Below are 144,179 nucleotides of genomic sequence, written 5' to 3' on the forward strand. Positions count from 1 at the left end.
AGAGATGTGATTTAGGTCAGATTAAACACCTGTAATTTGATGTAACTCAGTGTCAGAGATGTAATATAGGTCAGAAACACCTGTAATTTGATGTAACTCAGTGTCAGAGATGTAATTTAGGTCAGAAACACCTGTAATTTGATGTAACTCAGTGTCAGAGATGTAATTTAGGTCAGAAACACCTGTAATTTGATGTAACTCAGTGTCAGAGATGTAATATAGGTCAGAAACACCTGTAATTTGATGTAACTCAGTGTCAGAGATGTAATATAGGTCAGAAACACCTGTAATTTGATGTAACTCAGTGTCAGAGATGTAATATAGGTCAGAAACACCTGTAATTTGATGTAACTCAGTGTCAGAGATGTGATTTAGGTCAGAAACACCTGTAATTTGATGTAACTCAGTGTCAGAGATGTAATATAGGTCAGAAACACCTGTAATTTGATGTAACTCAGTGTCAGAGATGTGATTTAGGTCAGAAACACCTGTAATTTGATGTAACTCAGTGTCAGAGATGTATTATAGGTCAGAAACACCTGTAATTTGATGTAACTCGGTGTCAGAGATGTAATATAGGTCAGAAACACCTGTTATTTGATGTAACTCAGTGTCAGATGTAATATAGGTCAGAAACACCTGTAATTTGATGTAACTCAGTGTCAGAGATGTGATTTAGGTCAGATTAAACACCTGCAATTTGATGTAACTCAGTGTCAGAGATGTAATTTAGGTCAGAAACACCTGTAATTTGATGTAACTCAGTGTCAGAGATGTGATTTAGGTCAGAAACACCTGTAATTTGATGTAACTGAGACTGTGTCAGAGATGTAATATAGGTCAGAAACACCTGTAATTTGATGTAACTCAGTGTCAGAGATGTAATATAGGTCAGAAACACCTGTAATTTGATGTAACTCAGTGTCAGAGATGTGATTTAGGTAAGAAACACCTGTAATTTGATGTAACTGAGACTGTGTCAGAGATGTAATATAGGTCAGAAACACCTGTAATTTGATGTAACTCAGTGTCAGAGATGTAATATAGGTCAGAAACACCTGTAATTTGATGTAACTCAGTGTCAGAGATGTAATATAGGTCAGAAACACCTGTAATTTGATGTAACTCAGTGTCAGAGATGTAATATAGGTCAGAAACACCTGTAATTTGATGTAACTCAGTGTCAGAGATGTGATTTAGGTCAGAAACACCTGTAATTTGATGTAACTCAGTGTCAGAGATGTGATTTAGGTCAGATTAAACACCTGTAATTTGATGTAACTCAGTGTCAGAGATGTAATTTAGGTCAGAAACACCTGTAATTTGATGTAACTCAGTGTCAGAGATGTGATTTAGGTCAGAAACACCTGTAATTTGATGTAACTGAGACTGTGTCAGAGATGTAATTTAGGTCAGAAACACCTGTAATTTGATGTAACTCAGTGTCAGAGATGTGATTTAGGTCAGATTAAATACCTGTAATTTGATGTAACTCAGTGTCAGAGATGTAATTTAGGTCAGAAACACCTGTAATTTCCTGTAACTCTGTGTTATTTGGGCGTTAGTTTAGAACCACTTGTGGCAAACAACCATATCATTTCACGTTTAGATCTACATGTAGAGCACATGTGAGAAAGTAATTTATTGACCTAATTTATACTGCACCTGTGAATCACAGGTAAGTTACATAAGTATAAAACTGTACCCTTCAATAAAAGGCAGGTATATATCTTATCTTAACTATGTAGCTTCAAAACATGCTGACTCCTCAAGATGGTCATTTTACGGGACTGTTGTGTTTGTGTGGTATTAATTATTGATATCCAGAGACTTGGGTGGAACCAGAGGTGGTTACTTACCGTACTTATTCTCCAACAAGGCCATTCCCACTCACCGATTAACCCCGTTTTGTTAGATTTTAAGTGGTATTTGGATGATGTAAAGTTGCCACCCACACCCACCCCTATCTCATAAGACACAAGTCTGAAGTCAAACTGTTGTCTAGAATAAAATCCCTTTTCAAGTGAAATAAAGTGTTCTCCTTTATAGGTGAAATATGGTAGGATTTAGGGATACCTGTTTGGTTATTATAGACAGGAGATTAACTATATAGACTGACTACACAGTACCACATTGACTACGTGGTGTATATACCGTTATTTGATGATAAGTCAGCAATTGTTTCACAGTTTTCCTTTCTGAAGAAAGAATTTGATCAGTGTTAAAAGGTTGCTTGCAATTTGCTTCTGGCTCCAGGCCATCTCAGTGTATGGATCATTGTGTGATGGAGATACTCAGGTTTGGATACTGTTGATGTACTGGATCTACCTGTGTAGTAGTGTTAACTGAAGATTAAGATTGTTGCTGTCTTGATCAGCTGACCAGGAGAAATTTCCTTGTTCCTGTGCTGAATCTTGGGGGGAAAAACTCACTGATTTGGATATTTTGCAAGATGTATCTGTTGAAAAACAGTGTGTATGTATAGTGCTTCATCGAGGAACATACTGTATCATGTTCAGGCTTGGAAGGAGTAAAAGTTGTGTGAATTGTACACAGAGAATGTCATTGAGAGGAGCTGGTAATAATTGAGACTTTAAAGATTAAATGAAAGATTGGAAATATAAATCTTCAGGTTGGACCGGTGTAAAATATTTACAACTGATATAAAAAACTTCTCAAAGCAAACCAACATGGAAGATGTTATAAAAGATTGATACTGAGAGCAATTTTACGAGAAACTTAGAAATATCTGAAACGTTGAATGACTAGTATAGCATTCTCGTGCTATAATGAATTGTTGCTCTGACCCTGACAGAAAACGGCAGAAAAAAATTCGGGCGATAGAGACAGAAAATTGGATTCACAGATTTCACTCGGAGTACTGTTGGGTCAAACGTTTGCCACAACAAATTGACAGGTGATGAAAGCATGAATTGTTGAATTGTTTTACATATCGCGCATGTCAACCGTATCTTACTGTATAACCTGTCTCAGCCAGATTTCAAGGGGACAGAAATACTTTACGTTTACTTATATAAGTGACATTTGATATACAACACAAGTTAATACTCTGTACAGGTTCTGCATTAGACAGTTGTCAGACTAGACAGGGTCTGCATTACACAGGTGTCAGACTAACAGGTTTTATATAAGACAAATGTCAGACTAAACAGGTTCTGTATTACACAGATATCAGACTAACACAGGGTCTGTATTACACATGTGTCAGACATGGTCTATATTACACAGGTGTCAGACTAGACATGGTCTGTATTACACAGGTGTCAAACTAGACATGGTCTCTATTAGACAGGGATCAGACTAGACATGGTCTGTATTACACAGGTGTCAGACTAGACATGGTCTGTATTAGACATGTATCAGACAGGTTCTGTATTAGACAGGTTTCAAACTAGACAGGGTCTGTATAAGACAGGTTGTAAGAGGGAAACTGTCAGGACCAAAGATAAAATCCAGTATAGGCCAGTTAATCCAGGTTAATCCATATTTATTACCATATTACAGAGTTGTTAGATTTTGTACATATTCCATTGATACATAAGTGTGTATAGAGAGAACCCAAGTGATCTATTACCTCACAGTATCTCTGTGGCTTCAATGCTCAGACAATTTGTTTGATAATGGTCCCAGGATGTCAGTTGTGTCACACATCTTGACAGGTACTGATTACCTAAGTTAGAGATTTTATTTATTATAGTTTGAACATTTAAAACTGCCTTGATTTACTGTACCTGGTGTGTTATCAGGCCCCTAATCCCGGCGAAGCACCAACTGGAGTTTGACCGACTGGCCCCTACACCTCCCGGACGTGGCAAGCGCATTATCAACCTCCGTCGCCGTGCAAATGAAAGTCTGGGATTCGCTGTCAGGGGAGGTAATTATAACCCAGCTATGATACATCTTTTGCCTATCCATTACACTCTTTATGGATATGATTATATTTTTATAACACACACTTGACTGCCTCAATTAATCAAACTGTGTAATATAAATCTGATAAATATGAAAAAACAACAATTATACAAAATTATAAATATCACATTTTCTTCCTAAATAGTCATCCAATTTAAACATTAAGACAGTAACCTATTATAGCCAAGTAGAGGGTGGGTATTGTTAGTCATATTTTCTCTTAGCTTTCCAACATGACTTGACCTCGTATTCAGAGGAACAGATCTCCTAGCCGATACTATAATACTCGTCAGAGGTACAGATCTCCTAGTCACTACTACAATACTCGTCAGAGGTACAGATCTCCTAGTCAGTACTATAATACTCGTCAGAGGTACAGATCTCCTAGTCAGTACTATAATACTCGTCAGTGGTACAGATCTCCTAGTCAGTACTATAATACTCGTCAGTGGTACAGATCTCCTAGTCAGTACTATAATACTCGTCAGAGGTACAGATCCCCTAGTCAGTACTATAATACTCGTCAGAGGTACAGATCTCCTAGTCAGTACTATAATACTCATCAGAGGTACAGATCTCCTAGTCAGTACTAATATACTCATCAGAGGTACAGATCTCCTAGTCAGTACTATAATACTCGTCAGAGGTACAGATCTCCTAGTCAGTACTAATATACTCGTCAGAGGAACAGATCTCCTAGTCAGTACTATAATACTCGTCAGAGGTACAGATCTCCTAGTCAGTACTATAATACTCGTCAGAGGTACAGATCTCCTAGTCAGTACTATAATACTCGTCAGAGGTACAGATCTCCTGGTCAGTACTATAATACTGGTCAGAGGAACAGATCTCCCAGTCAGTACTATAATACTGGTCAGAGGTACAGATCTCCTAGTCAGTACTATAATACTCGTCAGAGGTACAGATCTCCTAGTCACTACTACAATACTCGTCAGAGGTACAGATCTCCTAGTCAGTACTATAATACTCGTCAGAGGTACAGATCTCCTAGTCAGTACTATAATACTCGTCAGAGGTACAGATCTCCTAGTCGGTACTATAATACTCGTCAGAGGTACAGATCTCCTAGTCGGTACTATAATACTCGTCAGAGGTACAGATCTCCTAGTCGGTACTATAATACTCGTCAGAGGAACAGATCTCCTAGTCGGTACTATAATACTCGTCAGAGGTACAGATCTCCTAGTCAGTACTATAATACTCGTCAGAGGTACAGATCTCCTTGTCAGTACTATAATACTCGTCAGAGGTACAGATCTCCTTGTCAGTACTATAATACTCATCAGAGGTACAGACCTCCTAGTCAGTACTATAATACTCGTCAGAGGTACAGATCTCCTAGTCAGTACTACAATACTCGTCAGAGGAACAGATCCCCTAGTCAGTACTATAATACTCGTCAGAGGTTCAGACCTCCTAGTCAGTACTATAATACTGGTCAGAGGTACAGATCTCCTAGTCAGTACTATAATACTCGTCAGAGGTTCAGACCTCCTAGTCAGTACTATAATACTCGTCAGAGGTACAGATCTCCTAGTCAGTACTATAATACTGGTCAGAGGTTCAGACCTCCTAGTCAGTATTATAATACTCGTCAGAGGTACAGATCTCCTAGTCAGTACTATAATACTCGTCAGAGGTTCAGACCTCCTAGTCAGTACTATAATACTGGTCAGAGGTACAGATCTCCTAGTCAGTACTATAATACTCGTCAGAGGTACAGATCTCCTAGTCAGTACTATAATACTCGTCAGAGGTACAGATCTCCTGGTCAGTACTATAATACTCGTCAGAGGTACAGATCTCCTAGTCAGTACTATAATACTCGTCAGAGGTTCAGACCTCCTAGTCAGTATTATAATACTCGTCAGAGGTACAGATCTCCTAGTCAGTACTATAATACTCGTCAGAGGTACAGATCTCCTAGTCAGTATTATAATACTCGTCAGAGGTACAGATCTCCTAGTCGGTACTATAATACTCGTCAGAGGTACAGATCTCCTAGTCAGTACTATAATACTCGTCAGTGGTACAGATCTCCTAGTCAGTACTATAATACTCGTCAGAGGTACAGATCTCCTAGTCAGTACTATAATACTCGTCAGAGGTACAGATCTCCTGGTCGGTACTATAATACTCGTCAGTGGTACAGATCTCCTAGTCAGTACTATAATACTCGTCAGAGGTACAGATCTCCTAGTCAGTACTATAATACTCGTCAGAGATACAGATCTCCTAGTCAGTACTATAATACTCGTCAGAGGTACAGATCTCCTAGTCAGTACTATAATACTCGTCAGAGGTACAGATCTCCTAGTCAGTACTATATACTGCTTTATAATGTTCCCCCTTGTTATTTTATAAAGAGATAGTCATTGGCATTGCTGTAAATATGAATTTCTCAATCTTGTTTGAATTTGTTCTTTCAGTATAATGTAAAATTATTATTTTGGAATCCATTGTTTATTCCAGATCCATGTCATTTTGATTGTTACAGGATTTGAACATGGGATTGGAGTGTTTGTGTCTCATGTGGACCCAGGTTCCCAAGCTGAGCGACAGGGACTACGTGTAAGTTTGATCTCAGTGGTTCCAAAGTTAAGCAACTGGGCCATACAGGTAAACTTGATCCAGGGTCGGTATAGATGAGTGACATGGCCTCCAGGTAAACTTGATCCAGGGTCGGTATAGATGAGTGACAGGGCCTCCCGCGTGTAAACTTGATCCAGAGTCGGTATAGATGAGTGATGGGGCCTCCCGCGGGTAAACTTGATCCAGGGTCGGTATAGATGAGTGGCGGGGCCTCCCGTGGGTAAACTTGATCCAGGGTCGGTATAGATGAGTGACAGGGCCTCCCGCGGGTAAACTTTATCCAGGGTCGGTATAGATGAGTGACAGGGCCTCCCGGGGGTAAACTTGATCCAGGGTCGGTATAGATGAGTGACAGGGCCTCCCGCGGGTAAACTTTATCCCGGGTCGGTATAGATGAGTGACAGGGCCTCCCGGGGGTAAACTTGATCCAGGGTCTGTATAGATGAGTGACGGGGCCTCCCTCGGGTAAACTTGATCCAGGGTCTGTATAGATGAGTGGCGGGGCCTCCTGCGGGTAAACTTTTCTACAGGGTCGGTACAGATGAGTGACAGGGCCTCCCGCGGGTAAACTTTATCCAGGGTCGGTATAGATGAGTGACAGGGCCTCCCGGGGGTAAACTTGATCCAGGGTCGGTATAGATGAGTGACAGGGCCTCCCGCGGGTAAACTTTATCCCGGGTCGGTATAGATGAGTGACAGGGCCTCCCGGGGGTAAACTTGATCCAGGGTCTGTATAGATGAGTGACGGGGCCTCCCTCGGGTAAACTTGATCCAGGGTCTGTATAGATGAGTGGCGGGGCCTCCTGCGGGTAAACTTTTCTACAGGGTCGGTACAGATGAGTGACAGGGCCTCCCGCTGGTAAACTTGATCCAGGGTCGATATAGATGAGTGACGGGGCCTCCCGCAGGTAAACTTGATCCAGGGTCGGTATTGATGAGTGACAGGACCTCCCGCTGGCAAACTTGATCCAGGGTCGGTATAGATGAGTGACAGGGCCTCCCGCGGGTAAACTTGATCCAGGGTCAGTATAGATGAGTGACAGGGCCTCCCGCGGGTAAACTTGATCCAGGGTCTGTATAGATGAGTGACGGGGCTTCCCGCGGGTAAACTCGATCCAGGGTCGGTATAGATGAGTGACAGGGCCTCCCACGGGTAAACTTGATCCAGGGTCGGTATAGATGAGTGACAGGGCCTCCCGCGGGTAAACTTGATCCAGGGTCGGTATAGATGAGTGACAGGGCCTCCCGCGGGTAAACTTGATCCAGGGTCTGTATAGATGAGTGACAGGGCCTCCCGCGGGTAAACTTGATCCAGGGTCTGTATAGATGAGTGACGGGGCCTCCCGCGGGTAAACTTGATCCAGGGTCTGTATAGATGAGTGACGGGGCTTCCCGCGGGTAAACTCGATCCAGGGTCGGTATAGATGAGTGACAGGGCCTCCCACGGGTAAACTTGATCCAGGGTCGGTATAGATGATCATGAGTGACAGGGCCTCCCGCGGGTAAACTTGATCCAGGGTCGGTATAGATGAGTGACAGGGCCTCCCGCGGGTAAACTTGATCCAGGGTCTGTATAGATGAGTGACAGGGCCTCTCACTGGTAAACTTGATCCAGGGTCGGTATAGATGAGTGACAGGGCCTCCCACGGGTAAACTTGATCCAGGGTCGGTATAGATGAGTGACAGGGCCTCCCGCGGGTAAACTTGATCCAGGGTCGGTATAGATGAGTGACAGGGCCTCCCGCGGGTAAACTTGATCCAGGGTCTGTATAGATGAGTGACAGGGCCTCCCGCGGGTAAACTTGATCCAGGGTCTGTATAGATGAGTGGCGGGGCCTCCCGCGGGTTAACTTGATCCAGGGTCAGTATAGATGAGTGATGGGGCCTCTCACTGGTAAACTTGATCCAGGGTCGGTATAGATGGGTGACAGTGTTTACATGTATAATACATTGCTGTCATTTGAGTATTGATCAGTGGATAAGTGTTACCTGGTAATTTTGGTGAAATTCAGTGTTTAAGTGCACAGGGTTTTGACAAAATTCCTAACCCACAGTCCATATATAATTATAATACATATTTATTTGGACTGTGAGTTGGAAATTTGTGCCAAGTCCCCTGTGTTTAAGGGTATAACGATTTAAGGGGCATCTATAAACAGCAAATCCAGTCAAAACATTGATATTTTACAGGCCTATAAATCCCTATTATGGTGCAATGTCACAGAAGTAATATGATGAACTTTTAGTATGTATCATGGCAAACCGTGGGACTTGCTATTGACATGTAATTTGTTAAGCTGTTTGTAAATTTCCACAAAACGTAAGAAAAATGCATGTTTCAGGGGGACATAATTAACTCATTTGTATCCCATATATTACACAAACTTGCCATGTCGTTTTGCTCACAAGTGCCTAAAGCACAAAATAGGAGCATTGCATTTATGGTTTGACCAGCTTTGACGTTATTATATGTATAAACACTGTTTTTATTTTGACCTTGAATTGCAAATAGCGGTCGTGAATGATATCACACAAATATGGCATATTAGGAGGTATTTAAAACATCAAAAATGCTCTTATTAGACAATATAAAGTATTCTTGATGTGGCAAGAAGACTGCTTTTATGAAAAAATGTTCAACCGTTGAGTTTGGGGTAAAATAAGCCTATTTCTGAAAAAGGCTCCAAACTCACCAGTTTAACAAATTGACTTCAAAATGTTCATGTTACTATTAAAAGTACGATATAGGAGTATTGTTATTAACTGAAATGCCTCCTCTAAGCCATATTTATGTAATATTATTCTCAGCCGCCATTTGCATTTCAAGGTCAAAACAAAATAAGTGTTTATACGTACATACAGTAAAATCCGGTCAAACAAATGCTCCTACCCTGTGCTATAGACACTTGTGAACATAACAGCATGGCTATTTTTCAGGTTTGATAATTTGCGTGACTTAGAATTATTCCATGCTACATCTTACCACAAAGTTACTCTATAGAAGAAGCTGGTAGCATCTATAGCAAATTATAGGTGATTGTAAGAAGCTACATGTCCAAACAAACATTTTGGTATATTACATCACATTTTTTGTGCAAATCTTTAGGTATTTATTCGTATTTGAAATTCAACACTATTCTGCTATATAGATGACCCTTAAGAAGGAATATTCCCACTTCAGTTATCTTCGTTGATGATGGACTTACATAAAGGGCCCCAGTTACATTTATAATTTGTTATGAGTAGATTTACTATCTGAGTGAGTATTCACAAAATCAGCCGTATTTTTGTTTGGTAGGTAGGAGATGAAATTGTGAGAGTGAACGGCTACACCATCTCCCAGGCAATCCATGAAGAGGTCCTCAACCTTATTAAGGGTCGGGATGCAGTGGAGCTCAAGGTTACAAGTACGTTTTATCTTCAAAACTAATACAAGCACTTAAAGATGGTATACAAAATGTCTCCAAATCAGTCTGTCGAGGAATGGATCAGTTTAGACTTTCAAATGATAGAGCAGGTAAAAAAAAGTTTGTGTGTTCACACACTGATTATGTCTACTTAAAAGATATGTAATTTTATAGATGTATACATTCTGTTAATGTGTATACAGATTAATGGAATAAAATTTCATAAACTGGACAGGTATTTTTGTTATATTATCCTACTTTGATTTATCTGATCAGTGACTATTTGTTGGATATGATTTATCTAATCAGTGACTATTTGTTGGATATGATTTATCTAATCAGTGACTATTTGTTGGATATGATTTATCTAATCAGTGACTATTTGTTGGATATGATTTATCTGATCAGTGACTATTTGTTGGGTAATTATAACAGGATCTTATACTAAGTTGTTTTCCTTTTGTAGATATAGGAATGCTGCCTGTCAAAGAGTGAGTACAACAGTCAAAGTGATGTAACATAACAGTGAATGAAACATTTTGTATGAAAAAAACTTTGTTAAGCTTACCTAGAGAGAGTTTGTACCATGGCAGGGCAGGCCACATACCAATGGTATACAGGGATACATATAGATCACATTACTACAATATACAGTGGTACTTAGGTCACCTACCTACCATATACAGGGACAGGTCACATACCTACCATATACAGGGACAGGTCACATACCTACCATATACAGGGACAGGTCACATACCTACCATATACAGGGGCAGGTCACATACCTACTGTATACAGGGGCAGGTCACATACCTACCATATACAGGGGCAGGTCACATACTTACCATATATAGGGGCAGGTCACATACCTACTGTATACAGGGACAGGTCACATACCAACCGTATACAGGGGCTGGTCACATACCTACCATATACAGGGACAGGTCACATACCTACTGTATATAGGGGCAGGTCACATACCTACTGTATACAGGGGCAGGTCACATACCTACTGTATACAGGGGCAGGTCACATACCTACTGTATACAGGGGCAGGTCACATACCTACTGTATACAGGGGCAGGTCACAAACCTACCATATACAGGGACAGGTCACATACCTACCGTATACAGGGACAGGTCACATACCTACTGTATACAGGGGCAGGTCACATACCTACTGTATACAGGGGCAGGTCACATACCTACCGTATACAGGGGCAGGTCACATACCTACTGTATACAGGGGCAGGTCACATACCTACTGTATACAGGGGCAGGTCACATACCTACTGTATACAGGGCAGGTCACATACCTACTGTATACAGGGGCTGGTCACATACCTACCATATACAGGGACAGGTCACATACCTACTGTATACAGGGGCAGGTCACATACCTACCATATACAAGGGCAGGTCACATACCTACCATATACAAGGACAGGTCACATACCTACTGTATACAGGGGCTGGTCACATGCCTACCGTATACAGGGACAGGTCACATACACTGTACCTACCATATACAAGGGCAGGTCACATACCTACTGTATACAGGGGCAGGTCACATACCTACCATATACAAGGGCAGGTCACATACCTACCGTATACAGGGGCAGGTCACATACCTACTGTTTACAGGGCAAGTCACATACTTACTGTACACCTTTCTTGTATACGTGAAATAAGACTTGGCCACGTTTCCCTTTGATTCAAGCCAATGTTATTGTGGTAGAAACAAGTCACACGACTCATGATTTTTGGATATTGAATTTATTTCACACTTTTCACAGTTAAAGCTAAAGCTTGTGTCTTTTATAACTTTAAAAAAATAACTTACTCGTGTGGAATAAATTCCATATCCAACAACCACTCGTTGTGTAAGCTCTATTTCAAAACTATTCCAGAGATGATTTCAGAATTGTGGGGGTGTTTGTTGAAACTTGTTACATATGGAAATCTTGATGTATTGATCCTGTGTGTTTGTTTCCATGTAATAAACTATCAATTATTCCTGCCACGAAATGCTAATCATATATATACATATTTAATGATTGTATAATGAGGCCAAAACTTACATAGGATATCCAATGAAACAAGGTGGTCTATTTTCTGGTAATGAAATATATTCATTCACCTGACTGTGAAATTTCCCAGTAGGTATTTATCTCATGAAATATTCCTCCTCATGTTCCATTCATTATGAATATTAAATAATCATTAATTATTATAATTCAGTGTTTTGGTACAGGGTAAAGTTAAACAGTCATGTTTTGTGTGGTATGGATACAGGCCCTCTGGGCCTCTTGTTATAATTTAGTGTTTTGGTACAGGGTAAAGCTAATCAGTCATGTTTTGTGTGGTATAGCTCTTGTTATAATTTAGTGTTTTGGTACAGGGTAAAGCTAATCAGTCGTGTTTTGTGTGGTATAGATACAGGCCCTCTGGGCCTCTTGTTATAATTTAGTGTTTTGGTACAGGGTAAAGTTAATCAGTCGTGTTTTGTGTGGTATAGATACAGGCCCTCTGGGCCTCTTGTTATAATTTAGTGTTTTGGTACAGGGTAAAGCTAATCAGTCGTGTTTTGTGTGGTATAGATACAGGCCGTCTGGGCCTCTTGTTATAATTTAGTGTTTTGGTACAGGGTAAAGCTAATCAGTCATGTTTTGTGTGGTATAGATACAGGCCGTCTGGGCCTCTTGTTATAATTTAGTGTTTTGGTACAGGGTAAAGCTAATCAGTCGTGTTTTGTGTGGTATAGATACAGGCCGTCTGGGCCTCTTGTTATAATTTAGTGTTTTGGTACAGGGTAAAGTTAATCTGTCATGTTTTGTGTGGTATAGATACAGGCCGTCTGGGCCTCTTGTTATAATTTAGTGTTTTGGTACAGGGTAAAGCTAATCAGTCATGTTTTGTGTGGTATAGATACAGGCCCTCTGGGCCTCTTGTTATAATTTAGTGTTTTGGTACAGGGTAAAGTTAATCAGTCGTGTTTTGTGTGGTATGGATACAATAGCTGTGGGAGACTAACCTGGCCTACCCTTACACTCAATAATTCAGACTTTTGTATGAATATTTCATCAACCATTAATGGGATACACCATGACACATTGTTGAACTATCATACTCTGTAATGTCTGTTATTGCTCGCTCATTGAACAATTCACTTTTCAAGTTTCAGCTTCCAAGATGGCCGCCTTGGCCTCTCATTGACATATATTTATGCCCTTCTCTCAAATTCTAAGATTAAACTTGTAATCATCTTTTGTAATGTTTAAATTCTGAGTTATTACCCACTTATTACAAGCCCAACATAAGCTTTGATATCTGTTTGAGGATTCCCCATGATATTCCTGCTCATAAAATGTTCATGAGAAGGTTTGTGTTAACTGTACCACTGCTGATCAGCTGACATAATTGATGAACAAAATATTTGATGATTAACATTTTGTACTCCTGAGTCTTTAATTATTTCTGACAGATAATAACTCTGTAGATGAATAGGCTGTCCGGTGAAACACCGTTACATGTGAAACTTGGCAACATTAATTATAGATAGGTGTAATTATGAGGATAAAGAAGTCATCTAATTGAGCTCACTCTACCAGAATTCTGTCATAGTTTAATATTAATTGGTAGTGTATGATGATTTCTGTAAAGTACAAATAGCTTCAAATGTCATTGAACCAATGACCCATCAACAGGTCCCACTCACTATACCAATGACCCATCAATACGTCCCAATGTCACTGTACCAATGACCCATCAATAGGTCCCACTCACTGTACCAATGACCCATCAATATGTCCCACTGTACCAATGACCCATCAATAGGTCCCACTGTCACTGTACCAATGACCCATCAATAGGTCCCACTGTCACTGTACCAATGACCCATCAATAGGTCCCACTGTACCAATGACCCATCAATAGGTCCCACTGTCACTGTACCAATGACCCATCAATAGGTCCCACTGTACCAATGACCCATCAATAGGTCCCACTGTCACTGTACCAATGACCCATCAATAGGTCCCACTGTACCAATGACCCATCAATAGGTCTCACTGTCACTGTACCAATGACCCATCAATAGGTCCCACTGTACCAATGACCCATCAATAGGTCCCACTGTACCAATGACCCATCAATAGGTCCCACTGTACCAATGATCCATCAATAGGTCCCACTGTCACTGTACCAATGATCCATCAATAGGTCCCTCTGTACCAATGACCCATCAATAGGTCTCACTGTACCAATGACCCATCAATAGGTCCCACTATACCAATGACCCATCAATAGGTCCCACTGTACCAATGACCCATCAATACGTCCCAATGTCACTGTACCAATTTACCAGGTACATCGACTTTACCAGGTAAATTAACTTTACCAGGTACAGTTTCTTTACCAGGTGTATTAACTTTACCAGGTACATTAACTGTGATTTCTGTCCACAGGAAGCAAGGAGATGATTTGACTTGGAAATTTGTGGAGAAAAGGGACCGAAAGAAAAGTGTTGTAAGTTTTGGACAGGATAGCCTTGGTACTGTGTTAGTGATAGACAGCTATGGATCTATTACATATTGTAAATTTGACATTAGAACATTTGGTGAAAAATCCACCAAATCTTATACAAAACTAGCTTTAAGATTTACACAATTGATGCTATATGAGCTATGGATTACCTCAAAGAAAACATGAGATAGTGTTTGTTTCTTAACACAACAAAGATTGAAGTCCATCTGAAATCAAAAAATTGAAACACAAGGAATTTTTATCTGATGATACACTCGTACATATTTGTGTCTATTAAATTGTCAGTTAAATAGAAATTCTGTTAAATGCTTTGATGATTATCTTGTATTTAGGCCATGTTTATACCTGGAGTCGGAGGTGTTTGGGGGACACAGTGTTTAGTGTTAGTTATAAAGTGTAGCCTATTCTAATCACTCTGAGATCACTATCTGATATCTGTAAGTATAAAACTGTTGCTAATTAGTGCCTCTTTCCTTTTACAGGTGAAGACACAGAACCGAACAGCACCTGAAGAGGAGGGAGAAATTGTAAAATTGTTCGCCAATCTCCGCACGTCACCCTCTCTCGGCTGTAGGTAGGTTCTCCCAATAAGTGACCTGTCCAGTGAATTAACAATTGTCACCTTCTCTCCACTGTAGGTAGGTCCTCTGTTCGGGAATCACCGACTGTCACCCTCTCTTGGTTGTAGGTAGGTCCTCGGTTTGGTGAATCACAGAGTGTCACCCTCTCTCCACTGTAGGTAGGTCCTCTGTTCGGGAATCACCGAGTGTCGCCCTCTCTCGGCTGTAGGTAGGTCCTCTGTCCGGTGAATCACCGAGTGTCGCCTTCTCTCAGCTGTAGGTAGGTCCTCTGTCCGGTGAATCACCAAATGTCACCCTCTCTCAGCTGTAGGTAGGTCCTCTGTGCGGTGAATCACCGAGTGTCACCCTCTCTCAGCTGTAGGTAGGTCCTTGGTTCGGTGAATCACCGAGTGTCACCCTCTCTCGGCTGTAGGTAAGTCCTCTGTCCGATGAATCACCGAGCTTCACCCTCTCTCGGCTGTAGGTAGGTCCTCTGTCTGATGAATCACCGAGCTTCACCCTCTCTCGGCTGTAGGTAAGTCCTCTGTCCGATGAATCACCGAGCTTCACCCTCTCTTGGCTGTAGGTAGGTCCTCTGTCCGGTGAATCACCGAGTGTCACCCTCTCTCGGCTGTCGGTAGGTCCTCTGTCCGTTGAATCACTGAGTGTCACCCTCTCTCGGCTGTAGGTAGGTCCTCTGTCCGTTGAATCACCGAGTGTCACCCTCTCTTGGCTGTAGGTAGGTCCTCTGTCCGTTGAATCACTGAGTGTCGCCCTCTCTTGGCTGTAGGTAGGTCCTCTGTCCAATGAATCACCGAGTGTCACCTACTCTCCACTGTAGGTAGGTCCTCGGTTCGGTGAATCACCGAATGTCACTCTCTCTCGGCTGTAGGTAGGTCCTCGGTTCGGTGAATCACCGAATGTCACTCTCTCTTGGCTGTAGGTAGGTCCTCTGTCCGGTGAATCACAGAGCGTTGCTCTCTCTTGGCTGTAGGTAGGTCCTCTGTCCGGGAATCACCGAGTGTCGCCCTCTCTCGGCTGTAGGTAGGTCCTCTGTCCGGTGAATCACCGAGTGTCGCCCTCTCTCCACTGTAGGTAGGTCCTTGGTTCGGTGAATAACCGAGTGTCGCCCTCTCTCGGCTGTAGGTAGGTCCTCTGTCCGGTGAATCACCGAGTGTCACCCTTTCTCGGCTGTAGGTAGGTCCTCTGTCCGGTGGATCACCGAGTGTCACCCTCTCTCGGCTGTAGGTAGGTCCTCTGTCCGGTGAATCACCGAGTGTCACCCTCTCGGCTGTAGGTAGGTCCTCTGTCCGGTGAATCACCGAGTGTCACCCTCTCTTGGCTGTAGGTAGGTCCTCTGTCCGGTGAATCACCGAGTGTCACCCTCTCGGCTGTAGGTAGGTCCTCTGTCCGATGAATCACCGAGCGTCACCCTCTCTTAGATGTTAAGACAGCTTCGCCTGTCAGTTGAATCACACTGTGTGTAATATCTAATGAACAAAGTGATATTGATACTATAGGTCAGTAAGAAATGATATTTCTGTCTCATTTTAGAATTATGAGTGGTCCCCATGGTCGTGGAATATACATCCAGAGGGTCGGGCCACAGAGCTTGGGGGAGCAAATCGGCCTGGAAGTCGGAGATCAGATTCTGGATGTCAATGGTATAAGCTTCCTGGACGTGACACATAACGAGGTGAAATATTTTACATATTATACAAATATGTGTAAGAAACTATGAAGGGCTATTCCAGAATTGTCTGTGTGGGATTGGTGGTCAGGCATTGTATACTTAATATAATTTAATGTTTAATTGATGGTAGGGTTTCTGAAAAAATGCCTCTCACCCCTCTGATATGGATAATCTTTGAACAGCCTTAATAATAAAGGAAAAACTCCATGATTCTGGAATGTCTGACATCATAGCTACAAATATTGATACAGCAACGTCTGATGTGGATCAAGCTTTAACTAGCAGAAATAATTCATTGAGTAATAAAACATGTGCTGTCAGTTGATAAATTATGTTAATTAATTGTCACAATATTGATTCTTATAAATATTTTACTAATTTTATTCAGGCCATTGTAGCGCTTAAGAGCAGCAAGGAACTTAATCTTGTCATCAGAAAAAAGTCGGTAAGTGTACATCCAGTCATTGATAATGTTTTAATGCTCTAATTGAGAGGAAATAAAAAATATTTATTTAATTATACATGTTTGTACTTGTAATTGTGAAAAGGAAATTGGAAAGTACATATATGTAATAGTCTTTGTAGATTGTAACATTCCAAACATGGGATATTAACATTCCATACACGGGATATTAACATTCCATACACGGGATATTAACATTCCATACACGGGATATTAACATTCCATACACGGGATATTAACATTCCATACACGGGATATTGACATTCCATACACGGGATATTAACATTCCATACACGGGATATTAACATTCCATACACGGGATATTAACATTCCGTACACGGGATATTAACATTCCATACAGGGATATTAACATTCCATACACGGGATATTAACATTCCATACAGGGATATTAACATTCCATACACGGGATATTAACATTCCATACACGGGATATTAACATTCCATACACGGGATATTAACATTCCATACACGGGATATTAACATTCCATACACGGGATATTAACATTCCATACACCGGATATTAACATTCCATACACGGGATATTAACATTCCATACACGGGATATTAACATTCCATACACGGGATATAAACATTCCATACACGGGATATTAACATTCCATACACAGGATATTAACATTCCATACACGGGATATTAACATTCCATACACGGGATATTAACATTCCATACACGGGATATTAACATTGTTTTTCTGCTTACATATCCCTGAAGACATGGCTATAAATGTCATGTGTCCATCAAAACCTGTCTGTGTCAGGTGTCCATCAAAACTTTTCTGTAAATGACACCTGTCCATAAAGACCTGTCCATAAAGGTCACCTGTCCATGAAGACCTGTCCATAAAGGTCACCTGTCCATGAAAACCTGTCTGTAAAGGTCACAGATTTCTCTATAAAAGTTGTATGTCCATCAAGATCTTCTCATTTTGCATTTAACTTTTATGCATTTAACTTTTCGTGGAATTTATTAATTTTTTTTGAAAATCTTACAAATACATGTTATTTGATTCAGGGACTTCACATAGTAGGCCTACAATCCTCTGCAGCCAACACTCATACACCGCTGCCAAAGGAACTTCCAAAACAAGATAGGGTCCAGCTGAATCAACAATATGATGAGGAACCTGCATATGCTGTGGTTGTCAAGGAAAAGAAAGTAGCACCATCTCCAACTGGAGCTCCAGCCCCCGCCCCTGCCTCCTCCCCACCACCGCCACCACCACCACCCCCACCACCTGTCGAACAGATCACAGACAGGTATAGCAGTTACAGCTATGACCAGGATGATGACGGTGATGAAAATGTTATGGAAATATTTTGAAGAATTATATAAATGTTTCTTTATTTTTGTTATACTATACATCAATCTATACACTGATGACATTTTGATTAAATTTCTAGTCAAGTTTGATTTAAATAATTATATGTATTAATTACAAAATGATGGTTTTACGTTTAAATCAATTCATATCTAAATGTTTCCAGTAGCTATATATATGCCTGTCATAAGAAATTTTTTTCTGTTATAGAAAAAGTTAAGATCATGTAAAGAATTTAAATCTGTTATCTAGAAACTGTTCCCAAGAACAAAACTTTGAGAGCCTATTAAATCCATGATAATGTGTTACTGACATTATTTAACTAATCGAAGGAAGATAATTCTGATAATGTGTTACTGACATTATTTAACTAATCGTAGGGAAATAATTCTGATAATGTGTTTCTGACATTCTTTAAGTAAATCATAGGGAAATAATTCTTTATATTTAAAATTATATGACACATAATTGCAGGAACATAACATGTTTAGTACTGTTGAATTATAGATATAATTAGTGGAAAACGCTTTATTAGTATGGAAAATGCTGAATTAGTATTGAAAATACTAAAAAATAAAATTAGATAATGGAAAACACTAAATTAGTATGGAAAACACTAAAAATGGTATGCATATTTACAGTAATAGAGGAGAAATTCTTTAATAGTTACAGTGTGTGTACTGCATGTCCATTGCATGAAGACTGCATGTTTCCATCTGTTTTTAATTTATTATTTACTAGTTGTTTTTTTCCTATTACACAACTTGAATTATAATCACAAACTTTACTGTCTCTAACCCTGACAATGCTATTTAATTTCAAGTATATAATATGTATGTGCTTGGCCCCTGCCAAATTATTTTTTTCTTGGTCTTAGTGACATAAATTTTGATATTTCATACTGAGAAAGTAAAACATCTCCAATATCCCAAAGTGAAATACAGACCCCAACAGGATTAAAGAATTAACAAGTCAATGTGCAATTTTCAAACTTAAGATTTTAAAAATTTCATATCAATTGTTTCAGTTAACTCAAATCATTGTAATAGATATTTTGGATCCAACATCAACATGATACTGGTATTTTCTGCTTGCCTTTTTTCAATGATTATTGGTATGTCAATAGTTTCTGTGTACCTATAATAGGTATAACTCTGTCACAATGATGTAGGTATGTCATAGTTTCTTTATAAGTTTCCAGTAACCCTATAGCCACCATATTGTCTGTATTTGATCTCGGCGTGTACAGTCGGCTGTTATATACATACAAAGTTTTATCATTAATCTGATCTAGTGTACCACCAAGATGGCGGACGTTGATCTAGTGGACCACCAAGATGGCGGACATTTAGAATTGACGATATCTGTGAAAAAAACGTCTCTACGTGTATAATTTGTGCACCCCAAACTTAAAACTTTATTTCAGTACAAAAAACTGCGCATATTAAACAAGTTTTTACAGTAGTGTAGAATTGTGTCTTTTATTGTACTGCTCCCCTACATTGTATCTACTACTGTCACATTGTATTACATAAAGACATTGTATCTACTACTGTCACATTGTATTACATAAAGACATTGTATCTACTACTGTCACATTGTATTACATAAAGACATTGTATCTACTACTGTCACATTGTATTACATAACGACAATGTATCTACTACTGTCACATTGTATTACATAAAGACATTGTATCTACTACTGTCACATTGTATTACATAAAGACAATGTATCTACTACTGTCACATTGTATTACATAAAGACATTGTATCTACTACTGTCACATTGTATTACATAAAGACATTGTATCTGCTACTGTCACATTGTATTACATAAAGACATTGTATCTACTACTGTCACATTGTATTACATAAAGACATTGTATCTACTACTGTCACAGTGTACATTGTATTACATAAAGACATTGTATCTACTACTGTCACATTGTATTACATCAAGACATTGTATCTACTACTGTCACATTGTATTACATAAAGACAATGTATCTACTACTGTCACATTGTACATTGTATTACATAAAGACATTGTATCTACTACTGTCACATTGTATTACATAAAGACAATGTATCTACTACTGTCACATTGTATTACATAAAGACAATTGTATCTACAAGTCACATTGTATTACATAAAGACAATGTATCTACTACTGTCACATTGTATTACATAAAGACATTGTATCTACTACTGTCACATTGTATTACATAAAGACAATGGAGTGACATTGTATCTACTACTGTCACATTGTATGACATAAAGACATTGTATTACATAAAGACATTGTGTCTACTACTGTCACATTGTATTACATAAAGACATTGTATCTACTACTGTCACATTGTATTACATAAAGACAATGTATCTACTACTGTCACAGTGTATTACATGAAGACATTGTATCTACTACTGTCACATTGTATTACATAAAGACATTGTATCTACTACTGTCACATTGTATTACATAAAGACAATGTATCTACTACTGTCACATTGTATTACATAAAGACATTGTATCTACTACTGTCACATTGTATTACATAAAGACATTGTATCTACTACTGTCACATTGTATTACATAAAGACATTGTTTCTACTACTGTCACATTGTATTACATAAAGACATTGTATCTACTACTGTCACATTGTATTACATAAAGACATTGTATCTACTACTGTCACATTGTATTACATAAAGACAATGTATCTACTACTGTCACATTGTATTACATAAAGACATTGTATCTACTACTGTCACATTGTATTACATAAAGACATTGTGTCTACTACTGTCACATTGTATTACATAGACATTGTATCTACTACTGTCACATTGTATTACATAAAGACATTGTATCTACTACTGTCACATTGTATTACATAAAGACATTGTATCTACTATTGTCACATTGTATTACATAAACACATTGTATCTACTACTGTCACATTGTATTACATAAAGACATTGTATCTACTACTGTCACATTGTATTACATAAAGACATTGTATCTACTACTGTCACATTGTATTACATAAAGACATTGTATCTACCACTGTCACATTGTATTACATAAAGACATTGTATCTACTACTGTCACATTGTATTACATAAAGACATTGTATCTACTACTGTCACATTGTATTACATAAAGACAATGTATCTACTACTGTCACATTGTATTACATAAAGACATTGTATCTACTACTGTCACATTGTATTACATAAAGACATTGTATCTACTACTGTCACATTGTATTACATAAAGACATTGTATCTGCTACTGTCACATTGTATTACATATACATTGTATCTACTACTGTCACATTGTATTACATAAAGACAATGTATCTACTACTGTCACATTGTATTACATAAAGACATTGTATCTACTACTGTCACATTGTATTACATAAAGACAATGGAGTGACATTGTATCTACTACTGTCACATTGTATGACATAAAGACATTGTATTACATAAAGACATTGTGTCTACTACTGTCACATTGTATTACATAAAGACATTGTATCTACTACTGTCACATTGTATTACATAAAGACAATGTATCTACTACTGTCACAGTGTATTACATGAAGACATTGTATCTACTACTGTCACATTGTATTACATAAAGACATTGTATCTACTACTGTCACATTGTATTACATAAAGACATTGTATCTACTACTGTCACATTGTATTACATAAAGACATTGTATCTACCACTGTCACATTGTATTACATAAAGACAATGTATCTACTATTGTCACATTGTATTACATATACATTGTATCTACCACTGTCACATTGTATTACATAAAGACATTGTATCTACTACTGTCACATTGTATTACATAAAGACATTGTATCTACTATTGTCACATTGTATTACATAAAGACAATTGTATCTACTACTGTCACATTGTATTACATAAAGACAATTGTATCTACTATTGTCACATTGTATTACATATACATTGTATCTACCACTGTCACATTGTATTACATAAAGACATTGTATCTACTACTGTCACATTGTATTACATAAAGACATTGTATCTACTACTGTCACATTGTATTACATAAAGACATTGTATCTACTACTGTCACATTGTATTACATAAAGACATTGTATCTACTACTGTCACATTGTATTACATAAAGACATTGTATCTACTACTGTCACATTGTATTACATAAAGACATTGTATCTACTATTGTCACATTGTATTACATAAAGACAATTGTATCTACTACTGTCACATTGTATTACATAAAGACAATTGTATCTACTATTGTCACATTGTATTACATATACATTGTATCTACCACTGTCACATTGTATTACATAAAGACATTGTATCTACTACTGTCACATTGTATTACATAAAGACATTGTATCTACTATTGTCACATTGTATTACATAAAGACAATTGTATCTACTACTGTCACATTGTATTACATAAAGACATTGTATCTACTATTGTCACATTGTATTACATAAAGACAATTGTATCTACTACTGTCACATTGTATTACATAAAGACATTGTATCTACTACTGTCACATTGTATTACATAAAGACAATGTATCTACTACTGTCACATTGTATTACATAAACACATTGTATCTACTACTGTCACATTGTATTACATAAAGACATTGTATCTACCACTGTCACATTGTATTACATAAAGACATTGTATCTACTACTGTCACATTGTATTACATAAAGACATTGTATCTACTACTGTCACATTGTATTACATAAAGACATTGTATCTACTACTGTCACATTGTATTACATATACTACTGTCACATTGTATTACATAAAGACATTGTATCTACTACTGTCACATTGTATTACATAAAGACATTGTATCTACTACTGTCACATTGTATTACATAAAGACAATGTATCTACTACTGTCACATTGTATTACATAAAGACAATGTATCTACTATTGTCACATTGTATTACATAAAGACATTGTATCTACTACTGTCACATTGTATTACATAAAGACATTGTATCTACTACTGTCACATTGTATTACATAAAGACATTGTATCTACTACTGTCACATTGTATTACATAAAGACATTGTATCTACCACTGTCACATTGTATTACATAAAGACAATGTATCTACTATTGTCACATTGTATTACATATACATTGTATCTACCACTGTCACATTGTATTACATAAAGACATTGTATCTACTACTGTCACATTGTATTACATAAAGACATTGTATCTACTACTGTCACATTGTATTACATAAAGACAATGTATCTACTTTTGTCACATTGTATTACATATACATTGTATCTACCACTGTCACATTGTATTACATAAAGACATTGTATCTACTACTGTCACATTGTATTACATAAAGACATTGTATCTACTACTGTCACATTGTATTACATAAAGACATTGTATCTACTACTGTCACATTGTATTACATAAAGACAATGTATCTACTACTGTCACATTGTATTACATAAAGACAATGTATCTACTACTGTCACATTGTATTACATAAAGACATTGTATCTACTACTGTCACATTGTATTACATAAAGACAATTGTATCTACTATTGTCACATTGTATTACATATACATTGTATCTACCACTGTCACATTGTATTACATAAAGACATTGTATCTACTACTGTCACATTGTATTACATAAAGACATTGTATCTACTATTGTCACATTGTATTACATAAAGACAATTGTATCTACTACTGTCACATTGTATTACATAAAGACATTGTATCTACTATTGTCACATTGTATTACATAAAGACAATTGTATCTACTACTGTCACATTGTATTACATAAAGACATTGTATCTACTACTGTCACATTGTATTACATAAAGACAATGTATCTACTACTGTCACATTGTATTACATAAAGACATTGTATCTACTACTGTCACATTGTATTACATAAAGACATTGTATCTACCACTGTCACATTGTATTACATAAAGACATTGTATCTACTACTGTCACATTGTATTACATAAAGACATTGTATCTACTACTGTCACATTGTATTACATAAAGACATTGTATCTACTACTGTCACATTGTATTACATATACTACTGTCACATTGTATTACATAAAGACATTGTATCTACTACTGTCACATTGTATTACATAAAGACATTGTATCTACTACTGTCACATTGTATTACATAAAGACAATGTATCTACTACTGTCACATTGTATTACATAAAGACAATGTATCTACTATTGTCACATTGTATTACATAAAGACATTGTATCTACTACTGTCACAGTGTATTACATAAAGACATTGTATCTACTACTGTCACATTGTATTACATAAAGACATTGTATCTACTACTGTCACATTGTATTACATAAAGACATTGTATCTACCACTGTCACATTGTATTACATAAAGACAATGTATCTACTATTGTCACATTGTATTACATATACATTGTATCTACCACTGTCACATTGTATTACATAAAGACATTGTATCTACTACTGTCACATTGTATTACATAAAGACATTGTATCTACTACTGTCACATTGTATTACATAAAGACAATGTATCTACTATTGTCACATTGTATTACATATACATTGTATCTACCACTGTCACATTGTATTACATAAAGACATTGTATCTACTACTGTCACATTGTATTACATAAAGACATTGTATCTACTACTGTCACATTGTATTACATAAAGACATTGTATCTACTACTGTCACATTGTATTACATAAAGACAATGTATCTACTACTGTCACATTGTATTACATAAAGACAATGTATCTACTACTGTCACATTGTATTACATAAAGACATTGTATCTACTACTGTCACATTGTATTACATAAAGACATTGTATCTACTACTGTCACATTGTATTACATAAAGACATTGTATCTACTATTGTCACATTGTATTACATAAACACATTGTATCTACTACTGTCACATTGTATTACATAAAGACATTGTATCTACTACTGTCACATTGTATTACATAAAGACAATGGAGTGTTGCTGATTTATAGGTGTGTTCCCATGTTCTCCGATTTCCTACATCTTCCCCTGAAATCCCAAAAATACCAAGGTGCTGGTTTTTATTCTTCCCTAGATTTTTATCCTCTGTTGAAATTAAAAGGTTCTGAACCTGTGTCTGTAGATGTGAAATGGATCTTTCATGAAGCACAAACTACACAGTACCCGTTAGTATTATGTGTGAGATTATCATAAGATTATCATTATGGTCTGTATATAGTCATTATTACCTGCATGTTTGTTGAAATCCTTTGTTTAAGCACCAAGGGGGCTGTATTTATCCTGTAAAAAGACCTTTGTTTAAGCACCAAGGGGGTTGTATTTATCCTGTAAAAAGCCCTGAGGTCCAACATATAAACTCTAACTCTGACCCTTAGTCAGAGAGTAGGCATATTTCTGGAAATAAAAGTTTGAAGTTTTATTTTATAACTTTAGGCCATTGGCCCATCAGTGTTAAAAACTCACTCAGCAATAACACAATAGATATACAATACAAATAATAATAATAAACAGAACAAAAACAATAGGTCTTTCCAACATTTGGTGAAAAGCCCTAATAATGTATACTAGAGAGTGACACTCTTAAATAAAACATATTCAAGCGGTTCACTTAACTTACTTGGTTTTACCTAATATTCATAGTTCATTTAATACTTTGCAAATTAAAAGCTGGACAGCTTTATAATACTGAAGTATTTTCCTACAATTTGTTATCATCCGAGCTACAGTAGAAGGATCACCAGGCTTTTTATATATGACATATGGGCTTGTTGTTGGATAAATACGGTATTTAGTATGTGTGTACTTTCCTACCTTTATACAGCTTGGTATAGTCCGACCAGAGTGACCTGTCCTGTTGAACTTTGATTAGCATATTGATGGCAGACGAGTCATCGAGGGAAATATGTGTATTGACATAGTGTATATATATGCAACAGTTTTAAATGATGTACATGACTGTTCACAGTGATGAATGAGTCGTGTGGGCTAAGTAGTACGTTATCAGAGTATTTGTGGTAGTGTTATGGGGCCGATTCCTGTTGGGTATTTGGTTTGCATGTTAGGATCTTTGTGAATAATTTGAATACGATATACAATATCGCATTGGAGAGATCATTTTGCAGCCAAGTAACTTTAGAACATGCACATGTGCATTATGTACCCCATGCACCGAAATATCAATTAACAGGTTGACATACCTATGGCAAATAGGATCGCCTACTTTGATTATTCCAAGAAAAGGTCAAGGGGACAGGTTTGATTGATTGATTGATGGGGCTTAACGTCCTTGTTCCGGTTATAACCGAGCCTAGGACACTAAGGGGATAGGTCATTCTTGTTGGACTATATATAGTTAGTATCCTTATTTTTGATTGGCTGTTGTTATTCTGCTTACTTTTGATTGGCTGCATTAATGCATGATGCATTAGACATTGTTCCTGTCTGTGATTTGGCTGTTTGCATGCCTTTATTTATATATCAAATAAATATTTCTGCTCCTGCCTGTGGCTTTTGTCTTTAATTTTCTCCTATAAAATTGCTGAAATATTGTTCAAGCTAGATTGATAAACTTAAATGTGTTTATTGAAAAAAACAACACATTAACAAGAATCACAGGGATTTTGATAAAACTTCAAACCAGGACCATAATATCTCGGACAAGTTTGACCTCCAGGGTTGTTGGGCCAAGGTCAAGGTCATGGTTACTATGCGGCTTCATTCCTTAAGAGATTTACAAGTTATAATACTTTTTAATTTGCTATATTGCTCTTAAAAAAATAATTGAAATTTTGATTAATCCATCCGTCACTGAAATCAGAATGAGAGAAAACGAGGCAAACAGTGAAATGGTATGATTCATTACTTCATAAAAAAAAACAGGATTGAAACACATGATCAATTTATTTCTACTTCATTGATGAAATTTTCTTCAATGACATAAAAAAAAATTAAAGATTGAAGGTCTAGTCTGTGACAGGAGACTTTTATTAAAAACAATACACAGAAGGATTTGTATGTGTTTGTCTACGTAGACCAAAGACAAAGAAAAAAGCGCCTTCCCCTCCATCAGCTACTCAGCCTCCGCAGCCAAGTCTAGAATTCAGAGAAGGTAAGGCATCAGGAATTCAGGGAATCTTGTCTCCCTCACATCTTAACCTCCTCACACATCTTAACCTCCTCACACATCTTAACCTCCTCACACATCTTAACCTCATCACACATCTTAACCTCCTCACATATCTTAACCTCCTCACACATCTTAACCTCCTCACACATCTTAACCTCCTCACACATCTTAACCTCATCACACATCTTAACCTCCTCACATATCTTATCCTCATCATATATCTTAACCTCCTCACACATCTTAACCTCCTCACATATCTTAACCTCATCACATATCTTATCCTCATCATATATCTTAACCTCATCACATATCTTAACCTCCTCACAAATCTTAACCTCCTCACACATCTTATCCTCATCATATATCTTAACCTCCTCACAAATCTTAACCTCATCACAAATCTTAACCTCCTCACACATCTTAACCCCATCACACATCTTAACCTCATCACACATCTTAACCTCATATATCTTAACCTCATCACACATCTTAACCTCATCACATTTCTTAACCACATCACACATCTTAACCTCATCACACATCTTAACCTCATCACACATCTTAACCTCATCACATATCTTAACCTCATCACACATCTTAACCTCATCACACATCTTAACCTCATCACACATCTTAACCCCATCACACATCTTAACCTCATCACACATCTTAACCTCATCATACATCTTAACCTACTCACACATCTTAACCTCCTCACACATCTTAACCTCCTCACACATCTTAACCTCATCACACATCTTAACCTCCTCACACATCTTAACCTCCTCACACATCTTAACCCCATCACACATCTTAACCTCATCACACATCTTAACCTCCTCACACATCTTAACCTCATCACACATCTTTACCTCATCATATATCTTAACCTCCTCACAAATCTTAACCTCATCACACATCTTAACCTCCTCATACACCTTAACCTCCTCACATATCTTAACCTCATCACACATCTTAACCTCATCACACATCTTAACCTCATCACACATCTTAACCTCCTCACACATCTTAACCTCTTCACACATCTTAACCTCATCATATATCTTAACATCATCACATATCTTAACCTCATCACACATCTTAACCTCATCACACATCTTAACCCCATATCTTAACCTCTTCACACATCTTACCTCTTCACACATCTTAACCTCTTCACACATCTTAACCTCATCACACATGTTAACTTCATCATATATCTTAGCCTCATTAGATACCTTAGACCATCAGTCACCTAGCTGTCTATAAGAAGTATCTCTGGGTTCAGTACCTGGAAAATCATTTTAATATAGATAATAAAAGAAAAATGGTCTTTACCCCTACTGCTCATCAATGTTGTCCCAATATTTCCCTGAAACAATTAACTGCTCTACAGAGCTCAACAGAGTGACCCTCAAGCGACAAGCTGAACAAGAAGGAAGGAAAGATGAAGATGATGACACTTTAGAAGACAATGATAGTTTGATGGGAGAGAATGTAATGGGGACGAGTAAGGATGAGAGAGCAGAGGAGGAACAGACACCTTATAGATCTGATGAAGCTACAGGTATAATTCTTTAAAGGGTTTCTATTTGCTCATCGTCCTGAACTTAAGTGAGCTTTTATTATGCTGTTTTGTAATGTCTGTCATCCGTTCATTCATCTGTCCATCTAGTCCATCACTTTTTTGTTCATTCATCTGTCCGTCTAGTGTGAGCTTTTTCAGAATAACAAAGAGACACATACAGGACTGTGATAATGGGCCAGCAATATGCTGGAAGGAAGTCAAATGTGTTGAAATCTTTGACATGTCATCATGCAATAACGAAGAGGCCAAAGGTCATGCTATTTTGACAAAATCATTTTGAGAGGAAGGCCTATTCAATTTGTTCATGACAAATGAATATCTTTCATGTTTTGTTAAAATCACAGGGTTCTTGCAAATGCGCTAAAATCTTCAAATAATTTGTTACACAATATAAAAAAATTCCAGGTAGATGATATTAGAATATGAAACAAATACCAATAAAAATAGTATGAATTTCACATCATTGACCAAAATCATTTTTGAAATTCATCAGCCCATAACTTCCAAATGAAAGCAGTTTAATGCTTATATTTACATTTAACAACGATTTTTAAAGACTATATATCCAGGAATTTTGCTCCTACGATGAATGAACAAATTATTTTCGTCAAAGACGGAACAGCCTTTTCAACAGCCATCTTTCGTTATCACCGACGTGACAATTATGACGTCACTTTAGTAATGACGTCATAATTAAGATTTGGAAGTTATGGACTCGTATCCTTCAAGTGAGCTTGGTAAAGTTATATATAGTGGGGCTGCAGTGTAAATGTAAATATGGTTATAACAGATCGAGATGGAACATTATCAGTCTGTTTACTCATGATATTTATATACATGTCAGTCCCACAGTCATCAAACTAACTGATATTTTACTACAGGAAATCAGGATTTGGAGGGCACAGCAAGGCTGGAGAAGATCTTACAGCAGAAACAGGCCAGTCAGCGTCAGATCGAGGAAAGACAACGGCAAGAGGTGAGAAGGTCATAGCACAGTCATACTGGGGTGAACAGGGTCATAGCTCAGCCAAACTGGGGTGAACAGGGTCATAGCTCAGCCATACTGGGGTGAACAGGTTCATAGCTCAGTCATACTGGGGTGGACAGGGTCATAGCTCAGCCATACTGGGGTGAACAGGGTCATAGCTCAGTCATACTGGGGTGAACAGGGTCATAGCTCAGTCATACTGGGGTGAACAGGGTCATAGCTCAGCCATACAAGGGTGAACAGGTTCATATCTCAGTCATACTGGGGTGAACAGGGTCATAGCTCAGCCATACTGGGGTGAACAGGTTCATAGCTCAGTCATACTGGGGTGAACAGGTTCATAGCTCAGTCATACTGGGGTGAACAGGTTCATAGCTCAGTCATACTGGGGTGAACAGGTTCATAGCTCAGTCATACTGGGGTGGACAGGGTCATAGCTCAGCCATACTGAGGTGAACAGGGTCATAGCTCAGCCATACTGGGGTGAACAGGTTCATAGCTCAGTCATACTGGGGTGGACAGGTTCATAGCTCAGTCATACTGGGGTGGACAGGTTCATAGCTCAGTCATACTGGGGTGAACAGGTTCATAGCACAGTCATACTGGGGTGAATAGGGTCATAGCTCAGTCATACTGGGGTGAACAGGGTCATAGCTCAGTCATACTGGGGTGAACAGGGTCAACTCAGTCATACTGGGGTGAACAAAGTCATAGCTCGGTCATACTGAGGAAAACAGGGTCATAGCTCAGTCATACTGGGGTGAACAGGGTCATAGTAGCTCAGTCATACTGGGGTGAACAGGGTCATAGCTCAGTCATACTGGGGTGAACAGGGTCAACTCAGTCATACTGGGGTGAACAAAGTCATAGCTCGGTCATACTGAGGAAAACAGGGTCATAGCTCAGTCATACTGGGGTGAACAGGGTCATAGCTCAGTCATACTGGGGTGAACAGGGTCATAGCTCGGTCATACTGGGGTGAACAGGGTCATAGCTCGGTCATACTGGGGCGAACAGGGTCATAGCTCGGTCATACTGGGGTGACAGGTTCATAGCTCAGTCATACTGGGGTGAATAGGGTCATAGCTCAGCCATACTGGGGTGAACAGGGTCATAGCTCAGTCATACTGGGGTGAACAGGGTCATAGCTCAGCCATACTGGGGTGACAGGTTCAAATGTAGGTATCTGATTTACTGTTAGAGTTGCCGTTCTTCATTGCAAATAAATCTTGTACATGTATATGTATATCAGTAATTAAGTGATATTCAGATAAAGTGATGCTGAAAGCTGACAATTGCTATAAAATTGTATATGATGTGGACAAATTGGAAAGAATAACAATAAAAACCAGTTCTGCAATACAGAAACTGTGTATTAAATAAATTAACACAAAAGCAAAAAGAAAAAAAGAAAAAAACTAACTTGGCCCTGGTTTCATCAATATATATTTTTCAAATCATGGAAAAACCTTTTTTCCATAGAAATTCATTACAGAATTTAAGAAATGAGGAAATTTCCATAAAGTCTGTAATGCCCCCGAATGGACAATTTGAAGTTGAGGAATATTGGTGAAACTGGTCCCTGGCTAATCACAATTTAACAACAAATTTGAAATCCTGATAAAATTATTTATGGTAAAAACTAAATTAAGTTGGCAAATCTTACAAAACTATAGCACTTGACAGTCTCTTCCTACCTGCATATTTTAAAGAATACACAGGAGTTTTGAATTAAAGGAGAAATGAGATTTTCACTAATCAAGTGATTAAGCTAATCAACTATTGAACAACTCCGTCCAAATGGTTAACAATTCTCCATGTATCCTAATACACTAGCTGTTAGATGGGGCTGAATTGTTTGCATGTTAAATGTGTGAGGCATGTTTGTTTGCAGAAATCATTGGTGTATTTAATTAGATGTGTCACAGTGATATCCTGACTAAGAAATTTTTTTCAAAAGAGATGAATATATTATAAAACATGAAAGGTGTGATGAGGAATAAAACGGCACAATTAGAATGTTATGTGGCTTATGACAAGGTGTATGAGACTAATCGGAGGAAGAGAAATGCTCTGGAACATAAATTATTAGAAGAAATTCGTCACCATAAGAAGAATTCTAAAAAAGATGAGCTCAAGCTCAGACTGCAAAGACAACAACAGGACGCGGCAGAGATGAAACGTGAAGGGGAGGTCTGCGCGCCGGTATTATTACACCAAACCCTCAATATTGTCACCAAACTCTCAATATTGTCACCATTTTGATGTTATGAATCCATGCATTACGTAGGAGTTTATTTGCATTCACTGTATGTTTTTAATCACCTGTACAACTTGAATATTTTTATGTAAGGTTTTTGTAGAATTTTCATTTTTTACTTCCACTTTTTTCACCCTTGATGTGTAGAGGTCATAGATGAATAATACTCCACAAATCATGGTTAAGATAGTACACATTTATATAATTAAGTCAACTTTGACCTTTAGCAACTTGTCAGTTACCTCTTGATGTTGGATGAAGAGTAACCAATGTCTCTATAAATAAATGACCTTGATGTGCTTTCAAAACCACAGAGGTCAAATATCAGTTTAAATATTAAATCTACTTCTATTTGATAATTGAGACTGGCCCAGGACCTTGAAACGTGCACCAGTATCATGATGGGATGAAAGGATACCAAAGCTGTTAAGTTCATTCAAATAGATGACATTGGCCCACTTTCAAGGTCACCAGGGGCAAATATGTTGAAACCTTTAAAACTTACAGCTTAATTGTCCTTTTTTTACATGTGCAGGGTCAGATGCTTCTCAAAATACAATTGTATTATACTACATCAAACCTGGACAGGTTCCCAGTATTGTGTTCAGTTTTCACTCCTCCCTGTTTTGTGTGGTTTATGCTGTAACTTGTGATAATTACTTGTAAATGTTAGCTTGACGTTGTAGTGTACCTCCAAAGCATTTCATAGTCCATTTAACTCTTTTACACCTTCGTATTTAATCTCTCATTATACTGTCTAACCTCTATATAATGCCAAAATTTGACTTGGCATGATAACATACCAGCATCACATTGTCTCGAATCTATCAGAGATCAACCAATCACATCCCTCACCTTTGTATGTCTCACAATGAGATCAACCAATCACATCCCTCACCTTTGTATGTCTCACAATGAGATCAACCAATCACATCCCTCACCTTTGTATGTCTCACTCACGATGAGATCAACCAATCACATCCCTCACCTTTGTATGTCTCACTCACAATGAGATCAATCAATCACATCCCTCACCTTTGTATGTCTCACGATGAGATCAACCAATCACATCCCTCACCTTTGTATGTCTCACAATGAGACCACCAATCACATCCCTCACCTTTGTATGTCTCACTCACAATGAGACCACCAATCACATCCCTCACCTTTGTATGTCTCACTCACAATGAGACCAACCAATCACATCCCTCACCTTTGTATGTCTCACTCACAATGAGATCAACCAATCACATCTCTCACCTTTGTATGTCTCACAATGAGATCAACCAATCACATTCCTCTCCTTTGTATGTCTCACAATGAGATCAACCAATCACATCCCTCACCTTTGTATGTCTCACAATGAGATCAACCAATCACATCCTTCACCTTTGTATGTTTCACTCACAATGAGACCACCAATCACATCCCTCACCTTTGTATGTCTCACGATGAGATCAACCAATCACATCCTTCACCTTTGTATGTCTCACTCACAATGAGATCAACCAATCACATCTCTCACATTTGTATGTCTCACGATGAGATCAACCAATCACATCTCTCACCTTTGTATGTCTCACAATGAGACCAACCAATCACATCTCTCACCTTTGTATGTCTCACTCACAATGAGACCAACCAATCACATCTCTCACCTTTGTATGTCTCCCTCACGATGAGATTAACCAATCACATCCCTCACCTTTGCATGTCTTACTCACAATGGGACCAACCAATCACATCTCTCACCTTTTTATGTATTGTTTTGGACAGCTGTTAAAATGATTTTTATCAATTACAGTTTGATTTTGTTGATATAAGCTTCTGATAAATTCATTTTATAATTTTATAAAGTGAAACCTCCAAAGTGTGATTTTATTCATCAGAAATACAATTTGTGTTAGGGTGTTCCACATCATTTGGTTATAATAGCATGTACATATTAAGGTATAATAATCCAAAATACTGTGACATTGTTCTGTTTAATGTATATCATGCATGTGTTTCACCAATGTGTACCGTAACGTTTCAACCTATTACTCTGTATTGTTATGTAATGAATTACACAGTGGTGAAAATGTACAGCCTTCCCAACAATAGAAATACCCATTTAAACTGTGTTCCTTTAAATTAATGGTGTACACAGTACAAGTAACAGTTCGTCCGTCAACTGAGAGTCCCTCCCGCTCATTCTGATTGGTCACTTACCACATGTATTGGTGTAGTTGTTGACAGCAGCAGAGCCTCAAGTATACTTACTTTTACCTGTACATTTATATACATGTATATAATAAATACAGAGATCCATTATCCAAAACTTCAAAAGGCAGGAAGCGTGTAAATTCACGAGTAAAAATACCTTTGTATAATTTGCTTATGGCTCCAAAACAACAGATCTGTCCAAACAAATTAAAATATGTGTTTCCATTATGTTCGTCCTTTTTGTGTCACCAGCAACAGGCAACATATACATTATTGTAGGTATCACAATGTCGGCATTGGAATATGGTGACAGAGTCCACACAGAGGTTTCCACGCCATAACTTAAGTTCCCTTGGGCCGATCTACCTCAATCTTCATGCAGATCTTCCTTATCACAAGTGCTTGCTTGGGATTGCTTTTCAGGTCCGAAGGTCAAAGGTCAAGGTCACCTGTTACTGAAAATTATAAAGTTGTTTCCATGCTACAACTCCAGTTCTCTCGGGCGATTTAAAATAAAACTTTTTATAGAAAATCTGTTTCCATGCGATAAATCTTGTAAACCCTTGTATACAACCGTGTTCATGATTTGTTAAGTTTGCTGAGGTATCAAATATTTTGTATAAAGCATATTGGTATTATTCCATACTATAAGTAATGTAAGGGTGGATGTTTCCTCGACCATGAATAATTCATTGAAACAGATCATTAGGCATTGACACAAAACTATCTAACAAAAACAAAATGTATAGCCACATAACCGTTGGCTGTTTGTGATAGCATTAAAATATTACTGACATGTAATTGGAGATGACCATCGTTTCAGCTAGGATTTCATTCAGTTGACAATGGTGTAGGTTTCTCTCGTTTGGGAGTTATAACACCAGTCAGAAGTACGCATCTGCTATATCATGATCGAAACCACACATAAACGATAAATAAATACATTAAAATGAAAAAGGAAACTCTAATTAATTATTATTCAAAAATGTAATAAAAACACATTGTAAAACTAAAAGCTTCCCCAGAAGTGCATGCAATGTTTTGGTTGGGAATCGATAACATATAAAAGCTGATATGCAGTGTAAACACATACGAGTTTGGTTAGCTTGATTGGTACAAATACAGATTTGTTTTCTAATTCTTCAAAATGAAATATAGCAATGACATTAATATACAAATTTTCAGCATTGTATAAACATGAATATGCATGTATCTGCCGTTTGGAATCAATGTTGACCAAATATCTAAAATAAAACTAATAAATATTTGTATTGCGTAAACCTGGATAGCTAATCAGCCATTAATAAGAACCAGAAGATGTAACCTATTAGTTCAACACAAACAGTACTTTAGGAGGTTTTGGAAACATAACTAGAAGGGACAGACTGCAAGGGATATTCAACATAACCACAGTTTTCAAATTAACAGTGTTGTAACATCTGTGTTTAATTCACTAAGATGAAGAGGGAAAACAATCAAGTCAGAACAAAACATTTGACTTATCAGATGTATTTAATGAACAAGTGGTTGACACATCTTCAGTTTTATTGCATCTGATGTATAAATCTCTGATTATTATTTAGTTCTCAGGGAAGAAGCAATTTAAATTTGAAGTTTGGTAAAATTAGAAACCTGTATTATTGAAATGATTCTGATTGTAACATTAAGTGGTAGTGGCTTCGTGGAAAGAACCCATGACGGGGTGCAATCTCCCTATAACTATATCAAAGGTACACAGTGATTGGTACAATGTATATCAATCAAACCCGGCAAAATTCCATTCAAAATGGAAGCCACCCTGTTTTCGCAGTCATACAATTCATTGTAATCACTTATCTTAATTGCAATCTGTGCAGTTGTACACAGGTAAATAGTTGAAACAATACGGTATATCATGTCTGCGCTTTCACCATTTTCATGCTCACACTCAAGACGACGCTTAAAATATGGAGACCATTATATGAGGCGGATTTGACCTCAGAAGAGAAAGTATGATTTGTTCATTTATGATACTGTAATGACTTTGTGTAGGATTTATACCGTTACAGATATAATCTCTGTCATCCTTAGGATTTATACTGTTACAGATATAATATATCATCCTTAGGATTTATACTGTTACAGATATAATCTCTGTCATCCTTAGGATTTATACTGTTACAGGTATAATCTCTATCATCCTTAGGATTTATACTCTTACAGATATATTATATATCATCCTTAGGATTTATACTGTTACAGATATAATCCCTGTCATCCTTAGGATTTATACTGTTACAGATATAATCCCTGTCATCCTTAAGATTTATACGGTTACAGATATAATATATCATCCTTAGGATTTATACCGTTACAGATATAATATATCATCCTTAGGATTTATACTGTTACAGGTATAATCTCTGTCATCCTTAGGATTTATACCGTTACAGATATAATCTCTGTCATCCTTAGGATTTATACCGTTACAGATATAATCTCTGTCATCCTTAGGATTTATACTGTTACAGATATAATCTCTGTCATCCTTAGGATTTATGCCGTTACAGATATAATCTCTGTCATCCTTAGGATTTATACCGTTACAGATATAATCTCTGTCATCCTTAGGATTTATACTGTTACAAATATAATCTCTGTCATCCTTAGGATTTATACCGTTACAGATATAATATATCATCCTTAGGATTTATACCGTTACAGATATAATCTCCGTCATCCTTAGGATTTATACCGTTACAGATATAATATATCATCCTTAGGATTTATACCGTTACAGATATAATCTCCGTCATCCTTAGGATTTATACCGTTACAGATATAATCTCTGTCATCCTTAGGATTTATACCGTTACAGATATAATCTCTGTCATCCTTAGGATTTGTACCGTTACAGATATAATATCTATCATCCTTAGGATTTATACTGTTACAGATATAATCTCTGTCATCCTTAGGATTTATACCGTTACAGATATAATCTCTATCATCCTTAGGATTTATACCGTTACAGATATAATCTCTGTCATCCTTAGGATTTATACTGTTACAGATATAATCTCTGTCATCCTTAGGATTTATACTGTTACAGGTATAATCTCTGTCATCCTTAGGATTTATACTGTTACAGATATAATCTCTGTCATCCTTAGGATTTATACTGTTACAGATATAATATATCATCCTTAGGATTTATACTGTTACAGGTATAATATATCATCCTTAGGATTTATACCGTTACAGATATAATCTCTGTCATCCTAAGGATTTATACCGTTACAGATATAATCTCTGTCATCCTTAGGATTTATACCGTTACAGATATAATCTCTGTCATCCTTAGGATTTATACTGTTACAGATATAATCTCTGTCATCCTTAGGATTTATACTGTTACAAATATAATCTCTATCATCCTTAGGATTTATACTGTTACAGATATAATCTCTGTCATCCTTAGGATTTATACTGTTACAGATATAATCTCTGTCATCCTTAGGATTATACTGTTACAGATATAATCTCTGTCATCCTTAGGATTTATACTGTTACAGATATAATATGTCATCCTTAGGATTTATACCGTTACAGATATAATCTCTGGCATCCTTAGGATTTATACCGTTACAGATATAATCTCTGTCATCCTTAGGATTTATATGTTACAGATATAATCTCTATCATCCTTAGGATTTATACTGTTACAGATATAATCTCTGTCATCCTTAGGATTTATACCGTTACAGATATAATATCTGTCATCCTTAGGATTTATACCGTTACAGATATAATCAGACTGTCATCCTTAGGATTTATACTGTTACAGATATAATCTCTGTCATCCTTAGGATTTATACTGTTACAGATATATTATCCGGCCGTCGTGGACTTTTCCATTTAAAAAACTTCATCTCAATAATCAAGAGGCCCAGAGACCTAATATTTGGCCTGTAGCATGCTTGGATGAAGAGCTACCAAGTCTGTTCAAATGAATGAAGGTCAAATTCATTCAAGGTCACAGGGATCAAATTGGCTAAAATCTTTAAACAACTTTTTCTCAATAACCAAGACTCCAAGGGAGTTGATATTGGGTCTGTAGCATGCTGGTGTGAAGGACTACCACGTTTGTTCAAATGAATGACCTTGACCTACATTCAAGGTCACAGCGGTCAAATAGGCTAAAGTCTTCAAACGTCTTTTTCTCAATAACTAAGAGTCCCAGGGAGTTAATATTAGGTCTGTAGCATGCTGGGGTGAAGGGCTACCAAGTTTGTTCAAATGAATGAAGTTGACTTACATTCAAGGTCACAGGAGGCAAATATGCTAAAGATTTTAAATGACTTCTTTTAAATAACCAAAAGGTCCAGAGACCTGTTGTAGAGCCTGTCGTATGCTGGGATGAAGAGCTTCCAAGTTTATTCAAATGAATGACCTTGACCTACATTCAAGGTCACAGGAGTCAAATATGCTAAGCTCTTTAAATGACTTCTTCTGAATAACCATTAGGCCCAGAGACCTGCTATTGGCCCAGTAGCATGCTGCGATGAAGGGCTACAATATTTGAGCAAATCAATGGCCTTGACCTACATTCAATGTCATAAGGGTAAAATAAACCATGATTTAAGAATATAATACATGTAAAAGACTCCTGAAATAACTGCAGGATCCATATATGAAAAGATCACTGCATTGCAGGTTGTTACTTTGCAGCAATTTTCCAAAAGCACCTTAATTCCTTAATATTACTGTAGGATTTTATTATAACTTACTTATAGATATTAAAAAATGTATATAAATGTAGAGCTCTCCATTGTTACCAGTACAGTTGTATACACCTTGCACTTACAGTCAGATATATTACGGGGAAGAGGAAGACCCCTGAGGAAGGCAGACCTCGGCCTGGTAGGACCCAGTCCAGGTTTTACCCCACCTAACAAGGTTGGTATTTACTGTGGTTTGAGGTTATGATTAATTTGATAGAAATGAATTTGTCTGATGGGTTGATACCTTTGATACTTGGACAAAACATGCTTTCATTTAGACCTTGACTTATAAATTAGATTTAACATTGTGACCTTGACCCATAAGTTAGATTTGACATTGTGATCTAGACCCATATGTTAAAATTAAAATTGTGACCTTGACCTTTATGTTAGATTCAATATTGTGACCTTGACCTATATGTTAGATTTAATATTGTGACCTTGACCTATATGTTAGATATAACATTGTGACCTTGACCTATATGTTAGATATAACATTGTGACCTTGGCCTATATGTTAGATTTAACATTGTGACCTTGATGTATATGTTTGGTTACAGAAGGAAAACCCTCCGTCATCACCAAACAGTTCAGAGCAGGAGGAAACGTAAGTATATGACATAACTACACTCGTACTATAAGTATAGCCTTCTGAAATATTCTTTCAAAACAAAATATCAAATGGCCCTTATTATCAAGTTCCAAAAATGTTGGCAACAATTTATAACAAAAGAGATCTTTGTGCGAAAGCTTTCAATAGGCCCCAAAGTGTAGATTATAATGTTTTTTTGTTGTTGTTTTTTTCTGGGAGGTGGAGTTTATTAAGATTGAGACATATTTAGGTAGGTGTCTTAAATTATTGTGGTCCTCACCTTACTCAGAAAACAACCTTATAACTGTATGATACCCTCTCTGTGACCAGGACTCCGAAAACAACCTAATTATAACTGTATGATACCCTCTCTGTGACCAGGACTCCGAAAACAGTCTAATTATAACTGTATGATACCCTCTCTGTGACCAGGACTCAGAAAACAACCTAATTATAACTGTATAATACCCTCTCTGTGACCAGGACTCAGAAAACAACCTTATAACTGTATAATACCCTCTCTGTGACCAGGACTCAGAAAACAGTCTAATTATTACTGTATGATACCCTCTCTGTGACCAGGACTCAGAAAACAACCTAATTATAACTGTATGATACCCTCTCTGTGACCAGGACTCAGAAACAGCCTAATTATAACTGTATAATACCCTCTCTGTGACCAGGACTCAGAAACAGCCTAATTATAACTGTATGATACCCTCTCTGTGACCAGGACTCAGAAACAGCCTAATTATAACTGTATGATACCCTCTCTGTGACCAGGACTCGGAAAACAACCTAATTATAACTGTATGATACCCTCTCTATGACCAGGACTCAGAAAACAGTCTAATTATTACTGTATGATACCCTCTCTGTGACCAGGACTCAGAAAACAGTCTAATTATAACTGTATGATACCCTCTCTGTGACCAGGACTCAGAAACAGCCTAATTATAACTGTATGATACCCTCTCTGTGATCAGGACAAACTGCAAGTTTACATGTAAGTATGCATTGTGTTGGGGATGTCGATCTTTTTTTTTTGTTTTCTCTTTTTCCCCTCTAACACAAGTTTGTAACACACAAAGCATGAAGAGTTATTTTCTGAATGTTGCAGTTTTAAAATCACCCTTAAGTACGTTTAATTTGATTTTTTATGAAAGTTTGTGGATAATTAAGAGTGTTTGTTTTTTATACCCCATTGAAAGATTAAACAATACTAAAATGATATTCCCTTCCTTACAGAGTTAATGCCCTTTGATTTTTTTTCCTCTCTGGATTATAACTTTGCTCTGAATGGGAAAGTGTCACAATTACTTAAACTACTGTGTCCCTCACAACTTTTACTTAACAAAGTTATTCCCCCTCCCCCCCCCCCTTTTTTTTTTGAACCATGACATTATCAGTTCTTACTGATGTGAACTCACTTTGTACACATGTATGATTTTCATCAATTGTTGGTATAAAAACATAACAATGTCAGATGTTGAGATCCTTTCATTGTCTGTAATTTAAATGATGAGAGGCATTGAATTAAAGACACAACACCAACCTGAGAGTATATATATATAGAATCAGATATCTGAACTTCTCATGTGTTAAAAACCCACCAGAAATGATGAAATTCAAATGTTTTTATTTATACAAATAATTTTTCTTATGATAATTTATACCTGTGTGTCAAACTGGTATTATGATTTATTTTCATTTCTCTATTTAGAGGTGTTTACTTATCCCCTGCTTTCACTGAAACAGTGGATATTAATTTTGGTTTGTCCGTCCGTCTGTCTGTCTGTTTATTCGTCTGTCTGTCTCTCTCTCACACTTCATTTCCATGCAACAAATGTTAATAGATTTTCTTCAAACTTGGTAATAAGGCTTAACGTCTCACAGGCTCAACCAAGTTTTATTGCCACTTTGTCAGTGTTTTAATTAGGTTTTATTGACACTTTGTCAGTGTTTTAATTAACAGAATTATGGCCCTTTAATTTACTAAAAAAAATGTTTTCTGCTGTGTCCATGAAGAAATAACCTGATTTGGTGTATAAATCACTTTTCAGGAGATAAATATAACCTCATTTATCATGTTATACATGTCATAACTTTTCTGTAATTTCAGCACCTATTTCTGACATTGACGATTATGTCCTGGAGAAGGCGGATAGAAATATGGACTATCCTGAGGTTACAGATATAGACAGTGTCAGTCGGTGGGAGAAACTGCCTTACAGCTTTATACAGTGATAACAGAAGTGTGTCGTTTAATCAAGGAGACCTGGTGTCGTTTAATCAAGGAGACCCGATGTCATTTAATCAAGGAGACCCGATGTTGTTTAATCAAGGAGACCCGATGTTGTTTAATCAAGGAGACCCGATGTTGTTTAATCAAGGAGACGCGATGTTGTTTAATCAAGGAGACCCGATGTTGTTTAATCAAGGAGACCCGATGTTGTTTAATCAAGGAGATGCAATGTGTTTAATCAAGGAGACCCGATGTTGTTTAATCAAGGAGATGCGATGTTGTTTAATCAAGGAGACCCGATGTCGTTTAATCAAGGAGACCCGGTGTTGTTTAATCAGACATTAATAGACATTAATATAAAGTATTAAAGTGATTCACTGTAAAATAAAGTATATATCTGTATGATTTACTCATATAACCTTCCTTATTTAATTCACTACCAAGTTTCTTTTTCGATTACAGATCTAGCTCCTGACCCAAAGCACATAATTAAAATCACGATATGAATTTATATTTTGATGTAAAAATATGAATTCCTGACGTCAATGGAAATAGTTATATATAAAAAACACTTTCCACAAGGCCTTTCTGCCATCATAGGCTTCTTCAGGCAGTCTAGTATTTATGATGGCAGAAAGACCTACAATTGTAAATGAAGGCAAGAAAGGTTTTGCAATAAAGTCTCAGAATTAATTGGGGTATATATATTGTATATATATTGTCATTATTATTATAATTATGTATATCTTATATATTATCCTAGAGACAAAGACATTGCCTAAGTATTGTGTGGTATATGTACATGTTACAGATATTTTAGTAGCCATACTGACTGTTTACTGGTTACCTACCAGTTCATATTCTTTCAGTTCATTTTTCTGCCTTACGGCCATCTGTACATGAACATTACAACATATTTAACAGTACAATGCAAAATTAAAAAACAACATCAAGATTGTATATACAGTGAAGAGTTGAGGTGAAGAGATGATACTCTTAATTTATCAGCTTCAGAAATAAATCTACCAAGCTGACATCATTTCTTGGTGTTAATTGTTAACAGATAATACATGTAGATGGGTAAGTTTAAACTTAGTCGATTAACGTTTAAACATGGTCGATTAACGTTTAAACATGGTCGATTTATGTTTAAACATGGTCTATTCATCATGTTTAAACATGGATGGCTTTCTCCAGTTACAATGTATAACTTTTAATGCATCTAATTCTTTTTTGAAAAGTTTCACTGATGAAAATGAAATGGTAATCATAGTAAGAAATGACCTCAAATGTTGAGTTACAAGCAGTACAATATATGCCGATTTCTATAGCTAGAGAGTGTGCAGACTAGCCAGAGTAGCCAGAGTAACCAGTAGTCAGACTAAAGCCAGACTAGCCAGAGTTTGGAGTCACTATATAGTGATCAAGACTTTAAAATGATCGTAATTATTGGCAGACATACAAGAAGTAAAACTATTGACAAATTAATCTAAATAATTACTGGTGTATCATGCTGTATATGTTTCTTGTTGATGATAAAATGATTAAAAGAACAAAATACCTGGTAATTGTAGTGCATTATTTATTTTTCATTGTTTATGAAAAATTAAACGTTTTCCATTTTGTTGACATTGAATTTGTGTTCCCGAAAATCATTCCATACTTCTAAGTTTATAAGTTAACAAGGAAAACTACAAGTCCCTCAACTACAGGGATATAAGCTGGTAGTTTACTATGGAATGGGTGCCATTTTGTTAACTCACCTGGACTTATGGATCGAGCTCGCGGCATGGAGCAGTATCTGTCCTCACCTGTGTGCTGTTAGTCCATCTGTCTATATATCTTTTTCTCTAAGTGTCTACAAGTCATAGACAACTATGTAGATTTTGACCCAAAATGATCAGAAACATCATCAGGTGATTTTTTTTTATTCATAATTGGTGAGTTTTGCAGCCCTTTGTAATCAACTAGGGTTAAAGATTTTTTGCAAAATCATTCTACTGTAGGAAGGCCAGGGTGTTAAATCCCCTCCCCTATCAGAAAACCGAGGGGGAGGGGCCGGACCTCAAAATTGGGTGTTTTTCAAGTTAATTGTCTTTGAATCAAAACAGGATGCTTTAGATCCCAAAAAGAACAAGTTTGTAATATAAGTTCATTTAGAATATTTCGCGATGATTTTAAAATGTTTAGTAGCCTTATTCATGCATGAATCTGCATACCCTAAAATCTCGATAATATGCCGCTGCTTATTTTCTTTTTTGGTAAAGAATCCCAGGCTTATTTTTGAGGCAGGCCTATTTTCAAGGTCATCTTATTTTCGAAGTCATTTATCCTGTAAGGCGAGTAAGGCTTATTTACGAGACCGTCTTATTTTCGGAACCTTTCATCTGTGAAACAAAAATTGATGAATAACACTCGCCAATACTAATAATAGTTAATGAAATCGTCAACACTATTCTTAATTACTCAAAATACTTTTTAACATTTACCCCTTTTGTCATCCAGAGCTGGACTAGATCTAAGGTCGAAAAATAACTATTTATTCCAAGGAGGCTCACATTAGTCGCCTCTTACGACTTGGAGCGAGATATACAGCATGTCTATTTATTCCGAGGAGGCTCACATTAGTCGCCTCTTATGACTTGGAGCGAGATATACAGCACGTCTATTCTTTCCCCATTTACATGGTTTATATACATTAACGTGGTCTAAGATCAGACTCGGGATGGTTTTGATCTATGAAGGAAATCTTCAGCATCAGGACTAAGATGGAATGATGAAAAGTTACCACACATAGACATGTGAGATGTGCTACAAAAATAACTAATCGACCCAGTCAGCTAAAATTTAACTGTCGCCAATCAACCAGTCAGCAAAAATCTTAACTCATCAAACTATCGAACCAGTCAACTAAAATTCAACTGTCATCTATTGACCCTGTCAACTAAAATTCAACTCTCATCTATCGACCCTGTCAACTGAAATTCAACTGTCATCTATCGACCCTGTCAACTAAAATTCAACTGTCATCTATCGACCCTGTCAACTAAAATTTAATTGTCATCTATTGACCCTGTCAACTAAAATTTAATTGTCATCTATCGACCCTGTCAACTAAAATTTAATTGTCATCTATCAACCCTGTCAACTAAAATTCAACTGTCATCTATTGACCCTGTCATATAAAATTCAACTGTCATCTATCGACCCTGTCAACTGAAATTCAACTGCTATCTATCGACCCAGTCAACTAAAATTCAACTGTCACCTATCGACCCTGTCAACTAAAATTCAACTGTCACCTATCGACCCTGTCAACTAAAGTTCAGCTGCCATCTTTCGACCAAGTCAACTGAAATTTAACTGTCATTATCGAACCAGTCAATTAAAACTCAACTATCATCAATCGAACCAGTCAAATAAAATTTTACTGTCATCTTTCAACCTTAACTTCAATTTAGCTGTCATCAGTCTACTTAAATCTGTCATCAATCGTCCCAGTAATTTGAATTTAACTGTCATCAATCGAATCAATCTACTTAAATTTAACTGTTATCTATCAACCCATTCAACTAAAATTCAACTGTTATCAATGGACTCATTCAACTAAAATTTAACTGCATCTTTGAAATCAAACAGTTTAAGAAAAAAAAAACGATGAAAACGAACTCAAAGCGTGTGTTATCTCCGACCTAATTTTTGCGTCGCCTACGACGGATGTCGGGACACAGTCGCCGTACGCGTCGGAAAAGCAACGCCTACGTATTGTTGTCGTTGGCGTTGCTTTTCCGACGGTGACTGTCAACAATGTTAAGGTTTTGCGTTTAAGTCCCTGTTTCTGACGAAGCTAGCTAGATCAGCAAACCCTCAATCATAGGTATAGCATGGGTAGTAGAGCCTACTACATTAAAATATATAATGGATTTCTGAATCTTGGGGGTTAAAATCTCAGATTTCCAAACTTTGGAAAAAATCAATGTTAAGGTTTTGCGTTTAGCTCTTGCATATTTGGCTGTTTCTGACAAACTATAAAAGCTAGAGCAATCAGACTTCATCAAATTTCTGGACTAAGAAGATGAAGATGCTTATAATTGACAAAGCGGGACAGGCGACACTAATTACGCGTAACATTCAAAAATATTATCTGATCTTGATTGTATTACAAAAAAAAACAAAAAAAAACGAGATGACCATATTAACATGCAAATACCATCAGAAGACCTAGCCTACGTGTGAGGAAAGGACTCGACGCCACAAATAATGAGAAACTCTGATTTGATAAAGCAAGAACCTTTATTGGTCTCTGGCTAATTTCATCACAAGGCTAAATATGCCTTTAAATATATATTTTTTGGCCGATGGTATCATTTGGACTCGATATGATCCTGTAAATGGATCACTCTGCCGACAAGGATTAACCCTGTTATTTACGTCTGTGGCTTTAGACAGGTAATATGGTCTTGTGTTACCGTCTAAATTTCATATTTCCCAAGCCGAAGACATAACTTGATCACATAAAATCCATAAGGTAATATATAGGAGAATATATTACCTATCTAACCCCGAATAACGAATGTGTCGTACGTAAAATCAATATAACTGTTTGTATTTAGCAAAACATTCATTACATTAGGTGCCTACTTGACCCTTGAGTTTATGCCCTTGTGCGGCGTCCGTCGTCCGTCTAGCATTAACATGTCCCTTTAACGATTTGTTAAAAACGAAAGGTCTAGATACAAGATACAAGAGACAAAGAACATCAGCTCGTGCGGGCTATTATTGCGACGTAAGTATGATAACAAAAATGATTTGTTTTCCTAGAATTGTGGTATTTGGCTGGTAATTTCCTGACTCAGGCTTAGATGGATCCCTACAAAGTTTGTGAAAATCAATGACCTTTACCAGTATTCAAGGTCGCATGGATTCAATCTGTTAAAACATTCAAACACCTTCTTCTCACAAACCAAAAGGCTTATGTTCATGAGTTCTGTCTGATACAGTAGGTTCCTGACATAGAGCCCCCCCCAAAAAAAAAAAAACCTGAGTAGATAACACACGCAATGGATACTTTCTATATACGAAAATAAAGAGTAGGGTCTTGAGATTTTAAAAATAAAAATATACACTCCTGGTATGAATAGAAAGATGTAGGAATCCAGGTGTAAAAAGGCGGGAATTCCCCAGGTGAGGGTTCCCCTGTCCACTGTAAATATCAGGGTTACTGTCTTTCAAGTACAGGTGTGCTCTTATATGCTATTAAACCTATCCAATAACATCATTTTCCTGGTAGGGAAATCTTCAACTTTTAATTTGATATGAATTTCACAACATTTGAACTTCAAATGAACGATTGAGGGGATTGAGTTATTGGTAATAACATATAGTGAAATAATTAATGGTGTGAGACCTTGTAGTTTTTGCAAGAGTTGTCTTCTCTTGTCTTCGAAAAGTCTTCACCAGGTGGCGCCCTAGGTTCATTTCCACTTCCGTTGCACAATGGAGAATTTTTAGATTGATGACAGCTTACTTCATTTTACCCATAACATGGGTACAACAGCTTACTTATTGGTGTGGCTATCTACATTAGCATTCACAGCCATTGGTAAAGGTAATTGTTCATATTGAGCTGACGCTCGTGTGGTTTGCAACTTTGCAATAGATGAAGTAAACTCGTCTCAGTTGGGATTGATAGGCCTGCGATGTCATGATCACTCAGCTGGCTACTATCTTAGCATAGGAACTTGTTTCATTTTTGTCAGTAAAAGCAATATTCGAGTGCAGAATTAGGGACCAGAACGGCATATATTGGACTCGTATATTATTTCATTACTTTACCAGACTTGTGACCAGTACGGATAGTTTCAGTATAGATGTATAGTATCATATATATCCTCTTGTATCTGTCAGTCTGGTGCTAGGGCCTGAGGAAACTCGGACTAAATAGAAATAAGCCCCTTAGCAGTAGCACTCAAGAGAGCCCCGGTTTTATGTATTTGAAAAAAAAACTGACACATAGTCCTAAAATATAAGACTTTGAATGTTCATCAGGCTGAGCTAGGCTTCCCGAAACAGTCTTGGAAATACAAGACGGTCCCGCATTACAGAGACAGAATTGTCTTTGAAATGGGGGATTTTTTAAAACGAACACACATAAACTGCTTTTTAAAACATCTATAAATAGTTGCATTTTCTATTACACTGTCAAATGTAAAATATACTTTATCATTCATTATGTGTGATTATTTTGAGAATCATAGCAGCATTTCTTCAGTAGAACATAGAACATTGAAAACTAATAATACTCTTTAAAACTTTTGTGGAGTTTTGATATATAATTTTAGCAGACTTCCAATTCACATTATGGTAAAATTAAGAGATATATTTCATCTAGAAAATGTGTTAGTTAAAATTAGTTTGTTTTTTTGCACTAATGCCACTATGACTTGTTAAGACAAGAGTTTATCCTGTATTCTGTTTTATATACTATTACACTAGACCAGTAAATAATTTGATTGGTAATATTAATATATACCAGTTAATAATTCAATAGATCATATTCATTTTTAAAGAAAATAAAAATCTTTTATCGGCTTTTCATACTGAGAGTTGAAACTTATGATGTTCCTACCATGCAGGCTCCATTAGACCCTTGAGAGTATGTTTTTGTCTCCCCAATAGGAGATATGACTAAGGTTTAAAGGGATATGTACCCTTTATTTAATATTGACCCTTCAGATTTATGGAAAATAGTGATTTGCGAATTGACTTCTAAAATTTCTAAAAATCAAGAGTCAACTGGATGCCATGAGTAGTGTTGGCCGTATGCAGGATTTCATACATGATCGATGTTATTTTGACAGTTGGGTGCCTCGTTCCGCCAGTTTATTTGGTTACCTCCCCTGATGGAAATGTGACAGTAGAGGAAGGCCAACCAATCAAGTTGTCATGTGAGGTCCACAACAGTGATGGCACTGCTCAGCTACAGTGGGACTTACCTCCTAACTTCAAGCTCAGGGCTTCTGCAATTACCTGGGAGGACAAACAATCTAATGTTAACAAGTTGACAATAGATGAAGCAATGATAGGAGATTCAGGGAAATTTGATTGTCGCGTGGAAAACATTGTGAAGAGCGTTTATGTGACAGTAAAGGGTAGGTTATTACAAGTTATGTAGTCACTAACTGACCCTCTATAACCCCTTAATATGTCACATGACCCTCTATGGCTCTATAGAGGGTCAGTTAGTGACTATATAACACATTTATCACATTGAAGACACTTTCTACACACACTAAATAGAAACAACACTCACTCTTCAGTCTTTAAAAAATCTTGCAATTGCACACAAAATTCCCATGGTGTAAGGGAAATAACTCTTATAAATGTAATTGTTACTATAAAGGCAGTACAGGTGAACTGAAATTAACTTCACGATTCCAGAAGCCATTTATGAAGGTTCAAGCTATGTGATTTCCGAAGCAGTGGAAATTATTGCCACCATTAAATCAAACTGACTCTCTAATAAAACCTGTAGCGCCCTCTAATGTAACAAAGTGACCTCTTATAGAAAAATAGAGGGTCGCCACGTGACATCTCTCAACCAATGATTTCAGGACATTCTAGTCTGAGGTGCGATAAGAACTGATAGTGTTCCCCATAAGACCAGTTTTGATGACACTTTACAGAAATGTCTTTTCGATAGATAAAATCATACATTTTAACATAATACATGATCAAATCTCCATAAGGATCTGTAGATAGTAACAGAGGCATTCAATTTAATATCAATGGTTCACCTGTGAGGAATACTAACTTAATGGCTCACCTGTGAGGTATACTAACTTAATGGTTTACATGTGAGGTATACTTAATGGTTCACCTGTGAGGTATACTTAATGGTTCACCTGTGAGGTATACTTAATGGTTCACCTGTGAGGTATACTTAATGGTTCACCTGTGAGGTATACTAACTTAATGGTTCACCTGTCGGGTATACAAATTGTACTTAATGGTTCAACTGTGAGGTATACTTAATGGTTCACCTGTGATGTATACTTAATGGTTCAACTGTGAGGTATACTTAATGGTTCAACTGTGAGGTATACTTAATGGTTCACCTGTGAGGTATACTGAATGGTTCACCTGTGAGGTATACTTAATGGTTCACCTGTGAGGTATACTTAATGGTTCACCTGTGAGGTATACTTAATGGTTCAACTGTGAGGTATACTTAATGGTTCACCTGTGAGGTATACTTAATGGTTCACCTGTGAGGTATACTTAATGGTTCACCTGTGAGGTATACTTAATGGTTCACCTGTGAGGTATACTTAATGGTTCACCTGTGAGGTATACTTAATGGTTCAACTGTGAGGTATACTGAATGGTTCACCTGTGAGGTATACTTAATGGTTCACCTGTGAGGTATACTTAATGGTTCACCTGTGAGGTATACTTAATGGTTCAACTGTGGGGTATACTTAATGGTTTACCTGTGGGGTATACTTAATGGTTCACCTGTGAGGTATACTAACTTAATGGTTCACCTGTGAGGTATACTAACTTAATGGTTCACCTGTGAGGTATACTTAATGGTTCACCTGTGAGGTATACTTAATGGTTCACCTGTGAGGTATACTTAATGGTTCACCTGTGAGGTATACTTAATGGTTCAACTGTGAGGTGTACTTAATGGTTCACCTGTGGGGTGTACTTAATGGTTCACCTGTGGGGTATACTTAATGGTTCAACTGTGAGGTATACTTAATGGTTCACCTGTGAGGTATACTTAATGGTTCACCTGTGAGGTATACTAACTTAATGGTTCACCTGTGAGGTATACTTAATGGTTCACCTGTGAGGTATACTAACTTAATGGTTCACCTGTGAGGTATACTTAATGGTTCACCTGTGAGGTACACTAACTTAATGGTTCACCTGTGAGGTATACTTAATGGTTCACCTGTGAGGTATGCTTAATGGTTCACCTGTGAGGTATACTTAATGGTTCACCTGTGGGGTATACTTAATGATTCACCTGTGGGGTATACTTAATGGTTCACCTGTGAGGTATACTTAATGGTTCACCTGTGAGGTATACTAACTTAATGGTTCACCTGTGAGGTATACTAACTTAATGGTTCACCTGTGGGGTATACTTAATGGTTCACCTGTGAGGTATACTTAATGGTTCAACTGTGAGGTATACTTAATGGTTCAACTGTGAGGTATACTAAATGGTTCACCTGTGAGGTATACTTAATGGTTCAACTGTGAGGTATACTTAATGGTTCACCTGTGGGGTATACTTAATGGTTCACCTGTGAGGTATACTTAATGGTTCAACTGTGAGGTATACCTAATGGTTCAACTGTGAGGTATACTTAATGGTTCACCTGTGAGGTATACTTAATGGTTCACCTGTGAGGTATACTTAATGGTTCACCTGTGAGGTATACTAACTTAATGGTTCACCTGTGAGGTATACTTAATGGTTCACCTGTGAGGTATACTTAATGGTTCACCTGTGGGGAATACTTAATGGTTCACCTGTGGGGTATACTTAATGGTTCACCTGTGAGGTATACTTAATGGTTCAACTGTGGGGTATACTTAATGGTTCACCTGTGGGGTATACTAACTTAATGGTTCACCTGTGAGGTATACTTAATGGTTCAACTGTGAGGTATACTTAATGATTCACCTGTGAGGTATACTTAATGGTTCAACTGTGAGGTATACTTAATGGTTCACCTGTGAGGTATACTAACTTAATGGTTCACCTGTGAGGTATACTTAATGGTTCACCTGTGAGGTATACTAACTTAATGGTTCACCTGTGAGGTATACTTAATGGTTCGCCAGCTGTGAGGTGTAAATGTACTTAATGGTTCACCTGTGAGGTATACTTATTGGTTCGCCAGCTGTGAGGTGTAAATGTACTTAATGATTCACCTGTGGGGTATACTTAATGGTTCACCTGTGAGGTATACTTAATGGTTCGCCTGTGAGGTATACTTAATGGTTCAACTGTGAGGTATACCTAATGGTTCAACTGTGAGGTATACTTAATGGTTCACCTGTGAGGTATACTTAATGGTTCACCTGTGAGGTATACTTAATGGTTCACCTGTGAGGTATACTAACTTAATGGTTCACCTGTGAGGTATACTTAATGGTTCACCTGTGAGGTATACTTAATGGTTCACCTGTGGGGAATACTTAATGGTTCACCTGTGGGGTATACTTAATGGTTCACCTGTGAGGTATACTTAATGGTTCAACTGTGGGGTATACTTAATGGTTCACCTGTGGGGTATACTAACTTAATGGTTCACCTGTGAGGTATACTTAATGGTTCAACTGTGAGGTATACTTAATGATTCACCTGTGAGGTATACTTAATGGTTCAACTGTGAGGTATACTTAATGGTTCACCTGTGAGGTATACTAACTTAATGGTTCACCTGTGAGGTATACTTAATGGTTCACCTGTGAGGTATACTAACTTAATGGTTCACCTGTGAGGTATACTTAATGGTTCGCCAGCTGTGAGGTGTAAATGTACTTAATGGTTCACCTGTGAGGTATACTTAATGGTTCGCCAGCTGTGAGGTGTAAATGTTCTTAATGGTTCTCCTGTGGGGTATACTTAATGGTTCACCTGTGAGGTATACTTAATGGTTCGCCAGCTGTGAGGTGTAAATGTACTTAATGGTTCTCCTGTGGGGTATACTTAATGGTTCAACTGTGAGGTATACTAACTTAATGGTTCACCTGTGAGGTATACTTAATGGTTCACCTGTGGGGTATACTTAATGGTTCACCTGTGAGGTATACTAACTTAATGATTCACCTGTGGGGTATACTTAATGGTTCACCTGTGAGGTATACTAACTTAATGATTCACCTGTGGGGTATACTTAATGGTTCACCTGTAAGGTATACTTAATGGTTCACCTGTGAGGTATACTTAATGGTTCAACTGTGAGGTATACTTAATGGTTCAACTGTGAGGTATACTTAATGGTTCACCTGTGAGGTATACTAACTTAATGATTCACCTGTGGGGTATACTTAATGGTTCACCTGTGAGGTATACTTAATGGTTCACCTGTGAGGTATACTTAATGGTTCACCTGTGAGGTATACTTAATGGTTCACATGTGAGGTATACTTAATGGTTCAACTGTGAGGTATACTTAATGGTTCACCTGTGAGGTATACTTAATGGTTCACCTGTGAGGTATACTAACTTAATGGTTCACCTGTGGGGTATACTTAATGGTTCAACTGTGAGGTATACTAACTTAATGATTCACCTGTGGGGTATACTTAATGGTTCAACTGTGAGGTATACTTAATGGTTCAACTGTGAGGAATACTTAATGGTTCACCTGTGAGGTATACTTAATGGTTCACCTGTGAGGTATACTAACTTAATGGTTCACCTGTGAGGTATACTTAATGGTTCGCCAGCTGTGAGGTGTAAATGTACTTAATGGTTCACCTGTGAGGTATACTTAATGGTTCGCCAGCTGTGAGGTGTAAATGTACTTAATGGTTCACCTGTGAGGTATACTTATTGGTTCGCCAGCTGTGAGGTGTAAATGTACTTAATGATTCACCTGTGGGGTATACTTAATGGTTCACCTGTGGGGTATACTTAATGGTTCACCTGTGAGGTATACTTAATGGTTCGCCAGCTGTGAGGTATACTTAATGGTACACCTGTGAGAATAGTATATGTACTGCTGTCTCCTGAATATTTCCTTCAGTTTGGCTATCGGCAATCAAAAATGTTGATCTGAATCTTGTTTAAATTTTCCTACTCCATGGAATAATTTTATTCTATGAAAAAATGAATGATGTAATGTTCAGAATTTAAAGTTTGTATTTCTTTTCTCCACAACAGTTTTCAAGGTGGGGAACTCTTACAGTTGTAACACTTCAAGTTTGAATATGATAAATTATTTTTCTAGATATTTGTTGATTTGGTTTTAATTTCAAGATAGACAAATTTTAAAATGATTTATGGAAACGCTTTATGTGACCAGAAACATTTTTATCAATATTTCTTTTTTTAAGCAGCTTCAGAGATTCACGACATATTGTTGGACTCCACAAATATTCATGACCGGGTACATGTAGAAATGGCCATTGTTCCTCCTCGTCGTAAAATCCAGATTATGGAGGGAGAAAGTGTGCGAGTCAACTGCAGTGTAAATCTGTCTCGCCCTTATCCTCATGTGAGTATTATTAAATGATTTTGGTGTAAAATCTCTAAAAATATATCCATTCATGTGATAAAAGGAATTCAAGTTGTATTCCTCATCTTACAATTTGCAGTATGACTGACTCATCATACATTGGAAGCACATGTGAAATCCACATTAAACATTTATGATGCAAAATAGTACCGTATATGACCTAATAAGGGCCCCTGCCCTAATAAGGGCGCCCCTACCTTTTTTCAAGGAATTAAATCTTTGACTGAGTGTCAAAATGGTGTTCAAAAGTAATAATTCATGTGAAATGTTTTGTTACTTGATGTGTTCAATTTTCTTCAGCAAATTAAGTAACTGGAACACAAGTTTTCACCACATTTTGTCTATTCCTACAGATGACATGTCAGTACAAAGAGCTCCCGAAACTAAACACACATACAAAAAATAACTTACCATCTTTAATTCAAGACAAAGTAAAAGACTTCATTCTTGTTGATAAATAACTTTTGTTCAGAACAAAAGTTAGTAAAAGACATTGTAAATCAATTATTAGGTCAAAGAAAACGATGTCTGATATGATCTGGGAAATCACCTGTGTCTATAAATAGAACACAAAAGAGTTCCATTTGAAAATAAATGGTGGAACACACAATCTCTGGTCTAAAGATCAGCTGGCATGGTTTACAAGTTTACAGGAATATTCAAGTGATGTTTAAGCTTAATATATGATAATGAATAAATGTCTTCATCTGGAATATTTTTATGACACAGCCTTGGGTATTCTGTTATAAGGTATAGTCTATTTCATAAAACTTCAGAATAACTCATCTTAATAAGGGCGCCTCACTGTCAATTACCCGTGCCCTGCGCCTTATTAGGTAAAATACGGTATACTAGTCACCTTTTCTGTGGTTTCCCGAAGGTGTCCATCGTCCGTCCGTTGTCGAGCGCCCTTTTGTTAGTGCCTGTACACATTTCTACACATCTAACCCCAAGTATCTGTAAGAATTGTATGCATAAAATAAATATTGGTTTGAAATCTACATTATGATAATATCTGTACAATACCCCAGTATATGGTATAGATTTGTTGTCCACTCTTCAGGTGATGAAGAACGCTCAACTCTCGTGGATTACCAAGAAAAACAAGGTTCACCAGAAAAGGGTAGATAACTCCACCATCACCCTGATAATAGACAATGCTAACAGTTCGGACGCTGGCTTCTATACATGCTGGTTCAACACCTCACAGGGTTCTACCCAGAAGCTGTTTTACATCAGTGTTAATGCCAAATGTGAGTAGTAACTTCAGGTAACCTGGCTTGGGATATTGGATGTGATCACCGCTAGTCAGCTATATTTTCAACGCATCAATTTTTCATCTGTTGACCTCTTCAGAGGGTTTGTCCAGCCATGGGACTTGTTCTCATGATTTAGTGTAAATGAAGTGAAATGTTTCACACAACAGTGATGTGAAGCATTAAATATCCCTCTCGCAGGAGAAATAAAGCTTCATATATCAGTATCACTTGGTACAGTAATCAATTTATAGTCAGGTTGCAGGGTGATATAGCCCGGTTGCAGGGTGATATAGCTAGGTTACCGGCTGATATAGCCAGGTTGCAGGATGATATAGCTAGGTTGCAGGGTGATATAGCCAGGTTGCAGGATGATAAAGCCAGGTTGCAGGATGATATAGCCAGGTTGCAGGATGATATAGCTAGGTTGCAGGGTGATATAGCCAGGTTGCAGGGTGATATAGCCAGGTTGCAGGATGATATAGCTAGGTTGCACGATGATATAGCCAGGTTGCAGGATGATATAGCCAGGTTGCAGGGTGATATAGCTAGGTTGCAGGGTGACATAGCCAGGTTGCAGGGTGACATAGCCAGGTTGCAGGGTGACATAGCCAGGTTGCAGGGTGATATAGCCAGGTTGCTGGGTGACATAGCCAGGTTGCAGGGTGATATAGCCCGGTTGCTGGGTGACATAGCCAGGTTGCAGGGTGATATAGCCAGGTAGCAGGATGATATAGCCAGGTTGCAGGGTGATATAGCCCGGTTGCAGGGTGACATAGCCAGGTTGCTGGGTGATATAGCCAGGTTGCAGGGTGATATAGCCAGGTTGCAGGATGACATAGCCAGGTTGCAGGGTGATATAGCCAGGTAGCAGGATGATATAGCCAGGTAGCAGGGTGATATAGCCCGGTTGCAGGGTGACATAGCCAGGTTGCAGGGTGACATAGCCAGGTTGCAGGGTGATATAGCCCGGTTGCAGGGTGATATAGCCCGGTTGCAGGGTGACATAGCCAGGTTGCAGGGTGATATAGCCCGGATGCAGGGTGATATAGCCAGGTTGCAGGGTGATATAGCCCGGTTGCAGGGTGACATAGCCAGGTTGCAGGGTGACATAGCTCGGTTGCAGGGTGACATAGCCAGGTTGCAGGGTGATATAGCCCGGATGCAGGGTGATATAGCCCGGATACAGGGTGATATAGCCCGGATGCAAGGTGATATAGCCCGGTTACCGGCTGATATAGCTAGGTTACCGGCTGATATAGCCCGGTTGCAGGGTGACATAGCCAGGTTGCTGGGTGATATGAAGAGTAAATGCAATTTGCCTTTACATCACCCTGCAACCGGGACCAAAAATACATATTATACACTATATTAGATGAATACTATGCTGACTGCTATATATGGCTGTATTGATATGTGTGTGTTTTGACAGCCAAAGATGGAGCTGTGTGTACAACATCACAGTTTTTGTGTGAGGAGCACCACCACTGTATATTTGTGAGATACCGCTGTAACGGCCAGGAGGACTGTCTTGATGGATCCGACGAACACAACTGTGAAGGTATTCTTCTGATATGTTAATTTCTGATGATGATTAGATACTCGATCTGTTCCCCGAGCCTTGCGAATCGTATGATACGATTTAGATGATATAAAGTTATTGTATATCTCATATTAGATAATGTATATAGTCGAATTAAAGATCTTTTGGCACATGGCATTTGAACCAAATTTGGTCAGAAACATCCTTGGAGGAAGGGGAACCGATTTTCCATAAACAGTGATGCTGACGAGACCCTCACCCTTTAACAATGTAGCATATCTTGACACCACGAGATAAACACAATCCTGTTGTAAATATAGGCTCTGGGGTCTTTTCTTTAGTTTCTTTGATATATATCTTTGAATCGATTTAGATCCCCACCCTAAAACCATTTATTGTATTGTTGGGCATAAAGAGATAAACAAAATAATGTTATACAAATAGACCCTTTCCACACCCCTAAGTACTTACCAGTAGTCTGTTGGTTATATTTTGGAACTGTTGAGATCTCCATCCCTTAACCATACATAGTATTGCTGAACATTAAGGGATAAACACAATCCTGATGTAAAACTAGACCCAAGGGTCTTACCCCACCCCAAGGGACTTAGTTCCTTTAAGCACAAACATGATGTAAAAACAATACCTGGGTTCATTTGACAGTGAGTCTGGACTTTGTTTCTGGGTTATATCTGTAAAGCAGTTGAGATACCCATGCTATAACCATATATAGCATTGTTCAACATCAACAAATAATTTAAAAGCAAATTGAACATGAACATCATTTTGACATTTGGTCAAATCCAACCAGGTGAGTGATACAGGCTTTCTGTGCTCTTGATTGTTACAGTAGAAATACTATGTATAATAGGCTGTGTAGTTCTGTGACACTCCTTTAGGTGTCACCCCACTAGTACTAATAGGCTGTGTAGTTCTGTGAGATAATGGGTAATTTGTGTCAGTACGGAGGACATGATTAAACAGAGATTAATATCTTTATAAACTAATTTGATCTTCGTAGTGTAAAACAATAGCTATTTTCACTGCCCTGGCTTGTAACATGCTTCAGAAATGTTAGTGATTTGCCTGAAATATCACCATAAACTACTTTTAAGAACATTGTGTGAAAACATAAATGGTTGATGTATTACAGAGAACCCATGTGCAGACCAGTTCCCATGTCTGAATGGTCACTGTGTGGACCGAAGTCGTGTGTGTGACGTCCATCACGAGAATGACTGCGGGGATTGGTCAGACGAACAGTGCCTGTACTTACCACAGTACCAAACTGCAGGTAGGGAATGTGTATGTCATAGAAAGGATTATCTTTATATGTGGTGTGTATCAGATTTCCATGTTTTAGAGTTTTTCTCTGAAGATTCGTAAACCTTGGAAACCATATTGATCTGTTTGTGTGTACGTACAAACAAAATAAAGTGAATATACTAGGGTCAGTTGTATCATTAATGTTACTTTAAGACTTGTCGGACCACTCTGATTGAACCTCAGGTAAGGAATACAAAGGTGAAGAGCAGAAACATATATCAATTTCTTGTCCTATGAAAGCTTCGTCAATTTTGTCTGGACTTTATAAACAATGTATTTGTGTTGTGTAGAGTTATAAACAGTGTATCTGTGTTGTGTAGTTTATAAACAATGTATCTGTGTTGTGTAGTTTATAAACAATGTATTTGTGTTGTGTAGTTTATAAACAATGTATTTGTGTTGTGTAGTTTATAAACAATGTATCTGTGTTGTGTAGTTTATAAACAATGTATTTGTGTTGTGTAGAGTTATAAACAATGTATCTGTGTTGTGTAGTTTATAAACAATGTATCTGTGTTGTGTAGAGTTATAAACAATGTATTTGTGTTGTGTAGTTTATAAACAATGTATTTGTGTTGTGTAGAGTTATAAACAATGTATCTGTGTTGTGTAGAGTTATAAACAATGTATCTGTGTTGTGTAGTTTATAAACAATATATTTGTGTTGTGTAGTTTATAAACAATGTATTTGTGTTGTGTAGAGTTATAAACAATGTATCTGTGTTGTGTAGTTTATAAACAATGTATCTGTGTTGTGTAGTTTATAAACAATGTATTTGTGTTGTGTAGTTTATAAACAATGTATCTGTGTTGTGTAGTTTATAAACAATGTATCTGTGTTGTGTAGTTTATAAACAATGTATTTGTGTTGTGTAGTTTATAAACAATGTATTTGTGTTGTGTAGAGTTATAAACAATGTATCTGTGTTGTGTAGAGTTATAAACAATGTATTTGTGTTGTGTAGAGTTATAAACAATGTATTTGTGTTGTGTAGAGTTATAAACAATGTATCTGTGTTGTGTAGTTTATAAACAATGTATTTGTGTTGTGTAGAGTTATAAACAATGTATCTGTGTTGTGTAGAGTTATAAACAATGTATTTGTGTTGTGTAGTTTATAAACAATGTATCTGTGTTGTGTAGTTTATAAACAATGTATCTGTGTTGTGTAGTTTATAAACAATGTATCTGTGTTGTGTAGTTTATAAACAATGTATCTGTGTTGTGTAGTTTATAAACAATGTATTTGTGTTGTGTAGAGTTATAAACAATGTATTTGTGTTGTGTAGTTTATAAACAATGTATCTGTGTTGTGTAGAGTTATAAACAATGTATCTGTGTTGTGTAGTTTATAAACAATGTATCTGTGTTGTGTAGTTTATAAACAATGTATCTGTGTTGTGTAGTTTATAAACAATGTATCTGTGTTGTGTAGTTTATAAACAATGTATCTGTGTTGTGTAGTTTATAAACAATGTATTTGTGTTGTGTAGTTTATAAACAATGTATTTGTGTTGTGTAGTTTATAAACAATGTATTTGTGTTGTGTAGAGTTATAAACAATGTATTTGTGTTGTGTAGAGTTATAAACAATGTATTTGTGTTGTGTAGTTTATAAACAATGTATCTGTGTTGTGTAGTTTATAAACAATATATTTGTGTTGTGTAGAGTTATAAACAATGTATTTGTGTTGTGTAGAGTTATAAACAGTGTATTTGTGTTGTGTAGAGTTATAAACAGTGTATTTGTGTTGTGTAGAGTTATAAACAATGTATTTGTGTTGTGTAGTTTATAAACAATGTATCTGTGTTGTGTAGTTTATAAACAATATATTTGTGTTGTGTAGAGTTATAAACAATGTATTTGTGTTGTGTAGAGTTATAAACAATGTATTTGTGTTGTGTAGAGTTATAAACAATGTATTTGTGTTGTGTAGAGTTATAAACAATGTATCTGTGTTGTGTAGAGTTATAAACAGTGTATTTGTGTTGTGTAGAGTTATAAACAATGTATTTGTGTTGTGTAGAGTTATAAACAGTGTATTTGTGTTGTGTAGAGTTATAAACAGTGTATTTGTGTTGTGTGTTACAGTAAATGAGACAACTGTTGACTTCCCACCTGAGGATACTACAGAGGAGGACCAGATGACTTGGCTAAAAACTACCGTCTACGCTGTCATCGGCTGTACTGTGGGGATTGTCCTGTTTATTTCCATCATCGTTGTGGTTGTGTTTCGTATCAGGATGAAGCGTGATGCATGTCACCAAAGAGAGAGGGCCCTGCAACAACACCAGGGGATACAACCGTCCTCATCTCACAATTCACGACGGAGTGGGGAACCTCAGGAGAGTCAGCCATTTATAGAAGGACGACAGAATTATGGCAATATTATTGTGAATGTTAATAATGGTGTCCAGTATGTGCCAATGTCGGAGTTTGTGGTGATGGAGTCGCCACCGACTTATTCCGAGGTAGTTGAGGAAATACAGGTTCAGCGTAACTCTCCCCCGCCCGATTACAGTACCCTAGATAGATTTCCACAGAGGCCAAACTCACTACAAGTACAGACAGCAGCCAGTAACCATCAAACACCACACCGATGTACAAGACGAACAGCACCATCTAGTGATGACCAAGGGACACTACCCCCTTATACTACAGACTCTCGCCCACCTACACATTCAGTGTCTGTCCAGACCACCCGAAGCCAAACTTCAGGTCAAGGTCAGACAGGGCGAGCACATTATCAGCGAGGTGGAGATTCAACACGAACTTCAACCTCTCGGGGCCTGTCTAAGCAACCAAATATGGCAGTGCATGGTGGACAGATAATCCTCCGTGACCAGCACCTCCCTACAATTCAAAGCTGTTCCCCAACCTCAAGTGAAGCCACCACAAGTGGTACACAGCCATCACAGTTACAAGTACAGGGTGGGCAGATCATGTTGAGTGGTTCAAGAGGTATCTCTGCCTCTCCTACCACACACCAGGGGACTAGTTCAGATGTACCAGTGACATCTTCTAGTGCTGAGAGAGAGCTACCTCCACTGCCGTCATCTGAACATTGTTTTGCTCCACCTGGTGGCAGCCAACAGGAAGTGTTATCAACACAGTCCGGTGGCACACAAGGAAGGCCACCTAGTGACACTAGTCGTAGTGAGGGACAATTGGCTGGTAGTCTTGTGTCTGCTTCATCACCCCAAAATCCCTTAAATATAGTATCTTCACCTCCACCTCTGACTAATGTATCCTCATCTCTACCCATCAATATTTTACCTCATGTATCTCCTGTTTTACCTGCAAATGTTGATACTCCTCCTATACCCAGAAACACTGAATCCTCACCTATACCCAGAAACACTGAATCCTCACCTATACCCAGAAACACTGAATCCTCACCTATACCCAGAAACACTGAATCCTCACCTATACCCAGAAACACTGAATCCTCACCTATACCCAGAAACACTGAATCCTCACCTATACCCAGAAACATTGAAACCCCACCTCTACCCAGAAACATTGAAACCCCACCTCTACCCAGAAACATTGATTCCCCACCTCTACCCAGAAACATTGAGTCACAGTCTTTACCCAGAAACATTGAGTCACAGTCTTTACCCAGAAATATTGAGTCACAGTCTCTGCCAAGAAATATTGAGTCACATCCTCTGGTAGCACGCAATGAGTCACAGCCACTACCAGTAAACAGCGAGTCACATGACCTACCTCCACCACATATACAATCGTCTCCCGTGGATACTGTGTTGTTTCCATTGGATACCATGTTATCAACTCCACCAGCTAGTGTTGTGTCTGAACTAAACGCAGGAAACTCTTCCGTGTTACAAGGTGCAGAGGTCAACAGTTTAACAAGTGAGGAGCCTAATCTTGTGTGTGGACCTGGGACCTCGTCTGTGATTAGCCCTGGGGACAACCTGGGGGGTTTGCCGTTAGGCTGTGAGGGAGGGTCAAAAGAGGAAACTGAAGGTCTGTATGATGCTCCCTGGGAACGCGATCTTGATCTGTTTATATCGGAGATCCCTGATCAATGTGTGCCAAGTCAATCAGACCCTTTATTAAACCAGAACCATTCTAACTCTTCTCCAGATCTTGTAGACATTGAGTGTGAAGGGAACACAAACCTTGACTCCCTGTCACAAAGTACTTCACCATCTGGTGCACACAACTACGAATCAATCGACGAGCTTCGTAACTACAGAACATGTGACGCTCCCTCATTGGCTACTTCCAGTGCTAACAGTACATTACAGGTTGTCAATGGTAGAATCTGTTTATCAAATCAAAACACCTTTCCACGCATGTCAGATTCTCATCATAACTCTACCAACGTTCCAAAGACTTCAGACAACAGCACTTCATCAGGACCTGGACAACTCACGGTCCGAGACGGCAATATCGTTTTTACATAATCATAAATTATTTGTGTTAAACCTTTATCAAAGATGTAAAGGATGTAATTTGATTATTTGTTGTGTGTTGTGAAATCTATGCTTTATGTTGTAAAGACGAAGGCAACTCTACTTAAATGGCATCTACTTATTATATATGATAACATAAACATTTATAATCTTGATTTATGATAATGGTTGCTAATTCTATCCAGGTAATTTAAATCAGTGATGGTCACTAGAATACAGGTTTTTGGCCTGGATTGATAATGCTATCAGGTAATTTAACTCGATCATCATCATCATTGTTATCAATGATATTGCATTTCTGATCAAAACAAGAAAGAGGGGCATTGATTCAATAGCTTTTTGTTGTAATGTTCATTGATTTAAGAAACAATTTTACCTGGTTCTTATAAAAGAAAATGTTTTGCTGATCCTCCTGGTCCTGGTGTTCTTACACACCCAAAAATGCAAGTATAATGAATGATGTACTGGAGTCTTGTGTATGAGAACATGCAAAAAGAATTTTTTAAATGAAGTTGATATAAAAAAAATTATGTATGTATGGCAAAAAAATGAATGCACAATATTTATTTTCTTTTATATTAATTGTTTCAAAAACTTTTAAGAAAATGAGTTATTTTTCATAAAATCAAATTTTTGTTATTTTTCTCTGCAAAACTTTTGTTAAGTATTTCAGAAATTCGATGTCGGATATATATTTCATCACAATTTAAATAAATATTTTAATGCAAGTGAAATCAACATATTTGATATTGAGTGTTGTAATGTAGAACAGACAATAAGACCAGAGAAATGTCTCATATAATTGATCCACAGTATGAGAGGTGTTATACCTGTCACTGGGACTTTGTATGTGTGAGGTGTTGTGTATACTGGGTTATACCTGTCACTGGGACTTTGTATGTGTGAGGTGTTGTGTATACTGGGTTATACCTGTCACTGGGACTTTGTATGTGTGAGGTGTATACTGGGTTATACCTGTCACTGGGACTTTGTATGTGTGAGGTGTTGTGTATACTGGGTTATACCTGTCACTGGGACTTTGTATGTGTGAGGTGTTGTGTATACTGGGTTATACCTGTCACTGGGACTTTGTATGTGTGAGGTGTATACTGGGTTATACCTGTCACTGGGACTTTGTATGTGTGAGGTGTTGTGTATACTGGGTTATACCTGTCACTGGGACTAAGTTGGATCATTGTTATGTTTTTTGCTTCTTGAATTTTAATTTTTATACCTGAATTTGTTTATTGAATACCTGGTATTTTTGTTATTGTTATTTATTCGCCAGAACTTATTTTTCGTTGGAAGCTTTTGTGGAGTTTGTATAAGATAAATCACTTTGTGAATAGGTGATGCATGTAGTTTTCCTACTAGCCATCCTGTTAGCTTTTGGGACTTAAAAACTACGAAAAAAGTAACAATTGATTTTTTCAAATTCTTGTTTTCACATATTGTTACCTAATAAGATCTATGATTGTTATATTTTGAACATTTTAATTGAAATATGAATATTAAGTAAATCAAAATTTTTGTTGATTTAATTTTCATATTAAGACTGCCGCTGTTTCCCTTTGGTGTGGCTTTGTGAACTTTGACTTTGTAACGTAATGATTTTATAGTCACATTATAAATGCTAATATATGTACCACAATTGTTTTCAAAACTTTTGTATGCTATTTTTAATTTTGATAAAACTGTTTTACCATATTTATACTATTGGGGATTATTCAGTATTGATAAAGATTTCTAACTTACATGGCGATTGTAGTCACTTTTTAAAACTAATCTCAGATAATACTTACCAGTATTTCCTGACATATATTTCAAAAATAAAAATAAAATTATATAATACTTAAAAACCTAGAACAGTGGGAACAAATCTGTGTTCAACTTTTAAACTCACTTAAATCCTGAAATAGCAGTTTAAAAGAAAAACCTCAACATCAAAAATAACATCTCATTTATATCTTTCCTAAATTTCTTGAGATCATTGAAAAATATCAATTCATATATCAGGTTTATCACCAAAAGTGTTTGAGTCTAACCATAAAATGTGTATTGAAGTACAGCTTCATGAATATGGCCCGTGATGCATTTTCAAAATATCAATATAAAAAGTTCAGTTGAGTACAGATAATAAATCCCGACATCAGTTTAAAATCCCAACATCTGTTTAAAATCCCGACATCTGTTTAAAATCCTGACATCAGTTTAGAATCCTGACATCAGTTTAAAATCCTGATACAGGTTACTTTTATTAATTAATATAAATTATTATTTTCTGCTCTCTTTGCTTTTTAGCCCACCATCATCAGATGGTGGGCTATTCAAATCGCCCTGCGTCCGTGGTCCGTGGTCCGTCCGTCCCTCCGTCCGTAAACAATTCTTGTTATCGCTATTTCTCAGAAAGTACTGAAGGGATCTTTCTCAAATTTCATATGTAGGTTGCCCTTGGTGCCTAGTTATGCATATTGCGTTTTGAGACCAATCTGAAAACAACATGGCCGACAGGCAGCCATCTTGGATTTTGACAATTGAAGTTTGTTATCGCTATTTCTGAGAAAGTACTGAAGGAATCTTTCTCAAATTTCATATGAAGGTTCCCCTTGGTGCCTAGTTATGCATATTGCGTTTTGAGACCAATCAGAAAACAACATGGCCGACAGGTAGCCATCTTGGATTTTGACAATTGAAGTTTGTTATCGCTATTTTTGAGAAAGTATTTAAGGGATCTTTCTCAAATTTCATATGTAGATTTCCCTTGGTGCCTAATTATGCATATTGTGTTTTGAGACCAATCAGAAAACAACATGGCCGACAGGCAGCCATCTTGGATTTTGACAATTGAAGTTTGTTATCACTATTCCTGAGAAAGTACTGAATGGATCTTTCTCAAATTTCATATGTAAGTTTCCCTTGGTGTCTAGTTATGCATATTGCGTTTTGAGACCAATCTGAAAACAACATGGCCAACAGGCAGCCATCTTGGATTTTGACAATTGAAGTTTGTTATCACTATTTCTGAGAAAGTATTTAAGGGATCTTTCTCAAATTTCATATGTAAGTTTCCCTTGGTGCCTAGTTTTGCATATTGCATTTTGAGACCAATCTGAAAATAACATGGCCGACAGGCAGCCATCTTGGATTTCGACAATTGAAGTTTGTTATCGCTATTTCTGAGAAAGTACTGAATGGATCTTTCTCAAATTTCATATGTAAGTTTCCCTTGGTGTCTAGTTATGCATATTGCGTTTTGAGACCAATCTGAAAACAACATGGCCAACAGGCAGCCATCTTGGATTTTGACAATTGAAGTTTGTTATCACTATTTCTGAGAAAATATTTAAGGGATCTTTCTCAAATTTCATATGTAAGTTTCCCTTGGTGCCTAGTTTTGCATATTGCATTTTGAGACCAATCTGAAAATAACATGGCCGACAGGCAGCCATCTTCGATTTCGACAATTGAAGTTTGTTATCGCTATTTCTGAGAAAGTACTGAAGGGATCTTTCTCAAATTTCATATGGAGGTTCCCCTTGGTGCCTCGTTATGCTTATTGCATTTTGAGATCAATTGGAAAACAATATGGCCGACAGACCGCCATCTTGGATTTTGACAATTGAAGTTTGTTATCTCTATTTCTCAAAGTACTGAATGGATCTTTCTCAAATTTCATAAGAAGGTTCCCCTTGGTCCCTTGTATTGCATTTTTGGACCAGTCTGTCCTGAAAACAACCTGGCAAACAAACAGCCATTATCGTTAAATCTCAAATTTCTTATATAGCTAGGATTCCCTTGTTTAAAAAGTACTGGAGGGATGTCTCAATTTGCACAGATTATTAAAATGAAGGGAAAAGTAGAGAAAAGATCAATCTGACATGGAACCTATGAAGATCATTCAATGGTGGGCGCCAAGATCCCTCTGGGATCTCTTGTTTGATTATCTCCCTTTGACTGAAAATTGCCATATTTTAAAGTTTAAAGGTTATGTACAACTATTTTTTCTGCCAACCCTCATTATTTATCCCTTGGCGTAGTTTCATAAAATGTGCCAAGGTTTTATTGTGCTGACCCCTGAACATTCATTTGATATTGAAGGATATAAATACAATTACTCATGGCTATGTATAATCAATATGTGCATTAATATCTACATGTTATACATTAAAAAATGTATGTGTGAATTTCAAATAATTTGTTGATATGTCTATCTAAAAATGAATGTTTTTATAGCCAAGAAAAATGCTATATTAAGTTATTTCCGATCAATATCATGTTCACTGATGCATCTGAATAAGTTAACTTTTTGAAGTCAATCTTTTTATACAACAACTCTTCAGGGAAATTGACTTGTAGTTTTTGTGGCCTGGGTCTGTATTTAGATATCAAGAGATTCAGAGTCTTGTTTACAGATAATTGATTGTCTTCCAAATATAGATGTTGTTGTGCTGCTGCTATGTGGAGAAGTCCCCCTGACAACACGAGTAACGTTATTGAGATATAACAGAACTGTTTAAATGATGTAACCTCCTTGTGTTATTAAATACATGATAATGTATAAAAAAAACATGATTTCTTAAGATAAAATATAACATAACTTCAGAATATGGGACCTTCTCAGATCAGGGTTTTAGTTTGATGTCCCTGGTATGTGGAAAAAAAAAAAGAAAAAGAAAATGTTCACATGCATCAGGATATCTGTATGTTGTATGCAGAAGCGGATTGTTTTATTTGCTGGGTTTTTAGCTCACCTGGGCCGGTGAGCTTATGCCATGGCGCAGCGTCCGTCGTCCGTCCGGCATCCGGCGTCCGTCAACATTTTCTTTAAATTGCTACTAGTCCTAAAGTATTGAATGGATTTGAACCAAATCTGGTCAGGAACATCCTTGGGGGAAGGGGAACAGAGTTTGTATAAATTTTTACTCTGAACCCCCAGGGGCCTGAGGGGCGAGGCCAAATAGGGGAAATAGGGGTTAATCCTTTAAATCGCTACTAGTCATAAAGTTTTAAATGGATTTTAACCAGATTTGGTCAGGAACATCTTTGGGAAAAGGGGACCGAGTTTGTATACATTTTTACTCTGAACCCCCAGGGGCCTGAGGGGCGGGGCCAAATAAGGGAAATAGAGATTAGTCTTTAAATTGCTACTTGTCATAAAGTTTTAAATGGAATTTAACCAGATTTAGTCAGGAACATCCTTGGGAGAAGGGGAACAGAGTTTTTATAAATTTTTACTCTAAACCCCCAGGGGCCTGAGAGGCAGGGCCAAATAGGGGAAATAGGAGTTAATCCTTTAAATCGCTACTAGTCATAAGGTTTTGAATGAATTTAAACCAAATTTGGTCAGAAACATCCTTGGGAAAACGGGAACCGAGTTTGTATAAATTTTTATTCTGAACCCCCGGGGGCCTGAGGGGCGGGGGGAAATAGGGGCTAATCCTTTAAATCGGTACTAGTCGTAAAGTTATGAATAAATTTGAACCAAATTTGGTCAGGAACATCCTTGGGAGAAAGAGGAAAGAGTTTGTATAAATATTGACTCTGACCCCTCAGGGGCCTGAGGGGCGAGGCCAAATAAGGGAAATAGAGATTAGTCTTTAAATTGGATTTAAACCAAATTTGGTCTGGAATATCCTTGGGGGAAGGGGAAAAGAGTTTGTATAAATATTGACTCTGACCCCCTTTGGGCCTAAAGGGTGGGGCCTAATAGGGTAAATAGAGATTTGTCTTTATAGCACTACTAGTCAATAAAGTTCTAAATGGAAATCAACCAAATTTGGCCAGGAACATCGTTTGGGAAAGGGGGAAAGAGTTTGGATAAATTTTTACTCTGACCCCAAGGGGCCAAAGGGGCAGGGCCCAATAGGGGAAATAGAGGAAATTCCTTTAAATCACTACTAGTCATAAAGTTATCAATGGATTTGAACCCAATTTAGTCAGAAACATCCTTGGGGCAAGGGGAACAGATTTGTAAAAATAGGCCCAAGGGTCTTTCTCCACCCTAAGGGACTTAGTTTCTTTAAACAATTATGTTGTAAAAATAATCTGTAAGGTCTTTCAGTCCCTAAGAGAGTATGTGTATTAACAAATTGAACATGAACATTATTTTGACATTTGGTCAAATCCAACCAGGTGAGCAATACAGGCCCCATGGGCCTCTTGTTTTATGGAACCTGTTACGGTACACAACTATGATTGATTACTTTGTATTGTTTTACTGGCGATACACTAAAGCCATTTAGGACCAAAACTGGTGCAGAAATACTATTCAAACAAAGTTTCAAATTCAAAATATTAAATTTGCAATGAAGAGGTGCTCTATATTTACCTGTATTTTACCTGTATACATTGTGTAACAGGTATTTACCTGTATTTTACCTGTATACATTGTGTAACAGGTATTTACCTGTATTTTACCTGTATACATTGTGTAACAGGTATTTACCTGTATTTTACCTGTTTACATTGTATAACAGTTATTTACCTGTATTTTACCTGTATACATTGTGTAACAGGTATTTACCTGTATTTTACCTGTATACATTGTGTAACAGGTATTTACCTGTATTTCACCTGTATACATTGTGTAACAGGTATTTACCTGTATTTCACCTGTATACATTGTGTAACAGGTATTTACCTGTATTTTACCTGTTTACATTGTGTAACAGGTATTTACCTGTATTTTACCTGTATACATTGTGTAACAGGTATTTACCTGTATTTTACCTGTATACATTGTGTAACAGGTATTTACCTGTATTTTACCTTTATACATTGTGTAACAGGTATTTACCTGTATTTTACCTGTATACATTGTGTAACAGGTATTTACCTGTATTTTACCTTTATACATTTTGTAACAGGTATTTACCTGTATTTTACCTGTATTCTGTAGGTTTTAATTCTGTTTCTAACTGAAAGATTAGATCCATAGGTTGAAAGTTTCATAGATTATGTTAAATCATTGATAAAAGTTGATAAAAGTTGATAAATATATTTGCCAGTGTTTAAGTTTGTTACGACCAAAAGAATACAACAGCTTACAAGGGGAAAATACAAATTGACTTGGCATAGCTGAAGTGGTAGCAGCTTAACTATAGCAGGTGTTGTGTATATTGTGTGGTGTCGCTTATGTCCAAATAAGAATGGATGGTCTACATTGTGTTATGATCGCGGTATAATTTATGTGTCTATATTAATCAGAGTTGTATTATTATGCAATTTATCATGTTACACATTGAAAACATATAAAGTAAAATCCACATCATTATCCCTCATATACTTAAAACCATTGGTCAGTGATGGGTCAGTATCTTATAAGTGATGGGTCAGTATCTTATAAGTGATGGGTCAGTATCTTATAAGTGATGGGTCAGTATCTTATAAGTGATCGGTCAGTATGATCGGCCAGTAATCATTGTTCACATGTATCTAAATGTTTTACGGTGTATTGACAATAAATTCAATATTTGTTATAAAATGGAATTTGAGGTTTTGTTATGTCCCTAAGAATATACACAGAAATTTACCAAAAACGAATTGAGTTGTCACTGTGACCATTGATTGTGACAAATTGTCATGGTTCGTCCGTGGTTCGTCTGTGGTTCGTCCGTGGTTCGTCTGTGGTTCGTCCGTCCGTGGTTCGTCCATTTTGTGATGATACCTCTTTAGAAAGAATAAGTGGATCCTGATCAAATTCCGATGGTCCCAAGTTTTGCATGTTCACATCTGGGAGGGACGTTATAAGGCCATAATTTCGGTCAGAAACACTAGCTTTTCTCAGAAGAAAAAGTATTTTTGCGAAATGCTTTATCTGAAACGTAAGCCGAAACCTTGCGAACATATATTGAGGAACCTTGCTTTGTTGTCAGTAGATGGTTAGTCTTCACGTGAAAAAAAAACTCTGTTTATGAAGACATTTGATCAAAAGAAATAATTAGATATCATTTGGAGATACCATGTATACACAAGCTTCCCTTTATATGATGCAGACCGTAAAGCCTGGAAAGGTTTACTCCAACAATGTTGGAGGTTTTACACGGCGAGCTCTCCTTGACAATTGTAAACCAGTTCTGAATAACAATTTGTCTCTCGTGGTATTTATACTATATTGCCAAATCTTTCAAGTACATTCTCCAGCCATCTCTTTTCTAGAATTCTCTAACACACATCTGGTAAACAACCACTTATCAATAAACAAAACAATTATATTTCCATAAAGTTGTACAGAGGTCTAGCTACATATAGATCTTACATTTCTGTAAGGATTATCTCCCTTTAATCACTACACTGAGAATCTATTAATATCATACAGGATTAGTACTGTCAGTTTCCTACTGGACAGAGAATCTATTAATATCATACAGGATTAGTACTGTCAGTTTCCTACTGGACAGAATCTATTAATCTCATACAGGATTAGTACTGTCAGTTTCCTACTGGACAGAGAATCTATTAATATCATACAGGATTAGTACTGTCAGTTTCCTACTGGACAGATAATCTATTAATCTCATACAGGATTAGTACTGTCAGTTTCCTACTGGACAGAGAATCTATTAATATCATACAGGATTAGTACTGTCAGTTTCCTACTGGACAGAATCTATTAATCTCATACAGGATTAGTACTGTCAGTTTCCTACTGGACAGAGAATCTATTAATATCATACAGGATTAGTACTGTCAGTTTCCTACTGGACAGAGAATCTATTAATATCATACAGGATTAGTACTGTCAGTTTCCTACTGGACAGATAATCTATTAATCTCATACAGGATTAGTACTGTCAGTTTCCTACTGGACAGAGAATCTATTAATATCATACAGGATTAGTACTGTCAGTTTCCTACTGGACAGAATCTATTAATCTCATACAGGATTAGTACTGTCAGTTTCCTACTGGACAGAGAATCTATTAATATCATACAGGATTAGTACTGTCAGTTTCCTACTGGACAGATAATCTATTAATCTCATACAGGATTAGAACTGTCAGTTTCCTACCGGACAGAGAATCTATTAATCTCATACAGGATTAATACTGTCAGTTTCCTACTGGACAGAGAATCTATTAATCTCATACAGGATTAGTCCTGTCAGTTTCCTACTGGACAGAGAACCTATTAATATCATACAGGATTAGTACTGTCAGTTTCCTACTGGACACAAAAACCTATTAATATCATACAGGATTAGTACTGTCAGTTTCCTACTGGACAAAGAATCTATAAATCTCATACAGGATTAATACTGTCAGTTTCCTACCGGACAGAGAATCTATTAATCTCATACAGGATTAATACTGTCAGTTTCCTACTGGACAGATAATCTATTAATCTCATACAGGATTAGAACTGTCAGTTTCCTACCGGACAGAGAATCTATTAATCTCATACAGGATTAATACTGTCAGTTTCCTACTGGACAGAGAATCTATTAATCTCATACAGGATTAGTCCTGTCAGTTTCCTACTGGACAGAGAACCTATTAATATCATACAGGATTAGTACTGTCAGTTTCCTACTGGACACAAAAACCTATTAATATCATACAGGATTAGTACTGTCAGTTTCCTACTGGACAAAGAATCTATTAATCTCATACAGGATTAGTCCTGTCAGTTTCCTACTGGACAGAATCTATTAATCTCATACAGGATTAGTACTGTCAGTTTCCTACTGGACAGATAATCTATTAATATCATACAGGATTAAAACTGTCAGTTTCCTACTGGACAGAGAATCCATTAATCTCATACAGGATTAGTACTGTCAGTTTCCTACTGGACAGAGAATCTATTAATATCATACAGGATTAGTACTGTCAGTTTCCTACTGGACAGAGAACCTATTAATATCATACAGGATTAGTACTGTCAGTTTCCTACTGGACACAGAACCTATTAATATCATACAGGATTAGTACGGTCAGTTTCCTACTGGACAGAGAATCATGGTGATGTGTGCCCACATAGCCAATATCATATCATCCTAGGATACCAAATACATTTAAACAACGGCAAGCAATCGTACACAATGTCAAGAGGTTTAGGAAAACCTCAAATAAAATGGTGGCCATACTGATTTCTGATTCAGGCGGTTCAATATATAATGTAAAATAACTCAAGTGTACATCATTGTAGCTACATATTTGATACTGCTGTTATCATGTCACTGCTGGTATATAGGAAACCAACGACTTAAGGTTGAAATGAGGATACCATAATAATGTCACTTCAAATAATAAAATAAAACAATTTTGTTTACTTAGCTCGACCTTTTTTTAATGATTCAAATTATTATCTTTTTTTTATAATCCTGACCATTCGCACCATTCCATTATCATTATCCGCCAGTTTTAATTCCTTTTACACAAATTTAATAATTATCGTGACAGTGAATTGTACACCATTCAGAGATGTTTTTGACAATTCTTTTAATAGACGACAATGGAAATGTACATTTACGATGTTTTACCTAGATTGTATTATGTTATTTTTTATCCCTAAGGCACTCATACAATCCATAAATGTTACTATCAACATGCATATATTAGATATAATCATTTTCTTTAAAGAATAAGATTAGGATATTTTCTCAAAACTCACCTTTTTTTAAATGGCAACCCCTCCTTTCATATATGCATGTTTAATTTTGAAACTGATCAGGAAAACGAAATGGTTGTGAAACAAGGAATGACTGGAAGGCACTTGTTGGTAATGTGTTTCTTCAGAGTTTTAGACATTTTGTCCAATCTGTCCGATATTTGGCTTGGTTGTTAACAGGCGTGCGACTTTTCAGGTATAACTGATTGCTAATTGTCATTTATTCCCATGAAAAACATTTTAAAATGTTTTGAGGTTTTTTTTATTCTGATTGTTTTTACTCTGAGTTTATCGAATCACTGCCGGTTTTAATCTTATCAACACTAAATACAAACAATTTCTGTTAGCCTTGCTGAATGATCGTCGGAATAATATGTCAGATAGATTACTAATGACATTCTCACTTTGAAGAGTTGGTGACATGATACCACGAATCATTACATGTGTGCCAGTACTACAGACAATCAAACATAATATCAAACTTACATAGAACCAACAAAGAACGGTGGATCTTATTGAGATATGTCCAACGATCAAATTAGCTGATAATTTCTCTGCAGAACAGACAATTTATCATTCAGAAGGAATTACATCCATGTCACAAGATTCGTCCTTATACAATATTTGATGAATATATTAATGTTTTTATCTCCCATAACCACGAAGTTGTTAAACGATATCCTCTGTCGTAAATACGCGAGCGGAGATCGCCCAGGTCTATCATAATTGGTGAGGACTAATCTAGAAACGGGACTCAACTTTATACCCAAAATTCGTGTAAGAACATACGTAATAGAATGTCTATCCTTTACAATACACTGACATTCTGTACAGTATAAGTACATCATTGTGTTGTCAAGGTAACATGGTAAAGTACAATTCAGAGTTCGGCTGAACCTTTGGAGGGACGAGGCACCTGCCTACAATCGTCATTGAACAAAAAAAAATAATTGAAATAATTAAGTGTTCGCTACAGAGCGAGACGAATACAGGATGGACTTGAAGGTGAACACTGAACAATAAAGCGACGTTTTGAATAATCATCACATTAATTTAGATAATTGATATTGAGAGGAAAATCTCGGAAGTACAGTGTTACATGTCCTAGTGTGTGACCTGACTAGTGACTTTAGGAGTAAATGTTAAGTTATGTCGATGGATTGTTAAAAAGTTAAATTTAAACATACATGAGTCTTTGGCCTTTTCTTTTAGAAACGGGATGCCCTCTCTTCAAACGATATTATATACTAACATCTGCTTAAACCCATTCAACCGTGAAGACAGGACACACTGTGTTCGACAGAGGATCAATACAGAATATCAATCAAAACACGAATAAACAACAATACCGGCAAATCATGGCCACTTTGATGATGGTGTGGTTTAGATTACCTTAGTTTTTACGAGAACTTTCGTAAAAAAGTGATGAGCAGAAACAACCGATATCACAGGCTGAAGTAAATTCAACGGTGTTAATCAGCTTCGGTAAATCTAGTCCCGATATCCATCTCCCTGCTACAGGAACTTCTTAACTTCAACGCTAAGCTTTCCGCAAACGATATCAGCTCGCCGACATTATATATTTTGTACAGGTCGAGAAAAATACAAGCACCGAAACGTTTAAACTTTTTGTCATTAAAGATTAAAACAACGTTTAAATTTGACACAATTGATATTGACATATCTAGTAAACAGAAACAGTTTGTTAGTTAACTCAACTGTAATAGTTAGTAAACTCTACCGTAATAGTTAGTTAACTCTACCGTAATAGTTAGTTAACTCTACCGTAATAGTCAGTCAACTCTACCGTAATAGTTAGTTTACTCTACCGTAATAGTGAATTAACTCTACTGTAATAGTTAGTTAACTCTGCCGTAATAGTAAGTTAAATCTACCGTAATAGTAAGTTAACTCTGCCGTAATAGTTAGTTAACTCTACCGTAATAGTTAGTTAACTCTGCCGTATTAGTTAGCTAACTCTACCGTTTAAGTCAATCAACTCTACCGTAATAGTTAGTTAACTCTACCTTAATAGTTAGTTAACTCTACCGTAACAGTTAGTTAACTCTACCGTAATAGTTAGTTTACTCTACCGTAATAGTTAGTTAACTCTACCGTAATAGTTAGTTAACTCTGCCGTAATAGTTAGTTAACTCTACCGTAATAGTTAGTTAACTCTACCATAATAGTCAGTCAACTCTACCGTAATAGTTAGTTAACTCTACCGTAATAGTTAGTTAACTCTGCCGTAATAGTTAGTTAACTCTACCGTAATAGTTAGTTAACTCTACCGTAATAGTTAGTTAACTCTACCGTAATAGTTAGTTAACTCTGCCGTATTAGTTAGTTAACTCTGCCGTAATAGTTAGTTAACTCTACCGTAATAGTTAGTTAACTCTACCGTAATAGTTAGTTAACTCTGCCGTATTAGTTTGTTAACTCTGCCGTAATAGTTAGTGAACTCTACCGTAATAGTTAGTTAACTCTACCATAATAGTTAGTTAACTCTGCCGTAATAGCTACTTAACTCTACCGTAATAGTTAGTTAACTCTGCCGTAATAGTTAGTTAACTCTACCGTATTAGTTAGTTAACTCTACCATAATAGTTAGTTAACTCTACCGCAACAGTTAGCTAACTCTACCGTAAGTTAGTTAACTCTACCGTAATAGTTAGTTAACTCTACCGTAACAGTTAGTTAACTCAACCGTTATAGTTAGTTAACTATACCGTAATAGTTAGTTTACTCTACCGTAATAGTTAGTTAACTCTACCGTAATAGTTAGTTAACTCTACCGTAACAGTTAATTAACTCAACCGTTATAGTTAGTTAACTATACCGTAATAGTTAGTTTACTCTACCGTAATAGTTAGTTAACTCTACCGTAACAGTTAGTTAACTCTACCGTAATAGTTAGTCAACTCTGCCCTTAATAGTTAACCCTACCGTAACAGTTAGTTAACTCTACCGTAATAGTTAGTTAACTCTACCGTAATAGTTAGTTTACTCTACCGTAATAGTTAGTTAACTCTGCCCTTAATAGTTAACTCTACCGTAATAGTTAGTTAACTCTGCCCTTAATAGTTAACTCTACCGTAATAGTTAGTTAACTCTGCCCTTAATAGTTAACTCTACCGTAATAGTTAGTTAACTCTACCGTTATGGTTAGTTTACTCTACCGTAATACTTAGTTAACTCTACCGTAACAGTAAGTTAACTCTACCGTTATGGTTAGTTAACTCTACCGTAATAGTTAGTTAACTCTACCGTAATAGTTAGTTAACTCTACCGTAATAGTAAGTTAACTCTACCGTAATAGTTAGTTAACTCTACCATAATAGTTAGTTAACTCTACCGTAATAGTAAGTTAACTCTACCGTAACAGTTAGTTAACTATGCCGTAATAGTTAGTTAACTCTACCGTAATAGTTTAACTCTACCCTAATAGTTAGTTAACTCTACCATAATAGTTAGTTAACTCTACCGTAACATTTAGATAACTCTACCATAATAGTTAGTTAACTCTACCGTAACAGTTAGTTAACTCTACCATAACAGTTAGATAACTCTACCGTAATAGTAAGTTAACTCTACCGTAACAGTTAGTTAACTCTACCGTTTAAGTCAATCAACTCTACCGTAATAGTTAGTTTACTCTACCTTAATAGTTAGTTAACTCTACCGTAACAGTTAGTTAACTCTACCGTAATCGTTAGTTAACTCTACCGTAATAGTTAGTTAACTCTGCCGTAATAGTAAGTTAACTCTACCGTAATAGTTAGTTAACTCTACCGTAATAGTAAGTTAACTCTGCCGTAATAGTTATTTAACTCTACCGTAATAGTTAGTTAACTCTGCCGTATTAGTTAGCTAACTCTACCGTTTAAGTCAATCAACTCTACCGTAATAGTTAGTTAACTCTACCTTAATAGTTAGTTAACTCTACCGTAACAGTTAGTTAACTCTACCGTAATAGTTAGTTTACTCTACCGTAATAGTTAGTTAACTCTACCGTAATAGTTAGTTAACTCTGCCGTAATAGTTAGTTAACTCTACCGTAATAGTTAGTTAACTCTACCATAATAGTCAGTCAACTCTACCGTAATAGTTAGTTACTTCTATAGTTAGTTAACTCTACCGTAATAGTTAGTTAACTCTACCGTAATAGTTAGTTAACTCTACCGTAATAGTTAGTTAACTCTGCCGTATTAGTTAGTTAACTCTGCCGTAATAGTTAGTTAACTCTACCGTAATAGTTAGTTAACTCTACCATAATAGTTAGTTAACTCTGCCGTATTAGTTAGTTAACTCTGCCGTAATAGTTAGTGAACTCTACCGTAATAGTTAGTTAACTCTACCGTAATAGTTAGTTAACTCTACCGTAATAGCTAGTTAACTCTACCGTAATAGTTAGTTAACTCTGCCGTAATAGTTAGTTAACTCTACCGTATTAGTTAGTTAACTCTACCATAATAGTTAGTTAACTCTACCGTAACAGTTAGTTAACTCTACCGTAAGTTAGTTAACTCTACCGTAATAGTTAGTTAACTCTACCGTAACAGTTAGTTAACTCAACCGTTATAGTTAGTTAACTATACCGTAATAGTTAGTTTACTCTACCGTAATAGTTAGTTAACTCTACCGTAATAGTTAGTTAACTCTACCGTAACAGTTAGTTAACTCAACCGTTATAGTTAGTTAACTATACCGTAATAGTTAGTTTACTCTACCGTAATAGTTAGTTTACTCTACCGTAATAGTTAGTTTACTCTACCGTAATAGTTAGTTTACTCTACCGTAATAGTAAGTTAACTCTACCGTAATAGTTAGTCAACTCTGCCCTTAATAGTTAACCCTACCGTAACAGTTAGTTAACTCTACCGTTTAAGTCAATCAACTCTACCGTAATAGTTAGTCAACTCTGCCCTTAATAGTTAACTCTACCGTACTAGTTAGTTAACTCTACCGTAACAGTAAGTTAACTCTACCGTTATGGTTAGTTTACTCTACCGTAATAGTTAGTTAACTCTACCGTAATAGTTAGTTAACTCAACCGTAATAGTTAGTTAACTCTGCCGTTATGGTTAGTTAACTCTACCGTAATAGTTAGTTAACTCTACCGTAATAGTTAGTTAACTCTACCGTTATAGTTTATATATTATAAATACATGGGAAATCAGGCATGCGTACAACACAGGTTTGTTACTCGTGTTTACGACGGCGATAACTCGTGCGTGACTCCTACGTGACTCTTAAATACAAAAACTTAATATTGTCTTGTTTCTGGTCTAGTAAAACCGCTGACATTCCAAACTCATACGGTTGCTGAATTATTACTGTCTAAACGTCTTTGTGCGCTCTAATAAAACAGGTTTTATTAATTTTATAATCTTGTCCTCCCAAATTTAGACTCGGATAGCCGCAGTCGTGAATCAAACAATAATATTCATCCTCGCTATAAACGTAGAGCGTCGTTAAAACTGAGCTCATTAAACTGAAGTAATTACATAGCATTTGGTCCGGACCTCTGCTATCATGCTTCAGTGAACTATTTAATTCCACTCCGGATGAGACGAGACATCGCGTCAATTTTATCTGGTGGCACGTGCTGAGGCTCGCGCACGGCACGCGACAAGATGGGCTGAAGAATCATGGATGATGCTGGTAAATGGAAGTCGCAAAATGTAAAAGAAATGTCTGACAGGGAAATAGCTAAAGGTCATCGAGGACAAAGCTTTAGGGGGAAATTATAAACCCTAAATAAGGGTAAACGTGTCGAGGACATTTTTGACACGTGCCAATAGAAAACGGCGTTGTTTTTATGCACATTTTTCTGTTCTTTCGGTTGTGTCTTTTTCAATGACTTTCCAAAAAACGCCGTCCGAGTGTCCCTATTGCCTTGTCCTCGGTGGTGTGGCCTAGCTATTGTTTCACTTGGTTTCCATGACAGCGAATTTTGAAGATGATAACTTGACAAAAATATATAACTCGTGCGTTAATTGTCAGTGTTCCTCCTCCTTTAGTTCACTAATTCTCATCCTTCATTTGTCGCTGTCGGGTTCCTCAACCTAAAATGTTGTAAAGGCGAAATGTTAATATAGACATGTATAAATAATTAAACGGAAACTATTTATACTTCCTATCAGGAGATCTCTAAATGAATATATTCAAGTCAGTCTGAAGTGGAAACACTCACTGGTGAAGGGGGTAGACGACATAATTTGGACATTAAAACTGTGGCACTCCCATGACACGTGTATAGCTAGGAGGGGCACAGACAGGGAAAGATAAAAGTCCTACAATAAATTGGGTGTCAACAAATTACTGTTTTTTCGTTTCGTTTTGTTTTTTGTTATCTATTTATTTATTTATTCATTTTTTTTTCAAAACAGGATGGTCTAATTTTGGTGTGTCTAAGTTCAGCGTATTCCTATCAATGCTGTGATATCTCGTTCTATCCACCTATATCAACTTAAAGCCCCTGGTTTGAAATAAAGACTAACTTTGAAGTAAAGAATTGGTTCTGATGTGGAATGCTGCACGGTATCAGGACTCACGATAAAAACATCGAAATAAAAATATAGTGTCTTGATAATACTAAATCATACTGGATACAGACCTGTCTTCATCTAATGTCATAATACTAAATCATACTGGATACAGGTCTGTCTTCATCAGATCTAATGTCATAATACTAAATCATACTGGATACAGGCCTGTCTTCATCTAATGTCATAATACTAAATCATACTGGATACAGACATGTCTTCATCTAATGTCATAATACTAAATCATACTGGATACAGACCTGTCTTCATCTAATGTCATAATACTAAATCATACTGGATACAGACATGTCTTCCTCAGATCTAATGTCATAATACTAAATCATACTGGATACAGACCTGTCTTCATCTAATGTCATAATACTAAATCATACTGGATACAGACCTGTCTTCATCTAATGTCATAATACTAAATCATACTGGATACAGACCTGTCTTCATCTAATGTCATAATACTAAATCATACTGGATACAGACCTGTCTTCATCTAATGTCATAATACTAAATCATACTGGATACAGACATGTCTTCATCAGATCTAATGTCATAATACTAAATCATACTGGATACAGACCTGTCTTCATCAGGTCTAATGTCATAATACTAAATCATACTGGATACAGACCTGTCTTCATCAGATCTAATGTCATAATACTAAATCATACTGGATACAGACCTGTCTTCGTCAGATCTAATGTCATAATACTAAATCATACTGGATACAGACCTGTCTTCGTCTAATGTCATAATACTAAATCATACTGGATACAGACCTGTCTTCATCTAATGTCATAATACTAAATCAAACTGGATACAGGCCTGTCTTCATCTAATGTCATAATACTAAATCATACTGGATACAGACCTGTCTTCATCAGATCTAATGTCATAATACTAAATCAAACTGGATACAGACCTGTCTTCATCTAATGTCATAATACTAAATCATACTGGATACAGACCTGTCTTCATCTAATGTCATAATACTAAATCAAACTGGATACAGACCTGTCTTCCTCAGATCTAATGTCATAATACTAAATCATACTGGATACAGACCTGTCTTCATCTAATGTCATAATACTAAATCATACTGGATACAGGCCTGTCTTCATCAGATCTAATGTCATAATACTAAATCATACTGGATACAGACCTGTCTTCATCTAATGTCATAATACTAAATCATACTGGATACAGACCTGTCTTCCTCAGATCTAATGTCATAATACTAAATCATACTGGATACAGACCTGTCTTCCTCAGATCTAATGTCATAATACTAAATCATACTGGATACAGACCTGTCTTCATCTAATGTCATAATACTAAATCATACTGGATACAGGCCTGTCTTCATCAGATCTAATGTCATAATACTAAATCATACTGGATACAGACCTGTCTTCATCTAATGTCATAATACTAAATCATACTGGATACAGGTCTGTCTTCATCAGATCTAATGTCATAATACTAAATCATACTGGATACAGACCTGTCTTCATCTAATGTCATAATACTAAATCATACTGGATACAGACCTGTCTTCATCTCATGTCATAATACTAAATCAAACTGGATACAGACCTGTCTTCATCAGATCTAATGTCATAATACTAAATCATACTGGATACAGACCTGTCTTCATCTAATGTCATAATACTAAATCATACTGGATACATACCTGTCTTCATCAGATCTAATGTCATAATACTAAATCATACTGCATACAGGTCTGTCTTCATCTAATGTCATAATACTAAATCATATTGGATACAAACCTGTCTTCATCAGATCTAATGTCATAATACTAAATCAAACTGGATACAGACCTGTCTTCATCTGATCTAATGTCATAATACTAAATCATACTGGATACAGACCTGTCTTCATCTAATATCATAATACTAAATCAAACTGGATACAGACCTGTCTTCATCTAATGTCATAATACTAAATCATACTGGATACAGACCTGTCTTCATCTAATGTCATAATACTAAATCATACTGGATACAGACCTGTCTTCATCTAATGTCATAATACTAAATCATACTGGATACAGGCCTGTCTTCATCAGATCTAATGTCATAATACTAAATCATACTGGATACAGACCTGTCTTCATCAGATCTAATGTCATAATACTAAATCATACTGGATACAGACCTGTCTTCGTCTAATGTCATAATACTAAATCATACTGGATACAGACCTGTCTTCATCAGATCTAATGTCATAATACTAAATCATACTGGATACAGACCTGTCTTCATCTAATGTCATAATACTAAATCATACTGGATACAGGCCTGTCCTCATCAGATCTAATGTCATAATACTAAATCATACTGGATACAGACCTGTCTTCATCAGATCTAATGTCATAATACTAAATCAAACTGGATACAGGTCTGTCTTCATCTAATGTCATAATACTAAATCATACTGGATACAGACCTGTCTTCATCAGGTCTAATGTCATCATACTAAATCATACTGGATACAGGCCTGTCTTCATCTAATGTCATAATACTAAATCATACTGGATACAGACCTGTCTTCATCTAATGTCATAATACTAAATCATACTGGATACAGGCCTGTCTTCATCAGATCTAATGTCATAATACTAAATCATACTGGATACAGGCCTGTCTTCATCTAATGTCATAATACTAAATCAAACTGGATACAGGCCTGTCTTCATCTAATGTCATAATACTAAATCATACTGGATACAGGCCTGTCTTCATCAGGTCTAATGTCATAATACTAAATCATACTGGATACAGACCTGTCTTCATCAGATCTAATGTCATAATACTAAATCATACTGGATACAGACCTGTCTTCATCACATCTAATGTCATAATACTAAATCATACTGGATACAGACCTGTCTTCATCTAATGTCATAATACTAAATCAAACAGGATACAGACCTGTCTTCATCTAATGTCATAATACTAAATCAAACTGGATACAGGCCTGTCTTCATCAGATCTAATGTCATAATACTAAATCATACTGGATACAGGCCCGTCTTCATCAGGTCTAATGTCATAATACTAAATCATACTGGATACAGGCCTGTCCTCATCAGATCTAATGTCATAATACTAAATCAAACTGGATACAGGCCTGTCCTCATCAGATCTAATGTCATAATACTAAATCATACTGGATACAGACCTGTCTTCATCAGATCTAATGTCATAATACTAAATCATACTGGATACAGACCTGTCTTCATCTAATGTCATAATACTAAATCAAACTGGATACAGGCCTGTCTTCATCAGATCTAATGTCATAATACTAAATCATACTGGATACAGACCTGTCTTCATCTAATGTCATAATACTAAATCAAACTGGATACAGGTCTGTCTTCATCTAATGTCATAATACTAAATCAAACTGAATACAGGCCTGTCTTCATCTCATGTCATAATACTAAATCATACTGGATACAGGCCTGTCTTCATCACATCTAATGTCATAATACTAAATCATACTGGATACAGGCCTGTCTTCATCAGATCTAATGTCATAATACTAAATCAAACTGGATACAGACCTGTCTTCATCTAATGTCATAATACTAAATCATACTGGATACAGGCCTGTCTTCATCTAATGTCATAATACTAAATCATACTGGATACAGGCCTGTCTTCATCTAATGTCATAATACTAAATCAAACTGGATACAGACCTGTCTTCATCAGATATAATGTCATAATACTAAATCAAACTGGATAAAGGCCTGTCTTCATCAGATCTAATGTCATAATACTAAATCATACTGGATAGAGACCTGTCTTCATCTAATGTCATAATACTAAATCAAACTGGATACAGACCTGTCTTCATCTAATGTCATAATACTATATCATACTGGATACAGGCCTGTCTTCATCACATCTAATGTCATAATACTAAATCAAACTGGATACAGGCCTGTCTTCATCTAATGTCATAATACTAAATCATACTGGATACAGACCTGTCTTCATCTAATGTCATAATACTAAATCATACTGGATACAGACCTGTCTTCATCAGATATAATGTCATAATACTAAATCAAACTGGATAAAGGCCTGTCTTCATCAGATCTAATGTCATAATACTAAATCATACTGGATAGAGACCTGTCTTCATCTAATGTCATAATACTAAATCATACTGGATACAGGCCTGTCTTCATCTAATGTCATAATACTAAATCATACTGGATACAGACCTGTCTTCATCAGATTTAATGTCATAATACTAAATCATACTGGATACAGGCCTGTCTTCATCTAATGTCATAATACTAAATCAAACTGGATACAGACCTGTCTTCATCTAATGTCATAATACTAAATCATACTGGATACAGACCTGTCTTCATCAGATCTAATGTCATAATACTAAATCAAACTGGATACAGGCCTGTCTTCATCTAATGTCATAATACTAAATCATACTGGATACAGGCCTGTCTTCATCTAATGTCATAATACTAAATCATACTGGATACAGACCTGTCTTCATCAGATCTAATGTCATAATACTAAATCAAACTGGATACAGGCCTGTCTTCATCTAATGTCATAAAACTAAATCATACTGGATACAGACCTGTCTTCATCTAATGTCATAATACTAAATCATACTGGATACAGACCTGTCTTCATCAGATCTAATGTCATAATACTAAATCATACTGGATACAGACCTGTCTTCCTCTAATGTCATAATACTAAATCAAACTGGATACAGACCTGTCTTCATCAGGTCTAATGTCATAATACTAAATCATACTGGATACAGACCTGTCTTCCTCTAATGTCATAATACTAAATCATACTGGATACAGACCTGTCTTCATCAGATCTAATGTCATAATACTAAATCATACTGGATACAGACCTGTCTTCATCAGATATAATGTCATAATACTAAATCAAACTGGATACAGGCCTGTCTTCATCAGATCTAATGTCATAATACTAAATCAAACTGGATACAGACCTGTCTTCATCAGATCTAATGTCATAATACTAAATCATACTGGATACAGACCTGTCTTCATCAGGTCTAATGTCATAATACTAAATCATACTGGATACAGGCCTGTCTTCATCAGATCTAATGTCATAATACTAAATCATACTGGATACAGGCCTGTCTTCATCAGATCTAACGTCATAATACTAAATCATACTGGATACAGGCCTGTCTTCATCTAATGTCATAATACTAAATCATACTGGGTACAGGACTGTCTTCATCAGATCTAATGTCATAATACTAAATCATACTGGATACAGGCCTGTCTTCATCAGATCTAATGTCATAATACTAAATCAAACTGGGTACAGGACTGTCTTCATCAGATCTAATGTCATAATACTAAATCAAACTGGATACAGGCCTGTCTTCATCAGATCTAATGTCATAATACTAAATCATACTGGATACAGACCTGTCTTCATCAGATCTAATGTCATAATACTAAATCATACTGGGTACAGGACTGTCTTCATCAGATCTAATGTCATAATACTAAATCAAACTGGATACAGACCTGTCTTCATCACATCTAATGTCATAATACTAAATCATACTGGATACAGACCTGTCTTCATCAGATCTAATGTCATAATACTAAATCAAACTGGATACAGACCTGTCTTCATCAGATCTAATGTCATAATACTAAATCATACTGGATACAGGCCTGTCTTCATCAGATCTAACGTCATAATACTAAATCATACTGGATACAGGCCTGTCTTCATCTAATGTCATAATACTAAATCATACTGGATACAGACCTGTCTTCATCTAATGTCATAATACTAAATCATACTGGATACAAACCTGTCTTCGTCAGATCTAATGTCATAATACTAAATCATACTGGATACAGACCTGTATTCATCAGATCTAATGTCATAATACTAAATCATACTGGATACAGACCTGTCTTCATCTAATCTCATAATACTAAATCATACTGGATACAGACCTGTCTTCATCAGATCTAATGTCATAATACTAAATCAAACTGGATACAGACCTGTATTCATCAGATCTAATGTCATAATACTAAATCATACTGGATACAGACCTGTCTTCATCTAATGTCATAATACTAAATCATACTGGATACAGACCTGTCTTCATCAGATCTAATGTCATAATACTAAATCATACTGGATACAGACCTGTCTTCATCAGATCTAATGTCATAATACTAAATCAAACTGGATACAGACCTGTCTTCATCAGATCTAATGTCATAATACTAAATCATACTGGATACAGACCTGTCTTCATCAGGTCTAATGTCATAATACTAAATCATACTGGATACAGGCCTGTCTTCATCAGATCTAATGTCATAATACTAAATCATACTGGATACAGGCCTGTCTTCATCAGATCTAACGTCATAATACTAAATCATACTGGATACAGGCCTGTCTTCATCTAATGTCATAATACTAAATCATACTGGGTACAGGACTGTCTTCATCAGATCTAATGTCATAATACTAAATCATACTGGATACAGGCCTGTCTTCATCAGATCTAATGTCATAATACTAAATCAAACTGGGTACAGGACTGTCTTCATCAGATCTAATGTCATAATACTAAATCAAACTGGATACAGGCCTGTCTTCATCAGATCTAATGTCATAATACTAAATCATACTGGGTACAGGACTGTCTTCATCAGATCTAATGTCATAATACTAAATCAAACTGGATACAGACCTGTCTTCATCACATCTAATGTCATAATACTAAATCATACTGGATACAGACCTGTCTTCATCAGATCTAATGTCATAATACTAAATCAAACTGGATACAGACCTGTCTTCATCAGATCTAATGTCATAATACTAAATCATACTGGATACAGGCCTGTCTTCATCAGATCTAACGTCATAATACTAAATCATACTGGATACAGGCCTGTCTTCATCTAATGTCATAATACTAAATCATACTGGATACAGACCTGTCTTCATCTAATGTCATAATACTAAATCATACTGGATACAAACCTGTCTTCGTCAGATCTAATGTCATAATACTAAATCATACTGGATACAGACCTGTATTCATCAGATCTAATGTCATAATACTAAATCATACTGGATACAGACCTGTCTTCATCTAATCTCATAATACTAAATCATACTGGATACAGACCTGTCTTCATCAGATCTAATGTCATAATACTAAATCAAACTGGATACAGACCTGTATTTATCAGATCTAATGTCATAATACTAAATCATACTGGATACAGACCTGTCTTCATCTAATGTCATAATACTAAATCATACTGGATACAGACCTGTCTTCATCAGATCTAATGTCATAATACTAAATCAAACTAGATACAGGCCTGTCTTCATCAGATCTAATGTCATAATACTAAATCATACTGGATACAGGCCTGTCTTCATCAGATCTAATGTCATAATACTAAATCAAACTGGATACAGGCCTGTCTTCATCTAATGTCATAATACTAAATCATACTGGATACAGGCCTGTCTTCCTCTAATGTCATAATACTAAATCTAACTGGATACAGACCTGTCATCATCTAATGTCATAATACTAAATCATACTGGATACAGACCTGTCTTTATCTAATGTCATAATACTAAATCATACTGGATACAGACCTGTCTTCATCAGATCTAATGTCATAATACTAAATCATACTGGATACAGACCTGTCTTCATCAGATCTAATGTCATAATACTAAATCATACTGGATACAGACCTGTCTTCATCAGATCTAATGTCATAATACTAAATCAAACTGGATACAGACCTGTCTTCATCAGATCTAATGTCATAATACTAAATCATACTGGATACAGACCTGTCTTCATTTAATGTCATAATACTAAATCATACTGGATACAGACCTGTCTTCATCTAATGTCATAATACTAAATCATACTGGATACAGACCTGTCTTCATCAGATCTAATGTCATAATACTAAATCATACTGGATACAGACCTGTCTTCATCTAATGTCATAATACTAAATCATACTGGATACAGACCTGTCTTCATCTAATGTCATAATACTAAATCATACTGGATACATACCTCTCTTCATCTAATGTCATAATACTAAATCATACTGGATACAGACCTGTCTTAATCTAATGTCATAATACTAAATCATACTGGATACAGACCTGTCTTAATCTAATGTCATAATACTAAATCATACTGGATACAGGCCTGTCTTCATCAGATCTAATGTCATAATACTAAATCAAACTGGATACAGACCTGTCTTCATCTAATGTCATAATACTAAATCATACTGGATACAGACCTGTCTTCATCAGATCTAATGTCATAATACTAAATCATACTGGATACAGACCTGTCTTCATCTAATGTCATAATACTAAATCATACTGGATACAGGCCTGTCTTCATCAGGTCTAATGTCATAATACTAAATCATACTGGATACAGACCTGTCTTCATCTAATGTCATAATACTAAATCATACTGGATACAGGCCTGTCTTCATCTAATGTCATAATACTAAATCATACTGGATACAGACCTGTCTTCATCAGATCTAATGTCATAATACTAAATCATACTGGATACAGGCCTGTCTTCATCAGGTCTAATGTCATAATACTAAATCATACTGGATACAGACCTGTCTTCATCAGATCTAATGTCATAATACTAAATCAAACTGGATACAGGCCTGTCTTCATCTAATGTCATAATACTAAATCATACTGGATACAGGCCTGTCTTCATCTAATGTCATAATACTAAATCATACTGGATACAGGTCTGTCTTCATCTAATGTCATAATACTAAATCATACTGGATACAGACCTGTCTTCATCAGGTCTAATGTCATAATACTAAATCATACTGGATACAGGCCTGTCTTCATCTAATGTCATAATACTAAATCATACTGGATACAGGCCTGTCTTCATCTAATGTCATAATACTAAATCATACTGGATACAGGTCTGTCTTCATCAGATCTAATGTCATAATACTAAATCAAACTGGATACAGGCCTGTCTTCATCTAATGTCATAATACTAAATCATACTGGGTACAGGACTGTCTTCATCAGATCTAATGTCATAATACTAAATCATACTGGATACAGGCCTGTCTTCATCTAATGTCATAATACTAAATCATACTGGATACAGACCTGTCTTCATCAGGTCTAATGTCATAATACTAAATCATACTGGATACAGACCTGTCTTCATCAGGTCTAATGTCATAATACTAAATCATACTGGATACAGGCCTGTCTTCATCTAATGTCATAATACTAAATCATACTGGATACAGGTCTGTCTTCATCTAATGTCATAATACTAAATCATACTGGATACAGACCTGTCTTCATCAGGTCTAATGTCATAATACTAAATCATACTGGATACAGACCTGTCTTCATCAGATCTAATGTCATAATACTAAATCATACTGGATACAGACATGTCTTCATCAGATCTAATGTCATAATACTAAATCATACTGGATACAGACCTGTCTTCATCAGATCTAATGTCATAATACTAAATCAAACTGGATACAGACCTGTCTTCATCAGATATAATGTCATAATACTAAATCATACTGGATACAGGCCTGTCTTCATCTAATGTCATAATACTAAATCATACTAAATACAGACATGTCTTCATCAGATCTAATGTCATAATACTAAATCATACTGGATACAGACCTCTTCATCAGATCTAATGTCATAATACTAAATCAAACTGGATACAGACCTGTCTTCATCTAATGTCATAATACTAAATCATACTGGATACAGGCCTGTCTTCATCTAATGTCATAATACTAAATCAAACTGGATACAGACCTGTCTTCATCTAATGTCATAATACTAAATCATACTGGATACAGGTCTGTCTTAATCTAATGTCATAATACTAAATCATACTGGATACAGACCTGTCTTCATCAGATCTAATGTCATAATACTAAATCAAACTGGATACAGGCCTGTCTTCATCAGATCTAATGTCATAATACTAAATCATACTGGATACAGACCTGTCTTCATCAGATCTAATGTCATAATACTAAATCATACTGGATACAGACCTGTCTTCATCAGATCTAATGTCATAATACTAAATCAAACTGGATACAGACCTGTCTTCATCAGATCTAATGTCATAATACTAAATCATACTGGATACAGACCTGTCTTCATCAGATCTAATGTCATAATACTAAATCATACTGGATACAGACCTGTCTTCATCAGATCTAATGTCATAATACTAAATCAAACTGGATACAGGCCTGTCTTCATCAGATCTAATGTCATAATACTAAATCATACTGGATACAGACCTGTCTTCCTCTAATGTCATAATACTAAATCATACTGGATACAGACCTGTCTTCATCAGATCTAATGTCATAATACTAAATCATACTGGATACAGACCTGTCTTCATCAGATCTAATGTCATAATACTAAATGAAACTGGATACAGACCTGTCTTCATCAGATCTAATGTCATAATACTAAATCATACTGGATACAGACCTGTCTTCATCAGATCTAATGTCATAATACTAAATCATACTGGATACAGACCTGTCTTCATCAGATCTAATGTCATAATACTAAATCATACTGGATACAGGCCTGTCTTCATCTAATGTCATAATACTAAATCATACTGGATACAGACCTGTCTTCATCAGATCTAATGTCATAATACTAAATCAAACTGGATACAGGCCTGTCTTCATCAGATCTAATGTCATAATACTAAATCATACTGGATACAGACCTGTCTTCATCAGATCTAATGTCATAATACTAAATCAAACTGGATACAGACCTGTCTTCATCTAATGTCATAATACTAAATCATACTGGATACAGGCCTGTCTTCATCAGATCTAATGTCATAATACTAAATCATACTGGATACAGGCCTGTCTTCATCAGATCTAATGTCATAATACTAAATCATACTGGATACAGGCCTGTCTTCATCAGATCTAATGTCATAATACTAAATCATACTGGATACAGACCTGTCTTCATCAGATCTAATGTCATAATACTAAATCATACTGGATACAGGCCTGTCTTCATCAGATCTAATGTCATAATACTAAATCAAACTGGATACAGACCTGTCCTCATCAGATCTAATGTCATAATACTAAATCATACTGGATACAGACCTGTCTTCATCAGATCTAATGTCATAATACTAAATCATACTGGATACAGACCTGTCTTCATCTAATGTCATAATACTAAATCAAACTGGATACAGACCTGTCTTCATCTAATGTCATAATACTAAATCATACTGGATACAGACCTGTCTTCATCTAATGTCATAATACTAAATCAAACTGGATACAGACCTGTCTTCATCAGATCTAATGTCATAATACTAAATCAAACTGGATACAGACCTGTCTTCATCTAATGTCATAATACTAAATCAAACTGGATACAGACCTGTCTTCATCTAATGTCATAATACTAAATCATACTGGATACAGACCTGTCTTCATCTAATGTCATAATACTAAATCAAACTGGATACAGACCTGTCTTCATCTAATGTCATAATACTAAATCATACTGGATACAGACCTGTCTTCCTCTAATGTCATAATACTAAATCAAACTGGATACAGACCTGTCTTCATCAGATCTAATGTCATAATACTAAATCAAACTGGATACAGACCTGTCTTCATCTAATGTCATAATACTAAATCATACTGGATACAGACCTGTCTTTATCTAATGTCATAATACTAAATCATACTGGATACAGACCTGTCTTCATCTAATGTCATAATACTAAATCATACTGGATACAGACCTGTCTTTATCTAATGTCATAATACTAAATCATACTGGATACAGACCTGTCTTCATCAGATCTAATGTCATAATACTAAATCATACTGGATACAGGTTTGTGTCGTTTCTCAGACAGTGTCATTGAGGGGACAATATATTACAGGGACTCTCTCATGTGTCGTCTCTCAGATAATTTACAGTGACCGCCATATTACAGGGTCATTGAGGGGACAATATATTACAGGGACTCTCTCATGTGTCGTATCTCAGATAATTTACAGTGACAGCCATATTACAGGGTCATTGAGGGGACAATATATTACAGGGACTCTCTCATGTGTCGTCTCTCAGATAATTTACAGTGACAGCCATATTACAGGGTCATTGAAGGGACAATATATCACAGGGACTCTCTCACGTGTCGTCTCTCAGATAATTTACAGTGACAGTCATATTACAAGGTCATTTAGGGGACAATATATTACAGGGACTCTCTCACGTGTCGTCTCTCAGATAATTTACAGTGACAGCCATATTACAAGGTCATTTAGGGGACAATATATTACAGGGACTCTCTCACGTGTCGTCTCTCAGATAATTTACAGTGACAGCCATATTACAAGGTCATTTAGGGGACAATATATTACAGGGACTGTCTCACGTGTCGTCTCAGATAATTTACAGAGCCCGTCATAGTCACCTCTCAGGCCATATTGGTAGGGATTTTAGTTTTTTTTTTCTGCAATAAAACTTTAAAATTCCACAACATTTCTTCAACTTATATTTCCCATTGCGATCTTAGAGATTTACTCGAATGAAATATATGTACTTGTATAATATGTAGGGTCTCCCAGGAGTTTTCTACCAAGCTTACTTAAACCACTTTGTGAGTTTTAGTCATTATTGAATTTATTATACAATATGAATGAATGCTTTAATTCGTATTTCTTGGTAATATTTGTATTAGTAGTATATTCTTATGTATATTGAGCATAAGCAAAATAAAAACTAAATATTTTACAAACAATTCCTCAATTGTGTATGAAATATGAAACAATTTCTATATAAAAACCAATCTACGCCTTACGTTTGAGGAAACAAAGCGAGTTTTATTGTCGAGAAACTGATAGTATGCTACATTTCTCGAGTACACGCCTGCCACCTGGCAGTTTGGGGATGACCTACATTCAGCGACAATTTCAATGAAATTTGAATTTAATGAATGAAAGTTTCGGTACAATGGTAGCCACTGTGTCCATTGAGAGGAGTTACCAGGTTAGCGCCGAACTGATGTCGTGTTTGACCTTGAATGATGCGCGCGCACTTTTCTCACAGAAAAGGTGAATGGCATCCACTCCTCTGTCAAATAGATTCGTTTAATTTCGATAATTTTATTTCATGATCATATAGCAATTTGTATTAACAATGAACACAAATTAAAACCGATGATCAAACGTCATATGTGTTTGTCAGGACCTTATAATCAAAATTACTATTATACTATTATCTGTATCGTCCTTCAAAGTCACGTGATCACTATTATCTGTATCGTCCTTCAAAGTCACGTGATCACTATTATCTGTATCGTCCTTCAAAGTCACGTGATCACTATTATCTGTATCGTCCTCCACAGTCACGTGATCACTATTATCCGTATCGTCCTTCAAAGTCACGTGATCACTATTATCTGCATCGTCCTTCACAGTCACGTGATCACTATTATCTGTATCGTCCTTCAAAGAGCACCCACGTTAAAACGAAACTGTAATTCAAATTCGATAAAACCAGGGCAACATACCAACAATATTATAGACAGGGCAATAGGACCAGGTGTTTCGGAGGAGAAATCGTCTTTTGTTTATTTACGGCATCCGTCAGTCATATATAGGTGGAATCTGGGTTTATTCTACCGGGACACAACAGAACAAGAAGAAAATGTTCCGCCAAAACACCAGCAGGAAAAGCAGGGAGTAATCTAGAGCTGGCCGTCTGGATAAAGCGTAACCAGGGGGCCAGACCTTTGATATGCATGAATACACTTCCAGCAAGGGTGAAGGTCACTGCAACAGGACGTGGACCAGGGGGAAGTATTGGGGACAGAGGAAGAGAAAAGAAATTTAAAAAAAAAAGCTGGTTTTGGGGAAACAAGGGACAAAAATGGTACCTTCCCGATATTAAAGGGACGTAGACAGGGACGTAGACAGGGACGTAGACAGGGACGTAGACAGGGGCGTAGACAGGGACGTAGACAGGGACGTATACGGGGACGTATACAGGGACGTAGACAGGGACGTAGACAGGGACGTAGTCAGGGACGTAGACAGGGACGTTGAAAGGGACGTAGACAGGGACGGACGTATACGGGGACGTAGACAGGGACGTAGACGGGGACGTAGACAGGGACGTAGACAGGGACGTAGACAGGGACGTAGTCAGGGACGGACGTATACGGGGACGTAGACAGGGACGTAGACAGGGACGTAGACAGGGACGGACGTATACGGGGACGTAGACAGGGACGTAGACAGGGACGTAGACAGGGACGTAGTCAGGGACGTAGTCAGGGACGGACGTAGACAGGGACGTAGTCAGGGACGTAGACAGGGACGGACGTAGACAGGGACGTATACGGGGACGTATACGGGGACGTAGACAGGGACGTAGACAGGGACGTATACGGGGACGTAGACAGGGACGTAGACAGGGACGTATACGGGGACGTAGACAGGGACGTATACGGGGACGTAGACAGGGACGTAGACAGGATATATACGGGGACGTAGACAGGGACGTAGACAGGGGCGTATACGGGGACGTAGACTGGGACGTAGACAGGGGCGTATACGGGGACGTAGACAGGGACGTAGACAGGGACGTATACGGGGACGTAGACAGGGACGTAGTCAGGGACGTATACGGGGACGTAGACTGGGACGTAGACAGGGACGTATACGGGGACGTAGACAGGGACGTAGACAGGGACGTAGACAGGGACGTATACGGAGACGTAGACAGGGACGTAGACAGGGACGTATACGGGGACGTAGTCAGGGACGTATACGGGGACGTAGACAGGGACGTAGACAGGGACGTTGACAGGGACGTTGACAGGGACGTAGACAGGGACGTAGACAGGGACGTATACGGGGACGTAGACAGGGACGTATACGGGGACGTAGACAGGGACGTAGACGGGGACGTAGACAGGGACGTAGACAGGGACGTATACAGGGACGTAGACGGGGACGTAGACAGGGACGTAGACAGGGACGTATACGGGGACGTAGACGGGGACGTAGACGGGGACGTAGACAGGGACGTAGACAGGGACGTAGACGGGGACGTAGACAGGGACGTAGACGGGGACGTAGACAGGGACGTAGACAGGGACGTAGACAGGGACGTATACGGAGACGTAGACAGGGACGTAGACAGGGACGTAGACAGGGACGTAGTCAGGGACGTATACGGGGACGTAGACAGGGACGTAGACAGGGACGTAGACAGGGACGTATATGGGGACGTAGACAGGGACGTAGACAGGGACGTAGACAGGGACGTATACGGGGACGTAGACGGGGACGTAGACAGGGACGTAGACAGGGACGTAGACAGGGACGTAGACGGGGACGTATACGGGGACGTAGACAGGGACGTAGACGGGGACGTAGACAGGGACGTAGACAGGGACGTAGACAGGGACGTAGACGGGGACGTAGACGGGGACGTAGACGGGGACGTAGACAGGGACGTAGACAGGGACGTATACGGGGACGTAGACAGGGACGTAGACGGGGACGTAGACAGGGACGTAGACAGGGACGTAGACAGGGACGTATACGGGGACGTAGACAGGGACGTAGACAGGGGCGTAGACAGGGACGTAGACGGGGACGTAGACAGGGACGTAGACAGGGACGTATACGGGGACGTAGACAGGGACGTAGACGGGGACGTAGACAGGGACGTAGACAGGGACGTATACGGGGACGTAGACAGGGACGTAGACGGGGACGTAGACAGGGACGTAGACGGGGACGTAGACAGGGACGTAGACAGGGACGTAGACGGGGACGTAGACAGGGACGTAGACAGGGACGTATACGGGGACGTAGACAGGGACGTAGACGGGGACGTAGACAGGGACGTAGACGGGGACGTAGTCAGGGACGTAGACGGGGACGTAGACGGGGACGTAGACGGGGACGTAGTCGGGGACGTAGACGGGGACGTATACAGGGACGTAGACAGGGACGTAGACAGGGACGTAGACAGGGAGGAGCCGTTCAGTCCTCCGTGATTATATAATTAGATTGGTACACTACATTACCTGTCAATCTACATCAGTAAAATAAACAGTGCCACTTTCGACTTTCCATCCAGTCTCTTCAGAAATTTGATTTAACAAATGCTGACACTGAGGTCTGAAATTATGAATCGAGTCAGTCTGTATAATGTTACATATCACCAGGACATTCAGGAAGGAGTAATGAAGAAGTATGACAAGGTGATAGAAACTGCAGCAGTCCCTGAAAGGGAGACACTCCTCAAGACATTTGTACCAAAAAAAATGGAGAGTTATATACAGTAGAAAGAAAGTATTCAATAAACTGAACTAAACAGTTACAGAAAACAGTTAAGGATTAAATCGAGTTGTTCCGTGTAATTTTGATAAACATCTGAATATGAGGCATCGTAAATCTCCAAACAGAGAAAAGAGAGAGAGTGAAAAGACTTGACATGATTTACAATGTCAGAAAACTGACAGAGGCTTGTCTTAGAAATCTATCAAAAACCTAGAATCTAATGAAAAATTAATCGTTGTTTAATATAGCATCAAACCAGAGTTAGCTTAGCCCCATTGGTTCAGAAATTGGACGGGTAATTATATTTAAATATATAAACAGATTAGATGGTGTATGGAATCCAGAATTAGACAGATTTGAAGATATATAAACATTTAGCGGCTAATTTAAACGATACTACCACTGTGTATTATAATTCCATCAAATGCTGTTTATGGTAACCACCAGTCGGCGACAAAAAGACAAAAGATGGGTGTGTATAATGTAGTTAAACTGCATTGTATTCAAAGATGAATTCCATTTTAGTCCATTGTCCATTTTATTCAGATTTACATCAGAAATTAATTCAGGAAGTTACCTCTAGGTAGCAGGGTGTCTGTCTGTAAGCTGTTAAACGTGAACAATTTTACAGAATTTATTTAAATAAAACACATAAATTACCTTAATTAACACTTATTGTGATTTTAAATGTACCCCAAATCATGAAAACCACGCATATAAATAAGGTAGCAGTTTAGCAGGTCACAAAGAGGAAACAAGTTTGTCCTCGTGTCGGTCGCCTTCCATCCACATAATTAGAAACGGAAATGTTCTCGAGTTTATCGATTTTCGGTTAAACAAATTATCATTTCTCTTTGTAAGAGGTGCGTAACTCTCTTTACTAGATTTAGAATCCGTTTAAATCTAAAAATAATAGCCTAGATTTGCTGAAGGCAACGTAGCATTGTTGGCCTACAGCCTGTGCCGTGATTCACCGTAAAGCCACTTTCTTCCTGTTGTTTAAGTCTTTGATTCAAGATAACGTTACAGGTATATTAATTTTGGCCGGATGTAGCACAAGGTCCCCACACCCTTGTTTATTAACGATATCGTCCCTAAACACTAAACCTATCTGGTACAGGTGTGACCATCACGACAACGATAGATTTCGTTTCAGAGCGGGAAAGTTTTCATTCATAAAATTTCATGAATGGTGGAGAAGGATGGGGCCACGTGGTACTGTGCGCGCGCTCGCCAGCTGTCGAGTGTCGTTTGCTTTTCTCACGGTCGGTAATCGACACCTGTTGATACGAAGAACTCGAAGTTTATCAATGGCCGTGAGCTTTGATTTGATAATGTGGCCATGCAGGTGCTAGCCAACGTTTTATTTCAATAAGGATGATTATGTCGCGTGTAGAAGGAATTTCGGCAATCTGATCGCCTTGAGATTTACTATGAATTAAAGATTTTTGGAGATAGCGAGAAATGGACCAAGATGTGTTTTTACCTGTACCGTTTCTACCTGACACACTGGCACCCGTCACCTGTTGTTATACCGGTTAAGATTGTGACACACTTTATGTTGGCGGGGAAAATCTGATAACACTGGAAACGTCGTGATTGCTTGATACCATACCTACATTGTTTTCTAGATAATTATTTGTAGTTCGGGAGATATCCGATCGTAAAACCGATTTATGACTCACCGCTAAAACGAAAACAAGATAAACAGTTTAATTTACCGGAATATTAAAAAATGTTTGAGAAGCAAGTATGGGCTATGAATTCGTACCCTAACGCACTGACATTCCTTAGCCAGAATATACATGGATATTTCGCTGTATTGAGTCTCCAAAATCACTTGTTATTCTTTTCAAAATATATGTACTTTTACAGTACATATGTATACTTTTATAGAAAATGTGTAGACTTACAGTACATATGTATACTTTTATAGAAAATGTGTAGACTTACAGTACATATGTATACTTATATAGAAAATGTGTAGACTTTTACATTAAATGTGTATATTTTTATATGAAATGTATATATTTTTACGTTGAATGTATATATTTTTACGTTGAATGTATATATTTTTACGTTGATTGTTTATATTTTTATATGAAATGTATATATTTTTACGTTGAATGTGTATATTTTTATATGAAATGTATATATTTTTACGTTGAATGTGTATATTTTTATATGAAATGTATATATTTTTACGTTGAATGTGTATATTTTATATGAAATGTATATATTTTTACGTTGAATGTGTATATTTTTATATGAAATGTATATATTTTTACGTTGAATGTGTATATTTTTATATGAAATGTGTATATTTTTACGTTGAATGTATATATTTTTATATGAAATGTATATATTTTTACGTTGAATGTATATATTTTTACGTTGAATGTATATATTTTTACGTTGATTGTTTATATTTTTATATGAAATGTATATATTTTTACGTTGAATGTGTATATTTTTATATGAAATGTATATATTTTTACGTTGAATGTGTATATTTTTATATGAAATGTATATATTTTTACGTTGAATGTGTATATTTTTATATGAAATGTATATATTTTTACGTTGAATGTGTATATTTTTACATTAAATGTATATATTTTTACGTTGAATGTGTAGACTTTTACATTAAATGTGTATATTTTTATATGAAATGTGTATATTTTTACATTAAATGTGTATATTTTTATATGAAATGTGTATATTTTTATATGAAATGTATATATTTGTACGTTGAATGTGTATATTTTTATATGAAATGTATATATTTTTACGTTGAATGTGTATATTTTTATATGAAATGTATATATTTTTACGTTGAATGTATATATTTGTACGTTGAATGTGTATATTTTTATATGAAATGTATATATTTGTACGTTGAATGTGTAGACTTTTACATTAAATGTATATATTTTTACGTTGAATGTATATATTTTTACAGACATATTACGACACGGATATGAAGATTAATTATAAGACACTGTCTTACATGTCTTTCTCCTGATGTTAACATAGAGCTCGCTTATTATGCGGGCCTATGCAATCACTATCCTATGTATTCTCTCATTAGTCGGGGCCGCGGTGGCCGAGTGGTTAAGGTGTCCCGACACTTTAACACTAGCCCTCCACCTCTGGGTTGCGAGTTCGAAACCTACGTGGGTGCAGTTGCCAGGTAGTGACCGTAGGCCGGTGGTTTTTCTCCGGCTTTCTTCCACCTCCAAAACCTGGCACGTCCTTAAACTATTGTGATGAATGGAAACTTTCGGTTAACACGCAAAAAACAAAAGTAATAATATTTGAAAAAAGAAAAAGTCGAAGAAACGTCAACTTTTTATTCAATAATGAGAGTTTAGATATACAAGACTCCTATACATATCTTGGATTAATGTTAAATTATAATGGTGTTTTCACAAAAGCCAGAAGTAAATTATCGGAACAAGCAAAGAAAGCCATGTACGCATTGTATACAAAAATTAGAAATATTTCATTACCGATAGATCTGCAGTTAAAACTATTTGATGCACTTGTTATGCCAATTTTGTTATATGCATGTGAAATCTGGGGCTACGAAAATACTAAGATTATTGAAAAAATACACTTACAGTTTTGTAAAAGGATTTTAAATGTTCGCACAAGTACGCCAAATTATATGGTATATGGTGAATTGGGTAGGTACCCTTTAGAAATTGAAATAAAAACAATACTGGTTTTAATGATATATGGTTACTTCAACATTCTTGTACAAGTAATAGAGAATATCTTGAAATAATCATTAAACAAAGACTTCAAGATCAATTTGTTCAAAAATGGTTTAATGAAATTGATAGCTCCTCGCGAGGACAAGTATATTCTTTGTATAAATCTCAGTTTAATTTTGAACCATACCTATTGAAATTGAATCATAACGACCGAAGATATTAGTGTAAATTTAGAACTTCTAATTTAAAATTTCCTATAGAGACAGGGAGATGGAATAACGTTCCTCGCGAGGAAAGGTTATGTCCTCTCTGTACAAACTGTGTTGGTGATGAGTACCACTATCTATATGTCTGTAAAAATGATTCTGTTGTAGCACTACGAGTAATTTATATACCAAAATATTATTATATTAATCCTAATTGTGAAAAAATGAAAGGAATGTTCTCTATATGTAATTCAGGTTTGTTAAGTAAAGTAAGTCGTTTTATCCAAAGAGTAATTAAGCTTTTAAGTATGTAAAGAACATTAGAATAATTCATGATTTGTATGATTTATCTTGATTTGTCTATTGATTACTTTGTCCATCCAATAGTTCTCTTTTTCCCCTTTATGACCTCTTGTTACATATGTATATATGTCATGAGTGAACCAATAAAATCTTGTAAATCTTGTAAATCTTAAATGACCCTAGCTGTTAATAGGACGTCAAACAAAAACAAACCAATAACTCTCATTAGCCCTGGAAATAAATAGAGGATATTGAATTGTTTCCCGTAATATAACATATATTTTACGAGTATAACAGAATATCGATATCGAAAACTATCGAAATATTCTGTCATGCGAGTGAAATATGTTTAATTGTGTAATTTACATGTATATTAAACGGTAAACCATTCAATTTTCTTTTTATTGCAATTTATGTATTTAAAAACAAAATTTAAAATATTGAAAAATTACTAGTGTCAAAATCGCCGGAATCAGAAACATAATTCATGACGTCATCTCTTTGTGACGTTACTCCACGTTTTCTGCTGTTATTATCAGAGAATCTGTGCATGAATAGCTAACGTCAAGTGAGTATTTGTCAAAACCTAGCGCGAATATTTCAGGAATACAGCAAAATAACCAATTTATCTATCTCCGCTTCGATTGGAAAAATCTGCAAGGTTCAAAGAGGTGAGTGCAAAGGTTCGCTCTGATTGGTCAAAAACGAAAAACTTATATTTTCACTGCTCATCTCTGCAGTGAAAATATAAGTTTTATTAATTTGATAAATTATCTATATTTCACTGACAAAAAATGCAATACAGTAATTTATGGAAGAGATCCACAAACAATTATAAATAACTTTTATATCAAAGTTCAACAAAAACATCGGACAGCAAACTCCAAATAATCCCCTACTCTCCATTCACATTGTACTGGTTCTTCTATCGTGAGGTAGTCACGTCTTGTGAAGCATTGGGTGAATTGTTCTCGGTATGAAGAAAATGAACTGGTTATAATTAACATACCACTCATACCAGAAAATGGCCTTAGAATTCAAACAACACCACCGGAATGCTTTTATCATTCACTACACCGAATTTGTCAGATTTAAAAAAAAAAAAAAAAAAAAGGTTTATTGTAGAATGATAACCAAGAATGCTTTTCTCTTCAATCTCGTTTATCATCAGAAGAATATAACAAATACATTGTATTGCATGTTGTCTTGTCAATTGTGATTTTTAATTGTGTAATTTACATCAGTGTTATAGAGTGAAGTAAGTTACTAATAATCGCCTCTCACGCTAGCAAACGTTGATTGGGTAATTTTTAAATTCAAGTGCGAAATTATACGGGATATTATCATTCTCAAAGGAGAATCCCATGACTTACCATGCTGACGAAAACTACTTTTACACACAAAAGACATGAAAGATGTTCTATATATATATAAAAGAACACAACATTAATATTTATTGGTTGAAACAACGACCAATAAATGTGTAAAATTTTATTATATTGTATCGTAAATGCTGCCATTTGTTAATACCATTATATTCATGTTTATGGAAGAGGACAATTATAAGTTGTAAAACTTGTGTCCAATTCCTTTTGAAATGTTTTCAAATAAAATATGTTTAAACTAAACTAGACATGAAAAAAAAACATAAATGAACATGTAATTCCTTGTACAATGAAACAGACAACGAATAGAATTGGCCAGACGACAGTACAGAACTTAGCAGACGACAGTACAGAACTGAGCAGACGACAGTACAGAACTAGGCAGACGAAAAGACAGAACTGAACAGACGACAGTACAGAACTGAGCAGACGAGAGGACAGAACTGGGCAGACGAGAGGACAGAACTGAGCAGACGACAGGACAGAACTGGGCAGACGACAGTACAGAACTGGGCAGACGACAGTACAGAACTTAGCAGACGACAGTACAGAACTTAGCAGACGACAGTACAGAACTGGGCAGACGACAGTACAGAACTTAGCAGACGACAACCAGAACTTAGCACACGACAACCAGAACTTAGCAGACGAGAGGACAGAACTGAGCAGACGACAACCAGAACTTAGCACACGAGAGGACATAATTTAGCAGACGACAACCAGAACTTAGCAGACGACAGTACAGATGAAAGGGTCTTCTTCAGTTGGTAAAGCTGGTATAACTTTGAAGCAATGCCACAGGTTTAGACCTTTAGTGTTACTGAGTTATCATCTGGTCATATAGATGACGTTTTTTTAGTAACCGTGAAGCATGAATACTGTGTTACTGTATCAAGTTGTCGAGGTAACCTCTGATTGATCAGTTTTCGTGTATAACGCTGTACTATAAAGAAAGTGTGCAAAAGACACAAGGTATTAGCACGAGAGCAAAAAACTGTATCATAGAGTTGCTTCACGCTTCATGGTCTCGTCAGTGATTTTGAGGGCCTAAAGCGTTCCCAAAATAGATTAAAAGAAATGTTAAAATTTGAATTTCGGGTTGCAAGAGCCCCATAATATCAATAAATTTCACATTTTTAATACTGTATTTCGGAAAAACATCCAATGCTGTGTATTAATTAAATCGTAGCATCCCAGAAAACATCAGGTGTAAACTCCACCTGTCTGACGCCTGTAATCTCACCGATTGTACTTATAAATATACTTCAATACAAGCTGAAAGTTAGATTCAGTAGAGCCAAACTTTAAACACATTTTTACGAACAATTATATACTGTATATAAAATACCTCCGATATGTTTCCAACACGCCTAATATTTTTCACCGTAGAAGTAAGTCAAAGTCGGTTGAAATATATCACGTGTATATATTATAACTGCCAAGAAGACGATTATAGATTAACGTCACGTGCTGTTGGTGGAAGAAACAAAAGAGGCCTCATAAAACAAAGGACAGTTATAGGTAAATGTGGTTTTATTTGTATTAATTACTTGTTAAACAAATCATAGCTGTTTAAACTTAAATATCTACGTACATATCATGTACATGAAGCGATGAAAAAATTGTCTAGTCCTGTCTTTAGATAAGTGTTGTATTATCTTCATCGTCGCTCCAGCTAATACCCTCGATGCCTGATGCTCGGACGGTTTCTCCAGGAAAATTGTTCTAGTCTATGGTCATCGACGGAAAATAGTTTTCTTTAAATGTTACAGAGAAAAGGTGTGGAGTTAATATTATCGTAAAGGTGTTTATCACTAACACCATCGATTTGTCAGTTAAAATCTTATTTCCATCGTACGAAATTAAAACCTTTCCGGAATCTATTTCCAAGTCTCGCTGGTACCACAGATGGGTTATGTGTATTTTTCGGAAACCATATGTGTTCAACTTTTATGGCATCGTGGCAGGAAAAAATCCGTTTTTGGCATCTGACACGCTAACTAACTGTACATTTGACGCTGTGACACATCCGAGTCCGCGATAAGTCACGTGCCACGCGACAATGCACGTTGCCACAGGCAGTCACGAATACAATGGTACCCACGCATGACTGGCGCTTGACACAATGGCCGCTACACCTGTGTCCCCGAATCAATGTTGATTCTTTAGAAGATGGAAAGGGACATTTAAACAGAGGCTATATTTACCCCGTATATACAGCACTGCCTAAATCATGTCCCCCATTCACATGCCGTGTTAGTGTCATGTTTAATTATTATTTAACTGATGGCTGAGTTACAATGAAGTGCATATCTCGGATTGTTCCTCGCTCGGCCTGAGCTATCTGTCTGTGTGAATCCCAAGCCAAACAACCTATCATCTAGACTTTATCTATTTTTTATATGTCAAACAAGCATCGCACAAACGACACACAAATGTATATCGCCTTTAATTAAATAAGCTAACACAGAGCACGTGGACTAATTGATACTGCACCACCCAGCTGTTTCTATAAACCCTTAGTCGGAAAAAAACTAAACATATAATAATGATAATAAAAAAAAACACAAGTGCGATCAGTTTCCAAAAGAACATAAGAATGTAAAATGTAACATGCCGGGTACGTAAAGAAGAAAAAAAAAATTAATCAATAATACAAAGTAAATGTTAAAATGTTATAATGCAAAGTCACTATTACATTGTACAATGAGTAATCATGGGTGTTCCTGCATATTACCGGTATATTACGTTATGATAACCCATACTTAACATTACCGGTATATTACGTTATAATAACCCGTACTTAACATTACCGGTATATTACGTTATAATAACCCATACTTAACATTACCGGTATATTACGTTATAATAACCATACTTAACATTACCGGTTTATTACGTTATAATAACCCATACTTAACATTACCGGTATATTACGTTATAATAAACCATACTTAACATTACCGGTATATTACGTTATAATAAACTAACATTACCGGTATATTACGTTATAATAACCATACTTAACATTACCGGTATATTACGTTATAATAACCATACTTAACATTACCGGTATATTACGTTATAATAAACTAACATTACCGGTATATTACGTTATAATAACCATACTTAACATTACCGGTATATTACGTTATAATAAACCATACTTAACATTACCGGTATATTACGTTATAATAAACCATACTTAACAGTACCGGTATATTACGCTATAATAACCATATTTAACATTACCGGTATATTACGTTATAATAACCATACTTAACATTACCGGTATATTACGTATAATAAACCATACTTAACATTACCGGTATATTACGTTATAATTAACCATATTTAACATTACCGATATATAACGTTATAATAACCATACTTAACATTACCGGTATATTACGTTATAATAAACTAACATTACCGGTATATTACGTTATAATAACCATATTTAACATTACCGGTATATTACGTTATAATAAACCATACTTAACATTACCGGTATATTACGTTATAATAACCCATACTTAACATTACGGCTATATTACGTTATAATAACCATACTTAACAATACAGGTATATTACGTTTTATTGTATACTTAGTAATAAATACAGTTTTTTTTGCATATGCATTATGGCGCCAAATCTCCCGATCCGTAATCCTTACCCATACATTATTGATTCAGTAATGCACCCCAAACCCTGTATTGGCCCTCTTCGCGGAACACCTCTAAATTTTGCGTCTCATCAAACTATTCGGGTCTCTCGGGTTTTGACGTAGGTGCTGTGTCGTCAGCGAAATCAAAACAAACAACATGGCGTCGAGTAGACGAAGGAATGAGGACATGGGAGAGAAGATTTTAAATTCGCTTGCAGCACGAATTTAATTTCTGTTCAAAGCAATGTGATGATCAGGAAGCAAGTACATGTAGGGGCAGGAAAAGAGCAAGGATGATAATTGACAGTGATTCTGACTGATTCAAATCAATGTTTATTCTTGATCCTTGATCAGTGACATGATAGAAACACCTTTGGAAAGGAACTTATTTAGAAATCATTATAAATTTGACAGATATGAACTTCATAAAGACTTAAAAAAACTTCAATATTATAAAGTGTTTATAATTCAATACATTAAAAATTTGAATCTGATTTTTCTTGTCAAGTTATAATTGTTGTTTTGATTAATGTTCTGTGATTTATTACTAAGAATACAATAAATTGAATAAAACATACCTTTTTCCATATCGGACCCAATATTGGCCCCGAGACCCCAATATTGGCCCTCGGGCCTTCTCTATATAATACCCCACACTAAACATTACCGGTATATTACGTTATAATAACCCATACTTAACATTACCGGTATATTACGTTATAATAACCCACACTTAACATTACCGGTATATTACGTTATAATAACCATACTTAACATTACCGGTATATTACGTTATAATAACCATACTTAACATTACCGGTATATTACGTTATAATAACCATACTTAACATTACCGGTTTATTACGTTATAATAACCCATACTTAACATTACCGGTATATTACGTTATAATAAACCACGCTTAACATTACCGGTATATTACGTTATAATAACCATACTTAACATTACCGGTATATTACGTTATAATAAACCATACTTAACATTACCGGTATATTACGTTATAATAACGATACTTAACATTACCGGTATATTACGTTATAATAACCATACTTAACATTACCGGTATATTACGTTATAATAACCATACTTAACATTACCGGTTTATTACGTTATAATAACCCATACTTAACATTACCGGTATATTACGTTATAATAACCATACTTAACATTACCGGTATATTACGTTATAATAAACCATACTTAACATTACCGGTATATTACGTTATAATAAACCATACTTAACATTACCGGTATATTACGTTATAATAACCCATGCGTAACATTACCGGTATATTACGTTATTACCGGTATATTACGTTATAATAACCATACTTAACGTTACCGGTATATTACGTTATAATAAACCATACTTAACATTACCGGTATATTACGTTATAATAAACCATACTTAACATTACCGGTATATTACGTTATAATAACCATACTTAACATTACCGGTATATTACGTTATAATAAACCATACTTAACATTACCGGTATATTACGTTATAATAACCCATGCGTAACATTACCGGTATATTACGTTATAATAACTATACTTAACATTACCGGTATATTACGTTATAATTAACCATACTTAACATTACCGGTATATTTAAGCATTGAACTGCTTTCATTTGGAAGTTATGGGCTGATGAATGCCAACTGGACAAAGGCAAATTTAATGAAGCGCGCTAGCGTTTCATGTTGAATTTCAGTCAAAATCCAGTCAAACCAATTATCCTGTTGTGTGCTCCAGACACTTATATATATGTGATGCAATGAGCTAATTATGTCCCCTTAAACATGCAATTTTTGTTGGGTGGCGGATGACCAAAATGCAAACATGTCGGTCATTTTGGCATAATTTTGCCGCTCACCTTTGCTTTTTATATGTGTATTTATGTTCATTTTAATAAAATAATACTGAAGGTCACCCACAGAGGTGAGCCCAAATATTTTGCCATGATTCTGTGTCATTGTCATCTGTATATAAAGCAAACAAAGCTCGCAGCATTTATGGTATTTCTATATCATATAAAAAAAGAGTGGAGTAAGATTTTCCTTGCCATGGGACACAGTTTTGTTGAAATTTACAAACAGCGTAACAGATTACAAAACAACAGCAAGTCCCACGGTTTGCCATGATACGTACTAAAATTTGATAAAGTTATTTGGGGTAAATTGCATCATAGTAGGAATTAAAAGGTTTGTGAAATATCACTGTTTTTTTCTGGATTTGCTGTTTAGATGTCCCTTAAAGATCTAAAAATCATTTTGAAATATATATATAGTGTAGAATTATACCAAGGCTTTTAATTCAGTCTTGTCCAACATTAAAAACAAAATCAGGGATTTTTTCTGTCGACATATGTCCGATTATCATGGATGGGTAGTCTAACGATGGACATGCTGTTACCATGACTCGGTAAAGGCTGGCGCACGTGCCCCACATGTACCGAAATCTCCATCCTCCCAACTTAGAACACTTCCAAGTCTTTGGCCACACGCGAATGCACGTGACCCAGATATGTACACAAACCGGTGTTTTGTCTGTCTCGTTGGTCCAATCAAAACTCAAGCTCCAATTCATTACTCTCGTACACACTAAAATCTCGCGCCACTTACCGAGTGTGACCCGTATGAAGCGTCTCTGAGAGACCGTCTGTCTTGTCACAATGTTTCGCTCCTAAGAGTCCCGCGGTGCGCCATCTGAACTGGTGTCACTGTTCTCGTTGGATAGAAGGGGTTTTCAATTTTTATCTTAACCAGACTCTCTCCGACACGTGCTTCAGTGTCACTTGAGGTGAAGTCAAACAAATTACGGGCATCTTTGATGTCCATCTCCCATATGTCGTAGTAACGTAAGCACGTGAAAAATGTAGGCCATGGAAACTGTCAAGTTAAGGTTATGGATGACGTAAGGGAACGTATCTTGATGTCCGAATTCTCGTTCGGAATATTCCTATGTTAAGAAAATCGAGAAAGGTTAGCATGGATGTTTGATTTAAATAATATATACAATGTAATACCTTTGTTTTAACACTTGTACTTATCTGTAGCGTTAACCAGGTAGACATCATCGTGAACACATTTAGGTATCTATTGATGTTAAGGGTTAGGTACAACAAGACTCGTCGGTGATGTTAAGAGTTAGGTACAACAAGACTCGTCGGTGATGTTAAGAGTTAGGTACAATAAGACTCGTCGGTGATGTTAAGATTTAGGTACACTAAGACTCGTCTGTGATGTTAAGAGTTAGGTACAATAAGACTCGTCTGTGATGTTAAGAGTTAGGTACAACAGGACTCGTCTGTTATGTTAAGAGTTAGGTACAACAAGACTCGTCGTATGTTAAGGTTAGGTTCATAAGCTGGCTGTTATGTTAAGATTAGGTACAATAGACTCGTCTGTGATCTTAGAGTTAGATACAATAGACTCGTCTGTGATGTTAAGAGTAGGTACAATGACTTCGTATGTTAAGGTTAGTACAATAAGACTCGTCTGTGATGTTAAAGTTAGGTACAATACGACAGTCTGTGATGTTAGAGTTGGTACAACAAGACTCGTCTTGATGTTAAGTTTAGGTACAATAAGACTCGTCTGTGATGTTAAGAGTTAGGTACACTAAGACTGGTCTGTGATGTTAAGAGTTAGGTACAATAACACTCGTCTGTGATGTCAAGGGTTAGGTACACTAAGACTGGTCTGTGATGTTAAGAGTTAGGTACAATACGACTCGTCTGTGATGTTAAGGGTTAGGTACACTAAGACTGGTCTGTGATGTTAAGAGTTAGGTACAATACGACTCGTCTGTGATGTTAAGGGTTAGGTTCAATAAGACTGGTCTGTGATGTTAAGAGTTAGGTACAACAAGACTCGTCTGTTATGTTAAGAGTTAGGTACAACAAGACTGGTCTGTGATGTTAAGAGTTAGGTACAATAAGTCTCGTCTGTGATGTTAAGAGTTAGGTACAATAAGTCTCGTCTGTGATGTTAAGAGTTAGGTACAATAAGACACGTCTGTGATGTTATAAGAGTTTGGTACAACAAGACTGGTCTGTTATGTTAAGAGTTAGGTACAACAAGACTGGTCTGTGATGTTAAGAGTTAGGTACAACAAGACTCGTCTGTAATGTTAAGGGTTAGGTACAATAAGACTCGTCTGTGATGTTAAAAGTTAGGTACAATACGACACGTCTGTGATGTTAAGAGTTAGGTACAATAAGACTCGTCTGTGATGTTAAGAGTTAGGTACAATAAGACTCGTCTGTGATGTGAAGAGTTAGGTACAATAAGACTCGTCTGTGATGTTAAGGGTTAGGTTCAATAAGACTGGTCTGTTATGTTAAGAGTTAGGTACAATAAGACTCGTCTGTGATGTTAAGAGTTAGATACAATAAGACTCGTCTGTGATGTTAAGAGTTAGGTACAATAAGACTCGTCTGTAATGTTAAGGGTTAGGTACAATAAGACTCGTCTGTGATGTTAAGAGTTAGGTACAATACGACACGTCTGTGATGTTAAGAGTTAGGTACAACAAGACTCGTCTGTGATGTTAAGGGTTAGGTACAATAAGACTCGTCTGTGATGTTAAGAGTTAGGTACACTAAGACTGGTCTGTGATGTTAAGAGTTAGGTACAATAAGACTCGTCTGTGATGTCAAGGGTTAGGTACACTAAGACTGGTCTGTGATGTTAAGAGTTAGGTACAATACGACTCGTCTGTGATGTTAAGGGTTAGGTACACTAAGACTGGTCTGTGATGTTAAGAGTTAGGTACAATACGACTCGTCTGTGATGTTAAGGGTTAGGTACAACAAGACTGGTCTGTGATGTTAAGAGTTAGGTACAATAAGTCTCGTCTGTGATGTTAAGAGTTAGGTACAATAAGTCTCGTCTGTGATGTTAAGAGTTAGGTACAATAAGACACGTCTGTGATGTTAAGAGTTAGGTACAATAAGTCTCGTCTGTGATGTTAAGAGTTAGGTACAACAAGACTGGTCTGTGATGTTAAGAGTTAGGTACAACAAGACTCGTCTGTGATGTTAAGAGTTAGGTTCAATAAGACTGGTCTGTGATGTTAAGAGTTAGGTACAATAAGTCTCGTCTGTGATGTTAAGGGTCCGGTTCAATAAGACTGGTCTGTGATGTTAAGAGTTAGGTACAACAAGACTCGTCTGTGATGTTAAGAGTTAGGTACAACAAGACTCGTCTGTGATGTTAAGAGTTAGGTACAATAAGACTCGTCTGTGATGTTAAGGGAGACGACGGAAATGGAAAAAAAGAGAGAAAAAGGCCATTCAATTCTACCTACAGATTACGACAAACTTCGGGGACTAAATACCACAATTAGGGTACCGACAAACCTCGGGGACTAAAGTCCGCCTGTAGGGTACCGACAAACCTCGGGGACTAAGTCCACCAGTAGGGTACCGACAAACCTCGGGGACTAAAGTCCACAATTAGGATACCGTCAAACCTCGGGGACTAAAGTCCGCCTGTAGGGTACCGACAAACCTCGGGGACTAAAGTCCACAATTAGGGTACCGTCAAACCTCGGGGACTAAAGTCCACAATTAGGGTACCGTCAAACCTCGGGGACTAAAGTCCACAATTAGGGTACCGACAAACCTCGGGGACTAAGTCCACCAGTAGGGTACCGACAAACCTCTGGGACTAAAGTCCACAATTAGGGTACCGTCAAACCTCGGGGACTAAAGTCCACAATTAGGGTACCGACAAACCTCGGGGACTAAAGTCCACAATTAGGGTACCGACAAACCTCGGGGACTAAAGTCCACAATTAGGGTACCGACAAACCTCGGGGACTAAAGTCCATCTGTAGGGTACCGTCAAACCTCGAGGACTAAAGTCCACAATTAGGGTACCGACAAACCTCGGGGACTAAAGTCCACAATTAGAGTACCGTCAAACCTCGGGGACTAAAGTCCACAATCAGGGTACCGACAAACCTCGGGGACTAAGTCCACCAGTAGGGTACCGACAAACCTCGGGGACTAAAGTCCACAATTAGGGTACCGACAAACCTCGGGGACTAAGTCCACCAGTAGGGTACCGACAAACCTCGGGGACTAAAGTCCACAATTAGGGTACCGTCAAACCTCGGGGACTAAAGTCCGCCTGTAGGGTACCGACAAACCTCGGGGACTAAAGTCCACAATTAGGGTACCGACAAACCTCGGGGACTAAAGTCCACAATTAGGGTACCGACAAACCTCGGGGACTAAGTCCACCAGTAGGGTACCGACAAACCTCGGGGACTAAAGTCCACAATTAGGGTACCGTCAAACCTCGGGGACTAAAGTCCGCCTGTAGGGTACCGACAAACCTCGGGGACTAAAGTCCACAATTAGGGTACCGTCAAACCTCGGGGACTAAAGTCCACAATTAGGGTACCGTCAAACCTCGGGGACTAAAGTCCACAATTAGGGTACCGACAAACCTCGGGGACTAAAGTCCACAATTAGGGTACCGACAAACCTCGGGGACTAAGTCCACCAGTAGGGTACCGACAAACCTCGGGGACTAAAGTCCACAATTAGGGTACCGTCAAACCTCGGGGACTAAAGTCCACAATTAGGGTACCGTCAAACCTCGGGGACTAAAGTCCACAATTAGGGTACCGACAAACCTCGGGGACTAAGTCCACAATTAGGGTACCGTCAAACCTCGGGGACTAAAGTCCACAATTAGGGTACCGTCAAACCTCGGGGACTAAAGTCCGCCTGTAAGGTACCGTCAAACCTCGGGGACTAAAGTCCACAATTAGGGTACCGTCAAACCTCGGGGACTAAAGTCCACAATTAGGGTACCGACAAACCTCGGGGACTAAGTCCACAATTAGGGTACCGTCAAACCTCGGGGACTAAAGTCCACAATTAGGGTACCGTCAAACCTCGGGGACTAAAGTCCGCCTGTAGGGTACCGACAAACCTCGGGGACTAAAGTCCACAATTAGGGTACCGACAAACCTCGGGGACTAAAGTCCACAATTAGGGTACCGACAAACCTCGGGGACTAAAGTCCGCCTGTAGGGTACCGACAAACCTCGGGGACTAAAGTCCGCCTGTAGGGTACCGACAAACCTCGAGGACTAAAGTCCACAATTAGGGTACCGACAAACCTCGGGGACTAAAGTCCACAATTAGGGTACCGTCAAACCTCGGGGACTAAAGTCCGCCTGTAGGGTACCGACAAACCTCGGGGACTAAAGTCCACAATTAGGGTACCGTCAAACCTCGGGGACTAAAGTCCGCCTGTAGGGTACCGACAAACCTCGGGGACTAAAGTCCACAATTAGGGTACCGACAAACCTCGGGGACTAAAGTCCGCCTGTAAGGTACCGACAAACCTCGGGGACTAAAGTCCGCCTGTAGGGTACCGACAAACCTCGGGGACTAAAGTCCGCCTGTAAGGTACCGACAAACCTCGGGGACTAAAGTCCGCCTGTAGGGTACCGACAAACCTCGGGGACTAAAGTCCACAATTAGGGTACCGTCAAACCTCGGGGACTAAAGTCCGCCTGTAAGGTACCGACAAACCTCGGGGACTAAGTCCACCAGTAGGGTACCGACAAACCTCGGGGACTAAAGTCCACAATTAGGATACCGTCAAACCTCGGGGACTAAAGTCCGCCTGTAGGGTACCGACAAACCTCGGGGACTAAAGTCCACAATTAGGGTACCGTCAAACCTCGGGGACTAAAGTCCACAATTAGGGTACCGTCAAACCTCGGGGACTAAAGTCCACAATTAGGGTACCGTCAAACCTCGGGGACTAAAGTCCGCCTGTAGGGTACCGACAAACCTCGGGGACTAAGTCCATTAGTAGGGTAACGACAAACCTCGGGGACTAAAGTCCATTAGTAGGGTAACGACAAACCTCGGGGACTAAAGTCCATTGTAGGGTAACGACAAACCTCGGGGACTAAAGTCCACCTGTAGGGTAACGACAAACCTCGGGACTAAAGTCCACAAGTAGGGTAACGACAAACCTCGGGGACTAAAGTCCACTATTAGGGTAACGACAAACCTCGGGGACTAAAGTCCACCAGTAGGGTAACGACAAACCTCGGGGACTAAAGTCCACCAGTAGGGTAACGACAAACCTCGGGGACTAAAGTCCACCAGTAGGGTAACGACAAACCACGGAGACTAAAGTCCATCAATAGGGTAACGACAAACCTCGGGGACTAAAGTCCACCAGTAGGGTAACGACAAACCTCGGGGACTAAAGTCCACCAGTAGGGTAACGACAAACCACGGAGACTAAAGTCCATCCTGGTAGGGTAACGACAAACCTCGGGGACTAAAGTCCGCCTGTAGGGTACCGACAAACCTCGGGGACTAAAGTCCACAATTAGGGTACCGTCAAACCTCGGGGACTAAAGTCTGCCTGTAAGGTACCGACAAACCTCGGGGACTAAGTCCACCAGTAGGGTACCGACAAACCTCGGGGACTAAAGTCCACAATTAGGATACCGTCAAACCTCGGGGACTAAAGTCCGCCTGTAGGGTACCGACAAACCTCGGGGACTAAAGTCCACAATTAGGGTACCGTCAAACCTCGGGGACTAAAGTCCACAATTAGGGTACCGTCAAACCTCGGGGACTAAAGTCCACAATTAGGGTACCGACAAACCTCGGGGACTAAGTCCACCAGTAGGGTACCGACAAACCTCTGGGACTAAAGTCCACAATTAGGGTACCGTCAAACCTCGGGGACTAAAGTCCACAATTAGGGTACCGACAAACCTCGGGGACTAAAGTCCACAATTAGGGTACCGACAAACCTCGGGGACTAAAGTCCACAATTAGGGTACCGACAAACCTCGGGGACTAAAGTCCATCTGTAGGGTACCGTCAAACCTCGAGGACTAAAGTCCACAATTAGGGTACCGACAAACCTCGGGGACTAAAGTCCACAATTAGAGTACCGTCAAACCTCGGGGACTAAAGTCCACAATCAGGGTACCGACAAACCTCGGGGACTAAGTCCACCAGTAGGGTACCGACAAACCTCGGGGACTAAAGTCCACAATTAGGGTACCGACAAACCTCGGGGACTAAGTCCACCAGTAGGGTACCGACAAAACCTCGGGGACTAAAGTCCACAATTAGGGTACCGTCAAACCTCGGGGACTAAAGTCCGCCTGTAGGGTACCGACAAACCTCGGGGACTAAAGTCCACAATTAGGGTACCGACAAACCTCGGGGACTAAAGTCCACAATTAGGGTACCGACAAACCTCGGGGACTAAGTCCACCAGTAGGGTACCGACAAACCTCGGGGACTAAAGTCCACAATTAGGGTACCGTCAAACCTCGGGGACTAAAGTCCGCCTGTAGGGTACCGACAAACCTCGGGGACTAAAGTCCACAATTAGGGTACTGTCAAACCTCGGGGACTAAAGTCCACAATTAGGGTACCGTCAAACCTCGGGGACTAAAGTCCACAATTAGGGTACCGACAAACCTCGGGGACTAAAGTCCACAATTAGGGTACCGACAAACCTCGGGGACTAAGTCCACCAGTAGGGTACCGACAAACCTCGGGGACTAAAGTCCACAATTAGGGTACCGTCAAACCTCGGGGACTAAAGTCCACAATTAGGGTACCGTCAAACCTCGGGGACTAAAGTCCACAATTAGGGTACCGACAAACCTCGGGGACTTAGTCCACAATTAGGGTACCGTCAAACCTCGGGGACTAAAGTCCACAATTAGGGTACCGTCAAACCTCGGGGACTAAAGTCCGCCTGTAAGGTACCGTCAAACCTCGGGGACTAAAGTCCACAATTAGGGTAACGACAAACTCGGGGACTAAAGTCCATTGTAGGGTAACGACAAACCTCGGGACTAAAGTCCATCAGTAGGGTAACGACAAACCTCGGGGACTAAAGTCCATCAGTAGGGTAACGACAAACCTCGGGGACTAAAGTCCATTGGTAGGGTAACGACAAACCTCGGGGACTAAAGTCCACCAGTAGGGTACGACAAACCTCGGGACTAAAGTCCATTAGTAGGGTAACGACAAACCTCGGGGACTAAAGTCCACCAGTAGGGTAACGACAAACCTCGGGGACTAAAGTCCACCAGTAGGGGTAACGACAAACCTCGGGGACTAAGTCCATTGGTAGGGTAACGACAAACCTCGGGGACTAAAGTCCACCAGTAGGGTAACGACAAACCTCGGGGACTAAAGTCCATCAGTAGGGTAACGACAAACCTCGGGGACTAAAGTCCATTAGTAGGGTAACGACAAACCTCGGGGACTAAAGTCCATCAGTAGGGTAACGACAAACCTCGGGGACTAAAGTCCACAATTAGGGTACCGACAAACCTCGGGGACTAAAGTCCGCCTGTAAGGTACCGACAAACCTCGGGGACTAAAGTCCGCCTGTAGGGTACCGACAAACCTCGGGGACTAAAGTCCGCCTGTAAGGTACCGACAAACCTCGGGGACTAAAGTCCGCCTGTAGGGTACCGACAAACCTCGGGGACTAAAGTCCACAATTAGGGTACCGTCAAACCTCGGGGACTAAAGTCCACAATTAGGGTACCGACAAACCTCGGGGACTAAAGTCCACAATCAGGGTACCGTCAAACCTCGGGGACTAAAGTCCACAATCAGGGTACCGTCAAACCTCGGGGACTAAAGTCCGCCTGTAGGGTACCGACAAACCTCGGGGACTAAAGTCCACAATCAGGGTACCGTCAAACCTCGGGGACTAAAGTCCACAATTAGGGTACCGACAAACCTCGGGGACTAAGTCCACAATTAGGGTACCGTCAAACCTCGGGGACTAAAGTCCATATTAGGGTAACGTACAAACCTCGGGGACTTAAAGTCCAGCAGTAGGGTAACGACAAACCTCGGGGGACTAAAGTCCACCATTAGGGTTACGACAAACTCGGGGACTAAAGTCCATTAGGTAGGGTAACGACAAACCTCGGGGACTAAAGTCCTACTGTAGGGGTAACGACAACCTCGGGACCTAAAGTCCATGCAGTAGGGTAACGACAAACCTCGGGACTAAAGTCACAATTAGTAGGTACGACAAACCTCGGGACTAAAGTCCACAAGTAGGGTAACGACAAACCTCGGGGACTAAAGTCCATGTATGAGGTAACGACAAACCTCGGGGGACTAAAGTCCATCAATTAGGGTAACGACAAACTCGGGGACTAAAGTCACCTAGTAGGGTAACGACAAACCTCGGGGACTAAAGTCCACCAGTAGGGTAACGACAAACCTCGGGGACTAAAGTCCACCAGTAGGTAACGACAAACCTCGGGGACTAAAGTCCACCAGTAGGGTAACGACAAACCTCGGGGACTAAAGTCCACCAGTAGGGTAACGACAAACCTCGGGGACTAAAGTCCACCAGTAGGGTAACGACAAACCTCGGGGACTAAAGTCCACCAGTAGGGTAACGACAAACCACGGAGACTAAAGTCCATCAGTAGGGTAACGACAAACCTCGGGGACTAAAGTCCATCAGTAGGGTAACGACAAACCTCGGGGACTAAAGTCCATTGGTAGGGTAACGACAAACCTCGGGGACTAAAGTCCATCAGTAGGGTAACGACAAACCTCGGGGACTAAAGTCCATTAGTAGGGTAACGACAAACCTCGGGGACTAAAGTCCATTGGTAGGGTAACGACAAACCTCGGGGACTAAAGTCCATCAGTAGGGTAACGACAAACCTCGGGGACTAAAGTCCACTAGTAGGGTAACGACAAACCTCGGGGACTAAAGTCCCTTGGTAGGGTAACGACAAACCTCGGGGACTAAAGTCCACAATTAGGGTACCGACAAACATCGGGGACTAAAGTCCACAATTAGGGTACCGACAAACCTCGGGGACTAAAGTCCACAATTAGGGTACCGACAAACCTCGGGGACTAAAGTCCACAATTAGGGTACCGTCAAACCTCGGGGACTAAAGTCCACAATTAGGGTACCGACAAACCTCGGGGACTAAAGTCCGCCTGTAAGGTAAGAAGAATTGTGGGAAACCTGAATGGAAGTAAAAAAAAGAGTCAAACAAATGTTAAATTATAGACTTTGTGTAAGCTGCCTCTGTGATAATCTCTGATAATCTCTATTTTACTTCACGTGATCCGTGCATGACCCGGAAGTTGGCAAATGATGAGGAAGTTCCTCAATATTTTGTCAGATGTTAAACATGTGCTCGTACGGCTTTGCTCCCTTGTCTATGCGTATTGCTGCGAGTGTGAGCCGAGTGTGACCCGTATATGTACAGGTTTTAGAGACGACCGGTTTTACTATCTTCGAGAATGTCCCGCAGAGCGCCATCTGAACCGGTATTTATCAAGAATGACACCAAGCTTATAAAACAACAGTTCGGAGCGGGATGGCTTTCCAAACTTCATTTCCTTGGAACTTGTCCGGCACGTGTGTATCGAAGCCAATGTCCTTCCTGTTGTAAGCGACCCATATGGCACGGTATCCTAGTTAATATACATTGTCTCCGAAATAAAACGCTAGCTATCCTTTATTTAAATAAATCATCTGTTTACGAGGTCGGTAGAGTATGGTTGAAGGAAAACTATAACTCCGCCGAGTCACCTTTTAAATGGATGTTAAATTATAAAACTGTGTTTGAAAACAATTCGTATGAAGATATTTTTAAGAAGACGTCTTTATACAATCTTCCGAGATTGGTGGTGGTAGACACTACTGGTGGACTTTAATCCCCGAGGTTTTCCGTACAGGTGGTAGACACTGCTGGTGGACTTTAGTCCCCGAGGTTTACCGTACAGGTGGTAGACACTGTTGGTTGACTTTAGTCCCCGAGGTTTACTGTACAGGTGGTAGACACTGCTGGTAGACTTTAATCCCCGAGGTTTACCGTACAGGTGGTAGACACTGCTAGTAGACTTTAATCCCCGAGGTTTTCCGTACAGGTGGTAGACACTGCTGGTAGACTTTAATCCCCGAGGTTTACCGTACAGGTGGTAGACACTGCTGGTAGACATCAGTCCCCGAGGTTTTCCGTACAGGTGGTAGACACTGCTGGTAGACTTTAGTCCCCGAGGTTTACCGTACAGGTGGTAGACACTGCTGGTGGACTTTAATCCCCGAGGTTTACCGTACAGGTGGTAGACACTGCTGGTGGACTTTAATCCCCGAGGTTTACCGTACAGGTGGTAGACACTGTTGGTAGACTTTAGTCCCCGATGTTTACCGTACAGGTGGTAGACACTGCTGGTGGACTTTAATCCCCGAGGTTTACCGTACAGGTGGTAGACACTGCCGGTGGACTTTAATCCCCGAGGTTTTCTGTACAGGTGGTAGACACTGCTGGTAGACTTCAGTCCCCGAGGTTTTCCGTACAGGTGGTAGACACTGCTGGTAGACTTCAGTCCCCGAGGTTTACCGTACAGGTGGTAGACACTGCTGGTGGACTTTAATCCCCGAGGTTTATCGTACAGGTGGTAGACACTGCTGGTAGACTTTAATCCCCCAGGTTTTCCGTACAGGTGGTAGACACTGCTGGTGGACTTTAATCCCCGAGGTTTTCCGTACAGGTGGTAGACACTGCTGGTAGACTTTAATCCCCGAGGTTTTCCGTACAGGTGGTAGACACTGCTAGTAGACTTTAATCCCCGAGGTTTTCCGTACAGGTGGTAGACACTGCTGGTAGACTTTAATCCCCGAGGTTTTCCGTACAGGTGGTAGACACTGCTGGTGGACTTTAGTCCACGAGGTTTTCCGTACAGGTGGTAGACACTGCTGGTAGACTTTAATACCCGAGGTTTACCGTACAGGTGGTAGACACTGCTGGTAGACTTCAGTCCCCGAGATTTTCCGTACAGGTGGTAGACACTGCCGGTGGACTTCAGTCCCGAGGTTTACCGTACAGGTGGTAGGCACTGCTGGTAGACTTTAATCCCCGAGGTTTACCGTACAGGTGGTAGACACTGCTGGTAGACTTTAGTCCCCGAGGTTTACCGTACAGGTGGTAGACACTGCCGGTGGACTTTAATCCCCGAGGTTTTCCGTACAGGTGGTAGACACTGCTGGTAGACTTTAGTCCCCGAGGTTTACCGTACAGGTGGTAGACACTGCTGGTAGACTTTGATCCCCGAGGTTTACCGTACAGGTGGTAGACACTGCTGGTAGACTTTAATCCCCGAGGTTTTCCTGTTTAAATTATTCGACTGGTGACCCCGTTCAGAATATAGACAATTATCGGCACTTGACATTCTTTTGAAATCCAATATTGAATATTTTGAAATGATTAAGTTACTCGGTTTTCACACCGCCCAATCTAGATTATGACATTCCTATCGACATATTTTAATTAGTGGCCTCCCAGGTGTTCACACTTTTAGAAAGACGAAACAGCTTTATGATGTCCCTAACATCACTGACGAGTTCTAGGAGGACGAAACAGCAGTTTAATTCACTTTTAACTCCTTTGTAGCTATATATAGCTCTAACTAATGAAATGTGTTAATATCTTTTGCACAATTCATTGATTAGTAAACATTCAGTCACAGTAAACTTTTGAAACCAGTTGATTAATAAAGACCGTCCGTGATGACCGACATTGCGATCCCATTTTGAAATATACTTCGATAAAAATTACTTTGAGAATGTCGTTAAACTTGGCTTTTACCTAGATATGTACATTTATTGCAGGTGTAATCGTGACCTAGATATGTACATTTATTGCAGGTGTAGTCGTGACCTAGATATGTACATTTATTGCAGGTGTAGTCGTGACCTAGATATGTACATTTATTGCAGGTGTAGTCGTGACCTAGATGGCGGGTTTAGTCGTGACCTAGATATGTATGGCGGGTGTCGTCGTGACCTAGATTTGTATGACGGGTGTCGTCATGACCTAGATTTATATGACGGGTGTCGTCGTGACCTAGATTTGTATGGCGGGTTTAGTCGTGACCTAGATATGTATGGCGGGTGTCGTCGTGACCTATATTTGTATGGCGGGTGTCGTCGTGACCTAGATTTCTATGGCGGCTCTAGTCGATGAAGCAGAAGACGCTCACTCTTTAGAACACCTGGTCCTAATTCTCTGTCCGTTTTTGGATTGCCGCCGTGTTTTGTTCACGTTTCGCCGTCGTTTGATCGATGATGAGAAGTAAGCTTTAGATTACATGCCGGCATTCTTTGTTTCTGTACTTATGGCCATACCTCTTTGTACAATCTGTCACCATCTGGTGTTAAATCTTTATATACAGCAATCTAACGCTTCAACATTGATACACAGATCGTCATTATATTAGTTAAGTGAAACTCTTAGTTAAGGAAACTTGCCTCAGATCATTCAAGGCCTCGGGGAAATACATTAAAGACGCTGATGAACCCAGGGCCAGGCACACCTGATTGTATATGGTGGAGACTATTTTCTGTAGGCACAGTTACTAAAGTGGTTCAGACAGGTTCAGAATGTCAAAAACACAGCTACATACACGTCATACATTTTAATGATTCAAACTTTAGTATACCGCTGTGTAGCTATAAGAACAGCCCTCCTCAGGCCTGGCTTTTATCATATACATGACATATTAATTTCGTTTTTGCTCTTTTTGCGGATCCATTAAAATTTCAAATATTTGTAAACAAAAGCTTTAAAAATGTAGCACCCCGTGTTAATATTGTCGTCATTGTCGATGGCCTGTTAATAATATTGTTTTGTTAGTGCTAGTTTTCTTTTCTAACAATGTCTCATCTATAGTTGTATAAAATGAAATATAAATTTATTAAGTTTTAATCTATTTTACTGAAATCGATAACATAATTTAAAAACTGATCACGACATATAGAAGAGCTCGTGAAATTAAATGATCGCCATAAAGATCTTCCCCACGTATATATTTTCTGCAGTGTTCTATATATAGGCGGGGTGTTGTTCGACCTTTCAAGTAATTGTCCATTTCAAGCTTAATCGGTTTTCGTGGAAGTGTAAACAAATGGAATCGATGGTTGTATCCGGTTTCTAGGAGACACGTGATATAGCACACGCAGGTCACGTGCATCTTTGTTTCCTGTCACGTGAGCCACACGGCTATGGTTTGAGGGTGGAGACGGGTCTCGTGCGGGTTTTGCTATGGCAGTTGCCATAGCAATTCAGATATTATGATAATTTCGTCAATGTAACGAAAAATGAAGTCATTTAAGATTTTTGATTACTGGTAAAGACTACGACAAGGGTCAGTGATGCAGAGTTGATGTTAAACTCCGGATTTCTAAAGCTTTGTCCCTGCTCACTGTTCAAATGGCTAATCATGTGAATCTCTCTTTTGGAACGAGAAAGGCCCATGTTTACTCAATTAAAATGAAATCAAACATTTAATGTACTTTATGATATAAGGCGTTTACTGAAAATATCGATCAATATTAAAAGTAACGCATGCGCAGTACGCATGCATGTAGAATTGATGTAATAATTATATATGATCAAGTTTTTGAACTGCTGTCATCAACGTACATGTGTTACAGCTATAGCGATATCATCTTAAATACATGCGTAATTCTTGGTTCTCTATAAATAGGGTGGATGACTTCCGGTCACGTGTACTATTTATCCTATTAAAATATCAAATGATTTAATTAAAAGTTTCGTTCATGTTATTCGGTGGATATTTTTTTTTTCATTTTTGTAATATGTTAATTATATGCCCCACTAAAAGCACATATAATCATGATAATGATAAATATATTAATAAGAGTTTTGATTAAAAAATAGTCGTTGTATCTTATCAGCATCACACCTGCAGTAGTAAAGAGAAAACAGTAAATGTGAGACAAAATGAACAATGACAATTCCAATTGCGGTCTATCGAGTATTAAAATCACGCCCATTTTCAAAAACAAGTTATATATCGAACACTTTAAGTACCTGCAGAAACCCCACGTGGTCGGGCAGGTGACCCCTAACATGTTCATGTCCGATGTGGGATGAGACAAAATCATCTGAAAAATGAATCAAGGTAGGCTTCATTAAACATCAAAACTAAAGGTGGACATCATTCAACATCAAACTAAAGGTGGACATCATTAAACATCAAAACTGAAGGCGGACATCATTAAACATCAAACTAAAGGTGGGCATCATTATATATCAAAAGTAAAAGTGGACATCATTATATATCAAAGTGAAGGCGGACATCATTAAACATCAAACTAAAAGTGGACATCATTAAACATCAAACTAAAGGTGGACATCATTAAACATCAAACTAAAGGTGGACATCATTAAACATCAAACTAAAGGTGGACATCATTAAACATCAAACTGGAGGCGGACATCATTCAACATCAAACTAAAGGTGGACATCATTAAACATCAAACTGAAGGTGGACATCATTAAACATCAAAACTAAAAGTGGACATCATTAAACATCAAAACTAAAAGTGGACATCATTAAACATCAAACTGAAGGCGGACATCATTAAACAGCAAACTGAAGGCGGACATCATTAAACATCAAACTAAAGGCGGACATCATTAAACATCAAACTGGAGGTGGACATCATTAAACATCAAACTGAAGGCGGACATCATTAAACATCAAACTAAAGGCGGACATCATTAAACAGCAAACTAAAGGTGGACATCATTAAACATCAAACTAAAGGTGGACATCATTAAACATCAAACTGAAGGCGGACATCATTCAACATCAAACTAAAGGTGGACATCATTAAAAAACAAACTGGAGGCGGACATCATTAAACATCAAACTGGAGGCGGACATCATTAAACATCAAACTAAAGGTGGACATCATTAAACATCAAACTAAAGGTGGACATTATTAAACAACAAACTGGAGGCGGACATCATTAAACATCAAACTGGAGGCGGACATCATTAAACATCAAACTAAAGGTGGACATCATTAAACAGCAAACTAAAGGTGGACATCATTAAACATCAAACTAAAGGTGGACATCATTAAACATCAAACTAAAGGTGGACATCATTAAACATCAAACTAAAGGTGGACATCATTAAACATCAAACTGAAGGTGGACATCATTAAACATCAAACTAAAGGTGGACATTATTAAACAACAAACTGGAGGCGGACATCATTAAACATCAAACTGGAGGCGGACATCATTAAACATCAAACTAAAGGTGGACATCATTAAACATCAAACTAAAGGTGGACATTATTAAACAACAAACTGGAGGCGGACATCATTAAACATCAAACTGAAGGCGGACATCATTATATATCAAAGTGAAGGCGGACATCATTAAACATCAAACTAAAGGTGGACATCATTAAACATCAAACTAAAGGCGGACATCATTAAACAGCAACCTGAAGGCGGACATCATTAAACATCAAACTGAAGGCGGACATCATTAAACATCAAACTGAAGGCGGACATCATTAAACATCAAACTAAAGGCGGACATCATTAAACATCAAACTAAAAGTGGACATCATTAAACATCAAACTGAAGGCGGACATCATTAAACATCAAACTAAAGGCGGACATCATTAAACAGCAAACTAAAGGTGGACATCATTAAACATCAAACTAAAGGTGGACATCATTAAACATCAAACTAAAGGCGGACATCATTAAACATCAAACTAAAGGCGGACATTATTAAACAGCAAACTGGAGGCGGACATCATTAAACATCAAACTGAAGGCGGACATCATTAAACATCAAACTAAAGGCGGACATCATTAAACAGCAAACTAAAGGTGGACATCATTAAACATCAAACTAAAGGTGGACATCATTAAACATCAAACTAAAGGCGGACATCATTAAACATCAAACTAAAGGCGGACATTATTAAACAGCAAACTGGAGGCGGACATCATTAAACATCAAACTGAAGGCGGACATCATTCAACATCAAACTAAAGGTGGACATCATTAAACAACAAACTGGAGGCGGACATCATTAAACATCAAACTGGAGGCGGACATCATTAAACATCAAACTAAAGGTGGACATCATTAAACATCAAACTGAAGGTGGACATCATTAAACATCAAACTGAAGGCGGACATCATTAAACATCAAACTAAAGGTGGACATCATTAAACATCAAACTAAAGGTGGACATCATTAAACATCAAAATAAAGGTGGACATCATTAAACATCAAAACTAAAGGTGGACATCATTAAACATCAAACTGAAGGCGGACATCATTAAACATCAAACTGGAGGCGGACATCATAAAACATCAAACTGGAGGCGGACATCATTAAACATCAAACTGGAGGCGGACATCATAAAACATCAAAAGTAAAAGTGGACATAATTAAACATAAAACTGAAGGTGGACATCATTAAACAGCAAACTGAAGGCGGACATCATTAAACATCAAACTGGAGGCGGACATCATAAAACATCAAAAGTAAAAGTGGGAAAACATTAAACACCAAAACTAAATATCGGACGATATGAGATTCGTTGATAAAGATTGTGTCCAGTTGCTACTGGTCAGGCTGAAGAGACCAGATCAAGTAGTTTGATGCCATCGGTAACATATTATAACTGTTATTGATCTATAGGCTTATAGATTTTAATTCATTAATTACAGGTAGATATCGGAGATAATAGCCGCACGACGCAGAATCCGTGACAATAAAAACTGACACGTATAGACACAGCACGTGTTCCAAGTAGACCTAGGCAGGTAAATCAAACACTTACTAATAAGTGTGACACGGCCCGAATGACGTATAATTTGAGGCGGACTCAATGACACTTGTGCCAACTGCCCCAGCCTCAACTCGTGGGAAGATTCCGAAACATCGGAAGAAGACAAAGGGGGGAGCACACTGCACCCGTCAGGGCCGCGAGGGGGCGGGGCAGTCTGTTTACCCGGAACAGCTGTACTGGCGAGGGTACAAAACAGCGCCAGAGAGGCATTCCTAGGATTTGCCAGAGATTACCCGGACATAACTGGCATCCCCGACATTTTAAAATATTTTGTTTAATCTCATTTTTATAAAAATATATCTTAAATAATTTGAATTTATGTCTTTTCAAAAATCCCTATTGTACATAACGATTTTAAATAAGGACTTAGTTTTGTTTCTCAGTACACAATATCTTAAGGGTTTATTATGATGCAGATTTAGTTGTTATTGAAGTTTGTAGCTTCCCTATACAAATATAATCGGTAAACAAGTCTTATTCATTGAACTACATATCTCTGTAAACAACGCATCGTTTATAAAGCTCTTTCATTTTTTATTTTTTTGCACGTTATTTATTGATCGTTTTAGAGATTTAAACGTCAAAGTCTAAAAATAAAATCGGCTTATCAAATGACGAAGTTTTACTCTTGAGGCTTTTTTTATAGACTGAAGTCGCGTCCGTAACACACTGTTCCTGTTCAATTTATTTATTATCTCAAACCTTACGGGTTATCAGTACAAATGTATACAGTATATGTAAAGTTAATTAAAAAAACATTTAACAACTTTCATGTTTTTGGAACACACAGCATTTAATATACATATATATGTAATGTTATAATTTCTTACTAAAAGAAAAATTATTTTGCATGATGAATAATTTAAAACGAAATCTAGACAACTTAGTCGGAAGTTGTCGAAAAATGCACCATACTCCAATTCATGGTAGCCGGTAAAAGTAATTCCAACGGACGGTCGGTGTTAACAGATTTTGGACGGGACTGCCTATTACGAAAAAAACGAGACCGAAAAGTGATTTAAACCTCTGGTAACCTATACAAGACCTTACACAATTACAACGGATGTCGGAATGCATCGGCGCGCACGGATTTGTCATCGTAAAGTTCACACTTTAATGGTTAAAAAACTTATATTTTCTTTTATGTTCGCACGATTTCATTTTCAAACCAGTTGTGAGTCATATAAATTAAACTATAACAGTCGGTGTGAAATCAGATACAGATAATAGATTTGATACCGATATAATCTTTATGTGGTGTGATACACACATACTGGCGGGATGTAATGATAGATATATTGTGTAAAATAGACCCAATAAAAACCATTCAATAAATCCTGTATACCCTTCAACTGTTATAGCACAAATCCTTCACAGACATTAAAATGACATCTAACTTCCATATTTATCACATTATTTCGGGCCGTAATCACCCGTAAAGCCGAAGGTATGATTTCGTGGGAAACCATGCCAGGTATGTAGTCCTGACTGTTTATAACCTCCGCACCATCTGCCGTCGATCTCAGGTAAGACAAACTATTGAGATTTTCCCAGGGTTTTAACTGTATTTTATCCCTTAAGATACTGGTGTCTTTGTGAAGGGATCGACCCTTAAGGGTCACAGGTGATCCACTTAACATGGGGCTAACGCTCTTACTGTTTACACGGAAGTGTTTTTTCACACAGATCTGTTATTGGTAACAATCTCAATCCAATCAAGCGATTGTAAGACATAATTGATGACGTCATAATGGAAGTTAGGAAAAGTCTTATTAAATTACCCTGAAAATTCTTCGACTTGGTTGATTGACAGCCGACACTAGGAACGAAAAATCGCCTGTCATTATCGTGGGTTTTGTGACAGATTAGGAATGTTAACATAAGTGTTTACTCACAATCAACACACATGATCCTGTCGAACTGATTGTTATTGGCGAGATAATAATTTATTGGCGAGATAATAATTTATTGACGAGATAATAATTTATTGACGAGATAATAGTTTAATGTATTTTGGAACTACAGTCCAATGTTTTCACATTCTCATTACGTCAGACGCGGAACCCTTAAGATTAACATAGTTATAGTTTTTAATGCGTTTACTCTGTTAATAATGTTACATATAAAAAAAATGTGTATGGACCGATAGATTAAAGTCTTCTGAAGAGATTGATACAAATGTAGTAGGATTATGTACGTAGATGAAGATTTTGTACTTGTACGGAAAAAATAAGTTTGAAAAAAATAAGTCAGAATTTCAATGGCGCTCAGATGATTCCCCTGTATTTCTGACTATCTTTTAATATAAGACTAGACATGCCCCTGTGTCCCAAGTCGACCAGAAAAGGAGTGGGAGAAATCTCAACGTCATCTATGACTTAGTCAACGTTTAGACACAACAGTTAGACTAATAGAAATCAAGTTAAACGTGAAAAGCCACCGTGAATTGGCAGTGAAACTCCTGGTCATTTGATAAACGAACCCTTGTTTGTTTTGTTTATCATTCGGGGATGTAACTCTGCGTGCGCAGGTGGTTCATGTTCTATTTTTGGATGTTTATTACGTATATACGCTTTACTTATGGATTGAATGTAAACCCATAGGGGATTATTAAGCTTAGATTGATAAAGTTTTATATCTCTAAACAAAAAAAACATTGAGAGGCTTTAAAGGGGCATTCCTTCAATTGAGTAAAGTTTAGGTCGTCAAAATTATACTCACTGGAAAAAAAGTATTTTTTACAAGTAGTAAAAGTTATATTCTTTACATTAATAAGGCAGTTTTACTCTCAAGATAAACCAAAGTTCTTCGAGTATTAAGAAAAATTTCAATTCGACCAAAAGTATCACTAATGACCGCAATGACATACGGTATTGTATACAATACGCCTTTTTCCTGTACATTTCGACGTTTATGTCATTACTTGTAGGCACAGACACTCATAGTATCATCGTTCGGACATAGATTTCATCAATAGAAATTGTGCATTTTTCTGATGTCCGAATAGATTTAATTGCATTTTTTTCCAGGAAACTAACATTTTGTTTACTTGGTATAAATAGTTGCCGAATAACAACATGATATCGAAACCCTAAAAAAAAAAAACGAAAAATCTATACACTGTGTTCCCATCGAGATTCCTGAAAAAGTTAATTTATAAAATATTTACTATCAACTGGTTAAGTTAAAGAATTAAGTCATCTGGGCAAGTTTGTATACCGCGCATCTTTACTACGTTCTACTCCGATGGCTTCTAGTAACTAGTAGTTTGAATCATATTTATATATACATGTACATTGTATATGCATGTTATAATGTCAAATGCCAGTACATTGCTCTTCCCGAGCTGACGAAGTATATTCTATGTAATTGTATGATGTTGATGAGATGTATACTCTCAAGACTAATAAAGAATTGAAGTATAGAATGAATACTACTTTCTCTACATTGTGTAATATTGTGAGGTATGGGGAACTCGCTTTACGCTACATATCGTCAGACAAAACCAACAAACGTCTTTCCAGTTCCAAGTCTTACAAACGAAAAGAATTACAACAAAGGGGAATAACTCATATACATATGGAGTTAGATTATCTCCCCTAGATAGTACAATTATAAGATATCTCACAGACCAGTAACACCATATACATAACAATTGATTGATTGATTGATTGATATTCTGTCTGCATCCGTCAATTTGTTCAATGTACAGGTAAGTCTTCCGACTCATCATTATCCTACACATACACAATATACAACATAATACCGACAACATCAGAAACAAATAAATTCGTGCCAGTTAATTGGTTCGTCGGTTTAACGTCGCGTGATTATATCATATATACATCTACTAACTCGTTGTTGGTGAATTATCTTGAAGAAACGGATAAGTAGTCGTCACTTACTGTAACACATCTACTTCCGTTACAATGATTGTTACAACGGATACAGATCATTGTCACAGTTTTAATCGTGTGAATCAATTGGTCATTCTGAAAGAAAGAAAACGTATCATCACATCAAATGTTAATTTGATTATGATCAAAAACACCATCGTGTCCATTTCTGTTGACCTTTGTTTTACCCTAGTTTGTAACAACTCCGAGAGAGCTATGTTGTGTGATATTACGGTAAGAAAAAAATCCATATTAGTATTATTGTTATTATCATTTACGAAAACAATGTATATGGAACTCTCCTGTGTAGGAGGCGGGTTACTTCTGCTTGATAACGGGATTTTTTTAACGCGGTGTTTATTTTCTAAGATAACAGATTTCTCTACAGACATTGATTTCTCTCGTGCATTTGAGATAAACGTGGAGTATTAACAACCATTTAATTACTAAAAATATTAAAGACTTTTCTGGCAGAATCAAATACCGTGGAAGTGATTTATAAAAGCTGAATGAGATAATTCAGCCGACAATAGTGTCTAAATTCAGATAATATGAGGATTGTCCAATAAAGAAGATACACGATAATTGCATTGTGGTGTTTTCCCTGTAATTTTAAACAATCAGTGCAGAAACAATCTGACATGTCTGTTCATTAGGAAAGTTTGGTTCCCACGCCACCATCGCTGTTTATTAACGGGACACACGCGCGCGATCATGTTCGCTCGCGAGATCAAAACGTACGGTCGGAAACAAACACCGGAGTCGGAAATAAAATTCCGGACTGGATCGATAGATGCTAGTGTTTGACTTATAATCGATTAGGCCAACTGTCGGAAACACACGATATATTCACGTGACTCAATCGAACGTTGAATTATCTTGTATCCGATTTATACCTAGGATATTCTCAGGGAACTGGGAACAGCCCCTATTCACACGGTTCGGTAATGCAGTCGTGCTCGCTTGTATATGGTTCGGTCTGTTCTGGCCCCCCCGGTTTCTATGAATGACATATTTTTGACAAATATTTGATATTTATCGATAGGTTTATACAATATGAAATATCAATTGCCATTATGGTACGCGCGTGCATGGCGCGTGCGGGTATGAGAAGTTTTAACAGGTGGAGAATTTACGGTGGGAAAATGAACAAGTCATGTGAAGTTCAGTGAGTATAGATAAGCATGCAGAAACAAAGGTTTTGTTGACAAGATGGGCTCTATTCCTACTTCGGAGGTCTCACTGACAGGAACATTCGAATCAAATACAAGATTGTAAACCAGGATCTACGATATATCGTCACAAAACTATCGGCCGTTTTAATTGATATTACTGTATAAAGCAAAAACAAACCAAAACAAAAAACAAACAAAAAACGCATTAAACCTAACTAAACCTCGAATATTACGCGATGTTAATGCTAATCTCGTCTGTTAGAAATTGGTACGTTACTATCATCAGTATGGCAGACTCCGCTCGCGTCCACATGAACTCGAACTGACCCAATAGCTGCACGTGCGCACCTGGAAGCGTGACCCAAGATGTCAACAAAAATCATGAAGCCGTGGTCGAAGCAGGCGATAGAGGACCACATTATATTTATCAATTTCGTTATTGACAAAGCCCCAGTCTGTCATGTGCCTATCCAATATAATATGTATAATATATCAAACTCTTACACCCACACAGGAACCATTATGTCGTAAGTGCTGAGCACAACACATGCACACTCCAAGTTTTAGTTTGACTTTGGGAAACTACTATTTTGGGTGGCTTCCGTCTCCCGGAAATGTCTATAAATATCGGACAAAGAAATATGTTTTGATCAATCTAAGTGCCGTAGATACATCATGAATTGAAGTTTATATTTAAATAATGACAAAGTCCAGTCTCTAGACGAGTTTATCTGACACGTTTTGTATGATGATGTGATTCCGGACCTCGTCATACATTGTGTAAAAGCTCCAAAACTTTGAGTCTCCCAGTATGTGATATGTACACGGCATATTTCCATTTTTTCTTGAATAATGTTTAATCTTTACGCCGTATATATAATGTTTAACCTTTTCGCCGTATATATAATGCCAATATAATTTAACATCGAGAGGAGACCCTTTCCCCGATCTCTCATGTCCTGGTACACCTACCCAGTTTGGACCCTGTCAGGTCTGAAACTCGATAACGTTATTGTTTATTGTTTGAGGATACTGATGAGCTGGTAGCTTGGTGATGTTCTGACATACCTTTTGTTTGACGTGTCTAATTAGTTTGATATTTCAGCTGCTGACAACCTTCCTCTCTATTCGGCTTTAATGTCGCCGTTCTGGATAACGTTCCAATTATATGTTTATGTTATATATTTATATATTTGTATGTTATATATTTATATATTTGTATGTTATATATTTATATATTTGTATGTTATATATTTATATATTTGTATGTTATATATTTATATATTTGTATGTTATATATTTATATATGCTGGAAACAAAAAGAAAGTGGTGCGGAGAAATTTGAATTAATAATATCGTAACCTCTGCTCAAATATGGCAGTAAACTTAAATCAAAACAAATGACTCGGTATTCTGAGTTTACTGAAAATATCTTTTTATTTATTATATCGTTTTGAATAACAAACTCTTATGTCATTGACGAATGATGACGTCGTTTTGAATAACAAACCCCTGTGTCAGGCACGAATGATGTCAGCGGCAGCTCATCCTATTGTAAACAACAATCTAGCTCCGTGTTATGCCGTACCACAGACATGAATTATGTAATAATTTTCAACCTCAGAACTGCCAGTATATTAACTAAATAATGTAGTTCTCTGTAATTTCGTGATGCTTTACCAGACAGATATCTTACATTCGTGAAACTTTACCAGACAGATATCTTACATTCGTGATGTTTTATCAGACAGATATCTTACATTTCTGACACTTTACCAGACAGATATTTTACATTCGTGAAACATTACCAGACAGATATCTAACATTCGTGTAACTTTACCAGACAGATATAAATTTGTGAAACTTTACAAGACAGAGATCTTACATTCGTGAAACTTTACTAGATATTTTACATTCGTGAAACTTTACCAGACAGAGATCTTACATTCGTGAAACTTTACCAGACAGATATTTTACATTCGTGAAACTTTACCAGACAGATATTTTACATCTTACATTCGTGTAACTTTACCAGACAGATATCTTACATTCGTGAAACTTCACTAGATATTTTACATTCGTGAAACTTTACCAGACAGACATTTTACATTCGTGAAACTTTACCAGACAGATATTTTACATTCGTGAAACTTTACTAGACAGATATTTTACATTCGTGAAACTTTACTAGACAGATATTTTACATTCGTGATACATTCGTGAAACTTTACTAGACAGATATTTTACATTCGTGAAACTTTACCAGACAGATATTTTACATTCGTGAAACTTTACCAGACAGATATTTTACATTCGTGAAACTTTACTAGACAGATATTTTATATTCGTGAACTTACACCAGAAACTGTTCATTAATCCTTATCAACCCTTCTACAATGGTCAATATGTATTTGAGAATTGTTTTCCATATGAAGACACCAAGCTATTTTGTGGAAGCTAATGTGTTCTGACAATATTACTACTGTGTAGATTTCCTTATCGTCTTATCAGTTACGTCGATTGTGTCCGTCCAGAACGTAGAACGTGTAGTAACGATGCTTGGTATAAAAACTTGCTCAGATTACTTAGTTCTTTTACATTACCCGTTGATAGTCAATTTATTAACTTATAGACAGAGGGATTAACCCGATAATGAGGCTTTATATATTTTATTCTGAGACCGTTAAAGGAGGGACATTTTAAAATGAAATGGTATTCATCTTCTATGTCATTTCTTCAGAAAGGACAAAATCTTAAATTGTGCGGAATGTTTCTATGCCGTCCAGTTTCAATTATTTTGACAGTTGCCTTTTTATATTTAACAGGAAAAGGCTTACTAAGTAATTTATAAGGTTGCAGACATACATAGTCAATAATATGTTTATACAATGTGCATTTGGACGAGATTAAAAAGAAAGACTCACAATCTTGCTTAAAAATGTCTAATAGCCGTTGTTTTACTAAGGCCAAAAAAATAGCTCGTCATCCGAACAATACCAAAACGCCATCAGGTGAGGCCGCGTGGCCAGGTAAGTCCGGTACCCCAGGGCCATCGTCATTATCACCGTTGTCCACTACTCGGGTGTCCGGTCCATTGTACGTCGTGTGGAAGGGTATATAGCGGTCCCTTTGATTTGTAAATCTTGTGGTTTTCTTCAAAAGGGTACATAATCACCATTAGCCTTATCGCTCTCTCGGCAAATTGGTTTATGCATGATTACCAGCATAAAATGCACTCTTTGTGTTTGGCGGAAGAAGATTATAGAGTTAAGCCCCCTTAGTTTTCTCCCCATTTCCGAGATAAGACGATTTACAAAGGTAAACACTTATATAATTCGGCATTGTGTGTAGTATACACACTCCAGTGATACAATCACAGGTGTAACACCTATATGTAGCCTTTCCTTATCGGTCTCCTCAAGTATAGTTAGCTTAATGAGGAACGTCACAACAACCTATAACCAATCAGAGACCTATATATTGTTAACTTATTTTGAACAATGAAAATTATCGTTGAAATCGTTTAATCTTCTCGATATGTCAGTCTTTGTTAAAACTGCTCTATCAATTCTTGATATTTTTTTCAAAATGCTTTTTATTTATTTTATTTTTCTATTGATAATTTTTCTCTCTCGTTTTCGTCGGGCTCTTTGTCTATATTTCCATCGTAAATTCCGTCGTCGTTGTTCTAATTACCAGTGGACACGTGTTACAACGAAGTCCTGACGTATATCGAGGTTTTAACTGATGACGTAACTTCTATGTTCCCTAAGTTTTAACTTTTCTGTAGACGCTGGGCTGACCGTACTTTTGAGAGCCGATACCCGACACCTTCTGGTTACCCTAGTGATGGGTCGGGCCTTCATCAAAGTGGCGTAGATAAGTAAGTGGTATTCTATTACGTCATAAGTCAAAGACGACGTCATCAATACTGGATGTGTCACTGTTCTGGGTTAATGAGTCGGAGAAGTCGAAACATACACACACATGTGTGAATTGGTCATTCGTAAAAATTGGGTAAATGAGTTGTCTACTCACGTGATAAAGAGAGTCTTTGTCCTGTTGATGGACAAGGTAATCAGTCCATGTGACTAAACTTGGACAGTATAACGGTGACTTTGTCGGTTAGATCATTTGGAATTATAAAACGATGTCAAGGTGGCGTGAAATCTAATATAGAAAGCGGTCTTCTCTGTGTAACGGTTAAACACATGTATCACTGACGAGAATTGTGGATGTTAACCGATAAATACTCAGAATAATTCACGTCTCTACAGAATAGAAAATAGTCAACCACTTTAACTCCCAGTTTTATTAATTCTTTATCAATTTCAATCTTGATATAAAGAGAATAATCACATGATTCAGGAAAGTTCATTAGCAAAGATTTCCTACGTAATCCTTAATGCTTTCTTATGATAATTAATAAATTCATTAAAATTTCCTAAATTAAGAACGTTGGTGAAACTAGGGTCAGGTAATCAAGTCCAAACAATAGGTCTATGTATAGATAGTACTGTTCGTACATTTTGTATTTTTCTTTAAAATGTCACTTCCTGAAAACCAGGAGAATAGACAGGAACCGGTCGGGTTTTAGTTTAGTTTAAACCTATCTTATTGCTAAAGATTTAACAAAAAGAAAGATTGGGCACTAGTTATTACTACTTACATAACCGCCCTTTCTGTAATAATGTATACAAAATATATAAGGGTGGGCAATGTTCATATGAAGCATAAATTTACATAAACACATGCTTGATTTATGAGAGAGAGAGAGAGAGAGAGAGAGAGAGAGAGAGAGAGAGAGAGAGAGAGAGAGAGAGAGAGAGAGAGAGAGAGAGAGAGAGAGAGAGAGAGAGAGAGAGAGAGAGAGGGGGGAGGGAGAGAAAAAGAAAGAGGCAGAGAAGGAGATGGGGATTGACAGGGAGAGAGAAATTGAGATAGAAGGATGGGAGAGAAGTGGAGAAAATACAATAGTCATCATTTGTTAAACTCTTGAAATCTATTGCTTGTTTTAAGGAAATTTTGAACATGTGAGAAAATTTCTGAATTAGAATCAAACAACAAATCTTCATTGCAAAATAAAAGTAAGTTTGAATCACAAGGTTTTCAGTCTAAATTTATATTGTTCAGGTGTTGTAAAAGGACGTTTCTTTCAATTCTATATTTTCTAGATTTGAAGTATTTTTACGGATATGTCCACAAGTACAGCTAGGGGTTTCCACAAGGTTTTCCCCGTTATAATTATTTCTTTATTTCCTCCAAATTGAAGAGTTGCAAAAAGAAATATACATTGTCAAAATACAAATCAAGTATCATCAAATCAGTTAATTACAGAGATAAAAGGATAAGGTAATACATAATGAAATAGTTAAATAACTACAGGAAGAACGATCACGTAAGTAGCAAATAATTCCATCAACGAAGTGTAGAAGGTAAAAAGGAAAAGTTTGTTGTTGATAGTCTGAAAAAAGGGTGTCAATAGTTACCTATATTTTTGAGTAAATAGCCAGCTGTGGAAGGAAGGAAGGAAGAAAGATATCTTAGTAAATAGCCAGCTGTGGAAGGAAGGAAGGAAGGAAGAAAGATATCTTAGTAAATAGCCAGCTGTGGAAGGAAGTAAGGAAGACAGATATCTTAGTAAATAGCCAGCTGTGGAAGGAAGTAAGGAAGAAAGATATCTGAGTAAATAGCCAGCTGTGGAAGGAAGTAAGGAAGAAAGATATCTTAGTGAATAGCCAGCTGTGGAAGGAAGCAAGATATCTTAGAAAAATAGCCAGCTGTGGAAGGAAGCAAGGAAGAAAGATATCTGAGTAAATAGCCAGCTGTGGAAGGAAGTAAGGAAGAAAGATATCTTAGTAAATAGCCAGCTGTGGAAGGAAGGAAGGAAGAAAGGAAGGAAGGAAGAAAGATATCTTAGTAAATAGCCAGCTGTGGAAGGAAGCAAGGAAGAAAGATATCTTAGTAAATAGCCAGCTGTGGAAGGAAGGAAGGAAGAAAGATATCTTAGTGAATAGCCAGCTGTGGAAGGAAGCAAGATATCTTAGAAAATAGCCAGCTGTGGAAGGAAGCAAGGAAGAAAGATATCTTAGTGAATAGCCAGCTGTGGAAGGAAGGAAGGAAGACAGATATCTTAGTAAATAGCCAGCTGTGGAAGGTAGTAAGGAAGAAAGATATCTTAGTAAATAGCCAGCTGTGGAAGGAAGTAAGGAAGAAAGATATCTTAGTAAATAGCCAGCTGTGGAAGGAAGGAAGGAAGAAAGATATCTTAGTAAATAGCCAGCTGTGGAAGGAAGTAAGGAAGAAAGATATCTTAGTGAATAGCCAGCTGTGGAAGGAAGCAAGGAAGACAGATATTATGCTGTTTTGTTGAATATGCATTCTATAAAAGAGTTGTAGCTTTTTCTTTTCATTCTGTCAGATAATATTTCTAACCCTGTTTCATATTCGGGGTATCACAGAGTTGTGTGTTAGATAATGTCCGACAATGAATATATTACAGAATTAAAGGGTAGTTATGTATGTCTATATCGAGATATTCTATTGTATTTCGGGGAAAGACTTCGTTATCGTACATCTCATTATCAATCCTAATGACTCGTCTCGCGCACGGAGAATGGATGGTTGAGCAACAAGATAAATTCTCGTTAACATATGGACAAATTGTATACATGTTTGTGATCTGCAGAATATAGACATTTAATATATCAATTAGCTGTAGAGATTACCGAGATACATCAAGGGTGTAATGGAGTGGTTGGGGATCCGTATAAATCACTATCAGTGCAAAATTACCCGGAAGAAGGGGAAACGCCAAAAACGATATCACATTTTCTTGTGAAATTGATAATTTACATCATTACACGACTATGAATGGGACAATCCTGTTCCATATACCAGATGGATATTACAAATATTATACATAGCCTGGGATATGCGTGTCTAAATGACAGTCTTTTTTCTGTGTGTCACGGATTCCGGAATCGTCCGTTTCTGTGATGACACGCCACAACAGATAGGCAACATGCACACCCCGTGGTATAACTTTCACGGGAACTGTTGACATGAGGCGACATGTACATTATAAAAGTGGTGACACTGATTTTTAGCGTGAGTAATCCACCGATAGTAACATTTGGTTTAGTCAGTAACGCCCCGGCCAGGTAGAGCACCTTTTGTTAAGCGCGGGTAATTATAGGACAAATACTCTGTTTTCCCACGATACCATGCCGTCTGCTTCTACCTGAGGGACTATTTTCACATCTGTTTCAACAAATGTCTCCATTTAATTAGTTTAAGCCTTTCGAGATTTAATTATACCGAACAAAGATGTAAGTTATACTCATATCTTCAGATAGTGTGTTTATTTCAAATCCACTCGAGTATTTATTTGTTTTAATTGGATTTTACATGAGTACTATTTCCTGCGCGCGGCGTGTCACTGCCTGATCACTACTCTGCCCCGGCTATATATCGACTGTCACACGCGGTTTTCTCAAACGAGTTTTTACCTCTGATTTGGATTAACACAGCTGTTTGGAATTTACCTGTTTGCTGTCACTATAACCACGTGTGTTACCTTTAACTTTACAGAGAAAATGAAGGTGAGTTTTCTAAATATAAAAAAAAAATATATATATATATATTTATTTTTTAAGTACAATAAATTTATTATTATTAATTTATAAAAAAAATAATTTTGACTCAATTTTATCTTAACATAAATTCAGAAACAAGCAGACGTTACATGCACATTTTAACTTTCAATAACTATGCATGCATGTATATCTATAATAAACTAGAATTTGTGTCAGTGGTACCGACTTCATCATAGAAGTTAGTTTTACGTATGTGACAGCAATTAATATTGATATACTTCGTAGTATTAATTAGAATTTTGATGTTTAAGAAACCATTTTTCATTTGAATGTTATAATGTACAAATGATCTTATTTCATTACAGATGGTACAGTTTAACAGCACCAAGATTAACAAACGCTCACCAACCCAGACCGTTGCTCGGAGACATCTCAAACTTCATCTCAAGCGTGTGAGGGACCGAGAATATGCCAGACTCCGAGATATGGTACCGTCCATCGCAAGCAAAGACAAAGTTTCAAAGGTAAGCAAACATATACTTATAGATAATGCATTGTATTCATTTTGAGTATAACCTGACAGAATACCAAAGCATTTACTTAGGAAATGTCTGGAACAGCATAAGAAGCGAAAATTAAAACTAAAATCAAATAAGTTTTAATAATAGTCGAGTTAATTGAGTGACACCATTGTAATTTTTAAATTGTATAGATAAACAACATTTTGTATGCATAAGTTTGTTCTGATCTGTTATATATGATACAGTTAAACTTCGAGGACAATTTGTAAAATATCGAGGATATTTTGTAAAATCAAACAATATTATATATATATATATATATATCTGAGATAACACAAAAAGCAAAGCAAAACAATAACGACTCGATTAAAATGTTGCGATATATTTACAATATGACGATGAAAAGTTCACCGTTAAAGTATCATATGTGAGGGACACATGTTTCAAGTGTCACGCCCCGTGAGCCGGGTATATAGCCAGCTATTGACACTTGAACCAAAGAGGACAATTTCCAATAAGTTTCCTTTTATTACAAGTACCGTAACAGGTTGTCCTAACGACCATAAAGCGGTCGGGTGGCAGGTTTAGGGTTCGCTTACAGATCGTGTGGCATGATAGGGTGTAAACAGTCCCTGTCATCACGTCACACAGCCATGTGTGGCATCTGGCATGATGGTCAACTCCGCCATCTGACCAGTATCGTGTCATATCGAAGGGCATATGGCGTGAACAAGAAAGATGACATCTAAAATTTCAATATATTATTACTGAACTGAAGTGTCAATAGACCGCGTGTACTGTCGCGTGCTCGTGCCACCATCCAGCAGCCTGATACCAAACTGTGTCAATGTCATTGATTTTTCAATTATCTGTTATCATCAACGATGATTTTAATTGGTCATCGATTAGGATCGATATCTACAGTTCCTGATGTTAGGTTCTCGTGTACAACACTGGCGGTCTAGGTGGGGCAGGGGAGTTACAACACCGAAGGTTTAGGGTGGGGCAGGGGAGTGTACAACACCGAAGGTTTAGGGTGGGGCGGGGGAGTGTACAACACCGAAGGTTTAGGGTGGGGCGGGGGAGTGTACAACACCGAAGGTTTAGGGTGGGGCGGAGGGGGGGGGGGGGGGGGGAGGCAGGGGGGGGGGGGTATTCAATACAGTATGGAAAACATCACTGTCCAAGCGTAAATATTAAATAACGAGCGCGAGACATCCTCGTGCTCCATTTTGTATGCATAAGGTTATTCTGTTCTGTTATATATGATACAGACCAGCTGTTTTCAGGAATAGGTATAATACTGCCCAGCACAGAATCTAATGAAATTAAACGTATGGTCATTTAGTAAGAACTAAAAACAAGAATGATACGCCCACAATATGAAGTGATGTCTGGTTTAATAGCCCAGCTGTGACGTTAATTGTGTTGTAAACTTAATGGGAGGTGTCACCCAGTTCGGATTCCTGTCCACGCTACTTAAACACTAATATCTTTTTACTTTTATTAAAACCGAGATAATTGTTATCGTGTCGTCGTACCTGTAGGATATGGGATTTTATGAAGTTTTAGAGTAATATTGATACACCTGTGTAATTACCTGAGTTCCCGGCAGGTATATATAACGGACCTCGGTAGTAGATAACGACAAAATGACGGGTATTCATCCCCAATAATAATAAATTTCCGGTGAGTCACCCCGCTCGATAGCGTTACAAACACTGAATGTCTAAATAAATAGGAGAGTGGAGACTTTAGAAGATATATACAGAATCTTAACGTCCGGACGCTGTTCGTGTAACACACATAGTTGTATACTGGTTCGATTTCAAGTTATGTCCATTATCTAAAACTCACATTGTCGATTATAACTATGTCAGCACCATATAAGGACATACATATATATACCTCACTTACGTATAGTCACAGTGAAAAGGTTTTGTTTTGTTTTTGTTTTTTTTTTCCTGTTTTGATAAACTTTTCAAATTCCACATGTTTAATTTACACAGGAGCAGAAATGCAAACTGTTATTTTCACTTGTCAAACATTAAAAATGTTTTTATTTCTGCCTTAGGTTACAGTGATTGAAGAAGCGGTCAAGTACATTGACGAACTCCATAGAGCCCTTATTGAGCGCCTAAACAGCAAAGGTAAATATCCCTCGTGTCAATTAAAATGTTCCGGCGGGGGAGGGACACGGCATTTCCATACACGAATCTGACAGGTGTAAAAACCACACGGGAATAAGAACTATACAATCCCATTAAATATCTAAGTTATCACTGGACTTCGGGAATGTTTCACCAAATCGTTTTTTGACAAGTAATATTTTAATGCTTGAGAAACCGTCTCTTTCCCACGATATTTTGTGTATTCTAAATTTGTCTTTAAGACGACAGCTGGTCCTCATTTGAAAACAGATGGTACAGGCTATAGGTATGGTGGCATACGTATACAGGTATATGCATGCACGACGATCTACCTGAGCGGTTTGATAGGTAAAACTCTCAGGTGTCGTTTCAGGTGTAGCGACAAACTGTATGACTCATCCGAGTCAGTTAACGGTTACACTGGATATGGCCAATGTAGACAAAGCTAGCTTTTGTTTAGTCAACTTACGGGGATTCAGGAAAATAAAGAACGACTTGTTTACGTATATTTAAAGTAAATATAAAAAGCACACTCAGAAGAGATTAATTGAATATAAATTTATTTAAATATCAAATTTTCACCTGGCGGTGTAGGAATCCTAGGAATTGTTTATAGCGGCGACAGCTGTTCCTTTATACCTACATACAATACACATACATTTGTACCTATGTCCGAGGTCACGTTCAGGAAACATCTGCCGTTATAGAGCGTTGGAACTTTAAAATTAATTTCTGACTCCCGTGAAAATTGGAGTGAATTTCTACAATGTATTTATTTTCTTCTAGTATAGGTATCGGGACACAGTTAGGCTAATCATAGTTTAACAATTCAAAAATCATTATAAAACATTGTAGGTAACACTAACTTGACAAACAATATTAAAGTCTATAGCACTCTTCAGTCTTCTACCTTTTTATTTTAAAGAATACACACATAGATTTTTTAAGTAAAGGAACAGTGGTATTATCACTAATCACTTGATTAAACTTCCGTGTTATCACCGAAATGTTATTTCTATCCGAGGTTTCATCGCCTATTTAATTTTTATCTTAACCTTTTTACCCGTTACTTGTTATTTATATTTTTATCTTATTTTATTACAGGTCTTCAAGACGGTTTGATAAATGAAACAAATGTCAAAGACTTCGTCCACAACATGATGCCACAGACGTTTTTCAAGAAAGATGAAAGTGCCAGCTGTTTTGAGAAACAACAAAAAGTCCCGTCATTTTTATTACAACGAAAAGGACCTAAATCATTTTAGGTAAGTTTTATAGGTGATGAAAAATCTTAATATAATTAATATTTTTCCGAATAAATTAATACATTTTGACATGTGTCTTGACTCCAAGAGAAATTCCTTAACCTGTCATCGCTTCACTGATTTTACTTTAAACAGAATTCTTTTCTATCTTCCAGATCGTTACAAGCGCCCGTCCAACTCTGATGTGATAGCCATGATATATCTGTGATATACACATTGTAAACTCCTCCTCCAAGCGTATAATCCACCGAGATTTTGTGATATATTGGACTGCTTACACCCACTATTGTGTTCATTCATTACAACTACCGGAAGTGACGTCAGTCAAGAAATCCTTCAGCAAGGTTTGCTTTCATTACAATACAACGATCGGACGAAAGTGATGTCTCCTCCAAACTCTTCTGGTGCATCGTACAGACCGGAAGTGACATCACCAAATGACAAACGTGATGTGAACCTGCCACTTTCGATGAAGAGCTATTATCGACTTTCAAAAAGGTGCGTTGTAATAATGAATAACGTAAGCTACATTAAGAATCGTTATCGGACACTCTCTTGTTTTATTAATGTACGGATTCACAATACCTATTTATGTAAAGTAATCTTGATTACCTTTTTGAAATTGTCTCATTTTTCACTGTTTCATCGTTTACCTGAGCTTATATTTGTATTTATTTGTTTTTCCAGGCGCGACAGTTCCTGTCAGTAATCTGGACGTCTCTCTGGTCCCAAAGAAATAGGCGAGACAGTTCCAAAGACATCCCTGACGCCTTTAAAGTCGGGGATATATTGTGACACCAAGACTGCGTGAAAACTGACAGTATCTCGTGCTGTACCTTCAAAGTCTCGCGTGAAATGTGACTAAGTCTCGCGTGAAATGTGGCTTCTGGATTGATGATACCAGCGTGTCAGATAATATGGCGAATTTCGAAGAAAGTGGGAGAATTGAATTACAACAATTTTTACCCCATGTGATTTACTTTGGGTATTGTAAATACCAAAGAGTTTTAACGTACTAGTCCCAATGTTGTGTGTTGATGTCGACATCAAATGTCGCGTGCTGAACTCTTGACCTTCTTTGACTCTTATTAAGACAATACAAAGGAGAAAGATAAAAATTGTGACCAGCATTCCAATCATAGTGCCTAGCACTCACATTTTTGTGTATACCGTAATATTTATTTAAAATGTATAAATCATAAAAAGCCAAAAAATCATGCAATAAAAATTACTAAAACGTTAGTGAAGTATTTGAGTGTTATTTCAAAAGATGGAAATGATAATTTTCAACTTGTCCTTATTATGTTTTATATAAAAAAAAAACCTGTTCAATAGAATACCTGAATACAACCGTAGTGATGACGACTTGTCCTGATCTGTCGACAGTGGCGGATATCAAACCATCCGACATAACATATCATTTCATAATATTGGAATGTCTGAGTTTAGTTGTCCGATGTTTATACATGTACGTGGTAAGTGAATATGACTTCAAAACAAGTGGCTCAAAAATAGACCAATGGGTCGATTATGAAGAATAAATATATTAAAGAAAA

The 144,179-nt window shown here is 37.4% G+C and overlaps 5 protein-coding genes across 5 annotated transcripts; all 5 read left to right on the top strand.

Annotated features, from left to right (window-relative positions):
* Positions 1–2,709: 2,709 nt before the first annotated feature.
* LOC117335670 (harmonin-like) lies at positions 2,710–43,490 on the top strand (the record flags this gene model as incomplete). Its single annotated transcript, XM_033895824.1, is given in 18 exon segments — positions 2,710–2,917; positions 3,768–3,895; positions 6,452–6,525; positions 9,845–9,953; positions 10,420–10,444; positions 14,420–14,480; positions 14,981–15,072; positions 16,613–16,754; positions 17,140–17,196; positions 18,266–18,510; positions 27,719–27,795; positions 29,210–29,380; positions 30,283–30,377; positions 32,430–32,594; positions 39,703–39,792; positions 40,178–40,224; positions 41,196–41,215; positions 42,332–43,490. Coding segments are annotated over 18 exon segments (1,851 nt in total). The 3' UTR covers positions 42,457–43,490.
* A 4,463-nt stretch (positions 43,491–47,953) lies between these two features.
* On the top strand, positions 47,954–56,703 carry LOC117335884. The gene is made up of 5 exons (XM_033896140.1): positions 47,954–48,062; positions 49,315–49,605; positions 54,545–54,702; positions 55,787–55,976; positions 56,234–56,703. The coding sequence occupies exons 1-5, from the start codon at positions 47,999–48,001 to the stop codon at positions 56,701–56,703; spliced, it is 1,173 nt and encodes a 390-aa protein (XP_033752031.1). The 5' UTR covers positions 47,954–47,998.
* Positions 56,704–57,015: 312 nt separating this feature from the next.
* On the top strand, positions 57,016–64,270 carry LOC117335885 (flocculation protein FLO11-like). The gene is made up of 4 exons (XM_033896141.1): positions 57,016–57,286; positions 57,412–57,540; positions 58,676–58,816; positions 60,941–64,270. The coding sequence occupies exons 1-4, from the start codon at positions 57,016–57,018 to the stop codon at positions 63,280–63,282; spliced, it is 2,883 nt and encodes a 960-aa protein (XP_033752032.1). The 3' UTR covers positions 63,283–64,270.
* A 29,373-nt stretch (positions 64,271–93,643) lies between these two features.
* Positions 93,644–96,704, top strand: LOC117335886 (U1 small nuclear ribonucleoprotein 70 kDa-like). The gene is made up of 2 exons (XM_033896142.1): positions 93,644–93,744; positions 95,093–96,704. Exons 1-2 carry the CDS (start codon positions 93,644–93,646, stop codon positions 96,702–96,704), a joined length of 1,713 nt encoding a protein of 570 aa, XP_033752033.1.
* Positions 96,705–138,555: 41,851 nt separating this feature from the next.
* LOC117336093 lies at positions 138,556–143,865 on the top strand. The gene is made up of 6 exons (XM_033896471.1): positions 138,556–138,693; positions 139,053–139,211; positions 141,283–141,358; positions 142,463–142,623; positions 142,779–143,121; positions 143,311–143,865. Exons 1-4 carry the CDS (start codon positions 138,688–138,690, stop codon positions 142,621–142,623), a joined length of 402 nt encoding a protein of 133 aa, XP_033752362.1. The 5' UTR covers positions 138,556–138,687; the 3' UTR covers positions 142,779–143,121; positions 143,311–143,865.
* Positions 143,866–144,179: the final 314 nt, after the last annotated feature.

This window comes from Pecten maximus, chromosome 10 (assembly GCF_902652985.1).
Source record: "Pecten maximus chromosome 10, xPecMax1.1, whole genome shotgun sequence".
In the NCBI taxonomy this organism is placed as follows: domain Eukaryota; kingdom Metazoa; phylum Mollusca; class Bivalvia; order Pectinida; family Pectinidae; genus Pecten; species Pecten maximus.

Bases quoted from the DNA above. Each gene is read 5' to 3' on its own strand.
- LOC117335885 (XM_033896141.1), top strand. From the start codon at position 57,016: ATGCAGGGTGATATAGCCAGGTTGCAGGGTGATATAGCCCGGTTGCAG. The intron at 57,541-58,675 runs GTATTCTTCTGA...GATGTATTACAG, and splicing joins CGACGAACACAACTGTGAAG to AGAACCCATGTGCAGACCAG. The intron at 58,817-60,940 runs GTAGGGAATGTG...TGTGTGTTACAG, and splicing joins ACCACAGTACCAAACTGCAG to TAAATGAGACAACTGTTGAC.
- LOC117335886 (XM_033896142.1), top strand. From the start codon at position 93,644: ATGGTAGCCACTGTGTCCATTGAGAGGAGTTACCAGGTTAGCGCCGAA. The intron at 93,745-95,092 runs GTGAATGGCATC...ACGGGGACGTAG, and splicing joins GCACTTTTCTCACAGAAAAG to ACAGGGACGTAGACAGGGAC.
- LOC117336093 (XM_033896471.1), top strand. The intron at 139,212-141,282 runs GTAAGCAAACAT...TTTCTGCCTTAG, and splicing joins GCAAAGACAAAGTTTCAAAG to GTTACAGTGATTGAAGAAGC. The intron at 141,359-142,462 runs GTAAATATCCCT...ATTTTATTACAG, and splicing joins TGAGCGCCTAAACAGCAAAG to GTCTTCAAGACGGTTTGATA.
- LOC117335884 (XM_033896140.1), top strand. From the start codon at position 47,999: ATGGGTACAACAGCTTACTTATTGGTGTGGCTATCTACATTAGCATTC. The intron at 49,606-54,544 runs GTAGGTTATTAC...TTTTTTAAGCAG, and splicing joins CGTTTATGTGACAGTAAAGG to CTTCAGAGATTCACGACATA. The intron at 55,977-56,233 runs GTGAGTAGTAAC...ATCAATTTATAG, and splicing joins CATCAGTGTTAATGCCAAAT to TCAGGTTGCAGGGTGATATA.